This window comes from Muscardinus avellanarius (assembly GCF_963383645.1).
Source record: "Muscardinus avellanarius genome assembly, chromosome: 2".
Taxonomy (NCBI): domain Eukaryota; kingdom Metazoa; phylum Chordata; class Mammalia; order Rodentia; family Gliridae; genus Muscardinus; species Muscardinus avellanarius.
In genome coordinates, this window is record NC_137787.1 from 46,510,622 (window position 1) to 46,654,800 (window position 144,179).

Genomic DNA, 144,179 nt, shown 5'->3' on the forward strand with positions numbered 1-144,179 from the left:
AAAAGGAAATTGCCATATTAGTGTGGTACCAACTAGCATTCATGTAGTTGAGAATTTTGTTCATTTCACTAAATAGCCTCAAAGAAGTCCATGTGTAGGCATGCATGTGCACTTGGAACTGTGTGCTTAATATAATAAATTCTCACTAACATACCCTTTAACTCCTTGAGGTATGACAGGATAAAACGTATGTGCATTTACTTGAAAATTCCATTCCATTATGAAGCCCCTATTATCTGCTTTCTAAATTAATCATGAATTAACCCCCAAGACAAAGCAATGATGGGTTCTGATTTAAAACAAAATGGCCTTTTATCATCACTGAACTAGAGTCCCCCAAAAAATATACAATAGAGAATCAGAAAAATAAAATCTAAAGTGATCCAGTAGTCCCCCAGAGAGGACAAATATCTTGATGGATGCAGACATTTAATGACAGGGTTAAAAACAAATGTTATCTGCAGCAGTTCCCATGCCACCAGAATAACCTTGGTAGCTTAGAGCATTTCTGAATTTGTCTTTATCCTCGAAGCTGAGATATAGTAGCAATGCCTTTATTTTTTTTTTTTAAATCAGTGAATTAGAATCATTTAGTTGTAATTTTGTCTCTGGTTCTTCTTCTATGGACAAATGGCAGAGTACTATCTCTGATGCCAGAAACGTGAAGCACTTTCTGGCTTCCTGTGGAAACATGAAAACTGCATAGTATGCCAGCACTCGCTTTCCCAGTTCAGGGGAAGAGGCAGATAGCTAAACGTCTGGGAAGAGAGGTTGGACTAAGGGGATATAGAAAAAGGAATTTTTTTGTCAGAAGTATTGTAACTATATTCACACATATATTTTGGTCACCAGACATATCTTAAACAGATTCCCTGATAAAGTCTAATCGGAATTGGCCTATCCTGCTAAAAGTCGTTAACTACTATAATTATAAGAGTCGCATCGTGAAGTGCAGGTGACGGGAAACGTTTTAAACACTCAACCATATAAGTTTATGTTGTTCAAGCACTCAAACTAAATCTATATTTGGAGTCTTGAAAGTCACACTGTTTGCTTCTAAAGACAGCCTTGACCCCTCCGGACAGACTGTACAACAGAGCTTAATTTATAAATGCATATCAGCAGCTCATCACCATAAATTGAATGTTCACAAAACACACAAATAAATCATGAAGACCACACGGTTAAGCTAGCATAAGTAACTATTTCTCTTACGTCAAATTATACAGTGCACGAGGTAAATATTGCTCACATTATGGAGGGAGATTGTTTTATTTCTATTTTTCCCCAAAGAGATCAGATTTGTCCTGTGCGCACAATGAAGAAAACTCCTGTAACACTGAAATGACAAATGTTGTAAAATATACATCACTACCAGATAGAAATACACATGTTCTTCATAATCATTTTCCACAATTAAATAGGTAAGTGACTTAATCTTGGGATTTAAGACCATTATAACAATCCGTCAAGGTTCTTGTGGACCGTTTGGTTTTCCTTTCCATTGTCAGAATCTCCTTGGGGTGTGTACTGGACTTGGTATTCCTGGAGGATTTTAAATACATCGTGGTGTCCAAAGTGCAGGGCTTCATCCATGGGCGTGTTATTCCACCTACACAAGTGGCACAGCACAGACAGGGTCACTAAGTAATTTCTGTACAAAGATGATCATCCAGCATCCCAGGCTTTAAATGTGGGTTCAATGGCCACTCCAAGTGTAGCCACTTTAGCAGTATTACAAATGAAAATTAACAGTAGAAATGCAGAAAGGCAAAAGCTGGTGTCAGAGACAAGTTGGCATATAAGGAGAAAGAGTGAAGAATCTCATTTATGTGTCCAGCTGCCTGCGGAGGAACCTTGGTAAGGGAAGTCCTAGTGTCCACAGACAAAACGCATGCCAAGCGTTAATGAATTCTAACTTCATGAAAAAGCCCAAAATATCTCTATTTAAATAAAATATTCCATTTCAGGTATACAGTAGGCATTGCCCTAGCCTTTAATATCTCTGAGGTCTAGAAATGACTGTGACCTCACAAGAGCTTGAACACACATTGGCGGAATGAGGCTAGCCCAGAAGAAGTGACGTTTTTATCTTCTCCAGCAAGGGTGGGGAGCTTTGGGCGCACCCAAACACTATCCAACCAGAAGACTAATTCCCTTCCATATTGTGTGTTTCTGGGGCTGTGCTCTTTAGAGTGAGGCAGATAGATTCAAGCACAAGAAGAAACAAAGAGCTGACAGCATCAGTTAATTAGCCACGCCTCTTGCTAAAGGAGACAGCACTACAAAACTCACAGCTGCAGTAAAGGCCAGGGAGGATGCTGGGTGCCTAATGGCTCTGCCGTGGTGAGCCTGCCTTCCTGCCTCCCACTGCCTCTCACTAACTGCACAGGGGCCAGTTCCTCACTCCACTGGCTGGGTAACCACTCACCACCTACCTTCTCATTTTGCCTCTTCCTGTTTCCTTCTTTCTCTTTCCTGAATCCTTTACTTTTTATAGTGGAGTCACAAGAGAAAACCAAAAGGTGTCTAAAATTGTCTCATTTAAAACATTTTTATCAGCCTGTTGTTAATCGTTAAAATCAGGTAAGTACATTTTATCTATATCTGTGTTTCTCAAAAAAGAGCTGTATCAGTGGTTTTTACTTTGTGGGCCTTCACTAGTTTCAAGGGGTCGGTGACTCTAAAAAGGGACTTTAAGTCTTTGTCACAGTATGTGAGTATGTAAGTCTTCATAAAAACTGCCAGCTGCAAGTTACCTTTTTTAGAACTCTTCCATGAAATAAGGAAAAGTATCAGCTTTAAAGAATATAGTAATTTTGCCGGGCGTGGTGGCACACGCTTGTAATCCCTGTGCTTGGGAGGTGGAGACAGGAGGATCGCGCAGGTTCTCAGCCAGCCGCACTGGCTCAAGAAGAGACCCTGTTTCAAAAATAAAATAGGTCTGGGAGTGTAGCCCAGAGGTAGAAGGACTTCCAGGAACCCCAGTACCACCAAAAAAAAAAAAAAAAAGAATATAGTAATATCATTCAAATCTATTTAAATTTTAGGTGATACTGATTCTGTGTGATAGAGAAAAAGAATTGTCTTGAGTCTAGCTTCCGCTCTGGGATAGCAGGACCCAGTTACCATGATACTTAGCTAACTTGTGCCTGTTAGATGGGTTCTCACAGGCCGCTTTGGAGGAGAGGGATTCAACTATACAATGCGTAGTATTTCCAGCATATATTAAATGGTGTTTTAGTTGGGATGATAAAAACAGAGGAAACACTCCTTTTGGTTTCTTACTCTTGAAAAATCTGGGATGAGCGTTACTTTTCGGGATAGATGGGAGGACTGAAGTATTAACAAGGTTTTGAAATACTTCCACTAAAGGTCATTTTAATCATGGTTTCTCTTAACAACTATAGGAATAAAAATAAACCATAGGGTTATGCACAATTACAGAATTGCTAACAATTTCAGGCACTGACATCATCGCTTTTCTCGGCTTTTGCAAGCTGAACCAGTAAGACCCAGGGCCTAATATGTAAAAAGTTAAATAAGGCTTAATTAACAAAGCTAATATCCTAAGAGTAATCAACAGCTACAAACTCAGTGCAGCTCCTGTTTCTCAGATAGTGATCCGGACTCCTTATACATGCTAAGCTCTCCATTGAGAACCTTTCCTCACATTCTTCTAGACCTTTATTCCTGGTGCCCACTGGCTCAGCCCATCTGCTCTACTCCAGTAATAACATCAACGTTCACAAGTGCTGAGTTTACTGCACATCCTTGGGCTGCACTCAGATTCCCGCCTTGACTGCTCTGTGGACAGCGTTTGCCTCAGGAAGAGTAGTGGTTTGCTCTGTGGACCAGGAAGGAGAGGGAAGGAGCAGAATACATTCCAGGCAGGCTCTTCCCAGTGAAGATAGAAAGCTCTTCCCCCAAAGCACTGATTAAAATTCCATTTCCACAAAGCTTTCTAGAATAAATTCTAGCCAAATAGAGGAATTTCAACAAACGCTAATATGTTCATTTTAGAGTTACTTGACAGCAGCCTTCTTACACATTTTTATATGCTTCTGTAAATGTTTATCTTGACTACCTTGCGAAGTTAAAGGTCCCATGAGGAGAGAATTCCTATTTTCTATTTCCAAACACAAGAAACTGTCTTCTTCATAGTGTTGAGTGACAGTCAAACCTGAAAATTTCTAAATAAGATTCCATTCTTAGATAAAAATAGGATATGGGAGACGGACTAATCCATCTAGCAGAAGTAAGGTTTTGTTTGTTGCCTTTATAAGACACTAGAGTATTCGAGAAGGCTTTGTTGGATTTTCACATATCACTTGAATACTATAATCTTGTATATTAAAATGCTGCATCTTACCAGTTGTGCTAAAAGGTAATATAAGTACTCACCTGTCCTTGGGGAAAGGATTTACTTTGCAAGCTTCCAGCAAAAATTTAACAACTTCAACGTGACCTATAATCGGCACACATCAAAACAAAACAACATAAAAACAACAGATTTTAGTACTGAGGAGAAATTAGCTCTGGGAAAAGAAATAAATAATTGGTCATGAGCTGGGTGTGATGGTGCACACTTATAATCCCAGTACTTGGGAGGCTGAGACAGGAGGATCACAAGTTCACGGTCAGCCTCAGCTACTTAGGCTCTCAGCAACTTAGTGAGACCCTTTTTCGAAATAAGAATAAGAGCCGGGCGTGGTAGCACACGCCTGTAATCCTAGCACTTGAGAGGCTGAGACAGGAGGATTGAGGTTTGTGGACAGCTTCAGATACTTCGGCCCTTTGCAACTCACTGACCCTGTTTCAAAATAAAGAATAAAAAAAATAGGGCTGGGGGTATAGCTCAGAGGTAGAATGCCCATGGGTTTTATCCCCAGTACTGCAAAAAAAAAAAAAAAAAAAAAAAAGAATAGAAAATAGGACTGGGGGTAAAATTCAGAGGCAGAATGCCCCTGGGTTCAATCCCCAGCATCACAAAATAAATAAATGAGTGGATCAAATCTTACCTTCTGCAGCAGCTACATGGAGTGCTGTTCTGGAATCATAGTCCCGCTGTTCCATGTCCATGGCTGACAAAGCAAATCTGAAAATTTGTAAGCATAGCTACTCATTATATATAAAAATAAACCCAATTCACATTTGTGACATTTGCTTTGTAAATTCAACCCAAGGGCTCACTGGACAGGTGCCATCTTTACCAGGCTCATTAATGGCAACTAAAGCCCCTATTCAGCTGGTATCCAGGTGTCCCAGGTAAAAGCCACTTCACTGTTTCTTTATTATCTTTGCTATTTTGTGAACATTAACCATCTCTCACAGAACTAAGCTTCATCATGTTATTATTCAAATTCAAGAATAATGACACAACTCTACCAAAGTTTATGTCTCAGAAGGGCAAGAAACTAATTATAAAGTTGTATGTTTACATTAAGACTCCCATTCTTTAAGCTCATTTTGCGATCTAGTTTACAAGCATGTAAACTAAGCCGAGGTGTTTTGATTAGAGGAACTGGACATTACACCTGGGCCTCTCACTGGCTGCTCACCCAGCAGTCACTAAACAGACACCTGACAAGCACATGCTGACCCACCCTGTTCACATACCTTCGAAGGGCAGACACATCTCCAGTATAAGCAGCAAACAAAAGGTTGATCACTGACTTTACCTGTGAAAGAGAACAAAGTTCAAACATCCATAGGAGAAAATAAACACATGCAGTGTCCACCTGTCACTGGTAAGTAATTTCCACGTGCTTCCAACTCTTCAGCTGGATCACTTGCAAGAAGTTCTATAACTTTAAGTCACTTCTATAACTAAAAGAGCACACGTGTAGTATTTTTCTTCTTTTAAAAGGACTATACAGGCCAATCGTGGTGGCGCACGCTAGTAATCCCCACGCTTGGGAGGCGGAGGCAGGAGGATCGCGCAGGTTCGAAGCCAGCTGCTCTGGCTTAAGAGACCCTGTTTCCAAATAAAAATATAAAATAGGTCTGGGAGTGTAGCCCGGAGGTAGAAGGGCTTCCAGGAACCCCAGTACTACAAAAAAAAAAGACTATAAAGGAAAATTCAGTAATAAACATAAGGTACGTGAGTGAAAGAATGGAATGATACCACTTGGCACAGAAGAATGGAAACTCACAACCTGTGAAATTTGCATCGTTGGGGCAAATGAAAATTCTTTAGAACTCAATTAGCATGTTTCAGTTCTGTGAGCAACTCTGCAGAGTACTGATGAAATTCACATCACATCATTATTAAAAACCAAATCATGCTCTTTAAATATCTCATCCCTGCCAGCAATAATTTCCTCACCAATCACTGGATCTCCTGTAAATCTTAAAAGACAAAATTCAGTGTTTACCATCTTAAACTTAAAATTAGGGCTGTACTTCGCTGGGAAGAGTCTTTAGTTCATTGCCCATGGAATACAAATTGGGGCACTTTTGGAACCTAATACACTGCTTGAAAGTTGGGTAAACCCCCAATATATTGTCACTACATTCAAATGCTCCAAAAGTCACAGTGTATCTCCTTTAACAGTTATCCATTTTCTTGCTCTTATACTTAAAAGAGAAAGACTAGTTATCTTAAAGGTCACTTGATATTGGTCTGCTCTCATGGGAAGCTGAGAGAGGAGGATTGCATGCTTGAGGCCAGAACCAGCAACTTAATGATACCCTCAGGAATTTAGTGAGACCCTTTTTCAAAAATAAAAAATAAGTAGGTCTGGGAGTATAGCCCAGACAGAGGTAGAGTGCTCCAAGGTTCAGTCCCCAGTACCACAAAACAAACAAATAAAAAATGACATCATTAAGCCGGGTGTGGTGGCGCATGCATGTACTCCCCCTGCTTGGGAGGCGGAGACAGGAGGATCACGCTGGTTCGAAGCCAGCCTCGCTGGCTTAAGAGACCCTGTTTCCAAATTTAAAAAAATATATAAAATAGGTCTAGGAGTGTAGCCCAGAGGTAGAAGGGTTTCCAGGAACCCCAGTACCACAAAAAAAATGACATCATTGATCATACAGTATTTCAAGTCCTTCATAAATACTCAAATTTTTAGAATGCTTTGCAACCTCAACATTCAAACTGATGACTCAACTGAGATTGGACTCAATGGTACAGTAGAAACAGAAATTCAATTGGAGAGATGGAAGATAACCCAGCTCCAGACAAACAAAGCCGCAGCCCTGACGCTGGACTCCAAAATCTTAAACCATACACATTCTCCCTTTGCACTGTGGCTTCCTGTTCGTGGTATGTCAACACTAACTAGAACTGACTACTGCTGGACTTCTCTAATTTAGCATTTTCAGAGTGGTTTTTTTTTTTTTTTGGTAGAAATTAGTCCACAAGATACTCCATGAAAGTTAGGTTCCTATGGTTGGATATGTTCTTAAAATATTAAATCCAGCTAAGCATGGTGGCGCACTCCTGTAATCCCAGTACGTAGGAGGTGGAGACAGGAGTATCGCGGGTCACAGGCCAGCCTCATAACTTGGCAAGGCTCTCAGCAACTTAAGACACTGACTCAAAATAAAATTAATAATAATAAAATAATAATAATAATAAATGGGGCTGGGGTTGCAATACAGAGGTAGAAAGCCCTTGGGTTCAATCCCTAATGCCACACATGCACATACACAAATTAAATCCTCTTCTTGGAGATTCGTGAGTATGTGAGAGTCTCGGTAGAGGTGTGCAGTACTGGAACCTGACTATCTGAGCTGTGCACCACCAAATAACACTGCTCCTTAGTGTTCACACACACACACACACACACACACACACACACATACACACACATTTTCCCAGCCTGCACCTTGAAGTGGACACTTAACAGTGCAGAAGAGTGTTCTTGATAGGGGTACAAGAAAGAGATATCTCAGGAATGTTCTAAAACTCTAAGCATCTCCTCCCATTTTAGCTGTCCAACTTCTACACGTCAAAGTGTTATGTTTCAGGAGTAGAAGGTAAACACAGCTTTTCTGTCTCCAGGTGACTTGGACATACCCTCCAGGTGAGGAACTGTTGTAGCATCTTTTTAGTTGTAACTTCATTTTCTAAATTACCTTTGTGCTATTGGGCCACAGAAAACTCATCTCCAGAGGTTATTCCTATTTCCTGCTGACCTCTCATCACTGCTTGATGTTTTTTTTTCCTCATTAGTTTCTTTCATACTTTCTTCAGGGTGTGAAGGTCTATGTTATTGTGTTACAGGGGATTGAACCCAGGAATGTTTTGCCTCTGAGATTTACCCCCAGTTTTTTCTTTTTTTTTTTTTTTTGAGAAAAGGTCTTGCTAAGTTGTGAGGGTCTTGCTATGTTGCTGAGGCTGGTCTTGAACCTGTGATACTCCTGTCTCAGCCTCCCAAGTCCTGAGATTACAGGCACACACCACTACCACTCCCAGCATCTTCTGGCTTATAGTACCAGTGGCCACTCCCAAAACAGACTGATGATCCTCACTACAACTTTATTGAAAAAAACTGTTCTCACTTCTCAGGGGAACTCTAATGCAAAATACTGGCCTTTTTTTTTTTTTTTTTTTTTTTTTGGTGGTACTGGGGGTGGAACCCAGAGGCTTTCTACCTCCAAGCTATACTCCCATACCTTTTTTATATTTTATTTGGAAACAGGATCTCACTAAGTTACTGAAAGCCTCACTAAGTAGCTGAGGCTGGCTTCGAACCCGTGCGATCCTCCTGTCTCAGCCTCCCAAGCGCGGGGATTACAAGCATGCGCCACCATGCCCGGCTAAAATACTGGCTTCTAATACCCATTCCGTCTTCTTTGCTACCCTTCCTCAGGGGTGTGAACTCTTATCTTCCTCTCCCTTCACACACAACCTGCCAGATCCTCTCTGTTCTCCCCCACCCAGCACCTGTTTCTAGCACCTTTCCTCCTTTGCTGGTCCCCTTATATCTGTCTTCCTTAATGCATCCCACTTTGAAAAACCAACACATGGGTCCTATTGGTCTCCCCACTCCACTTGTAGTGCATGTTCTCAAAATATTTATATTTTTAATTCCCCGAAGATTATCTTCATCTTCACTATCACCTCTGAACAGTACTTTCAAAAGCTGCAGCAGCCGCCTAAGCCAATTCCTTTGGTCTCCCAACTCCTCTCAAGTCTGCCTCCCCGAGGCTGCCTCCCCGAGGCTGCCTCCCCGAGGCTGCCTCCCCGAGGCTGCCTCCCCGAGGCTGCCTCCCCGAGGCTGCCTCCCCGAGGCTGCCTCCCCGAGGCTGCCTCCCCGAGGCTGCCTCCCCCAGGCTGCCTCCCCCAGGCTGCCTCCCCCTGGCCTCCCTTCCTGCTGGCTGCCTCACCATTCACACCCACTTCCGGTTCTTAATCATGATCCAAAGGCAGTTTCCATCTTTCTGGGTTTTCAATATAATGTCACTTAAAAGTTTCATATGTTCCTCAGGCAAAATAACTTCCCAATCTAGATATTTACATATTTGTAAATAGATATTAATTTATTTACTTTGTAATAGGGGTTGAATCCATGGCATTCTCCCTCTGAGGTACACCCCCAGGTCTATTTTTTTTAAATGGGTCTCACTAAGTTACTGAGGCTGTCCTCAAACCTGTGATCCTCCTGTCTCAGTCTCCCAAGTATTAGGATTACAACTGTCCCTAAATCCAACCCTATAGCTCCACTTGACTGTCATACTAACACTTCAAACTCGAAAGCAGCACTGACAGCTGTCGACGGTGGCTCCCGAAGTCTACCTGCCTACTTCCCAGTGTCTCCAAGGATCCTCCACAGATATCCCAGAAGTACGTCCAAAAAGGGCTTGATTTGCTCTGCCTCCCCGCCTGCAGTCAGCTCTGCCAGCCGCTCCCATTTTGAGAAAACACTACCATTCCTACAGCTGCTCACTCTAAAACCTCGGGAGTCGTCCAAGGGTGCTGCGTTCCCTTGCACAGGTTGCGTCTTCTATGTGGCTACTCAGACACAGCAAGAAGGGCCCCCAGCCCAGGCCCTCCCCAGCAAGGCGTCCCTGGGAGGACAAAAGGGAGGAAGAAGGCCGCCTTCACATGAAGACTCGGAAAGCAGCCCAGAGCAGAATTCCTAATCCACACAGACCCTGAAAGCATTCCTTGATTCTGTTCTCTCTCTCATCCAGCTCCTGTATGTCCACAGTCCCACGACTTCCCCACCTCTGTCACTATCACTCCCGGCTTGGAGGACCGGGCTAGCCTGATAACCACTCTTCCTACTTAACTTGGCTCTTGCAGGAGCTGTAAATCCTCAAGGGGCTCCCCATGACTTTCCATGACTCCTAGAGTAAAAGTCAAACTCTCCCATGGCTTGCAGGACTCTTAACTGCTCTACTCCCCAGATCCACTGCACGCCTCGTCCCCCACCACTGTCCCGGAGCACGTGCGTGGGGGTGCTCAGGCACGTAGAGCCTCCACCTGCTGCCAGGAGGAAGGCCTGACATTCCCCAGGCGGCCAGGAGGCGCCCTCCCTCCGTCCCTTCAGGTCTTCTCAACTCAAATGTTATCCCCTGGGCTCCGCAACACCCCCTTCTCATGGCTCCTGATCCCTGGCCTTGTTTTCTTCTGCAGGACAGAGGTCATTACTTCCTTTTCTCCATCTCCATTAAATATAAGCTCCATGAGGGCAGGGACCACTTCTCTTTCCCTGCTGTAATCCCAGGGCCCAGCATATAATAGGTGCCCATTAAATACTCTCCTAAAGCATGAGATAGCCAACTTGTTGCCACTATTTGAGTATTAAACTGTAATCATTACGGATTCCTCTACTTCCATTAACTTTGACATCTTCAAGTGTTGTTACCAGATTTATTCAATCCTTCTACCTGGTGCCTCTGCATCCAGTCCTTCCACCCTCCAACCTTTCTACACACTTCTAATCATCTTCTCAAACACTGCTTTGATCACTGAAGGCTTCTAGAGTAGGGGATTAAGAAATCCCAAACCATCCAGGATAAAATGTAAATTCCCTAGTCTTGCCTCCAAGAGTTCTTCAGTCTGGCTAACTTACTTTTCTCTCACAACCTTGATAGAGCACACTTGGGCTTACGGCCCTTGTTTTATCTTGGCGACTCTGTTCTTCTCTCCCTTTGAGGACACCCAGATCCCAATGATTAGCTCCAAATTCCCTTTCTTGCTGCCACACCTCCCCAGGTCAAACTGTCCCAGTGTTCATCACCCAGAGACTTCGATGCCAGCTGCCTACACGGTGTGTGTGGCAGCAAGTGCCAGGGATAGTCATCAACGGAATGCTCACACACACACAACCAAGAATATATCTTCTGCTCCATTTAAGCCGCAGTGCATACTATTCCCTGAGAGCATGATTTCTTTACCCATTTTACACCCATCTCTTAAATAATAGGCAATCTCTGTTGGTAATGTAAGTTTGCATAGCCCAAATGGGTAACTATAGGAGTTCCTCAAAAACTAAAAATAAAACTACCATATGATCTAGCGACACTACTCCTGGGCATATAATCCATAGGAAATGAAGTCAGCATACACAAGAGACACCTGAGTACCCATGTTTACCACAGCACTATTCACAATAGATAAGATACAGAATGGGCTCAGGTGCTCAACAGATGACAAGAAAATATGGTAGATATACACAATATCATTTGGCCATAAAGAAGAATGAAATCCTATCGTGTGCAGGGAAAAGGATGAAACTGGACATAATAATGCTAAGAGAATTAGGTCAAGCCGGGCTTGGCAGCACACAGTACTTGGGGGGCTGAGACAGGAGGACCGCTGGTCTAAGGCCAGCCTCAGCTACTCAGTGAGTCTCTCCATAACTTGGTGAGACTCTGTTTCACAATGAAGAATTAAAAACAAAAAGGGCTGGGGGGGATTATAGTTGGGAAGTAGAATACCCCTGGGTTCAATGCCTGGTTCAAAAGGGGGAGGGAGTAGCTCAAGTACAAAAAGACAAAAATCTCGTGTTTTTCTCATATATAGAAACTTAAAAAAAAAAAAAAAGACCTGAAAGTAAAAGAGGAACTATTAAAGACTGGGAAGGGAGCCAAGGAAAAGAGAGGAAGGGGAGGACGAGCGCGCGTAGATATGATCAATACACAATATGTGCATGCCACCGTGAAACTCACTGACTTTATAATTAGTGTTAAAAATAAGTAATCTCCACCTACATCTGCCTCACTATGAAACCACCACAAATGGTCACATGGTTTATCTTCTTGTGTATATTAATTATCTGCCCTACTCCCTTTACTTTCTCTTTCTTTTTCTCCATCCCTCCCTCCCTCTTTCTTTAAACTCAGGGGAATTCTACCACTGAGCTACATTCTCGGCCATCTGTATTTTAAAACAGGGTCTCTGCCGGGCGTGGTGGCGCACGCTTGTAATCCCCGCGCTTGGGAGGCAGAGACAGGAGGATCGCGCAGGTTCGAAGCCAGCCGTGCGCGCTGGCTTAGGAGACCCTGTTTCCAAATAAAAAATATAAAAATAGGTCTGGGAGTGTAGCCTGGAGGTGGAAGGGCTTCCAGGAACCCCAGTACCACAAAAAAAAAAGAAAAAAAAAAAAAAAACAGGGTCTAACTTGCTGAAGCTGGCCTTGAATCTGCAATTCTCCTAGCTTAGCCCATGTATTAGGACAACAAGCGTGTACTACTATGCTAGGCTTCTATTCTTGAAAATATATTTGTGCTTGTAAGTAATAAATCCTTGTGTTTCAGTGACTACACATGAATTACATTCCTCTTAAAATTCTGAATTTAGACCAAGCTACTTTGAGGATATATTTCATAGTTTCTGTGTATTATTTAGTCACTTATTCAATATTTTAATGCTCTATAAGAAAATTTCTTATAAGACCCAGAGAGGGCTGATTTTAGAATATAATCAGTTTATTCTGAATATGCTGATACTTTATTCTAAAGCATGTTTCAGCTTATAGATAAATACAAAATGAAAAATGAGAACCCTTTAATGAACAAAAGCCTGGTGACAAATGGGGACATTAGCTTGCCTTAATAAAAGTTATTCAAGCCGGGCGTGGTGGCTCACACTTGTAATCTCCACGCTTGGAGGCTGAGACAGGAGGATCGCACAAGTTCGAAGCCAGCCTCAGCTTCTTAGTGAGGCTTTCCGCAACTTAGTGAGACCCTGTTTCCAAATAAAATATAAAGTAGGTCTGGGAGTATAGCCTGGAGGTAGAAAGCCTCTGGGTTCCACCCCCAGTACCACACACACACACACACACACACACACACACACACACACACATTATTCAAGAGTAACATGGAAGTTTATTTTCCCCATGAAAATAAAAGGCTAGTATCAGAACTGAATTTAGTCCAAACCAGAAGATAGGAGTTTGACACCAAGTGTGTCTGGCTTCCTCCATGCCAGGCAAGCACCAGGAGGCAGCACACACACAGGCACCATTTAAAAAGAAACCCAGGAAGCCTCCTCAGTGCAGTGAGTAGCCACTTAGAGATTAAGATTGCCTTAATCATGAAATGAGCTATGGTGGATTGCCGAGGAAGAAAATGAAACTGGCTTAGCAGTATCGGGACCACAGATGGGAGGGCTAGTTCATTTAAGGACAGTTTATTTCCTGGTTATAAGAGGTTCACAAGTATTCTCCACTAATGTGGCACACCCTCTGGAATTCGGACCACAGCACAGCCTGCAGAAAGTGCAGTCCAGAAGATGACTACTCCACCTCCGAGACAACTCCTGCAAACAATGTAGGTGTGCTAACCCTCCCTAGAGGCGTACTGCCCAAATACCCCACAGGGTACTTAGGCTGTGTTAATTTTAAAAAAAACTGTCAAGAAAGACAGGGTCCAGGAAATAATGGGTTAACATAACTGCCAGTGGCATGAAACCTGTGCTTTGATGAATCATTCAGGATGAATCATTCCTCAGTAACAAAGAAACAGACTATGCGCAGCAGCTACATGAGCCTTGATAAATTAAGGGCTCTGAGTTGAGATGTGTGCCTCCCACAGTAGAAACTACCCTTGGGCAGAGCTGTTAAAAATCTGTAAATTAGCTGGGCACAGTGGTGCATGCCTGTAACCCCCGTGCTAGGAAGGCTGCAACAGAAGGATCACAGGTTTGAGGACAGCCTCACAGGGTAGCAAGATGCAGCAACCTAGTGAGACCCTGTTACAAAACAATAACAAACAATAAAATAGGTCTGAGGTGTAGCTCAAAGGTAGAATGCCCCTGGGTTCAATTCCAGTGCCACAAAAAAAAGAGAGAGAAATCAATTAAATGTTAACAGTTTTCCCTTCATCTTGTGGTTTTTCCAGTACTACTACATTCCCTTATCAAATGTGTGGTCAGAAACTGCCAGAACCAGACAGCCTTATCTTAGTTTATTTGTACAACGTCATGACAACAGTGGAAAAGTTATAGTTCATACAAGTTCGTTCCACCCTGGCATGCTCGACATAGCAAAATCTCACTTTCTCCACAATTGCTAGAAGCCGGTAGAGAATCTATCAATTTTCACAAGTCACAAAACATTCAATTCTTTTTTCTATTTATTTTGGACTAATTTATTTATTTATTTATTTATTTATTTATTTATTTATTTATTTATTTATTTATTGGTGGTACTGGGGGTGGAACTCAGAGGCTTTCTACCTCTGGGCTATACTCCCAGACCTTTTTTATAACTTTTATTTGGAAACAAGGTCTCACTAAGTTGCTGAGAGCCTCACTAAGTAGCTGAGGCTGGCTTCAAACCCGTGTGATTATCCTGTCTCAGCCTCCCAAGTGCAGGGATTACAAGCGTGCGCCACCATGCCCGGCTTATTTTGGACTTATTTAAGAGTTGTATTTTGTGAACCGGATGTGGTGGTGCACGCTTGTAATCTCAGTACTTGGAAGGCTGAGATGAGGATGGATGGTTCATGCCCAGCCTGAGCTACTTGGTAAGACCCTGTTTTCCAAATAAAAAATTAAAAAATAGGGTTGGGGGTTTAGCTCAGTATTAGAATGCCCCTGAGTACAATCCCAGCACCACCACACACACAAAAATAAAGTTGTAGTTTGTGACTTGTGTCTTCTCCTCTTAAATGCCCTGATAACTCTGTCCTTAAAAGTTGCAATTATGGGGCCGGGATATAGCTCAGTGGCAAAGCACATGCTTTGCACGTGCAGCGCTCTGGGTTCAATCCCTGGTTCCAAAGAGACACACACACACACACACACAAAAGGGTAGCAATTATGAGAATTATTTACATACTCACAGCATTTTGCACTTCTATAGTGGATAACCCTGAAAATTCTAACATTTTAAACAGTTATAAACAGTTATAAACCAGGCATGAGGCACTTGCTTATAATCCCAGCACCTTGATGATGCCAATCCTTAACAGAGCTCATATTCTTGTCCAAAGGACGTCAAACTAGGGGTGACAGAAGCAGGAGGAAGGGTTTTCAGTTGCCTTTTTTTTTTCCTCACTAAATTCATTCCAAAAAAGCAGAATTAGTCATTGTTTCAAGGAAATTAAAAGATTAAATTGCAATTTAACTCTTAATTAACAAAGGCCCTTTGCTATATATTGGAAGGGAGAGTGAGGAGAAAAGGAGAAGGAAAGAAAGCGAGAGGAATGAAGGAATGGAGAGAGGAGGAAAGACTGGTTCATTGGTTGTATACTGTTCCAGCTATTTTATTTCTACTCTACTACCAACTGCAAAACTGAGGTTTCCCTTGTTTTTCATCATTAGTTTCTGTCTTCATACAATGACTAATTTAGCTCTTTGGAATGAATGAGGGAGGGAGGGAAAAAAGGCAGGCAACTAAAAACTTTTCCTGCTGCTTCTATTACTTCTAGTTTGACGTAAGCTGTGCTCTCGTTTCCAGCTCACTGCAGTATCCATTGTCATGGAATGGATACTCTTCTTCATCTTAAATAAACCATCATGACTGCAGATCCAATTCTGTTTTAAAAGCTTCACTCCGAGTTGGCCATTCATGGCCTTTAATCAAAACAGGCTTTCAGACATCTTTTCGTAAATATTTGTCTTAAGGTCATGTTAAAACATACAAGCCTATATATTATAGCTTAGCTAAAGAAAATTCTTAAGTTGCCAACATATGTAAGTGAAATGCCTTGCCAACAAGGGCAACAAGACCCTGTACAATATATATGTGACCAGAGATATTTCCTCTTTCCTTTATTACTGAGTTTATTTATTAGAGAGAATGTATAAACCAAAATTATGCTTTTATGACTACATAGTCTAAGGTGAATATGAGGCCACATGATTTAAAGCTTTCAAATGGTTTATTCAGACACAGATATTAATATCCTATATATAGCAAGAACTAATCCAAAGGGTAATCAGATCGGAGGATTAGGAACAACCCTTCATGGTAAAAGCAATGCAGCAATTTCATGACCATATTTCCAGATTTTCACACAAACACAGGAGTTTCTCATATGATAATTTCAGTACACAGAAATAAACAGTAAATTCTATTCTAATGGAGAGAATTTCTACTTCACAGAAATTTCGAGAGACCTTTTTATAGAAATTTCACTTAAAATACACGGAAAAAATAGGTCAAAACATTATATTCTACTCTTATTCCACTAAGTAATAAACTCTCTTAATAATGCAATTTCAAAATTTCTCAGTGAGTTGGGTAATCAAATATAATTTTACTTTTTGGTAGCTAAGAAGTCCTAATTACATCAAAGAAGTCTAACAACTCATGAAGATAAAAAACTAAATTATACCATATTTCCAACAAAATGGTTCATCTGAAGCACCTTCTCTCCCTTGACTGAACTAGTGCTTTAAGTATTACCACCCCTGTTATTATTCAGAGGATAGGAAACTGAAGGCTAGAACATTTAAGTGTTTAGATCAGGGTACCAGAGTTGGTAAGTGGCAGTGTGAGGAGTCAAGCCCTATCTACCTGACGCCAGGCTTGGTGCCTGCAACCACTGCCTATCAACTGGGCCAAGAGATTTCCTAGCAAAACCGAGGACTTCCTCACCAATACAATACCAAGAGGGAAATATGTTGTCATAGGAAATCGTAAAATAGAAACTAACAATTTATAGGGAAATCAAAGATAATAAATTTTTGAGGTGATAAACACCACAAGGGTGTTTTTATCAATGAAATCAGAGGAATAAAAACAGTTCAGTTAAATATATATCAATATCACACACAACAAATACAAAAATGTTAAAGATATTATCTTTATTCTTTGCACTAAAATCTCAAAAAATGAAATGTTTTGGGTTAATATGAATAAAAACAATTATGACCGCTACAGCATGAGCAGGAAATAAACAACTTCTTATCTCAGCGACTCATATTATTCGGGTAAATGTCAATGAACTGTCTTCAGAGATAGCAATGCACTCATAAGCATTCTTCCTTTTATGCCTGAGTATGAAAGGAGCTAACAATATATCTTTGTGTTGTCTGAAAAACAGCACTCCTAATTAAGTATCAAATAGAAGAAAAATGGAAATTTGATCAAGTGCAAAGACAGCTATTCCTCTAAAGAACAAAACTGCATTCTTTGTGTGCCAGACATAAGCGCATGTGCATTGCCCTACTACCAAAGTTCTTTCCTCTTTCTCCCAGATATATTTGTTAGCTTCAAGGAAAGTAGTTAACATTACACTAGTGTGTCCAGATAGAGCAGGTACCGCACCTCTGGACTGGGGCTGCAGTTCAGAGGCACAGTGCCCCTGGGTTCAATGCCCATTACCACAAACTTAAGTCAGCTGTGTATGTGTGTGTAGTTTTTACATTGTTCTCTACATAAAATCACTCTAGCACCATTTTCAGGGTTTATCATGAGATTGCAGAGTATCCGTTTTTATTTTAGCATTTATAATTCTTATTGGTAATATTTTATTCTGTGAAGTAATGAGGTCAGGCATGGTAGTTATTAAAAGAAATCTGTATTAGTTAAATGCTGCTTAAAGTGAACCAAATTCGTGTGTGTGTGTGTGTGTGTGACTAGATTGAGAGTCTCACTCCTTGCTGGGGCTGTCCTTGAACCTGTGATCATCCTGTCTCAGCTTCTCAAGTACTGGGTAACAGTCTTCTATATATGGAGGATATAAAGTAGATTATAAAGCCTGCTGTTCAAATCTGGTCTGGTAAATGTCCTAAAAATCCCTTGCTGTAGTTGCTGCCTACCTAAATCCACATTCAGGATGCAGCCACAGGATACTTAGAGGAAAAACAGCGCAGACTGCTCCCGCTGCATACAACCCATGGTCATCAACCTCAGTAGTATCTTGAGAACAACGCCAAGAGAGTTGGCGGTCTCTCCCACTTTAACAAGAACATTTCCCACCTTCATTTTGCTCTAAAACCCTGTAGTCTCTATTCACCCCACAGCTCATTCTCAGCAGAAAAGCCTCTCTTCATATTCTTCAGGAAAATGGAAGTTAACAGACACTCCCTAGATTCAAGCTTCTCCATATCCTCTTTAATTAGAGACGGTGCTCTTCCTGTACTAAAGATAATAGGCTAAGAGTCCATCTCTTCATGGGAACCTCATTTTACAAGGGATTGAACCCGAGGCCCTCTACCACTGAGCTGCTTCCCCAGCCCTTTTTGGTTTTTATTTAAGACAGGGTCTCACTGAGTTGCCTGGACTAGCTTCCAACTTCAGCTTCCAAAGCAGCTGGGATTACAGGCCTGTGCCAGTGACTGGTTTCGCTGGACTTCGCCCATTCAGCAGCCAAATGTGCTCTAGTCCAACAGTTCCCTGGCTTTTACATCTCAAATACAATAACAATTTTTTTAAAAGAGGGGAAGGTTATTGAAAAATAAAAAAACGACCATACCATCTACTATTTTGATTCTTTAAACAGAATATTTTATCATCAAAAGAAAAAAACCAGGAAAGGTATCATGTAAATAGAAACCCCTTATCTTCCGAGTTTGATACAGTTCAGTGTTACAAATGCTCTTTTCCTGGATTCCTGAACTACAGTAGCCTATATTTTCTCCTCTACTTTTCCCTAGTGTTAGCCCCTTCGGCTCTATCCTAACCTCTATTTTTAATTTTTTTTTGTGTGTGCTAGGGTTGAACCCAGGGGCATTCTACATCTGAGCTACATCCCTAACTCTATTTTATTTTGAAACAGGGCCTTACTAAGTTGTGGAGAGCCTAAGTAGCTGAGGCTGGCCACAAACCCGTAATCCTCCTGTCTCAGCCTCCCAAGTACTGGGATTACAAGCATGAACCACCACACCGGATTCTATCCTACTTTTAAAACAGGAGTTACATTTTTGGTTTCCATTTCTTCTTACTTTACACTGTCTCCTTGAGTAATCTCACATCAGGACAGCTCAAAATATTACACTTTCCATACTGACTACTCACAAAATTACCTCACCAGTTTACACCAGTTTGGGCCTCTGACTACTTAATATTAACTGCTTGTTGTTGTTTGGATATAGAATATTCCTGAAAAAAGCTCATGTACTGAAATGCAGAAATGTTCAGAGGTGATATAATTGAATTAGCAGGGCTCTGATCTCAGTGGGTAAGTCCATTGATGGGTCAATAAATTTACTGGGTGATAACTAAGCAGGCAGGTGTGGCTAGAAGAGGCGGGTCACTGTGGATGTGGTATTAGGCACTGTATATATCCACAGACCCCCTCTTGCTCACCCTCTGCTTCCAGTCACCATGGACTGAAACCTCCAGAACTGCAAGCAAATACATTTCCTTTCTCTTAAGTTGTAGTCATCAGGAATTTGGGTCACATCAGTGAAAATGCTGACTGAAACACCGCCTACCCATTATCTACTTCCACCCCTCCCATACAAAGGGAATCTATGTGTTAGGGGTAGCAGTGTGCAAATTAAAACATTTCCCTAGAGTCCCTTGCCAGTGTCAGGTGGGTTCCTAGTCAAGCCTTTTCCTGATATATTACTCTTCTCTTTCTTTCTCATATGAGGTAGGCAGAATAGCCAACTTTTAACTCTAAGGTGTCAGGCATATAGCCAGCAAAAGCCCTTTCATTGGGTCTGGTGAAGTTTACTTACCAATGGTACCAGTCCTAGACTGTCTACCCCTAGACTTTTGCTATATTAGAGAAATAACACAGGGTAGTGTAGCATATAAGATCTGTGGCAGGAGCACCTGTAATGTGTGTACATTACAATGCACTCTTGAATCAAGGTGTAGGACAGCACACCAGAAGCTGCATGTTAAAATTAAGATAGCCAGTGGGTGTGGTGGTACATGCTTTTAATCCCAGTACTTGGGAGGCTGAGACAGGAGGATCGCAGAATCTCCAACATCCTCAGCTACTTAGTGAGGCCCTCTGCAATTTAGTGAGACCCTTGTCTAAAATAAATAAAAATTAAGGCTGGGGATATAGCTCAGAGGTAGAATGTCCCTGGGTTCCACCCCTGGTACAAAAAAAAAATATATAGGACAGCCTAATATTTGGATGCACATTAGAATATGAGAAAGTCCACCCACTCTACATAATACTATCCTTTCTCTAGGACTCATCCATGGCCAGTCTCCCATCACTTCACCTCACTCTTTTACCTTCTCAAATATGCTAAATGCCTTTCTGTCCTGGGACCTTCAAGCCAGACCATCCTATCAATCCTACTCTACCCTTCCTCTTCTTACTCCTTTATAATCCCAATACTTGGGAGGCTGAGACAGATGGATCAAAGGATCACAGCCAGCTTCACCAACTTAAAAAGGACCTCCACAGCTTAATGAGACCCTGTTTCAAACGTAAAACAAGGCAGGAGGTATAGCTCAGTAGAATACCTCTGAGTTCAATCCTTACTACAAAATATATATATATATATACCTTTCAGATAAAATTATATCTAACCACCCAGACTACATGAGGTCTTCTTATAAGCTATCCTAGCACTCTTTTTCTTTTTTAATCACTACACTATTTTATTCACCAACATACTGATTTCATTTCCTTTGGATATGTACAGAGAAGTGGAAATACTAGGTCATATGGTTCACTACACTATTTTATTAGCATATATATATATATAATTTGGCAGGACTGGGGATGGAACCCAGGGGCATTGTACCTCCAGGCTACACCCCCAGCTCTATATTTTATTTTTTAGAAACAGGGTCTCACCGAGGTGCAAAGGGCCTAAATAACTGAGGCTCTCCACCAACTGTGATCCTCCTTTCTCAGCCTCTCAAATGCTGGGACTACAAGTGTGCGCCACCACGCCTGGCTTAGCTTAAATACTTTTTAAAGACACAAGACATTAAAGATATAGCTGGCTATTGGCCCGGTTTCCATTCTTCTTTCCTCAGAGGTATGCTTTATCCTAAGACTGGCACCCATGCTAGTGTACTTCTCACTACATGGTATATTTGTGTCTCATAAAGCCTAGTGTAAATGTATAAAAGGAAACATCTCTAATAATGCTATGTCCACATATGAAGGTATCACTACCAATCTCATTAATATGTATGGGGAAAGATACAGGGGAAATCTCACCAAGTGCTGTGCGTATATATTTTTGTGTTAAACTGAACCTAACTACGATGTATATTTACAATGCAAAAATAAATTTATTTTTTAAATGGCATGAGATTTACTCTTTTGCAACTTACTTACTTTATAATAATTCAAATAAACTAGATATGCATCCATCAGTATTAAATCACTTATGACCACTTTAATACTACCTCCTAGATTGAAACCATTGAGTTGGATCAATAATTATTTTATTGTCATTGAATATCTCATGTAACTTGCAGTTCCTGACACATAATAGGCCAAAAAAAAGACCAAATGAAGAATGAATCAGTGAATTAATAATATGTAGGAAATAATGTTAAGGTTAATGTCTACAGATCTCAAGTATTACATCAAATTAAAGCAACTTCATAAAAGGAATGATGGGCTTTTTGACCACTCATGTGTATCACCTTATTAGTAAAATTAAGACATTTATTATAAAAGCAATAGGGTGATGAGAGCAATTAAAATGTAAAGTAGGTTCATTAACAATAAAACTGCTTTTCAGACTAAGGGGTTGGGATAGGTAGTACTTATTTTTTTGGATATACTTTAAAAGCAGAATTGTGCTTCTTCATAGTCCAGTATATGTCATATCCCTATGTTGTAACTGTGCTTATATCTTATACAAGGGCAACTGTATATAGCTGCAGACAAATCTAGAAATATCATCTTCATTAATGAATCAGTTTAGTTCTTGTTAGCTTCCAAAAACAAGCACAAAGCTGAACAAAGGTTAAGTTCATCACAGGTGGGGCTAGTCTTAGAAACTTTGCCAGACCCTGTTTCAAAACTGAAACAAAATAGGACCAGGGCACGTGGCTCAGAGATAGAATGCCCCTGGGTTCAATCCTGTGCCACAATCAATCAACGCTACAATAAGCACCAACTTTTATTGGTAGTATATTAAGTTATACTTAATGTTTTAAGAATACTTAACAAAATCATTTTAAGTATAAAAAGCTTTTACAACAAAGCTAAGTAATTTTAATGGTAGAATTTAGGGCTGACTTTTTGCTTTCTATAATCAAGTAACACTGGATTTAACTTTTTCCCACCTGGATATTTTAGAACATAAATCTGAATTCAGATCATGTCTGCTGAAAATTCCCCAATGGCTTCCTATCACACTTTATTTTCAGTGAAAACATCTTGGAAGACGGCAAATCTTTTCTTAGTGTACAACACGAATATTCATACATTAAAATCATATGTTACTGTAAATATGAGATGTAGGCACTGCTTGAATAAGTTATATGAAAAATGAACTACCACAGAATAGCTTTGAAATTAAATATAAAATTTCTCTAAATTCTTGGTCTTTGAAGGCAGTTTGAAATTATTACTGCCATTCAATTTTCATGGAATACACCAATTTTATTGACAAGGTGATACAAACTGCTCATTACATTTTAAAATGGAAAAAAAAGTATGGTCTGAGGTCAAGAGGGATGGGCCCTAAAACCAAAACTGCCTGTGTACAAATCCTGCTTATGCACCTAAAAGCTGTGTGACCTTAGGGAAATTACATGGCCCATCAGAATCTATAGAGGTAATCAAATACTTCTTCATAGTATTTGCCTACTTCATAGTAAAAAGTATTAAAAATTCTTAAAATATGTATTATCATCTTGGACACATAGCAAATCACAAACAAAATTAGTTATTACCAATGATCGTATAAGTCATGTTATTCAAAACCTGATTGTCATTGGGTTTCAGCCGTTATTCAAAATCTGATTGTCACTGGGTTTCAGCTGATGATGCATTGTGTATGTCTTGTTGCTAAGAGTCAGCCAAATTGTTGACTTTAGAAGCAAAGGAGAAATGTACAGAAAATTTGATCTTGTTGATTAGCAAGCAAGACTGTCTGAGTAAGATTACTTGAACACTGTCAGCATACATGGATTTAAACCCCTATCTGAGGACTGAACACTGTGTAATTAACTAGTCTAGTTTGTACACTGCTAAGCTTCCTGTGACATGGATCTGACAAATTTTAGACTTCCAATATCTTTGGTGTAGGAAAAAGGCATAGCTGGGACATTTTTTTCCATTTTAAATTATTGCCAATTTTAGGTACACTGGGTCATTTTAAACCTTAAGACTGTTACATGGATAAGAAGTATCATGACAAATATGGTACTTCTTCATGAAGAAAATTTTACTCAAAGACCAAGGAAAGAAAGCTTTCGTCATAGAACTAGTAAATACTACGTTTTTAAAATATGAAAATAGACATTATGAAGTAGAATAAACTTTACCTGGATTTTTAAGATAGAAAAAAACCATAAAAACTCATGCTTACAGTACATTTCACTAGACAGCCCAGATCCTAAAACACTCACCCAGCAGTCATTGAGGCCAGGTAAATCATAAAAGTATAAGGTAAACAAAGAGCTTCATTTACTAAAAATTTTTTCAAAAGATTCCAAATTTTTAACAATTATTTTTCCATGCCTAACTATTGCACTCAATAATATATTTTGCAAAGCCAGGCGTGGTAGCACATACTTGCAATCCCAGTACTTGTGAGGCTGAGACGGGAGGATCACAGATTTATGTTTAGCCTCAGCAAGTTGTGAGGCTTTCTGCAGAAATAAGACTGGGGCGGGTGGTAGCTCAGAGACAGAATGCCCCTGGGTTTAATCCCTAGTAACGCAAAAAAGAAAATATGTGTGTGTACACACATTTTGCAAGGCAAATAGGACACAATGCAATATGCAAACCAAACAGCCACCTCTATCCAAGGCCCCGAAATACAAGGTAAATGTCCTAATATCTGAATGAGCGGACAAATTACATGACAAAACCCAACATGTAAGGGATCCACAGAAACAACAGTGATGGTTCTGTGGCAGGCATATACAGAAGATGTCAAATAAAACTGCACAGCCAAAACGGAGTAAAATTAACACTTCTCAAGATTTTATTTAGCTAAGAACACAGCAAACTTATTTTCTTTCTTTCTCCTTCAGGTGAAAAAGAAAAAAATTTACATTCTCTAAGTTCTGTTGAAATAGTATGTTTTAGCTGAAATCCTTCATAAACAGGTAAATAGTTAAGGGTCTACTTCCCCTCAAAACCATTCTGGAGTGTTTCTCTTTCAGGTAGAAAAAGATCTTAAAGCAGAAATTTTATTGCTATGATTAAAGAGGGTTAATAGTATTAGTCACTATAGAATTTCAAAGAAATCACTTGTTCTGGAATTTCATCAAGATGCCAGTGAAATTTCTTTGTGTAGAAATATTCATCTAATTTCAAGTAATATCATTTGGTTCATTTTACTTTATTTACGTGTGTGTGTGCGCGCATTGTTGTTGTTGTTGTTTTGTGATACTGGGTATGGAACCCAGGGGCATTCAACCTCTGAGCTACACCTCCTGCCCTATTTTTAAATTTATTTTGAAACAGGATCTCACTGAGTTGCAAAGGGCCTAAGTAGCTGAGGCTGTCTGCAAACTGCGATTCTCTTGTCTCAGCCTCCCAAATGCTGGGATTACAAGCATGTGCCACTATGCCCGGCGGTTCATTTTACTTTAAATTATAAATTAAAAATAGATCTAGATCCAAGATGCACGTACTCAAGGTTCTTTATAAAATAATAAATAAGCTATATTATATTAAAGAAACTTAGAATTTTACATTTCATGTATGTGTTTTTTTAAAAAAATATTCAAAAGCTGGGCATGGTGGCGCACGCTTGTAATCCCCGCGCTTGGGAGGCAGAGACAGGAGGATCGCACAGGTTCAAAGCCAGCCGCGCGCGCTGGCTTAGGAGACCCTGTTTCCAAATAAAAATGTAAAAATAGGTCTGGGAGTGTAGTCCGGAGGTAGAAGGGCTTCCAGGAACCCCAGTACCACCACCAAAAAAATATTCAAAGCTGGGTGTGGTGGCACATGTTTGTAATCCCAACATTTGGGAGGCTGAGATAGGAGAATCGTGGTTCACAGGCAGCCGCAACCACTTAGTGAGGCCCTTTGCAACTCAGTGAGACTGTTTCAAAATACAGAATAAAAATCAAGGCTGGGAGTATAGCTCGGAAGTAGAATGTCCCTGGGTTCCATCCCTAGTACTGAAAAAAAGAAAAAAATCAGGAAGAAATTAAATCAGAATGGCAAATGTTGACAATACTAAAAAAAAAAAAAAAAAAAAAAAAAAAACATGAAAATAAACATATGAGCATATAGAGATTCAGAAATTAAACTGGTTTCACTTTGATATAATTTTTAAAATTATCTCACTTTTAGCCAAAAATGAATTATGACATGAAAGAATGAAAAAGAAAAGTAGAATACTTGAAGTTAATATAAGGTATTTTGAGTTTTCCAGTTAGTCTATAAATCTGAATTACTAGAAGAAGAAAACATGGTTTTATACAATGTCAATAATCTCATTCAATGGAAGAAAGTAAAACATTATGTTTGCCTACAAAAAATATTTTGTTTATTGTCCCTTAGTGATTATTTCTGAAAGGCACATACAAAATAATAAATACTATTAATTCTAACTAAGGACCAAAAAGAAGTTTAACAAGAGATTAAAGATCAAAAATTTAATTTGGATTTTGCAATGGAATGGTTCAAATATGAGTAGTTAGCTATACTTGAATAATTAATCTTAATATTTCACAGCATCATTCTTATTTTAGTATATCATGTGAAAGGAAGTAGAGTTTATACTAAAAAAAGAGCCATTCTCCTAAAAGTTTAAATTCTCACTTTTATAAACTTGTAGGAAGAATAAATTTTGAGAACTAAGAAACCTTTATTTTCCTGGTGCTGTGACTAAACATGCTAAGCATGCATTCTACCACTGAGCTACACCCCCAGTCCAGAAACACACACTCTTGAGAGTAACAATATTTAAGTCTTGCTTAACATTTTACAAGTCAACAAAGGCTTTAAAAAAAATTAATTCAAGAACACAATATACACCATTTTCCTTCATAAATAAAAAATAAAAATCTGTAAACTATAAAACAGGGTTGATACTAAAGACAATATAGACAGAATAAATAAATCAGGAACTTTGTTCTGAGGCCACATACAGATGGAAATGTCTAAAATAAAACAAGGAGCTAGTTATTTTGCATGTGTATGGGAAAAGCTAACATGCAAAAATTACCCTTTATTCAGTCAACATTTGTTTAGAACTTGAATATCCTTTTCCTTATTTAAAATCTTTTCACTTATATATTTAATCTAACAAAGAATTTATTTTAAAAGGCCAGTAGCTCATTTATTTTTAGAGTCACATATCTGCTATAGTTACTTTCTTTCAAAGGTTCCAGTGTCATGTTTTATTTTTAGAACTACTCTACAATTTTAACATTCACTTCTGACTTCATATTACTTCGTCCCAGAAAATGTTCTTAAATAATTTTAATATATACTGACAGTACAACCAAACTGCTAAAAAAAAATTGAGTCAAATTAATGCCAAGTATGCTTCTTGCTAAAAATAAAAGTCTGTTCAAACAATAAATAACAGACTAACAACATTAAACAGAGAAAAAATTGTAAATATGCAAATAGAAAAGGCAAAATGCTTTAAAAGGGAGTTAGGTGGGGTGGGAGTTTATACCAGGTAACTATTTCAAGATTATTCCCAAATTTAGTTCTGTGATTCAAAACAAAACAAAATAAAACAAACAGCATGAGATTGGGAGTAAGGAGACAGACGGACAAACATTATGTTAAATGAAAGTACAAAGATCCAGAAAAGCTGAACCATTCTTGAAAACCTACAAGCAAGCCAGGCATGGTGATGCATAGCTAATAATCCCAATACTTTGGAGGCTGAAACAGGTGGATTACAGGTTTAAGGCTCAGCAACCTGGCAAGACCCTGTTTCAAAATAAAAAATAAGACAGGACTGGGGGGATATCTCAGAAGTAGAGCACCCATGACGAGTTCAATCTCTAGTGCCACAGGAAAAAATAAAAATAAAGCACTCCTTTAGCTGTTTACAAAATACAACTTTAATTTTAGTTTAGGATTTCAAGTATAATTAAAGAGCAAAGGAGGTTTTTTATTATATAAACAAAATTCACCAGAAATGCCAATGCGAAAACAAAAATTTTAAAACTATTTCAGGTAAAAAAAATTTCAGCTGGGCGTGGTGGCACAAGCTTGTAATCCCAAAATTTGGGAGGCTGAGAGGAGGACAGCAGGTTCTCCTGTGATTACAGGTTCTTGGCCAGCTTCAGCTACTTTAGTGAGGCCCTCCACAACTTTGTGAGACCCTATCTCAAAATAAAGAATAAAAAACAGGGCTGGGGATGTAGCTTGGAATTAGAATGCCTAGGTTTAATCCCCAGTACTACAAAATAAATTTTCCTTCCAAAAGTAAAGCCTTCCAAAATAGAATTACTGAGAAATTAGGATTGATCGCATTTCAGTAAAATATCAAAAAGAAGATGTCTAGAAAAATCATGTGTCAAACATTAAATTGGCTCAAAAATAATGATTTGAAATTGTCCTTGCAACTGATATCTGGTCTACACAATTTTAATGAAAATATTTCAGAATTAGTAATGAGATTTAGAATTAAAAGTAGAATAAGTGCTAGAAGATCAACTGTTAGAAACAGTAAGCATAATCTCACCCATTCTATTTGCCTGCCTTCAACCCTCCCTGCCGTCACTCCTTCCCTCTCGCCCTTCCTTTCTTTGTTGTTGGGTTTGTTTCTGGTGTTGAGTATGGAGCCCAAGGCCTCCAGCATGCTAGGCACTTGCTCTACCACTCAGTTTATACCCTCAGCCCTCTAATGAGCTTTTTAAAGGCAAAATGATAACTTTTTAAAAATGTAAGCACTACATGAGTTTTCCAATAAGTGCTTTATATTTTAATATTGAATTTATACAAAAATGCCATAGACATCTCCCAAAACCAATGCACTTAAATGGTAATTACTATCCTATTCATCTTAAAGATTAATGCATTATGAAATTATTGCAAGAGTCTTAATTTTAAAATAGGTTTATGTACATAGGATATGGCATTTTAAAAATTTCTATTAGCCACAAAACATAAAATTACTAAAATAGAAGTAAATCCACAAAACAAATGGTAAAGTCAATCTTAAGTTTCCTTCCTTTTATATGCTCACAAAATATAAATAGAAAATGTCTGAAGACCATAGTAATAGTAATGAAATCACTTAGATTTATGATCAGCCTTTCTATTTTAGAAATAAATACTTTTCTACTTAAGAAATTAAGAATTCTAAGAAGCATCTAATTTGCCAGCTGTTTTATACTAGACAGATGTGTGTGTGTGTGCGTGTGTGTGCGCTACTGCGGGTGGAACCCAGAGGCTTTCTACCTCCGGGCTATACTCCCAGACCTATTTTTATATTTTATTTGGAAACAGGGTCTCACTAAGTTGCTGAGAGCCTCACTGAGTAGCTGAGGCTGGCTTTGAAGCTGTGCGATCCTCCTGTCTCAGCCTCCCAAGTGCAGGGATTACAAGCGTGTGCCACCACGCCCGGCTTTATACTGGACAGATTTTGCTTCAGATGCTCTTATGGTAGTTTTCCAAATCTCTTCAAGCTATAGGGACTTTTATATTATATTCACATTAACAAACTATAGGGTTGTGAAGAGAATAAAAGAACCTCTCCTAACACAATTACATTTATTCCACTTCTAAGTAACGTAAGAAACATTTTCACAGTATTATGTATAATTCTGCACTTGGCTACCATGACAGAGTAGGAACTGAGTAATGTAATATCCAATCTAAATAAATATAAATGAAAACTTGAGTTTAGGCTACACTGCGAGGTAATATACTTCCATTATCCGGTATCTCCAACACCTAATTTTGGATTTATTACACAGTGCAAATACAACATTTAACCTACAATAACACAGAAGGAATTGCTTGTTAAATAGATTGAATTTTTTTTTTTTTGGCAGTACTGGGGATGGAACTCAGAGGCATTCTATCCCCAAGCTAAAACTCCAGCCCTATTTTTTATTCTTTATCTTGAAAGAGGGTCTCACTGAGTTACAAAGAGCCTAAGTATCTGAGGATGTCGGTGAACCTCGATCCTCCTGTCTCAGCCTCCCAAATACTGGGATTACAAGCGTGCACCACCACGCCCAGCTTGGATTAATCTTTTAAGAATCTTTTTGAAATTCATTACGATATTTTTAAGAGGCCATCTAGAAGAAAAATCAAAATTTTTACAAATGATATTAAAGCAGATTTTTAAAACTAAAAATTGTGTTCAGTGAACTAATTAAATCATTCTACAAAAGTATACTGTTGAACATGTAAAGTATACGTGTGTGTGTGTGTGTGTGTGTGTGTTTTACTAGGGATGGAACGCAGGGGCATTCTACCTCCAGCGCTATTTTTTATTCACTAAGTAGTAGCTGAGGCTGTCCACAAGCCATAATCCTCCTGTCTCAGCCTCCCAAATGCTGGGGTTACAAGCATGAGCCACCACACCTGGCTCCACTCATTTTAAACTTAATATAATCCTTCTTCATAATAAATGTTGGGAAGTACTCCACACAAAATCAGACACTCCTGCTTTGCATTTTTTGAAGTTCTCTAATACTGTTAGATACTCTCTTACCCTGACTGTGCTAGTTAGTGAATGGGAATATCAAGAACAGAAACCAAAATATATTCAAGGTCAAGTTCAATAAGTAGAATATGCTATTTTTTATAAATTTGAAGACATCAAAAAAATTTAGAATTTCTTTTATCACAAAGCCTTCAGTCAAAATATAGTATATCAATAAGCCATTTATACATAATATACTATGTGGATAGAACTGCTGGTCATCTTCAGAATATGAACATATTTAAATAAGCAGATGAGATAAACATACAAACACGCACACATACACACATTACATGTAAATTATTAACACAGGTCAGCAGTTCTTTCTGAACACATATATGCCTATAAAATACTATACTGTCTGATCAAGATCACTAAACATTTTGAGTCTCTTTTCCCTTTGCTTCAAATGGGCTAAAAAAGAATAAACTTTAAAAGCAAGTTGATCATAAACTGTTACATAAACTAGTGCTAGAGGAAATGTGTGAAATCCTCTTCCTTACATTAATTAATATATAATACAAATGAATGTAAGGAAGATGATTTCCCTTTTAGAAGTTTTAAAACTTCTACAATATATTTGGGAAATACCTAGAATATAAATGGCAGATTTAACAAAGCAGAGAAATATAAAAGTACTAATATATATATATATATATATATATATATATATATGATGTACGATGCGTTCAGTCTCTATAATTTGGAACATGTTGTAAAAATATTGCAGAATTCCTTCTGAAAATTAAATCCTATAAGAAAGCAGTTATGGTTTTAGTTTCTATATTAGCAATACAGTGATACTCTTGATTTAGCAATGTTTTTCTGGCTCTTTAGACAACTACAGACAAAATGAGAAAGCAGAAAGAACCTTCAAATATGGCTGTTTTTGTTAAGTTATCAAGTGGGAGAAAGGTCTTTATTCATATAATTCTAGTACATACAATAGGAAACATCCCCCTAAAAATTCACCAACTCTATACTGCATTAAGAAAAGAAACAAATGAATTTCTTCTCCTTTCTGAGTCTTTTTAGTTTCACTTTAAGGCAGCCTTGGAATAGTGAACATTTTAAATAATACCTTCATAAAGAATAATATTTCCCTGTTAAAATCCCAACTGTTTGTTGTACTTAAAATGTTAGGGTTACATTAAAAAAAAAAACAATAAAATCAGCTTAAAATAAATTTATTGTACAATACAAAAAGGAGGCATACTGGAAAATAAAGTACATTATTAAATATACAAAGCAAATGAAAGAAAGCTAAATAACACAAATGTTTTAATCCAAACACTAAGATAAAATGCACAACATTTACGCTAAAAACAAAGTATTTCAGGAAGAGTATGCATTTCAAATGAAATGTTAATGATGCAAAAAAAGAAAGAAAGAAAAAGAAAAACAAATATGCTATCTTGTAAATGCTTGAATATCAAGAATCAGTAATGGCATGAAACATTAATCCCAACAATACTGGGTACTTTTCAAGAAGTTTATTTGAAAAGGTATCAAGAATACTGAAGAAGTCAAAATATGTCCTTAAAACTGGCAATGCTTTTATTTTTTTCCTTTTAAGTTTGTGGGCCTATTCACAGTATCTCATCTCTTCTTCCATTTATACCTTCCTATAAAAACTCCTAGATGCTTGTTCTTAAAAATATTCTCTGAATATAGTATCTTAGATAAGCCTACTGCATTTGTAAGCATACATTTATTTAGGCCTTCCTGACACTAGAAAGTGCCACAAATTAACAACTTAATTTTGAAATTTATAACAATATGCACACAATATGAAAACAATCTTTATTTTATAAAGTAAAACCAATCTCTGAAAGAAGTAAGAAAATGTGATGTTACAGCATAAAGGAAAAAAGGGCTTTTTTCCATTTGAGGCATTCAGTTACCTGAACCCAAACAGCCCAGGTGAACTAACACAAATCTGACACTGTCTGTGGCTTCGGCAGTGGCAAGGTCTTAAGAAGCCTCCTCTTAGAATATGCATCTTAATACTCAAGTAACCATGAAATCACGGGTAAAAGCCTCTCAAATTTCATGTGTATTTAAAATTCAATACTTGAGTTAGCCTAAAAGGCTTATGACCAGCACCTCTGGGGGAGAAACTTTCTTTTTCGAATATCATAGTTTCCAAACTCAAGACATCAAATGACCAAGATTTTCTACACCTATAGTGCTGTACTAGGTATCTAAATGATTCACTAAAATCTTTTTGCTATACTAGATTTACAACTTTGCACTGCCACATTTATTCCATCATTTTAAGATGCCCAAAAAGGTTCTCTAATCCTTCCCCTACAACTGTGCAGGTTTAAAAATGAATTAAAAATTAAAACAAAAAACTTAAAACTGTAGGGGGAAAAAGTGGTATATGGAAGAAGGAAGAAGTGTGAATAGGTCCTATGATAGAATTTTACAGTAATTTTGCCAAGACAGACTTTAAAAATACTGTGCATAATTAGTTGAAATAAGGTGTTGTAGAATACATTTCTCTTAAAAACAAGTTTGATTCTCAATATTGCATTTTTATAACCAAACAAAAGGATTCAGATCTGAAAGGTATTTTAGTATCATACTTACTACCTTCAGACTAAATTCATTTCCTAATTACTCTAAAAGAGTTAAACTATACAAACTTTATCTCACAAAAGAAATTCATTAGCATTTATAAAATCATTAGAATAATAAAATTATTAAAAGCTAAAAATCAAAATTTGCCATTCATACTTAAATATAACAGAAAAAGTTATGGGGATAATATGAAAATAAAATTCTTATTAAAGACACATACTCTCTCTCCCTCTGAGTAACTAACCATTATAACTTTTAAAAATGAAAGGTCATTATCTCACATCTGAAATTCTTTGGCTGGAAAGTTTCAGTAATGTAAAACACTACTATATGTGATAGTTGGGCAGAACACAGGCGTTGCAAAGAAAAGAAACAAGTATAAAGTGTTTGACAAAATTTTTAAATAAATTTTAAAAATTTATAGCCAATCTTTCACTAAAAATGACATGTATGTAAACAAGCTAATTTTATAATTTACTGTTTTAAATAAAATAATTTGGAATTTATTGTTTTACATTTTTAGTTCTGTATTTAGCACAGAAGTACTTTCTACTGCCACTATCAACTTCATGTCAGTTTTAAAACTGGAAAAGAAAAATGCAACAACTTATTAAATTTATTGTTTTTAGAATAAGAAACAATAATAGGACTATTTGAGTGTATACATAAGCATTTAATTAAATCAGGAATTTAAAAAAATTTTCCTCCGTTATGCATATTTCAAAAATAAGCAAATTTGCTCTATTGTAAATACTCTTTTCAAGACCAAGAGATCCAACTTTTAAACCTATTATCTTTATACAAAGATTACAAGCAAAAAAAAAAAAGCTTTATGGCTCCAGCACCCAAGGTTGAGAACACAAAAAACTCAATAAATATTTATAGTTCGCCCAAAAAAAAAAAAAAAAAAAGATGTTTGAATGGTTAAATAAAGAACATTCTGAAACTAGAACTCATTTCTTTAGCTTTTCTCTCCCAGACTCTCCATTCTATATACTACAGTTGTAGAGATGTCCTCATTTGACTCAGGTGACACTTTTTTCCATACTGTCTCTTTTAAAGCAAGTTCTTGTTGGAGACTTTCATAGTCCAATGGTCCAAAGGAATGCTAGTTGTTCAAGCAACATACATAATTTATTAGTGCACTTGAGTGAAGAAAGGTCCAAGCTATAAAATGGTATTTTTTCAATGAATGTTATTAAAATCTGTTAACATTTTCACCCGCCACCATCTGATATTTTATTTCATGTTACTCATTCTGACTCCCATGAAAGTTTCTACTCTATTGGCTGTGCATAATTCTCATATGTTATAAAGTTACTTTGATCAAAACTAACAAAAATTTGATAGTAACAAAAACTTATTCAGTATGTATCAAGATTATTTACTGCTTATAAGAGCTAGAGCTTCATAGTCCATAGGTAATTTTACTATAAATAATTCTCAACCTAAGTCCTTTGGACCAATGAAAAACTATACATAGACCAAAAAACTTAAGTCCTGATTCTTAATACCAGTACTAAAAATAAATAAATAAATATATATACATAAATAAAAAAGACTTTAGGGTATGAGGAATATTGCATTAAACACTCATACTAAAATAATATTTCATTTTCAGTGGCTTATAAAACTAATGAGTCTTCATCAGGACTCTTACATAATCATCCACAAAGTATGCAAGGAATTAAATAAGCTCCAATTTAGAAGTGACAAATATTAGGAGTAAAAACAAAGCTTTTTTTAAAAAATTAGATTTATAGCATGTAGCACCTTCCATGGTTTTCTTTTAACTAAATCAATTCTAAAAGTCTTTAAATAGCAGACTTAGGCTTTTTCCAACTTAAATAATAATGCAGTATTTAATATCTTTGTTCTGGTGATCTCGGATCAAAATGTCAACAATTTGTTTACACTCATCTGTTACTGACAAAGAAAGATTCATAAGAGCACTAACAAGTTTTAAACAGACGAAATCTCATTTTTTTCCTCTCAAAAGAACATTATAGGATGACCTAAAAAAGAATTTGGCTTACCCTTTGATCACCACCTTCTCTTCGAGGATCAAGTTTTTTTGCAAAGTGTCTCAAATTATCATAGTTATGGAAATTACACAGAGAAACAAGATCCTGTAAAGAGATATATAGACAAGGTATAAGAAATGGGCTATTCACTAGCTATGTTTACTCACATTTAAACAAACGAGGCTTAGCCTGTCCAGCTTAATTAATACCTCAGAAACCACCACTGCTGTGGGGTGCCTGGGTAGCACACACCAATAACCCTAGTGACTCAGAAGGCAGCAGGAGGAAAATCACAAGTTCAAGGCCAGCCTCTCCATCTCAGAGACACTGTCTCAAAATAAAATTTAAAAGGGTTGAGGATGTAGTTCAGTGGTAGAGGAGCCCTGGGTTCAATCCCCAATATTGCAAAAAGAAAAAAGAAACCACCACTATATGCTAACGCAAGAGCATGATACATCAAGAGAACTAAACAGGATTTATAATAAAAGGCCGTAAGAATTTTTCTATGAAATAACTATCAAGCGCCACAAAAAATAAGTAATTCTTTTAGTTACAAACTATTGTGATTTGCTTTCTACACAATCCAAGGTCATCTTTAGTTTTTATAAAAGACTAAAAAAACAAGTTGGAATTCTAACTGAGAAAGTCTTCAAAAAATATCACAGTAATGTAAACAAAACCAGGAGTATTAGCAAGAATATTAAAGATGATACATAAATCATAATTCTAAAAATACATTTGACTTTAAATTACTTTTCTGTACCTTATATTGGAGTTTTTAAATATTAAAAACTAATTGTAACCATGAAAATTAAAACAAACATCAAGCAAATGTACTATTTTAGAAGAATAATTAAATATCTGGTAGAGGCAATGTAAAGATCCTTTATAATTATTTCCATGGCTTCTAGTAACTGGCACACAGTAATCAGAGTACCAAGAGTCAATAAACTATGGAAAATAGATGAAAATGGAATCATTAAGTGGTTCAACTTAGTTATTATTTTTATGAAGAAAATATTTTATGTGCATATTGAATATGTCACAATGAATCCCACTGTTATAACCATAATGTACCAATAAAATTAATTTTATAAAAAGAAAACATACTTACGTGACAAAAGTGAATTCCCTTAACACTGTTGCCCATCTTGTCAAGGGGAGGAGACCAGCACATCATGCCCATAACATTGGGAACAACTAAAAGAATGCCCCCAGCAACTCCAGATTTTGCAGGAAGACCAACCTGAAAATAATTTGATAAAATGAACATTCATATAAACATTTTATGATAAAAAATGTTAAGCTCAAAAATAGAAAAATTGGTTTAAAAATTATCACACCTTACTTTAAAAAATTCTAAAATTAAACTGTTGTATATGAATATTTGTCAACATGTTTATAATAGTAAATAAAAAGGACAACTCTAAGATAATTTGGGATAATAAGAAAAATAGAAAAAATTTTGAATGACATTCTAAAGAGTTAAAATGTTATAAATAAACTATGGGCTGTTGTTTTTATCTTGACTATCTTCTACTTGTTCTAAAATTAAAATGCACTTTTTTTTTTTTTTTTTTTTTGGCGGGTCTTGGGATGGAACTCAGGGGCATTCAAACTCCGAGCTACACCCCCTGCCCTATTTTTTATTCTTTATTTTGAAACCGGGTCTCACTGAGTTGCAGAGGGCCTCACTACGTAGCTGAGACTGTCTGCGAACCGCGATCCTCCGGTCTCAGCCTCCCAAATGCTGGGATTACAAGCGTGCGCCACCACGCCCGGCTCTAAAATGCACATTTTTGAATGTGAAATATTTTTTAAAAATTTTATAACTAGAAAATAATAAGAAATTATATCTCTAAAAAATCACCTATAGTATACTGTCAGAGAAAGAACTAAGGAATAGAAATAAATGGTAATTAAAATTATCTTTCTCAAAAAAATTACATATATGTTATGCCAAACAACAACAATTATAAGAGAAAACATTGGTATAATAACGGCCATGTTTATTAGTGGCTTACTAACATTCAGGCATTAAGTTTTTTTTTTTTTTTTTTTATTGTTTTGCAATACTGAGGATTGAACCCAGGGGCATTCTCCAAACCACACTTCTTGCCCTACTTTTTATTCTTTATTCGCAGCCTCCCAAGTACTGGGATAACAAGTGTGTGCCACCATGCCCAGCTAATATTAAGTACTTCTTGATAAACTATACCAGTTGGGTAGTCTTGCACAAAACTACTAAAAATCAAACAAACAAATAATCTGGATTCAACCTACCAATTAAGAGAAAATACAAAACACAACAAATTAGATAGAATCAGTGATTTTTTTTTTCTTTACCCCATACTGGGGATGGAACTCAGAGGCATTCTACCTCCAAGCTATACCTTCAGCCCTATTTTTTATTCTTTATTTTGAAACAGAGTCTCACTGAGTTGCAAAGGGCTTAAGTAGCTGAGGCTAGCTACTTAAATTGAACTTCAATTCTTTTGTCTCAGCCTCCCAAATGCTGGGATTACAAGCGCACGCCACCACGCCTGGCTAGAATCAACAGATTTAACAATAAGAAAATACACAGAAAAAATGGCCCCGTTTTTTCCAACAAAAAATAATGAGGAAGAGAGAAAGATTGAGGGTAAATCTATACATTAAAAGAAGATAAAGGGAAACAACCAATTAGAAAATATGGTCCTTATTTGTATCCTAAGTTAAATTACAAAATGGTAATTTATAAAATAATCTAGAAAATCTGAACATTGACTAAATATTGATATTAAATCTAACTAGTATTAAATTAGGGTCCTTATCTAGATTTATATACTGAAATATGAGGCCCTCTACAACTCTGTGAGACCCTGTTTCAAAATAAAGAGTAAAAAATAGGGCTGGGAGTGTAGCTCAGAGGTAGAATATCTGGGCTCAATCTCCAGTACTGCAAAACAAAACAAAATAAATTCATTTCTCTATTTTACTATATTTTAAATTTTCTAAAAAAAAAAAAAAGTTTTATAAGGTCATTATGAAATGACAATGTACAAAATGAAGTAAGAAAAGTTTATACATTCCAGAAATGGCAAATGCACAACAGAACTTAAAGAAGTATATTTTTAAGTTTTAATCTTAATATGCTTTAAGTCCTTTAAAACAATGATGGCTAACCAGAGATTTTAAATACCACATCTCTGCACTCTCTCTCTCTCAACAAAAGAATTCTTAAAGTATATTAATCACCATAATGCTAAACATTAACATAATAGGAAAGAAAGTCTGTACTAACCTTGTAAACTGAAATGTCTTAAAAGCAGAGTTTATGTTTCTGTAAATTAAATGTCCAAGTTCTTAAGAACACTTGATAGACTGTTTAACTCTATTCCTTACCAATGTGTAACAAATTAACCTTGAGAATAAACCTCTTTCATAAATTAATACACAGCTTCAGAAGCAAAGTTCAAACTGCATCTTAAAAAGAACCAGTCTGGACTAGTTACTTGCTGAAGAAAATAAAGATAAGCAATTACTTACATGGAAAGCAAACTGGCCTGAGAAATCATACATGCCACAGGAATGCATCAAACTCAGTGTATTTCGAACTGCTTCAGGACTTAGTACTCTTTCACCAGTAATTGGGCAGAAACCACCATTAGCCAGTGTTGCAGCCATCACGCTGGCTGATTCACAGGTCACTTCGATGGAGCAGAGCTAAAACAAAACAGAATTTCCATTCTGAAAATTTAGCCTCCTATGACTTGCAGTATTCAGGTGACTTCTAAGATAATCTTTATATTTGCTTTTTGCATACAGATTTGAAGTATTTCTTCCAAAGGGATTATTTTAATGTAACTTGATGACATCCCAAAGATTTAAATGGCCATAGTTCTAGCCCATTTAAGATTTATCTTGATTTGTCAAGTTTAATTTAGTGTTTTTCTTCCCCTTACCAGTGGTTCTGGGGAATGAATCCAGGGGCATTCTACCTTTGAGCTACATACACCCTTGCTCCTATTTTACTTTTTATTTGAAAACATCTTGCTAAATTGCTGACAGCCTCACTAAATTGCTGGGGCTATTTTCAAACCTGTTATCCTCTTGTCTCAACATCCCAAGTACTGGGATTACAGGAGTGTGCCACCACACCCAGCTTTTTAATGTTTTAATGACAAAAATTAGCTAGGAAGAGCCAGCTCCAAAGCAGTAAGATTTGTTATTTTCTTATGTGATAACCAAATTTGCTTAATAATAATAATTTATATGGATATATAAGTGCTTTTATTATCAGTAGAAGTAGTAGTAATTAGTAGTAGTGGTACTGGGGATTGAGCCCAGGAGCATTCTACCTTTGAGCTACATTCACAGCCTATTTTATTTTATTTTATTTTGAAACAAGGTCTCACTAAGTTGCTGAGTCTGACCTCAAACCTAAGATCGTCCTGTCTCAGCCTTCCAAGTACTGGGATTACAAGCTCACTCCATGCCAGGCTAATTATTCTTAATACAATGGGAAAAAGTAAGTCATTATACATTTTTAAGATAAACATATAACAGCATTATTATAGACCCGTAATAAAGCTCACCATCCTCATTTATATAACATGCACAAGCCAAGTGGTAGGAAAAAATCTAAGAAAGGTCTGGCTTGTGTATTTTGTGAACCTAAACTGCAATATTACCTTTAAGACCACAGAATAGCATTTATTTGTTATTTGCCATGGTTGATGGACATAGCATGATGAATAATAAACAGAAGCTCAGGTTCAAGGATAAAACTTTTCTATTTACAGCTGGACATGGTAGCACACACTTGTAATCCCAGTACTTAAGAGGCTGGGACAGGAGGATCAAGCAGGTCCGAAGCCAGCCTCAGCTACTTAGTGAGGCTCTCAGCAACTTAGTGAAACCCTGATTCAAAATAAAATACAAAATAGGTCTGGGGGTATAGCTCAGAGGTAGAAAATTCCCTGGGTTCCATCCCGAGTACCACAAAATAAATAAATAAACAAATAAATATTAAAAACCTTTAGTATTTACATATAAATAATGGAAATATTTTACCACACTAAGCCAAAACTTACCCATAAAACTATAATAATAAAATCCTCTATATTTTATTTTTAATTAATAGCAACCAAAACTGGGGGAAGAAAAAGAAAGTGGAAGGAAGAGAAGGAAGAGAAGACTAGGTCCTCAGATTGTAACCTTTCCTCCGTCATACTCTTAGATCTACAAGAAATTCTAAGGAGTTGAGCAACAGCAAGAAAGAAACTTAACAACAGTGAAGTAAAGGACACGGTCTCACTTTCTGAATAACTGTCATTGTTGCTCCTTTATATTAAAATCCTATTACTCTAGAACTGCAGAGTCTATTGATTCAATCATAAGAGCTCTCTTTTTATTATATATGTATACTTTTATTTATATATTACAATTATTCATCATAGTAAGTTTCAAGGTGATACAGACATACAATGCACATCACACTTGGTGAAAGGTTTTCTAAGAAAATAAAATTCAAGTTCTAATAATCATTCCCTAATTTATACTTATATGAATTGAAATTTGGTTTGTCATAAAGCGACATTCCACGCTTGGGAGGCTGAGTGAGACAGGAGGATCGCGCAAGTTCAAAGCCAGCCTCGTTGGCTTAAGAGACCCTGTTTCCAAATAAAATATAAAATAGGTCTGGGAGTGTAGCCCGGAGGTAAAAGGCCCCTGGGTTCTATCCCCAGTAAAACCAAAAATAAATAAATAAAGTGATATTCTACAGCCAGGCATGGTGGTGCATGCTTGTATTCCCAGCATTTGAGAGAATGAAATAGAAAGATTACATTTCGCAGGCAGCTTCATCTACTTAGTGAGGCCCTTGCAACTCAGTGAAACCCTGTTTCAAAATAAAGAATAACAAATTAGGACTGGCTGTGTAGCAAGGAGGTAGAATGCCCCTGGGTTCTATCCCCAGTACTGCAAAAATGAATAAAATAAATAAATAAATAAACGGACATTCTCCTAGTCTGACAAATGCTATCTTAGGAGGAAATGTCTGTGTACCTTTATATCATTTTGAATCTTACTATGATGTATAATTGTAATGCACCAATAGTATATTTTAAAAAAGAATACTTTGCTGATAATTTGATGAATTTTCACTTAGTCTCCAAAGAAGTTAGTAATGCCTTTATGAGTATCTCTTGAATTTTGCCCTTAAGAACAGGAATTTCACAGTAAATTAGTAGCACCTAGCCGCGCGTGGTGGCGCACGCTTGTAATCCCTGCGCTTGGAAGGCAGAGACAGGAGGATCGCACTGGTTCAAAGCCAGCCTGGCTGACTTGAGACCTTGTTTCCAAATAAAAATATAAAATAGGTCTGAGAGTGTAAGCTTGGAGGTAGAAGGGTTTCAGGGTTTCTAGGAACCCCAGTACCACACACACACAAAAAAAAAAAAATTAGTAGCACCTCAGCTATACTATACAAAGTTAAATATGTATTCCAAAGGAAAATAAGCTAACTTATCTACACGGGCTATAAAAAAATAAAGGTTACTGACTAAAAGAATAAAAATGATACTACATTTCATATAAGACTTTATAAGTTTCAAAGAAATTTCACACATATCATGTTATCTTTAATATAACAGCAATTTAGGTAAGTCTATGCTAGATAAAACACTAGAGCTTAGTAACCAAAACTGAATCACATGGCTAAGAATTACAGGCTATCCCTTGAATTTTATATTGATAGTCTGAATTCTCAATTCATGGTTTTTCATTGTGGACACATAACAAACCATGACCTGTACTTCTATTAAAACCTAGTTCAAGCCAGGCGTGGTGGCACATGCTTGTAATCCCAGCATTGGGGAGGCTGAGACAAGAAGATGACAGTTCGCAGACAGCCTCAGCTACTTAATGAGGCCCTCCATAAGTTAGTGAGATCCTGTTTCAAATTAAAGAATAAAAAAATAGGGCAGGGGGTGTAGCTTGGAGGTATTCAAATGCCCCTGGGTTGTATTCCTAGAACCGCAAAAAAAAAAAGAAAAAAAAAAAAAAAACCTAGTTCATTAGAAACCTACCTCATACATTCTACAAAAAGCTTAACAGCCAGGCGTGGTGGCGCACACTTTTAATCCCCGCTCTTGGGAGGCAGAGACAGGAGGATGGCGCAGGTTCGAAGCCAGCCACGCGTGCTGGCTTAGGAGACCCTGTTTCCAAATAAAAATGTAAAAATAGGTCTGGGAGTGTAGCCCGGAGGTAGAAGGGCTTCCAGGAATCCCAGTACCACCAAAAAAAAAAAAAAAAAAAAAAAGCTTAACAGGCTAAAATTAAAGCACCTTCAAATGTAAAGACAGGCAAATATAAGATAAAATGGATGTTAAAATAATATTATCTACTGTGTGGCTTCATATCAAAAACCCCATCAATGGCAATGGTGTTAAATGTTTAAGAATAAACTTAACTGAAAGCATGGGGGAAAATTGATCTTGAGAAAATCTGTACTAAACTGAGGTCTACACCACAGATTATATACATGGTCTGTTCCCTGGTGCTCCACAAATACTGAAAAGACTCTAATTTACAGAAAAACGCACTCTGTGACTCTGCAAAAACAAGCTAAGCAATGACTCTACCACCAGTTTAAACGGGATAGAGTAGTAATAAGGACGACAAAAGGCAGCAAGTCAACTAAAACCTGCCACTTAAAATGCTCAGTACAAACCAGGCATGGTTGTGCACACTTGTAATTTCAGGACTTGGGAGGCTGAGACAAGAGGATAGAAGGTTTGGTGCCAGCCTAAGCTACTTAGTGAGGTTCTCTACAACTTTGTAAGACCCTGTTTCAAAATAAAGAATAAAAATAGGGTTGGGGGTGTAGCTCCAAGGTAGAATGGCCCTGGGTTTAATTACCAGTACCACCCCCCCAAAAAAAAGCCAAATATGATCCATCTGATAAAGAAATAGCTTTTTAAGAAAACAGAACTCAGTTTATATAATCAGGAGAAGCCAATTTCTGGGGCTGTACGTCACTGTGTATGTGTACACGCGCATGCATATGTGTATATTACTGAAGACTAAACCCAGGAGCATTCAATCCCTAAACTACACTCTCAGCCCAATTTTAATTATTCTGAAACAGGATCTCACTGCATTGCCAAGGTTGGTTTCGAACCTGCGATCCCCTGGTCTCGGCCTCCCAAGTACTGAGAACTGTGTCAATGTATATCACTTTCTAAATAAATTTCTGAAAAACCAAGTTTCCCTATTCCATTCTGAGGTATAAATTTTTAGAAGAGAGGGACATGAGATTGCCTTTCATGAGGACCTTTTTTTAATTGAAGGTCAATGAAAAATGTAATTTTCTCATGGCCAGACAGTCAAGATATCAGAAATAACTATATTTTGCAAATTTAACAAACCTATTTATATACACAGCTCATATGATTAAACTCAATTACCTGAAAGTAGAAGTCTAGTATACCAACCATGTCTGTGCCTTCTGGAAAACACTGAAAAATAGAAAGGCGATTAAAAACATAAGCATGTAAGGAGAAAAATACACATAAGCAAAAGAATATCTCAAGATTAAGTTTATACAAATGCTGCATTTTGAGGACAAAATAGTATGCCACCTATAAAAAGCATAAACATGAAATAATAAAGAATTATATAAATGATATAAATTTCTTGATACTAATTTAACTGACAACAGAAAAGATCCTTATGTTATAAATCAAGTTATTGTACCAGCCACTTAAAATTAAAAAAAAAAAAAAAAAAAAAAATAGTAAAACCGGGCATGGTGGCACACGCTTGTAATCCCAGCATTTGAGAAGATGAGAAAAAAGGATCACAGTTCGCTGACAGCCTCAGCTACTTAGTGAAGCACTTTGCAACTCAATGAGACCCTGTTTCAAAATGAAGAATAAAAAATAGGGCTGGGGTGTAGTTTGGAGGTAGAATGCCCCGGGGTCCCATCCCCCCCCTCAAAAAAATAAAGAAATAGTAATCAACACTAACTAGGCATTACACTTTAAAACAATAGACTAAACCTCAAGCAGAATTTGCATTTAATATAAAAGTCAAATATTTAATACTGTAAGACACAAACCAATTTAATTTCAACAGTACAATTTTATAACACTGACTCAAGAGTGCTTTGCAAAATCCTCTATTTTAAATAATATTTTAAAGGCTACTGTTGAATTCTTAGTATGTGTCATGATATTCTATTAAACAACAAAAAAGAATAATTTGAAGTAAAAAAAATTTTAAAACCTTCTTTTCTTTTAAGTAGTATCCTATTGCAAAATTTCGATCTCCACTTTCTCTTTCCGACTGAAACCTAGAAGAAAAAATAAAAATTACTCTATTTACTTTTTATAAAAGTTTGACTGTCATTTAGTTTAATTTGTACAGGAAAGTACAGTATAAAGAACACTGAACTAGAAGCAAGAACTGATGAATTCTAGTCTCAATTCTATCAACAGGCTACTTTTATGTCCTTGGGTAAGTCTATATAAGGGATAATTCTTTCAGTGTTAATTTTCTGAGCAGTAAAAAGACTGAAATGAATCCAAGTCCTTTCTGACCCTCATATTTTATGAATAAAAAGGCTAATTTAAAAATTCTAAAATATCCCACCTTAATATATTGGAAACTTATAGAATCTTCTGGTTCCCCCAAAAGTACAATTAACAACTAATTCAAACAAGGGATTCCATGACAATTTTACAGAAAGAGGGACATATAAAATAGATCTTGTAGGACTCACTGGATTAGCAGTTTTCAGGGGAAGCCTAGGCAGTGGAAAATTCCATGTGGCATAAACAAAATTATAAAAGTATGAAGTTTTTTTTAATACAGAATGTCATTGAAGAATACAAAATATTCTGATATATCTGGGAAATGGTGTAGGGAGAAGAAAAAAGGATAAACTACTCTGTATAAATAAAGGATAAACTACTCAGCAATTATGACAGTATTCAGTGCTAATACTTCAGTTCATCGAATACTATCTTAAGAGCCATTATTTGTCAAATAAAAGGGATACAGAAATTAACTAGAAGACACAATATTCTATCCAGCTCTTAAGGAGGTCAGAGTCTAATGGTGACTGGACAAAGAAAGACACAGAATAAGTTCAATAAATGGCCGGTGTGGTGGCACATGCATATAATCTCAATATTGCGAGGTTGAGACAGGAGGATTTAAAGTTCAAAACCAGCCTGAGCAAGTAAGTGAGGCTCTCAGCAACTTAGCAAGACCCTGTTTCCAAATAAAATATAAAACTGGTCTGTGGGTGTAGTCAGAAGGAAGAAGGTCCCTGAGTTGTATCCCCTGTACCACATATGCACACACACACACACACAAAAGTTCAATAAAATATAGAACTTATTTTATTGATAGCCTAGAAAAGGGCAAGATGAAATTCATGGAAGATTTGCTGGAAAAGATACTACGTGAGCAGCAGAAATAAGTAGTTTCAATAGAGACCATATGGCCCATAAGCCTGTCTGGTCCTTCAAAGAAGAAGTCAGTTAAGCCCTGTTTTATAGAACAAGTGGCCTGCTCTCTTAAAAAAAAAAAAAAAAAAAAAAAATCCTTTAAGGAGAATTTTAAAGCAGAGATCTAGAGAAGGGGTCATTGCTCAGTTTCAGTTTTTAAGAAACAAAAGACATAATAATAAATATTAATGTCATATTTTGAAACTAATGTTAAGGGGTTTTTCTTGTGTGTGGTACTGGGGATGGAACCCAGGGGCATTCTACCTCCAAGCTGTATCCCCAGCCCTATTATTTTTTATTCTTAATTTTGAAACAGGGTCTCACTGAGTTGCAAAGGGCCTCACAAAGTAGCTGAGGCTGTCTGAGAATTGTGATCCTCCTGTCTCAGCTTCCCAAATGCTGGGATTACAAGCATGCACCACCAAGCCCAGCACGTTAAGGTTACTGAATGTATGAATGATATTGTCATTACACAGGATAATGTTCTCCTTAAGATACATATGCCTAGTGACTTCAGGGTAAAGGGTCATGATGTCAAATTTTGCTGAATTTCAAATGATTCAGCAAAATAAAATATCTATGTACATCTGACTGTGTGTGCATGTGTGTAGAAACATACATTTTATCTTAAGAGGAAGATTGAATAAAAGCAAATGAGACAAAATATTAATCAAAGAATACATACAAAATATCGGGTATTCTTTATTCTTTCAACTTTTTTGTACACTACAAATTTCAAAATAAAAAATTGTGGGTAAAAAATCAAGTTAGAGATCATTGAATAAGTATCAGTAACTTGATATAAACTTGGGGTCTCTCCTGATTCTATGATAACCTATAAGAAATTTATTAAAACTATTTTTAAATGTTCGTCAGGTCATTAGGGAGATATATTAATTCTTTTTTTTTTTTTTTTTTTTTTGGTGGTACTGGGGTTCCTGGCAGCCCTTCTACCTCTGGGCTACACTCCCAGACCTATTTTTTTTTTTTTTTTTAATTTGGAAACAGGGTCACTTAAGCCAGCAAGGCTGGCTCCAAACCAGCACGATCCTCCTGTCTCAGCCTCCCAAACGCGGGGATTACAAGCGTGCGCCACCACGCCCGGCGAGATATATTAATTCTAAACACAGTACATATACATATGCATGTACATATTAAAAAGTAACTTATTTTTTTGAAAATAAAATTCTGTAAACTAGGTTTGTTATTAAAGAGGACCGATGAACTATTAAACAGTCACAAATCACTCACGTTGCATTACTGAATCCAACATATTCATTACCAGCCATTTTATTCAAAAACTGCATCACCTATAAACCAAAATTAGGAATTGTTAGTAACCAAAAAATCAAATATATAAAGAACAGAGAATGAAAACAGAATTCTACTAAATTGCACTTACATAGTCAAATTTTTCAGCATTATTTACTCCTTGCTGCAAAGAAACAAGAGACATAAATATGTCAGTATAGATACCACCATAGTTAAGTTGTAAGATAATATAATACAAAGTTTCAAACAGCTATCATTATAATTAATACACTGCATTAGTACTTTTAAATCTAATGCTTCTAAATTTAAGATTTGAATTTTTATGTATTCTTCAAAACCCATATATTGAGAAAAGAATCAAAATTACAAAGGGAATGCTTTATTTTAAGTATATCTTTACTTGACCCAAAGTTACATTATTTTAAATGCAATTCACCCTGAAATTCCCATATCTTTATGATAGTACATAATCTGCTAAAATGTAGATTATTTAATTTTGTATTTAAGAAACTTAAAATAAAGTTTCACCCTTAAGAATTAAGTATATCTATAATGCTTTAAAAACAATCTACATATATTTAAAATCCATAAACCAATATTAATTGAGTTAGAAAACATGAGTTATGTTCAAAACTAACTAATCTTTTATAATTCTAAACTATGCAAATATTCTAGAAACATTTTACTAGGGTGGAAAAATATCTATCCCTAAAATTTCTCATTTTTCTTAATAATACTTGAACTTCAAAAAAATATATTTCATGGTCTAAAAAATTAGCTACAATTATATTTAGTATTATGCCAATCCGGAGTATGGAAGATGTATTGTTTCATCACTTCTATTTCTGACATGTTATCTACTACAAGTTTCATTAGGAAAAACCTATATAACGTAGATTGGTTCAAGTAGCCAAATGGCTTCATTTTACCTCGGCGAAGTTTACAAAGCAGTAAGCTGTAGATCTGAAATCAAACGTATTAATTGGTGATATGCACCCAATAGAAACAATACATCTCTAATTTCTAAAGCAGGCTTAAAATAAAATCTGACAACTAGTTTTAAAAATATAATTTTAAAAATTTACCCTCAAAAAATCCAAAACACTACTTCAGATGTTATTATGGGGAAACCCTATTCCAGAGTACTACTTAACTGAATAAAGCCAGATTCATTCTCCACTTATGAGAAGATTAGGGTATGGCTGATTATACATGAAACCCTACAAATCAATTTATTTAGGAAAGAAGTACAGTCACACATATACAATCAGTAACTGGAAGGAACATCGCAATATTTCATTAAAAATTAGTCATTAATAAAACTTAAAGATAATTTACCAACAGCCAGATTGTAATTCCTATCTATATAGTATCCCTAAAGCATCCTTTGATATATTTTAAGCTTTCTTTCCTATATAATATACCACAGAAACCAAATGTAGATATGTAACTCCAAAGCTGTTCAATGAAAAAAAAATAATTAAAAGAAGAAATTACCAACTTCATTGAACTGTTGCAGTTGTCAAAATATTCCATAGATCCTAATGCTGTAAAATATGTAACAACATTTAAGCCACAAAAACCTTTTTAACCTTAGAAAAATCACCAAAAAAAAAAAAAAAACCAACTCTTTTGGAAAAGGATGTCATCATTTGCACTGGGATGTCACATGAATAATTACTGGTTATACCATTAATCAATGTAAATAAACAAGTTATATCAAACATTCATTTTCTGACCTAAATTGTACACTGTAATAAAGCACAAGTATTCCTTATTGTCTCCTCAGGCTTAATATATTAAAAAAAAAAAAAACTTTTTAGCTCTAGAGTGTGGTCACATACTTGGTCTACTAAATTAAAGCACTGTTAAAGTTTTGTTTTATGTTGTTATTAGGAAACAATTTATCAATGTCTACCATTTTATAATATTTGGGGTAAGCTACTCAAGATGCCCTAGGCAGATAATATAAATAGGTAAAAATGAAATATTTAACAATTATGTGGACAAAAGAAATCTTACCCCAAATCTCTCTATTGAAATGTAAAGGCATTTGATTAATATTTGTTTTTATTATCTATCCTGAAAATGGCATTTAACTAACATCAATAAAACCTATTTGCCCCTGTATTTCTTGGAGTGATGTATAAGATCTACTGATAATTAAGTGGCTTTTTTTTTTTTTTTTTTTTAGGTACTGGGGATTGAACTCAGGAGTATTCTACCTCCAAGCTATACTCCCAACTCTATTTTTTTCTTTTGAAACAGGGTCTCACTAAGTTGCTGAGGGCCTCACTAAGTAGCTGAGGCAGGCTGAGAACCTGCAGTCTGCCTGTCTTAGCCTCCCAAGTGCTGGGATAACAGGCCTGTGCCAGTACACCCAGATAAGATGTTACTTTGTTTTTAAAATTATGATAAAAAGCTCTTTGCAGAGCTCTTAGGGGGAAAAAAAAAAAACCCACACGTACACATACAAAATAGAGTAAATCCTCTCTCCCCAACCAAGCAAAAACTAAAACTAAAACAAATTGTTATCATCATTAAGTAGGTAAGAAGAGTGGAAGAAGAGATGCTATAGAAGTGCAGGGGTGGTTACTTGGAGACCGGTTAGAGCACTGTTTACTTTATATATTTGAATTTTCCATAGTAAAAAGTTAAAAAATGTTAATTTGTTAGTAATCCCCCAGACTAGTTTGCAAGATTGTTCTCTTTTTATTTTCTTTCCCATTGAAATAGTAATTGATTCTTAATTCATATTATCAGATCTTTTCTATTGAAAGAAAAAGCTGGAGATGAACTCTTTTCCTATTTTTAATTTTTACAGATGTATGAATTGAGAAAATGTGCTTAAACAGATAAGCAGACTTAAACAGAAAACATTTTGTCAAACAGCAGTGTCACCTAGTTCTTAAATGCTCTGCCTCATTGCACGCCGAAGGTCCACAGCAATCTGTCCTCAGAAATCGCATTAATGCTTTTATTAAGTGACATCTTCCTTACATTTTCTTTCTGTTTTGATGAAACCAAAGAACTGCAAACAACCCAGAGTATGACTGGACTTATTACCAGCTATGATTATGATTCACGTCTATATCACTGTGAATTAATTGTTTACTGGTGCCCAAGAGGTTTTTACAGCTTGAAGCAGTGGACCTTTGTAAAATTTGGAATACATGAGTGTGTCTTTCTCTTGGAAAAGAGAAGAGCTCCTAGAAAGACACATATGAAAACACATCTAAAACTTATGCACAAACATGTGTGAATAGGCGCGTGTTTTACTGGGGATGAACTGAACTTGGGCATTCTATCCCCAAGCTACACTCCTAGCCTGTTTAATTTTTTTCAATTTTTTTCAATTTTTTTCAAGTTTTTTTTTTTTTGGTGGTACTGGGGGAATTAATTGAATTCAGGGGATTCTACCTCCAAGGTACACCTAAGACCAATGTTTTTATTCTTTATTTTGAATCAGGGTCTTACTAAAAAGCTGAGGGGCTATAGCCGAGGCTGGCTGGAACCCTAATTCTCCTGTCTCACCCTCCCAAGTAATTTTTTGAAACAGGGCCTCACTAGGTTGGTCAGAGCCTCCTCACTCATCTGCTGAGGCTGGCTTCAAACCTGCGATCCTCCTATCTCAGTCGCCCACGTACTGGGATTACAGGTGTGTGCTACCATGCCTGGCTAATTTTAAAAAATTATAATAATTTCATAAGTACAGTGGGAATATTCTTATTTTGTTTTGGTGGTACTGAGGACTGAACCCAGGAACATTCTACCTCTCAACTATGCCCCCAACCTTATTTTACTTTTTATTTTGGAAACAGGGTCTAAGTTGCCAAGGGCCTCACTAAATTGCTTAGGTTGGCTTAGAACCTGTGACCCTCCTATTTCAATCTCCCCTCCCAAGTAATGAAATTACAGGCATGTGCCACCATGCCCAGCTGGGAATATTTTTAAAGACACTAAATTGGGCAAAATATATTTATCAAAATTTCCAAATCAGTTACCAAATGACTTTTAAAAACAAACCACATATGTGTACTGTAAAAAGTATTAGAACTTGAAAAGTATATAAAGAAATCTGGGAAATTTTTTACATAAATTTACGGTCAATACATCAGTTAATCCTATTTATAAAGTAGTTCAAGCCAATTAAAAATTAGAGATCATAGAGAAAAGAGGCAAAAGGAGGTAATTGAAAATTATTTTCTAAAATATTCTTGGTTTATCCTTCCACAGTAAGTGCTTTAAAGCTAGTACTAGGAATATTTCAAAAAGATATAACAGGTTAAAAAAAGAGGTGGTCTAAATTAAATAAGGTAATGACACTATGTATTTAGTTGGCAAAAATCTACCTTTCATTTTAAAAAACCTCAAATATGTCTACTGATATGAAAGTTAAACAAGTACACCAACATATTCCTGTCTTCTGAATATTACCAAGTCCAAAGCATCATACATTCCTCCCCAGAGTCACAAATCACCTTATAAATGTGGTCCATATCAGGTTTTTGCTAAGATGACCAAATGGGACATTACATATATATAAACTAAACTTGTCTTGATTTTACATGGAGCATGAACAACTTGTCTAAAGAGAAAGATAAAATCCTTTTTTAAATTCAAAAGCACTTCTAATTTAAAAAAAAAAATTGAACTTCAAGTGATAAAAACTGGAAACTACCACGAGAAGAAACATAAACATAGAAGACCATGAAGCTTACTCTATTTCTCAAATTAAAAAACAAAAGAGTGGTCATGATTTTGCAGTATGCTGCACTCATTTTCCCATTGTTATAACCCTCAAGTTATCAGACTTTAAAATAAACCAAAGTAAAAATTTTATTAGTTAAAAAAATTATATAAGACACTACTTCACCTAAACATAACTGTGTTCCTTTTGAATTTATTTTTATTCTTTCCTTAAAATCAAGCATTTACACATTATTATCATCATCAAATAAAACAGACTACAACAAAAAGTATTTATTTAAAGTTAGTATCTACTACCATAAAGAAAAAGTGAGGAAGTATAGTAGTAACCCTTATGTTTTTTATTTATGTGCATTTTAAGTATAAAATGACATTTGTTTTTAAAAAGGTATTTACCTATATAGCTTTGTTTAAAATTTTATATATTGGAGTTTTCCTATAAGCTTAGTAGTTAAGAATTAATGCAACAGGTTCCTTCTGTCCAAATCCTCCTTTTTCCACAATCTGCTAATCCTTTTGAACATTTGCTCTGCCTCTTCCCCCATTTCCTGAGGATCACCACCAATCCTACAAGGAAAAAATATCAATACTACAAAATTATGAAATAAAGAGTCTTACTAAAGACTCTACTTAGTTTTATTTTTTTGGGAGGGGAGTAACATGGGGAGAATTGTTGTAATGGAACCATAATAAAGCCTTGAATTTTGAATGAAAAAAAAATCACAAAGTCTTATGGTTAACTAAAAGAACTAAAAACAGAATTCACATCTAGAAAGTCACGGTACTGTTTTGGGCCCTCAAATACAAGCTTCTTGGGAAGGGGCCTGTTCCCTTACAGATAGCAAGCACTAATGTCCAATGACTACATACAACCATTAAAAATTAGGCTCAACTTTTAAGCCAATAAATCAGTATCTTGTATAAAACTTAAAAAACAAAGAAATAGTATTTCTGTTTTTTCTGGACAATACAACTATGCTAGTTAAAGTCAAAGATGCCATCAAGTAAAATGGCAAACACCTATGTTTGCACAATAAACAAGAGAAAGAGTATCAGGAGCTTTAGCTGAAGGCCAAATTTGACTGCTGGTATGGTCTATATCCAGTCTGTTTTTCCAAAGGAAAATAAAGAAAATTAGAGTTGACAATTTCTGAGGGCCCTTTCAGCATTAATTTATAACCTGAATTTCAAAAATTAACAACTCAAAAATGTGATCATACAACTTGCAGAGATGGCATACTGATATTTATAGTTTTAAAATCTTTCTGTAAAATATTCCAAGAAAAGTATTACATTCTCAGGCACTTATATACAGAGTAAAAGTTTCAGGCTTCTCTCTCCAATATTTCTAAGAATGTCAGTTAAAAAAAATAAAGCACTCTGAAACATATACTAGAAACAACAAAAACTCACAAGAAAGAGACCTTAAATTTTATAAATTAAAAATCACTAATCAGATTTGCAAATTCAAGATGACTCAGTTAAATTTTGCACTTTTGGACAGTGTGAGTTATATGTGTGTTTTTAAATTCAGTTTCTAATTATATACTAATTATATACTAATGTGGTCCAATGTACAATTTATGGCTTATAACTGAACATGGTAAGTGAAATTAATGAAGTGATAATGTGATATGACCAGGCATGCAATTCCCACATGCAACATTTCACTGTAGTCGACTAAACCCATAAATCATTAAACAAAACGATTTTTAACAGCATGCACCTAAGGAAGTCTTCTATTAATCATTTACATGTGTCCTTTATTGAAAATGCTATTGATGTGCCCTGTCAATCTTTCTCCAGTGTAAAAAGTTCTTGAATGGGTCTTTTAAGAATCTATGAACCCCCCTAAAATTTATGAAAAGTATTAGTATATAGACATTTTCCTGTGAAGACCCCAAAATGGTTCAGAACCATTTTCATGTTTTTAAGATCAAATATTAACATACACTGTATTATAATACACTTTCTTACTTCTAACTTTTTTCTTTTTGGTGGTGGTACTAGGGTTCCTGGAAACCCTTCTACCTCTGGGCTACACTCCCAGACCTATTTTTACATTTTTATTTGGAAACAGGGTCTCCTAAGCCAGCGTGCGTGGCTGGCTTCAAACCTGCGCGATCCTCCTGTCTCTGCCTCCCAAGCACGGGGATTACAAGCATGCGCCAACACGCCCGTCCTTACTTCTAATTTAAGTGGTTCAAATTTAAATTACTAATGAGATCTTCTCGTCATAGTACATACTGAATTCTAAGGGCCCATTTATTTGTACATATTCTATATACAATATATTCTACCTAAGAGCAAAACTGCACTTTTTGTATATAACTGCGTTGCTATTTTCTATAACCTTCTCCTGTGGAAAGTAGCTACCAATAGCTAATGTTATAATGGGGATAATAAAAATTTTCACAGCCTATTAAAATTACTTATATTTAAACACATTTAGCTATGATATCTATTTTATTAGAGTTGTTAAGAATTAAGTGGGCCAATGCTTACAATGTATTTAACCCATAACCACTAAAAATGTATTTTCACAATTTTTTTGGAACCCGCTATATCCCAACCCTTTCTTTCTCTCTCTTTTTTTTTTTTAAATTTTAAAACAGGGTCTAAGTTACTGAGACAGGCCTCAAAACTGTGATCCTCCTGTTTCAGTCTCCCAAGTACTCGGATTACAGGCATGTACCATTATACCTGGCTTAAACATGGATTCTTAATAGCCTTCTACTTTAAAATCTTTTCCTTATAAAGATACATAAAGTCCATGAGAATTGTGAATTGGGCCAAGGGTGTCATGTATATGGTATAACCAAAGTACCCTATCCACAATAAAACATTTACAAAGCTATGAGTTATGTTTCATCCTCAGATAGCAGAGATTTACTAGAGAAAGTACACAAATTTTCCAAACACAAATAAAATTTAATATAAATAAATGTATTAGAAACTTAAAATATAAAAGTCAAAAAATTTGGAATTGTGGAATAGACTTTTATATCTATCACACAATAGAACCATTTTCAAACACTTATTTCAAAACACTATTGGAGCTTCCAATTATTAAGGAAAACCAAACACTAAAAAAACAAAAGCCAACATATAATAGAAACATCAAAGTATAAGATAACATAACTTAATAATTGGAATAAGCATTATGCCTTACTTAATTATGGTATGATTTAAGTAAAGCAAATGAAATAATTTCAAATGAAAATTGTGATTCCTGCTCATGAGACTATAAAAGACTTGAGAATATTCAATAGCAAATGTACTCTGTCTTAAACACAAACTATTAGAACATTGTTCCTATAAATGCTAATAACATTACATAGTGAAATGCTTTTAATTCTATTAACGTCTATTCATTCTAAAAGAGCCGAATGGAAGAGAAAGAAAAAATATCAAAACTTTAAGAAGAAAAACCTCTATTCCAATTGCTTAGCAGAATCCTTCAATCTTTTGCCCAATCTTCAAGTCAAGAGCTAACTAATATTGAGAATTACAATGAGTCATCCTGTTTGTAATTTTGGCCTTGAAATTACATCATTTACAAAACAAAACAAAAAAAGATCCTAACCCTATACCACAAGATTAATTTTTTAACACCAAGAAAAAATTTTTCATTGTCCTTATATAAACAATCAAAATTCACCTTTATGCTTTAGTTATTATAAAGTTTGCTAGATTAAAAGGAAATGTCAACATTTTACCTTTATTAGCGAAGTTACAACAATTGCTCCAGCATTTACCATAGGATTGTGTGGTTTATCTATAAAATAGAATATGGATAACATTATTTCAAATTTTGTAGCATTTTCTTTGATGCATAGGTACTTCTCATAAACACTAAATATTCTTTTTTTTTCTTAATGTAAGTTGCTCTATTATAGTGGTTCTTTTTGAAAGGAGTTTTGTTTTTTGAAGTCAGCTACATATCAAACCAGTAGTTTACTTCGAGTAATCTGCTATAACAGTTATATAGTCAATCAAGGACTCATACAAGTAATAATAAAAGAATACAGTCAAATTTCTGAATTCTGCCATTCACTAACTATATGACCCTTGCCAAGTAACGACTTCATGCCATCTCAATTTCCCCATCTGTGAGGGAATAACAGCTTCTATACCTCAGTTAGTAAAATATATAAAACGCTTAAAAAGTGACTGACATCTGCTTAAGTACTCAAATAATATTACTATATTTAATGTAACATTGAAAAACACATGTGATGTGCTTGTTTTTCAAAATCTTATTTTGTGCTTACTTATAAATTTATATATACATGAAAGAACACAAACAAGTGATATACATAAAATACAAACAAGGGACCTAAACTGTATTCTGTTTTCTATATTTTCTGACAATAAAGATTTATTTTTCATTTAATTTAAAGTTACTTAAAATTTAAAGTTCATCCAAAATCTTACCTTTCCTAATTCTTACACAATAAAAAGAACTTAAAAATCTCAACTGATTGTATTCTCAATCACTGTACAGCAAAAACACCAAATATAAAACTCTTGGAGGCAGTAAAAAAATCTATTTGAAAGCATCCTTCCTAATTTATTTCTAACAGTGACTTACTTCTTCAGGAATACGTTCTTAACCTAACTTGATAAGACTAGCATAGTATATTATCACTATATTACGAGTTTCCTTGGATTTTAAGCAAGCAACATTCTGTGAAACAAGCTTCAACCTTAACAACCCTGAACCTTGGGAAACAGACTAGAGGTTCCTCAGAATGTTTAACAGTTACTTTATGACTCCTACTCTACCCCTACGTGTATATGAACAAGAGAAATAAAAACTGTTTATACAGAAACTTATATACAAATATTCAAAGCAGCATATTGATAAAACTTAAAAAAAAAAAAAAAGCTGGGTGTGGTGAAACACACCTGTAATCCCAGTACTTGGGAAGCTGAGAAAGGAAGATGGCAGGTTCAAGGCCAGCCTCAGCCACTTAGGCCCTCCGCAACATAGTGAGGTCCTGTTTTAAAATACAAAGAATCAAAATAGGGTGGAGGTAACCCAAAGGTAGAATGCCCCTGGGTTCCATCCTCAGTACCACACACACCCCCAAAAAATGTAAAAAAATCCAGATTTCTTATCACATAAAAACTGGATAATGGTATTATTTATAACAATAAAATATTATAAAAAGGAATAAAGGTAAAACATGGATGAAGCTTAAAAATAGTAAGCTAAACAAAGCATGGTGGCAAACACCTGTAATCCCAGTACTTAGGAGGCTAAGACAAGAGGATCACAGGTTTTGAACCAGCCTCAGCAATTTAGTGAGGCCCTCAGTAACTTAGTGAGACCTTGTTTCAAAATAAAAAATATAAAAAAGGCTAGGGGTGTGGCTCAGAGGTAGAATGCTCCTGGGTTCAATCTGTAATAACACACACACACACACACACACACACACACACACACACACACACACACGGTGAGAGAAAGAGAAAATTAAGTAAAATAAGCTAATCATAAAGGATCAAATATTACCATTCAATTTATAGGGCATTTCACAAATAGATTAATCTACAGAGACAGGCAGAAGGTTTAAAAAAAGGTGCTATACGGAAATTTCCAGGGCCATATAGAAATTAAAGAAACCTAATTATCCCACATTAGCACATTTGTAACGTATTCTATATATTGCTGAATTTTGAAGTTCCCATTCCAATAACCCTAGCTTCATCCTTTCTAAACAATTCCAGCCTGTCTTCTCTAAATTAACTCCTTTCTCTAACCCTCTACAAATAACCAAATACATTTTTGCATCTGCCAATTACATACTAGGAAGATAATATAATTAACAGTATCTAATATTTAAGCTTGTCTAACAAATACATTTTTGCATCTGCCAATTACATACTAGTAAATAATATAATTAACAGTATGTAATATTTAAGCTTGTCTTCTCCCATTATGTATTAAAGATATTATTTTCAGAATCTTGAAGTATTAGCTAGGCAAGTTATATTAAGCACAAAGGCCCCTGTACCTTCCTATTAATATTTGTTGATTAACTTAATCTAAGGTAGAAAGACTGCCCTAGCAGTTGGTGGAACACCAAACTACATCTCCATTAAAATAGCATGTTTCCTTGTTAATGATGATAGAAAACATCAGCCAATTCCCACCACAGAACCAAAACTCTTTTTGCTGTACAGAGTAGCTACCATCATTTCCCCATCTATTCATTACATTCATTTTAATCTTAGTCATCGCAACCTTATAATGCTAGAGCAATATTAATAAATTCACTTTTTTGTGGTACTGGGGATTGAACCCAAGGGCATTCCACCTCTGAGCTACACCCCCAGCCCTACTTCTTATTCTTTATTCTGAAATAGGGTCTCACTGAGTTGCAAAGGGGCTCACACTAAGTAGTTGAGGCTATCCATGAACTTCAATCCTCCTGTCTCAGCCTCCCAAATGCTGGAATTACAAGCGTGTGCCACCATGCCCAGCCTACCCTTAAATTTTTAAATTAAAAAAAAAAAATCTTCAGCCAGGCGTGGTGGTGTACACTTGTAATCCCCGTGTTGGGAGGGAGAGACAGGAGGATCGCGCAGGTTCGAAGCCAGCCACGCGCGCTGGCTTAGGAGACCCTGTTTCCAAATAAAAATGTAAAAATAGGTCTGGGAGTGTAGCCCGGAGGTAGAAGGGCTTCCAGGAACCCCAGTACCACCAAAAAAAAAAAAAAAAAAAAAAAAAAATCTTCAAATTATTTTTTCTCAGGCTGGTCTAACCAAGACTTAAAGCCATGGAATCAATTCAGAACTCAGAAACCAGTGGTTTAGTGAGGCGTTTATTTTACCATTCTTTCAAGGTTCCTGGTATTGGCTCAAAGCTTAGAAAAAGTATAATATCAAGGTAAAACCTCTTGTTAAACTTTACATTTCAGTTCTTATTACAAATCGGTGTCAAAATTTCAATTTCTTACCATGATTGTTTTCTGCTTAAACTACTACATCAATAAATTATATTTTAAACCGTACGTATACATGGCAAGAACTTTTTTTATAATTTTAAGTCCATTTACCCCAAGCCTTATTTCATTTTTTTGTTTCACACTTTTATTGGTGCACTGTAGTCTCACAGACTGATAGTAACATACATCTATGTAACACTTGATGGGCTTTCTCCTGGCTCCCTCCACTTCCCCATAAGTGATATTGAGAATGGCACTGGTTTCCTCATATATATACATAACATGAATGGAAGCATTTCTTTTATTAATTTCACACACACACACACACACACACACACACACACACACACACCACTCACTCCTAGACCACCTTCCTAGATCAACTAGGTGGTTTCTACTCCATTATCTAAAAGTCCCTCCTGAGCTGGGTGTGGTGGCACAGTCTTATAATCCCAGCCTTAGCAACTTAGTAAAGCCTTTAGCAACTTAGTTAGATCCTATTTCAAAACAAAATATAAAATAGAACTAGGGTGTAACCCAGAGGTAGAATACCTATGGGGGTTCAATCCCCAGTACCACAAAAATACATACATACATGCATATATACAATCTCTCTCATATCCTGACTACAACCTAGTTTCCACACATGAGAGAAAACATATGACACTTCACTTCCTGTGACTGGTTAATCTCACTTAACATAATGTTCTCCAGATCCATCCATTCTTCGGCAAATAAAATAATTTGGTTTTTTACTGCTGAGGACAATTCTACTGTGTATATCCCACAAATTTGTAATCCACTCATCTATTGATGGACACCTAGGTTGGTTCCATAACTTGGCTACTGTGAATTGTCCTGCTATAAACGTACACTGATTTATATAATAATGTTCTTATTTCAGTCCCTTTGGAAAGTTCCTCAGAAGTAGTATAGCTGGATCATATAGTTGAAACCATTTCCAGTTTTCTGAGGAATCTCCACACTGATCCCCATAGAGGCTGCACTAATCTGCAATCCCAACAGTGTAGAGAGTTTCTGTTTCCTTACACCCTCATCAGCATTTGTTTTTAATGACTTATTCTGAGGTTAGATGGAATCTCAGTATAGTTTTGATTTACATCTCCCTGATTGCTAATGATGCTGAACACTTTTTTATATATTTACTGCCAAGCTTTGTTTCTAAAATATTTAACATTCAAATTTCTACACAGAACATGGATTCTCAGACAGCCTCAGCTACTTATTAGTGAGGCCCTCTGCAACTTAAGGAGGCCCTTTTTCAAAATAAAGATAAAAAAAGGGGGGCTGGGAAGTGGCTCATAGGTAGAATGCCCCTGGGTTCAATCCCTAGTACTACAAAAAAAAATATTATCTTATTACAATAATAGTATTAATTCTTTCAATATTAAATTTGGTTATCAATGACTTTAATCTGATTATCAAAGTACCTTAAAGTATTTTTGCATATGAAGTCCTTACTTAAGTTGTTAAGTTATAAAAATGTCCACAAAATCAGAATTTAAAAATAATGGCAAAACAGCCAAGAATATGTAATTGCTATAAAAAATTAGGAAGAAAAGTTAACAAAAATATTAGTTTAAAAAAAAAAACTAATCAGACGATGTGTAAGACACAATTTTTCTAGTAAAAAGAAAAAAAATACAAAAGTATTTTTCTCACAACTATCACAGCAGTCTTCACTCGTACTTTCTTCAATTCTGTATCTTAACTCAAATTATCAGGAACCTCGTATCTGCTTGAAAGATTAACACATAAACCAACCCAGAGGGGGAAAGTTGAAGTTAGTTTGCAGCAGCTAAATGCTCTTTAGAATCAAGATCTTATCAGATCAGAGTACTAGCTACCTTTTTTTTTTTTTTTTTGAAGTGCTGGAAAGTAAGACTTGTTAATTACCTATTCTATACAAAATATTTCTTTCAAATACTAAATGTTATAAAGGAGAATAAACGAAAATACTAAAATAACAAGTTCACTCATTTTCTCAATAGCTCAACTATCATTAAAATATTTTGTTACGGGAAGTTTTAAACTATCTACAATATTCAAAAGTAAGCAGTATATGAATACTATGTACCCTCAAGTTTATATCCTCAAACCAGTACAAGACCTTTCCCCTGAATAACAGCAGATGAACATCCATGTGTATACAAATATGCAAAAATAGAAACATCACTCCCTACTGGAATTTACTCCACGGGATAAGAGCATGTCATCTAATTTCCTTCTGTCTTTTCAAAGCACTGAATTAAACACACAGTGTGTGTTTCATACATTTTATAGACCCAAATGAAGACTGGAGAAAGCCTATATCAATGAAAAAAAATGGGCTAGAAGTTAAGAGGCCTCCGTGTTTGTTTCACCTTTGTCAAACAATTATTTAGCAAAAATAATTACCAATATAGTAATAAGTACACTCAGCACTACTAGCTGCTTTCACTGAATAGTTTATAAGCAAATCCCAGACATTTTTAAATTTAACAAAATATTTCCATGTATGTGGTTATAAGTGAAATTCTTGCTCCTGGCATCTATCTTCTCTCTACTCTACTCTTCAGTATGCGATACTTAAAAATTTAACAAGTAGGCAATTATCTCTCTAGATTTCACAGAAAGCCAGTAACAAATATGTATATATAGCAATTTTAAATTTTCTACAAGGTTTTTAATTACTTACACAGTTGTAACCAGTCTAGATCAATTCTTACCATCTTCATTTAAAAACAGTTTGTTGAATCTTAATCCACTTGGCTCTTTCCCAACATATCGATGCACATACTCGGTTCCAAGATCATTAACAGCAATGGCGTATTTCAAGGGTTTTACACATGACTGAAGACAAAAGGGAACTTTGGTATCCCCAATAGAATGCCTATTTAAAAGAAGATTTGAAAATAATTAACATCAATGGAAAAAATAACTGAAGCTATTCTTTTTTCATATTAATTTCAATTTAGAAATTTTTCCCATAATCCAACCATAAAATTTTACTTCAATATTAAAGAATTAATATGCTTAAGGGGGGATACTGCAAAAAGGGCAAAAATCTTAAAAGTGCTCAGATACAGTACTTTTTCTAAACTAGATATTAATAATGTGGAAATTTTCCTTTGAAGTACTCCCTTTCTTACTTTTACCCATATTCAATCATATTAAGTAAACTATCTCTTTTAAAAATTATTTTTAAAATTTGTTTATGCAGCATTATGCCATGGCTAAACCACAGATAGTTTAAGAGTTAAATAGAGCTCAGTGGAGATTCAATACTATCCTCTAAAAGTGTCCCCTCATCTCATGAACCACATCAACATCTAATTCTAGACCCTTTAGAAGAAACAGCATCAAAGTCTATAATCCTACTATTTGGGAGGCTGGAATAAGAGAATCATAGATTTGAAGTCAACCTCAGTAATTTAGCAAGAGCCTCAGACACTTAGCTAGACCTTGTTTCAAAATGAAAACAGCAAGAGATGTAAGCTGGCAGGTAGAATGCCTCTGGGTTCAAACCCCAGTACTAAAAGTAAAAAAGAAAAATAAAAAAGAAATAGCATTGGTTTTATAAACTTTACAGAGCTGACAATAGATAAAAAGCAACACAGAAAGGAAGCTTTTGAGCTAGGCATGGTGGTGCACGCCAGTAATCCCAGTACTTGGGAGGCTAAGTCAGGAAAATTTCATGTTCGAGGACAGCCTCAGCAAGTAGTGAGACTCTTATCAACCTAATAAGACCATGTTTCAAAATAACAATAGGGCTGGGGGTATAGCTCAGAGGTGGAATGCCCCTGCATTAAATCCCTAGTACCACACATACACAAAAAAGTTCTCAATGTTACCAAAGTGAGTGGCATATGGACTACAGAGTAGATTTGGAAGTGAAAAAATCCTAGCTAATGCAATTATAATGCAAGCTTCACAAGGACACAGATCTTCATTTTAATTCACTAGTATATAGCAGGTACCCTGAACAATACCCAACACATGTCAGAGATGCATTCATTCAGTGTAAAAAATTCATTAGTCAAACTAGGCACGCACCACTGGGCAGGCAGGGTGTGGTGGCTCATACCTGTAATTATGTACTTGGGAGGCTGAAAAAGGATCACAGGTTCAAAGCCAGCCTCAGCAACTTAGCAAGGCCCTTAGCAACTTAGGGAGACCTTGTTTCCAAATAAAAAGTAAAATGAGCCTGGAGGTATAGTTTGGAAGCATAATACCTCTGAGTTCAATTCTAGCAATGCAACACACACACACACACACACACACTACCCCAGGCAGAAGTGAACAGACAATTCTGGAATCAAACAGGAATATCTGGCCACCTCATTTCTAAGGATATTATAAAATATAAACACATATGTATGTATAGCAGAAGCACGTAACATTTTTTCCTATCAACTTAATAAATAATTTCTAATTCAGATTGTAAATTCAACTTGAAAATCATTCTATTTTCTATTTGGGGGGGGGGTATTAGAGATGAAAGTTTGGAGCATTCTATCCCTTAGCTACACCCTATTTTATTTTTTATTTGGAAACAGAGTCTCACAGAGCTGTAGAGAGCCTCACTAAGTTGCTGAGGCTGGTCTTAAAACTGCAATCCTCCTGTCTCAGCCTCTCAAGTACCTGGATTACAAGTGTGAGCTACCAAACCCTGCTTTAAAAAAATGCCAAAAGCCTATCTTATTATCTTCTAGTTCAAAGTCAAATTTCAGAATTCTCTACATAAAAAACTAGGAGATAAAACATTTAAGGAAAAAAATAATGTGTAAACATTACATAATAAACAAATACAAATACATATAACAAATAAAATAAAATATTGTATTTTCTTCACATAATAAACTACTTCCTGAATATGTATTGGAATTTGCTCTATGGGATAAAGCCATGTAATCTCATCTTTTTGTGTCCTTTCATGGCACCCAATATTTAATTTAACACACAGAGAATGTTTTGTACATTTTATGGGCCCAAATGATGATAGGAACCTATAACAATGGGAAAGAACTGGACCAGAAAAGACTCGGGTACATGAGACATCTTTGCCAATATTGTGTCAACCATGGGCCAACTTATATTCAAAATGAATGGGCTAGCTGGGCGTGATGGCACAGGCTTGTAATCCCAGCAATTGGGAGGCTGAGACAGCAGGATCGCACAGGTTTGAAGCCAGCCTCAGCTCCCCTTAATGAGGCTCTCGGCAACTTAGTGAGACCCTGTTTCTAATAAAATATAAAAATAGGTCTGGGAGTGTAGCCCAGAGATAGAAAGCCCCTTGGTTCCATCCCCAGTACCACAAAAAAAAAAAAAAAAAAAAAAAGAATGGGCTAAACCAGATGCTTTTTTGTAAACATCTGAGGATAAATACTAAAAAAAAAAAAAAAAAAAAAAAAAACAGCATTTAGAATAAAGGCACCGAAGAGACAGAAATTTCATAAACAGAGTAAAGCTTTCATTGGAACATTATTTTGAAAAGTAAAACCTAAACTTATAAGGTAGTATGAGTCATCTGAATGAAATTTAACATAAAATTACATCTCTGATATAATTTATTGAGCTATATATACTCCTGCAAGTTATATGCCTTTTTCTGTAAATTATATTTTAATTTAAAAAAGAAGTAATTACCTTAATTAAAGAGATTACATCTCTAAGATAAGCCTTTAAACTGTGGGGGAAATATTGATTTTTCTTTTATGGCATAAATTTTCTGACAAGTCAAGTAACAAAATGGTAATAATTTTTTATGTCTGACACAGCACAATAAGAAGCATCATTCTTTTAAAATGATTCCAGAACTTTAACATTTTTCCAAGGGCCTCTTAATTATTTGATAATTTAGACAAATCATTCCCCTTAGAGTACCCATATCAGATCACTGCCCTTCTTGAAATTCTGCAAGGTTCCTCATTGTTAGCAACTGTAGCTACAAGAACATTTCCCAAATACCGCTTTCATGGACTTCCTAAAATTCTCCATGTTTCACGGCTAACTTTTCACTTCGCAAGCAGTTCACTAGAGAATAATGTGTTTTGACAAGATTACTTTTCTTAAAACATGTAACTCTAAGTACTTGAATAAAACTCAAGTAACAAGACTACAACTGTAAGTAAAGATAAACCGACTCCAAAAAACAAAGTTGCAATTTGAGATGAGCTTATAAATTACATTACAATCTAAGCCAATATGCTAGAACTAATAACCATTATTCAAGAGGATCCTTTGTACCTCATGCTTACCATTATGCAGTTTAAGGCTTAAAGTTGATTTTCATAGATTTGAAATAAACTCACCTCTGTCCATCTACTGTACAAACAGACACACCCCACAAATCAGGACTGAACTTGGCCAGCTGAGGAATATAATCTGCAACCTATCCAAAGTATTGAAAAGAAATTAACAGGTATAACATAGGCAAATCACATTTTCTTCTACCAAAAACCAATTTAGCTTTTACCATGACTAGTCATTTTGTAATCCTCAGGAGTTTTGTAGTCTACTTTTTATAGGAATATTCCTAAATACTCGGGGCCCAACAGAATTGAGAATTAAATTGAGATTAAGTGACTTTTCTCTGTTGCTCAGTATTTTCTGATGCCTTCTTTCTTTCATAAAAAGCAGAAAATCTAAAATAACGGCCTTGAGTTTAATTTAAGGAGAAAAAGAAGACTAAGATCCATAGAAAAACAACAAAAAACTCTTCTGGGGGCAGGTCCCACTGAGTTGTGGAGGGCCTCACTAAGTAAGTGGGTCTGGCCACAATCCTGTTATCTTCCATCTCAGCCTCCCAAATGCTGAGATTACAAGCATATGTTACCACACCCAACTACCAAAGAACTTTCTTTTTTTTTTTTTTTTTTTTTTTTTTAGTGGTACAGGGGATGAAACCCTGAGGCTTTATACCTCTGGACTGTACGCCCAGTCTATTTTTATTTTTTTAAAACAGGGTCTCACTAAGTTGCTGAGAGCCTAACTAGCTAAGGCTGGCTTTGAACTTGTGCGATCCTCCTGTCTCAGCCTCTCAAGTACTGGGATTGCAAGCGTAAGCCACTTCACCTGGCTCTACTAAAGAACTTTTTAAATAGATGTTTATGGGTGCTGGTAAAGTTTCATGGTCTAAAAAGTAAGGAATTAATATATAAAAATAAGTATTTATGGCAAAATTATTATGAAGAGATTATAAATAATGTTATCCAAAGCTAAACAAAGAAAAACTTCCAATCTGGAGAATGAATAAAATGATATGATTATTATTTAAAGAATTGGGGAGGGGATAAATGGTGTTCTGGATCCAACCCTGAGGCAAATGCTCTGCCACTGAACTACATCTCCAGGTTCTAGAGGATTTTTTTAAAAACTACAAAGTCTACTTAATGTTGAAAGATATCAGATCTGCAGGAATTCCCAATAAAGTTTTTAAAAGTTAATTAAAATGTAAAAGCCATATAAGCCAAGCGTCGTAGCACATGCTTGTAATCCCAGAATTTGAGAGGCTGAGACAGGAGGATCCAGTTCGCCACCAGCCTCAGCTATTTAGTGAGACCCTTCGCAATGCAATGAGATACTGTTTCAAAATAAACAATAAAAAAATAGGGCTGGGGGTATACCTCGGAGGTAGAATGCCCGAGTTTTGTCCCCAGTACAGCAAAAAATAAAAAATTTTAAGCCGGGCGTGGTGGCACACAATTGTAATCCCAGCATTGGGGAGGCTGAGACCGGAGGATCATGGTTCACAGACAGCCTCAGCTACTTAGTGAGGCCCTCTGCAACTCAGTGAGACCCGGTTTCAAAATAAAGAATAAAAAATAAGGCAGGGGGTATAGCTCGGAGTTCGAATGCCCCTGGCTTCCATCCCCGGACCCGGGAAAAAAAAAAAATTAAAGCCATCTAAATAATTTGGAAATAAAATTCATAAACTTAAGTTTTACCTTTTATACAGAACAATTAAAGTACAATATTTAAAAACACTTAATCATGGTTTAACAAAATTCAAATATTTTACTCTATATCTCAAATTAAGCTGAATTTATTAAATGTTAAGATTAAGAAATTATGTACATCGAATACATTACCTTTCCTCCAGACTGTTTTTTAGCACTTTCATATAATTCATCAATGTGTGAGGTAAAAGACATAAAGTCAGGAATGACAAACTTTCTTCTAAAGGCTTGTGTTAATAAAACAATGTTGCTTTGAACACATCTGTGGAATGTAAGAAAAAAAATTAAGACTGGGTGCTTTTCAATTACTAACTGGTAATAAAAGCACTAATGAGGAAAATATTAACCCCATTTTTAAACAAGAAACAAATCCATCATTTTAGATAACTAAATTCTATGAAATATATTCTTTCTACATTGTTTTCTTTTCTTCCAGCAGATTTTCATGTAGTTGCTTGTAAGCTGAATAGATTAAAAATAAATTAGATGTGCCTAAAATTGTGTCAAAGTTGAAAATGACAGAGCATTGTACCAGGTTTAAGTATTAACACCATCTGAAACAAATTTCTTATCCTACCAGAGTAAGCATTCAGCATGACATCTGGTTAACACGACTCAGACTTTATCCATTCATTTGCTGACAGACACTAGGTCAGTTCCATAATTTGGCTATTATGAGGGGAAAGAGACCAGTATGATGGTGGGAGGGGTTAGGGGAGGGAGATGAGAAGGGGAAAAAGGAGAACTGATGAAAGAAACAGGTCAAATAATGCTATGACCATATATGAAGGCATCACTACCAATCTCATGAACATGTATGGGGAGAGGCAGGGAAGGGTGGGGTGGGATCTAAGGGAAACACAAGTGCTGTGCCCCTACATGTATGTTTCTGTTATTTTGGAACTCACAGTGATGTATAATTAAAATGCATCAACAAAAGTACATTTAAAAATCAGATGGAATCCTATTTATCTACTGACTTATTTATTTTGTGTCACTGGGGATAGAACCCAGAGGCATTCTACCTCTGGGCTACACCCCAACCCTATTTTATTTTTTTGGTTGGATACAGGGTCTCAGGAGGTTGATGAGAGTATCACAACTTGCTGAGGCTATCCTCAAACCTGTGATTCTCCTGTCTCAGCCTCCCAAGTACTGAGATTATAAGCATGTGCCACTACACCAGCTTATTTTTTAATTAAGGAGATTCAGATATATACCCAATAGATCCTATATAACTAGTACTGGTACTTCACAAAATTTTAAACATTTAGCATTAACATACTTTTCCTAGATTACATCTTAAAAGATTGTAAATCGTGTATAATTTTAAAATGTTAAGCCTAGCCAGGCGTGGTAGCGCACGCTTGTAATCCTAGCATTACAAGCACACTTGTAATCCCAGCATTTGGGAGGCTGAGACAGGAGGATCATGGTTCTCTACCAGCCTACTTAGTGAGACCCTCTGCTACATAGTGAGACCATCTGCAACTCAGTGAGACACTGTTTCAAAATTAAAAAGATTAAAATAATAATAATAAGGCTGGGGGTAGGGTGTAGCTCAGAGATAGAATGCACCTGGGTTCCAACTCCAGTGCCACAAAAAAATAAAAAATAAATAAAAATAAAAATGTTCACATAAAGGAGTAAAATTAATTTTGTTATTTGAATTGCCAAAAATGCTAAGTTATACTATTATGTTTAATATAAGATATGTAATATCCTGTAAAATAAAAATATTTCACTGTTAAAAAATTTGAAAGACATGGTAAACCATGAAGAATGAGAAGGCATGAAATCTAATTATTCGAACCAATATTCTGCTTTGTTCTACAAAGGATTCAAGGCAGAATATCAGTATTAATATAAATTTAAAATAGCTTTGTAAATAAATTACAAACTTATACTGAGGTTAAGACATTCCTAAGATATCTTGAGTCTCAGCAGCTTAATAACATAATATTTAACTGATAAAGGAATATGTCAATAACACCTAACTACAGTAATCTTAAACGGTGAACCTTTAATAGATAAAATCATATGCAGAAGGCTAAATATAAAAGTCAAATCATTACTATGAGAAGTTATCTATGTAACTGGATACCCCACTGGTGAGTGATATACTAGCAGCTTCTTTGAGAAATAGAGAAAAAAACTGGCCTTAAAAAATTACTAAGTTACAAGCACTAGTCATCCTGTTTAATCTTTAAAATATCAATACTTTGTGGAGGATTTCCCCATTTCAGAAATGATGCTCTTAAAAGATTGAGTAATGCACTAATCATAAATGAAGAAATAAAGTAGAGACACACTGTGTGAGTGTGTGTGTAGTACTGGGGATTGGACTCGGGCATTCTACCTCTGAGCTACATACATCCCCAGCCCTTTTTTTGTTTTTGAAACAGGTTCTAGCTAGGTTGCTGAGAGTCTCACTACTTGCTGAGGCAACTCACCTGTGTTCTTCCTATCTCAGCCTCCCAATACTGGGATTGCAAGAGTGTGCTATAACACACAGCTTAGACAATTCTTAATATTTCTTTTTTGTCTATAGCAACTGAGAAATTTTTAAATCTCAGTATTTTAATTCAAGGTGTCCTAGATGAAACTTTTAATTAAAATGTAATAACAGGTCTCATATTAAATATTAGTAAAAATACAGAATATCTACTTAATCAACATAAAATTAACATTATTTTAAAATAAAATTCTAAAATGTGGCTATCATTTCAGCGGTAAGAATACCTCATTACGATGTAAAAAAAATTATGGTCACAATTTCCATTTTAACCTACAGAGGTACATGAGTTTACATCGCAGAGTTTTAATATATAAACTATCGCAGATAGTTTTTTGATAATTTCAATGTTATATTACCATTGCTTTATTATTTAATATTTAAATGTTTCAAATAGTTTCTAAATTTCAACTTGCAAATGTCAAAGTTGCAAGGGAATATACCAAAGAATATCTTTCTCAAAGGGGGGGAAAAAACTAAGATAATCTCTGATCTAAAATAATTATTAATTTAGCCAGGTGTGGTGACACACACTTGTAATCCCAGCATTCAGGAGGCTGAGACTGGAGGATCGTGGTTTGTGGCCAGCCTCAATTACTTACTGAGGCCCCCCGCAACTTAGTGAAACCCTGTTTCAAAATAAAGAATAAAAAATAGGGCAGGAGGTGTAGCTCGGAGGTCGAATGCCTCTGGGTTCCATCCCCAGACCCGCAAAAATAAATAAATTAATTAATTTTAAAAATCATTAATTTCTATATAAAATCAAATATACTTCTTCATTTTTCAAGAAGTTAGAAATAAACAAGTATGAAAAGTATCAAACAAATTTAAATTATTAACCAGCAGGGAATGGTGGGGCACACTTGTAATCCCAGTACTTGGGAGGCTGATACAGGAGGCTCACAAGTTTGAAGCCAGCATCAGCTACTTAGTGAGGCTCTCAGCAACTTAAGTGAGACCCTGTTTGGGAATAAAGAATTAAAAATAGGGCTGGGACTGTAACTTGGAGATAGAACCTGGGTTCAATCTCTAATAAGGGGGTAAAAAAATTATTAACCTACTACTATTTCAAACTAATCAGCACCTTTTAAAGCAGGGTTTATAATTAACGAAATCCTACAGTCAGAGAAACTTTTTCCCCTCAAAAATAAAGTACTAGTAAAGTACTGGCAATTGCCTTCCTACTATATGACTGATAAAGGTAATTTTACCACTCACAAGAATACCAAGCTACATGTTGATGAGAAGTTCAAATATTCAGGTTTTTCTTGGGAATTAATATAGATGTCACCGTCTAACTCGAAAATTAAAAATCATATGTAAAATAACCCTGAGAAGTTGCTTATGCCTTTCAGCAAATAACATTTTCTGTGCTTTGTTCAGTTTTCCTCTTTTGTCTTCTTTCCCTCTTAAATTTTTCAAACTATACCATGCATCAATGTTTTACAAATATCTCCCACATATAATTTTTCATTAGTAAAATGACATAAGAAATCTTTTAGAAAATCAAAAATATACAAATGCAAAGACCATCTGCTTTCTCTAAAAACAAAAGACTAAATTACTATCACATATAAAAACAGTATTAATACCTATAAAGTTAAAAAGTGCATGAATATATAAAAGATTATTTTTAACACAAATATTTTTACTTCTATTAGTTTTAAGAATAAATTATTAGCATTAAAAACAGTTGACTACATGAATGAGTATAGGCAAGCCTCCAACTTTCAAGTAGATATTCCAAAAACTACATCAGAATTCATTTTCTCATAAAAAATTTGCTTGTCTTTAAAAATCATCTCTCTGGAAAGATGAATTCCAAGTTTTAACATCTCTTCCTCATGGAAGGGGAAGAGTTAACAACCTTAACTAGGTAACTTTGTGGGGGAGGGTTTCTGGAGGTTGAACCCAAGGGTATTCTACCACCCAGGTACACCCTCAGCCCTATTTTTTATTCTTTATTTTAAAACAGGGTTTCACTAAGTTGCAGAGGGCCTCAATAAGTAGCTGAGGCAAGTTTTAGCCTGCAATCCTCCTGTCTCAGCCTTCGAAGTACTGGGATTACAAGTGTGCACCACCACACCCAGCTATGCCTTTTTATATTTCAGAATAGAAAAGGAACTTTTCAAATCATCATCTTTTCAGGTGCCTTCCAAAGGTTCAGAGATGTGAGTTACTTCATTCTAAGGATGAAAAGAAAAATCTATGCCTATGGCCTACTCATATAGATCATTAACAGTTTTTCAAGTTGGGAACTGCCTATATTACAATCAGATTATTTTTTAAAAATTGGTTTAGTGTTTAAAATTATGATAATCACTATTTTTGTAATATAATTACAAAAAATGTGATACCCTGGCTTCATACTCAGTGTTTAAATTGCTTTAAGCATAACATCATGTTTATAAAGAACAAAACATTATAAATACTGTTAAATGTGTAAAACAGTGCTTCCACTTAACATTCCAAAGCTACTTCCCCACACCTATTTTCCACAGATCTACTATCTCTGACAACTACTCGAAGATAAACCAAGATAACTCCCAGAAAGCACCATAACAGAGTACTTGGCACAGGTACTTCATGAACACAATAAATAAATAACAAAAAAACACTAAAAAAAATGCTTATTGGAAAGGCACAAATAAATCTAGAATAAATAAACTCCTTGCCTCCACAAAGAAACAGATTCTACAGACTCAACATTCTTAAAATCAATTGCAAAATAGACCTATTATCTTTACTTTAAGGTCAGCTAAGTTAATAGAACCAAGAACCTCGTGGTAAAAAAGTAAGAATCCCAAAGCCTGGCATGGTGGCACACTCTTGTAATCCCAGGGCTTGGGAGGCTGAGACAGGAGGATTGCACAGGTTCAAAGCCAGCCTCAGCTACTGAGTGAGGCTCTCCGCAAGTTAGCAAGACCCTGTTTCCAAATAAAGTATAAAATAGGTCTGGGAATATAGCCCAGAGGTAGAAAAGTCCCTGGGTTCTACCCCCAGTACCACAAAAAAAAAAAAAAAGAACCCCAAACTGTTAGCTGTACTTCACAGCATGCCAGGAAACTTCAGAGAACCTCAGTTAACTTCAGATAACTTAATACTCCAGGATATTCTCAAGAGATATCTAGAATAATCAATCATCCCCCCCAAAAAAAAGCAAAAGTAAATACATACACACATACATAGAAATAAACTTTCAAAGTAGATGCAAATATTCTTTGGATCCACTTCAACCTAAGGCTATATGGTTTAGAAATAGCACAATTTTATGCTAGTTTTCACTCAACTATTAGTAGATTAACATACTATTTGACTCTCAGAAACCATTACAAACATGTTGTGCATTAAATCTTTAATCAAACTAATAGGAACATAGTAATGAAGATAAATAATAAAGATGTATAAACATAGTATTTTGACATAGTAATGTCAAAATATTCTCATTCAACCAAATTATCTCCGAAGTTGTCTTCAGTTCTTAACTGTTTTGAGGAAAATAAAAATATCCAAAAGCCTATGCACTGATGTTTGAAAAAAGAGAAAAACAGACAAGGTATATATGTAAATCTACAGAAGACGGGGCCATCCGAAGCCCCCTCATTTCATCTAAATCACCTCATGGGAAAGAACTAGAAGCTATGCTGAGAAAGCCTGCAAGACATGCGACGAACTGGAGATCAGTATAAGCTATGACAGGAGGAAGGATGTGCTCTATTCACACAAGCTCTTTGAATGCAGTCTCCAGTAAGATAACTTGGAAACATACATGGATACATTTCCATACAATAGATTTTTTAAAAATATACTCTTAACCCAGTTTATTATACAACTCTAATTTATGCGATAATTGTTCTTCAAACAAATTATGTTTTTAAATCCTTTGTTTTATTTACATAGGAAGCACTGGCCTTCAAAGATGCAATTTTGTTTTAAAAGCAAAATCACCATATAGCATAGAAAATCACCAATAAAGGTTTGGCAGAAATTTTTACTTTTTAAAAAGATCTTTGTCTAGCATGACACCATCTGACGTTGTCTGAAGAGTTAATCTTAACATATCCATACACTCTTTCAACCTGGGATCAGACGTTCGCAATCCTGTAGATTTGAGTGCCTGTTTTTAAAAAAATAAGAGTTTGTAAATATATGGTGCAAATAATGTATATGCTTATTCCAACTATAAGTTTTTATTCCTGTATATAAAAACTTCTACCCAAGATTTGAAAATGTATGTGGCATTTGTGTCACTATTACCCACTTTCTGGATAAATTTCTTATTGTTTCTTTCTTTTTCTTTCACTGATTACCTTGAAATGAGCATGATGAAAATTTGAAAACATAGTAAGAGAAATAATATCAGTCAGAATCTACATGTCAGATGACCTTTAAGACTACATTTCAATAATCCTATATTACTGGTTTAGTATTACTTTTTAAAAATTTAAAATAGAAAAATATAAGAACTTACTGTAATAAATTTATGAACAGGTATTTTTTCTTGTCCTTCTGCAATTGTATAGAACAGCAAATCTTCCAAACTAGGTAACAGACCCTGTTTTATTTTACTAAAAGAGGAGGAAAAAATACATAATTAATCCTTGTGTCAACATTCTAATGGATTTAAACTATTATTAAATAATCATTGAACCACACTATAGCTGAGCTATCAAGACCACAAACAAATAACAATTTACCAAAGTCACATCAGTACCACTAGAAACCATACTGAAAACCAAGTAAAAAAAGATTAATTAATATATAGATATTTTAGAGCCAGGCATGGTGGCACATGCTTGTAATCCCAGCATTTTGGAGGCTGAGACAGGAGGATCATGGTTCGTGGTTAGCCTCAGCTACTACTTCCGGAAGCCCTTTGCAACTCAGTGAGACTGTTTCAAAATAAAGAATAAAAATTGGGTTTGGGAGTGTAGCTCAGAGGTAGGATACTCCTGGGTTCCATCACTAGTGCCGTAAAAACACACACAAAAAAAGATATTTTAATCCCAGGTTTTAAAATCCTGATTACTATCTGTTATGTCAATGTCCTCTCATACAGCCCAGTAAAATCGCCTTATACTAATTATAGCACTCAGTAAATTTCCAGGTAAGAGTCAACACTCTGGTTAGTTATTTTGTTTTTTTAATGTGATGACTATGTAGATTATAAAATCTGGGAGATAGCAATGAATAGTTCCTCAACTCTGGCTGTAATGTTAGTGGTGTGACCTCAGGTTATCTGTGCATTTGTGATTCAGTTTCCTCATCTGAGAAAGGGGAATAACAGTAGCTACCTCACTAGGTTATTATGAAGATCAGTTGGCTCAATATATTCAATACCTTTAGAACACTGCCTGGCAAGATAGGTAAGTACTCAATCGATGGCATACAGCTGAGTGACAGGACCTCCAGAGGCTCAACTCCAATACCACCAAAATTAAAATAAACCTTAAAATATATGCATTTCATAGTATTTTAAAAATACTAATACATAGAATAATCATCTTAAAATTCTAATGAGAGCCAAGTATGATGGTGCATGCTTATAATCCCAGTACTTGGGAGGCTGAAACAGGAGAATCACAGGTTCAAACTCAGCCTCAGCAACTTAGCAAGGCTCTCGGTAACCTAGTGAAACCCTGTTTCCAAATAAGAAATAAAACCAGGCTAGGGGTGCAGCTTGGAGGTAGGATGCCTCTGGGTTCAATCCCCAGTATGAAAAACAATTTTTTTTCTGAGATATCCTGGATATATAATTACTCCCTGAAACAATCTGTAATTGAGACGTCTTTTAAAAAGTGGATCTGCAGACTGGACATGGTAACACACACTTGTAATCCCAGTACCTAAGAGGCTGAAACAGGAGGATCTCAGGTTTGCGGCCAGTATCTGCGATTTAGTGATCCCTTTGCAACTTAAGAAGACCCCGTTTCAAAAAAAAAAAAAAAAAATAGGCCTGGAGTGTAGCTCGGAGATGGGAATATACCACACATGTACACACAGAAATGTATATGCAGTACTTTAGTAATGGTTAAAAATAATTTATGTTATGTTCTATACATTAGGCTAAGAATTTTACATGTACTTTAATCCTCCAATGATCTTATGATAAACTATTACCATATAAAATATAATACAGCTCTTCATATATCAAACTCATCAAATTTATTAATTGTTGGAAAAAAATGAATAACTCTATTTCCATTTCCTAAATGAGGAAACCAAATCTCAGAAGTCAGAAGACTTCTCAAAGTTGAACTGTGGCAGAGGTAGATTTAGATTCCTCTCTCTCTGAATTCAGAGTCCAGACTATTTGCCACTATGCTGTAATGGGTCATTAACTCACTACCTAATCATTACTTTTATAAGGTGCAAACAAGTTGTCTAGGTCTTACACGGGCCTACTATCATTAAACAGAGTTCAAAAATGCTGATAACCTAATATTTAAGGAAAAACTGAACCAGCTGTCAAAAAAATCAGTGGATAATAACATACCAATTATTTACAGAAAATGGTTTGTCAGATAAACTTCAGAGTGGTAGTTTGCCACCTTAAAAAACTGCAGAATAAGCTTTCTACATATTTATCACACCAGTAAGTAATATTTGCTTTGCCTAAAAGCTATGCAAATAACATAAAATATACTTCTGTATCCTGTGGTACATATTGCACAGAATTAAAATGACCACATCATTGCTGTAGTTAGCAAAAAGGCAAATATTTACTTGCTTTGGGACAAGAAACTGATTTTTATCCATAGAAAAAAGAATTTAAGCCATGTCCTAAAAATACACTCATAAAATATTGCCAAAATTAATAAAAAGAAATTACTATCTCCTCACTTAAAAGCTAAAATTCTGCCGGGCGTGGTGGCTCATGCTTGGAATCCCAGCATTTGGGAGGCTGAGACCGGAGGATCGTCGTTTGCGGACAGCCTCAGCTACTTAGTGAGGCCCTCTGCAACTTAGTGAGACCCTGTTTCAAAATAAAGAATAAAAATAGGGCAGGGGGTGTGACTCAGTGGTCAAATGCCCCTGGGTTCCATCCCCAGACCCGCAAAAAAAGAAAAAAGCTAAGATTTTGATATGAGAATGAGTTAGCTTCAACAGTCTGGAAAACAAAAAGACTACAGATATTCTCCCAAAACCTTCAAAAGGTTTAAGTTAAGGCAGGTGAAGTGGCACATACCTGTATAATCCCAGTACTCAGGAGGCTGAGATGAGGATTATAGGTTCAAAGTCAGCCTCAGCAATTTAGTGAGGCTATCAGAGATCTACTGAGACCCCATTTAAAAAAATAAAATAAAATAAAATAGGACTGGGGGTGTAGTTTGGAGGTAAAATGGTCCTGAATTCAATCCCCAGCACCCCCACCCGAAAAAAACATTACAAGTGACTCCAAAGATCTTTCCTGCCTTACCTCAATTTTCTTTCCCCTTTTATGTTTTCACAATAACATACTTTGCTACTAAAATTCAAAAATTAAAAATTCTAATTTTCAGAAACTATATAGTAGAGCCAGGCATGGTAGCACTCTTGTAATCTCAGTACTTGGGAGGCTGAGACAGGAGGATTCTGAGTCCCTGGCCAGATTCAGCTACATAGTGAGGCCCTCCAAACTTAGTGAGACCCTGTTGCAAAATAAATAATAGCTGGATGTGGTGGTGCATGCTTGTAATCCCAGCATTTGGGAGGCTGAGACCAAAGGATCACGATTCCTGGACAGTCTCAGCTATTTAGTGTGGCCCTCTGCAACTTAGTGAGACCCTGTTTCAAAATAAAAAGAATAAAATATAGGGCAGGGGGTGTAGCTAGGAGGTTGAATGCCCCTGGGTTCCATCCCCAGACCCACAAAATTAATAATAATAATAATAATAATAATAATAATAATAATAATAGGTCTGGGAGTGTAGAAAAATAAGCTAAATAGTAACTAGGAAATCTTTGAGAAGTATATTTAAATTTTGTGTGTGTGTGTGGTACTGGGGTTCCTGGAAGCCCTTCTACCTCCGGGCTAAACTCCCAGACCTATTTTATATTTTTGAAACAGGGTCTCTTAGGCCAGCGTGGCTGGCTTCGAACCTGCGCAATCCTCCTGTCTCTGCCTCCCAAGTGCGGGGATTACAAGCGTGCGCCACCACGCCCGGCGAAGTATATTTAAATTTTAATGGCACAAAATAATTACAGCAGGGTTTGAAGTTTCATCAATAATTATTGATAAATCCAAGTTCCAGATTCCCTATTTATGTCATAACATAAAATGGTTTATGACAAGCCAGATGCAGTGGTGCACACCTATAATCCTAGTACTTGGGAGGCTGAGACAGAAGGATCACAGGTTCAAAGACAGCCTCAACAAGTAGTGAGAATCTCATCAGCCTAGTGAGAGACCCTGTTTTGAAATAATAATATATTAGGGCTGGGGGTGTACCTTGAAGGTAGAATGTCCCATGGCTCAATCCCCAGCACTACAAAAAAAAAGTCATGACATCTAGTAACTAAAATAGCATATATACAGAAGACAAGTAAATCCAAAGAAAAAAACCCTTGTTTTACACCTTATTTTTCTTCTTTTATTCTCTTGTTTCTAATTTTTACCTTTAAGATCCTTTTACCATCATATTGTTTATTTACTTCTTATCTCACTTTAGCCTCACAAAATAACTGCCTTAAAAAAAGAAACTTTACAAAAATGAAAAAGAAAACACCACGTATATAACTATGACATGAATTTAACTATGACATGCATAGTCACGTCAGGCACTGTTTACAGTCTAGAAGGGAAAACGGGAGACCTATTATAATGCGAAATTATAAGAAAGGATCTATGAGAGCCAGTCATTGACAAACTTTACTAGAGGCTAGTAGGATAATGCTTTTTTAGAAGAGGTAGAATTTGAGCTAAAACAGAAAGATGGATGAGATAGATGAAAGCATGGCGACAGAACAAGGTTTCTGGCAAAGAAACAGACCATGAGACAGGAGCATCGTGGTCTGTGGCCAGCCTCAGCTACTTACTGAGGTCTTTTGCAACTCAGTGAGACCCTTTTTCAAAATAAAGAATTAAAAAATAGGGCTGGGGGTGGCTCAGAGGTAGAATGTACCGGGGTTCCATACCAAAAAAAAAAAAAAAAAAAAAGACCAAAGGGATGAAGGGACGCATCTCTAGGTATTTACAAAGAAAAGTACTCAGTAGAGCACATGGTATTTGAACTGAGGTACTTGTTTCTATATATAAACTATAATGCCTAATTTCCAGGGCTGAACAAGACTTATATAAATTAACCAATAAGCTAGGTGTAGTGGTGCACCCTTGTAATCCCAGCATTTGGAAGGCTGAGACAGGAGAATCCGAGTTCATGGACAGCCTCAGCTACTACTTAGTGAGACCCTTTGCAACTCGGTGAGACCCTGTTTCAAAATAAAGAAACCTGGAGATAGAATGCCCCTGGGTTCCATCCCAGGTACTGCAAAAAAAACAAAAAAAACAAACAAACAAAAAAAAAACCAATAAACGAGAGGGCTAGCCCCCAAAAATGCACATAATAGAGTTTACATTCAGGGTAAACTTCTGTAACATGGAAAGAGACACTGTTTTTACTTGCTCTACTAACCAAGCAGTTTCCTAATACCAAAGGACAATCCTCAGGTTGGTAATTAGTTCCCAATGTAGCTTGTACTGCCTGTCACTAATTCATCCCTTATAATTTCCCACTGTAATTAACTAGACTTAATGACCTCTAAGTTCTGTTCCTTTTTATTTTTACCTATCATGACTTTATTTACAACCTTCCTTTCCCTAAACACTCAGTGCTAATAATCAGACCAGTTGTTTCACAGAATTTTGCCCAGATTCTCTCCTCTTTTCTAGCAACACTTGCTGACATCATCACTAAGTTTTATACTTTTCCTATACAGCTTATTACGTGCCAAGCATAGGGGATATACAGATTAATCAAGTAAGCTGCTGCCTAAAAGAAATGACCGCAGTAACATAGCAACTACTACTGTAGAAATGTAAAAAGAAAAAAAAGTATTAAAAAGTACAAATGAAGCATTTAATTTGGGTTGGACAGTAGTGGGAGGAAGCAAAAAATAAAGTTCCTAATTTGTAATTGGGAGCAAGATTTTGAACTTAACCCATCAAGTTAATATTTTTTAGATAAAACACTATCAATGATAGGAGGAACACTGGGCGTGGTGGCACAATCTTGTTACTCTAGTACTTGAGAGGCTGAGACAGGAGGATCTGGGTTTGCCACCAGCCTCAGCTACTTAGTGAGGCCCTCTGCAACTCAGTGAGACCCAGTTTCAAAATAAAAAATAGGGCAGGGGGTGTAGCTCAGAGATAGAATGCCCCTGGGTCCCATTCTCAGACCTGGAAAAAAATTAAAATTAAAAAATTAAAAATTAAAAATAAAGGATGAGGAACCAGGCATGGTGGCACACCCTTGCAATCCCAGCATTTGGGAGGCTGAGACAGTAGGATCATGTTCGCGGCCAGCCTCAGCTACTTAGTGAAGCTCTTTGCAACTCATTGAGACCCTGTTTCAAAATAAAGAATAATATATATATATATATGGCTGGGGGTATAGCTCAGAGATAGAATGCCCCTGGGTTCCATCCCCAGTACTGCAAAAATAAATAAATAAATAAAAATGAAAATAAAGGATAAAAAATAGGGCTGGAGGTAGAATGTCCCTGAGTTCAATCCCCAGTACCTAAAACAAAAAAAATCTGAACCGATGAAGTCTATTAGTATCTCAGAGTGATTGTGTGGCAAAGTGACAAATTCTGCTTAAATTCTAAGTCATTTTGTTTAAAAATAAAACTACTATCTTTTAAGGCTTTACTGTCTTAAAAAAAAAAAACTTTCTGTTCACTTAAAATCCTATGAGGGCTAGGTGTGATGGCATGTGCTTGTAATCCCAGTACTTAGGAGGCTGAAACAGAAGGATCCCAGATTCATGGCCACCCTCAGCCACTTAGTGAGGCCCTCTGCAACTGCTGGGGGTGTAGTTCAGAGGTAAAATGCCCCTCAGTTCCATCCCCAGTATGAGGAAAATAAAAAACCTATGAGGTAAATTAAGGGGGTCAACAGTTCTCAGTTTTCAGATAAAGACTCAGTCTTAAAATCAGGCAACAGACAAGCAGCAGTCCCATAAAGGTGGTTCCTTGCTCCTAACCCCAAACTCCATAGGCTCTGCCACACCAACTACGCTCAGTTGTAGACTTGGAGACACCAGTCACAGAAAGTAAAGGGTCTCGTTTTTCCTCATCTGCAGGAAATAGGGAGTAATTCTGATACAAGAGAAACTTTAATAATGGAGAGACCCCAGTGGGGCAATGGAGCGAATCTAGGGGAAGTTGGTGTGTGGTTTTTTTTTTTTTTTGGGGGGGGAGTTGATGAAGTAAACACTGCCACTTAAGTTGTGTGCATGTGTGAATTTATCAATGCCAACTCAATACCATGTATGGGGAAAGGGAGGGAGCTCACTAAGAACTGTATGCTTGTATGTCCACGTCACTCTGAACTACATACCTAGAGTTCTTAACAAAAAAACTAAGGGAAATATTTAATGCCACTATATACTTAAAAATGATTAAAATAGTATATTTTATCACAATTTTGTGTGTGTGTGGTACTGGTGCATTCTACCTGCGGTAGGAGCTATACCGCCAGCCCTATTTTTTATTCTTTGAAACAGGGTCTAAGTTACAGAGGGCCTCCCTACATAGCAGAGACGGGCGGTAAACCTGTGATCCTCTTGTCTCAGCCTCCCAAGTACTGAAAGTATAAGCATGTGCCATGAAGCCTAGCTTTATCAGTTTTTTAAAAAGCTAAGAAAATATAGGTACAGAAGGTAAGAGTGAGGATTACTTAAGCAGAGACATGACAGACAAGAACAAAATGTAGCAACTCATTCGAGACACAATTCATTCCCAGCAGAACCAATAAGGATATAATAGAACCCTGAGAACTAAAAGCATTGCTCTTCATTTACTATTGTTGATGGCTGCTTTGCACCTGATTAGTTATATATAAAAAGACCAGAGTTACAAAAGCTGAGGATATTTACTACTTGGCAATTCACAGATCAAATTTGTCAGTACTTGTCTTGCAGTTGTGCTTCCTTATAATAAATCTAAGTTGAAAAAAAAAATAGTAAACTTTAAGCCAGGCATGGTGGTACATGCTTGTAATCCCAGTACTCGAGAGGCTGAGACAGGAGGATCACAGGTTTGTAGCCAGCCTCAGCTACTTAGTGAGACCCTCTACATAAATCACAACTGCTAATATCATTTTGGCTTATTTTCAAGAGCTTAAGATAACCGGGCACAGTGGCCACAGCTTGTAATTGCAGCACTTGAGAGACAGAGACTGGAGGATCGCAGGTTCCAGGCCCTTGGCAACTTAGTGAGACCCTGTTTGAAAATAAAGAATAAAATAGGGAGGCTGAGACAAGAGGATTGCAGTTCGCAGTGCGAACTGGTTTGAAGCCAGTCTCAGCTACTTCATGAGTCCCTTTGCAACCCCTTTAAAAATAAAAAATAAAATGGAGTGCAGTAGCACATGCTTTTAATCCCAGCATTCGGGAGGCTTGAGACAACTGAATGAAACTCAGTGAGACTCTTTTTCAAAATAAAGACTATAAAATAGGGCTGAGGGTTTAGCTCAGAGGTAGAATGAATGCCGCCAGGTTCCATCCCCAGTTCCACAAAAATAAAAAAATAAAGCTTAACATCTGAGACCATACTTCACAAAAAACTTCATATTCTAACCTTTAGCCTAATATTCCATTTATTTTTAATTCTAAAATGTATCTGTATATATCTGAAAAGGCAGACTTTCACATAGGTACACCTTAAGCTACCTAATCACCCTGTAGATGTTGAACACAATTCTCCATTTTCTCTTATATAAACACAGTATCAAAAATTTTAGAGGATAAGTTTTTCTTATGCTTCATATGCTTCAGCTTATTCTGCCAACCTAAATTCCTAAAAAGGTTTTAAATAATTTAAAACTTCTTCATACAACTTAAAAATTGCTCTTCAAAAAGTCTACATTCTTTTAATAACCCCAACAAAAATCAAAGAAAGTGCTTGTCACTCAAAATATCAAGATGACAAGTTTAAAATCTTTAGAAGCCTACACCAAAAATTAGTAGACAAAAATATATTTCTAAATCCTGAATCAACTTTTTATTCATTATATAAGTAAACTCAACTGTTCTATATTTTAAAAGTAGTGCCTTCACTATAAACATTACTTCAGAAATCAATAATAAAAAAAACTGGCTGCCACATACCAAACAGATAATACTTCCCAAAGAAAATCAAGGAACACTAACATTTTACTTTTTTTATTTTTGTGATACTGGGGACAGAACCCAGGGGCTTTTCTACTCATGGCCATACTCTCAGATCTATTTTATATTTTATTTGGAAACAGGGTCTCAGGAAGTTGCTGAGATCCTCACTAAGTAGCTGAGGCTGGCTCCAGAACCTGTGTGATCCTCCTGTCTCAGCCTAGATCCTCCTGTCTCAGCCTCCCAGGTGCTGGGATTACAAGCATGTGTCACTATGTCTGGCTCAACATTTTACTTCTACTTTGTTGCAGGTAGTCAGAAAATTGCCAAGTGCAGTCATCAGTCATATGCACTGTTTCATAACCAAAGCAATTTTATACCTAAGATTCCAAAATAAAATTGGAGTGACAGTGTCTCTACCTGAAAGCTATGTACTACACTAATAGATACCAATAATTAGTAGCTATTTTTATAAATGTTTCCCTCAGCTTTTTTCCCTCTCACATGCAAACTACTTAAAAGATGAAAGGGCACAGGTAATAAAATACAATCTCAATTTATATGACTTGATCATTGAGCTTCTTAACAGAAATCCTACATTAGACTTTCAGTTTCTAGTCATAAGTTTTCATTTCAAATATCATAAAATTGAAACAGTACAGCCTTTTATTAAGTTCAAGTAATTTTTCAAAACCCAAAGACACAAAAATCTCCAGAAAATTTCTTTTCAAGGTAACATTTACCTTTTTTAGATTAAAACTGTATTCCCTCCCTATTTTTGCCCACATATGACAGCCTCATAAAAAGGTTAGATTCTATTTGTTAGTCATTTCCTGAGTTAGCTGATTTTGAGGAAGACAGAGTTCTCTATAAAACAACAATGTAAAAACAAGAAGCTAAAATTCAAAAATACTAAACTTCAGGATTTAATTTTTGCTTTCAGTGAACTTCAACTGGTTATTAATAAATATCAGCATGTACTTTAATTATAGATGATGAACATACTCATCAGCGCTAATAGATACACATTGTTTTATGTAAACACCAGGCTACAAAAAATGATATGACTGGTACTTTTTACATGTGCCATAAAAACAAAAAGGCTGGGGATGTAGTTCAGTGGCAGAACATGTGCTTAGCATGTGGCAAGGTCCTGGGTTCAATTCTCCACATTGTAAATACACACACACACACGCACAGAAAATATTAAAATCAAAGGTGAACAACTAAGAGGCTGATTAATCGCACAAGGGGATAAAAAATTAAATGTGCTTTCAATCTTGACCTTAGTTTAAGTGAATTACAAGTGTTGATTTAACTTTTATAAATTAAAAGTAAATACAATATAGAAGGATCATAAAAAGCATCTGCCAACTTTTTCAAAAGGAGCACGCTTGTAATCCCAGCATTCTGGAGGCTGAGACCTGAGGATTGTGGTTCACGAACAGCCTCAGCTACTTAAGTGAGGCCCTCTGCAACTTAGTGAGACCCTGTTTCAAAATAAAGAATAAAAAAAATAGGGCAGGGAGTGTAGCTCGGAGGTTGAATGTCCCTGGGTTTCATCCCCAGACCTGCCAAAAAAAAAAAAGTTCTGTCTTTCACTTCCAAAATATATTTGCTGAAAGACATAAGTATTAAATCTTACTCTAAAATTCAATTCTCAGAGTATACGCTGCAATGATTTTCCTTTGCCCTTCACTTTGCATTTATTAATATGAACTACCAAAACATAGCTGAAAACATTTTTTGTTTACTATTTATTTATTTACTTACTTACTGGGATTAAACCCAGGAGCATTCTACTTCTGAGCCACACACCCAGTCCTATTTTTTAATTTTTATTTATTTATTTTTATTTTTTGGTGGTACTGGGGTTACTGGAAACCCTTCTACCTCCGGGCTATACTCCCAGACCTATTTTTTTTTTTTTGTATTTTTATTTGGAAACAGGGTCTCTTAAACCAGTGAGGCTTGTTTTGAACCTGCGCGATCCTCCTGTCTCCACCTCCCAAGCGCAGGGATTACAATCATGCACTACCATGCCTAGCTATTTTTTATTTTTTTGAAACAGTTGCCTAGTTGCTGACACTGGGCTCAAATCTGCCATCCTTCTGTCTCAGCCTCCCAAATATAAGGATTACAGGTATGTACAACCACAGTTGACTGTGCTATATTTTTAAATTTAAATATATTTTAAATTATGTAGAACTGTATAACTAAGATATATTTTAAATGCCATGACTTTGTGTAGATATGCAAACATAATAACTGCATAATCGGAATGCAGTTTTTAACAGATACTACTAAACTGCCCTACAAAATAGCTAAACTACTTTATTCTTCTACCAGGATCCCAGTGGGACCAAATGGGACCAAAGGGTCCCATTTCCCACCCCTTTGGATCACCTACCATCTGCCAATCTGACAAAGGAAAAACTGGTCTGTTTGAATGAAATACTTTCAATACTATACACAATATAAATTACTTATTCTGTAAAGAGTATACATATACTGGTATTTTCCAGCCTAATTCCTCTCTGACATATCTCTTTTCCTTCTAATTAAAAAATAATGTCCAAACAAAAGCTAACAAAGTTCCTTATCTCTCCTCCCTCTACTCCCAAAAATCTTTCAATAAGATAGGAGGTATACTTCTATAATTTATAGAAATTAAACATGGCATGCTTAACATAGATGTAAGTATGATAAAAAAAATCCATTATTAGGCAAGAATTACCATGCAAGTTAATCAAAGCTCTTCAATGATATACAGTTTGTGGCTTTGGTATAATGTTCATTTCAGTCTCTGCAGAAAAGTAGTATTTTAAATTAAAACTATAAAATTAATGTCACAAAAGAATGTCAAATAGATTGAATTAGAAAGTTGATAGAAATTTTAAATTCAAAGGCATTAGATATGTGGAGATAAATGTAAGAACAGTGCTTGGATTAAGAACTGAAGTATTACCTACATTAAGATGAAAGAAAAAGCTGAAAGAAGAGATGTGCTGCAGAGAAGGTAGGTAAGTGGTAAAGCAGAACCTCACCTCAGAGTTTTTCTCAAAGGGAAACCTAAAAGGAGTAAGTAAAGCAAACACAACTTTTTTTAAAATTAAGAGAGCCAACCAAAGTTTTTTTTAATGATGGAATATAAAAATAAATAAGGCCATTATATGGAAAAATAAGCAAAGATCATTACACTTTTCAATACTAAGATGTTAGTCACATAATCTTAGCCTAAATCAGATTAAAGGTGTGTGAAGGAGATGGTACAGTGTAGGGTGACATTGATTCGATTTGTGGAAAAAAGATCATCAGATAACATTCCAACTCCTTCTACAATATAAAGTAAGGTTAATTAAATATAAAGTCAAAACCAGCAAAAAACAGCAAATATCAGTCATATGAATTAATGAAATTGCTGTGGTTAAGCTTTAAATTCACTCTGGCCTTATAAGGTATATATACCAACAAGGCAAAAATTTAAATACAAATTGCAGTTTCATATAATACAGACATTATACAATTTCTCAAGGGAAACTTTCTCTAGAATCTAAAACTAAAAATTCTCAAGTATGAGCCTGAAACTCAAAGGACAATGTCCTTGACAGGTTTTTCAATAAATGAAATTTTATTCTCGTTTAGTGAATAAAGTTATGCAGCTTTTAACCAGTGCCAAACATTGTTCTAAGCCTTTAACAAAATGGCAGCTCATTTAATTTTTACATGGCTATTGCTTTTAGGAACATTCCATAGAATCTGGCGGAGTCCTGGATGAGCGCTGACATTCCAGGTGTCTGCCTAACAGGATGACCTATGTGTTGGAAGCTGAGCATTAGAAAAGATAACAGGATCAGATGGAAGCTTACCTCCCAGAACAAGAGAAATGTCACATAAAGGTAAAATGGAAGGAGTCAAAAGAGAAAAGCTACATTTGGAAACCAGATCATTGAAGAAATAGAAACTTAACCAAATTAAAATGTGTTCCTCAAAACCTTAATTACGGTGCTCTTTATGTGTAAACTAAAGCCAGCTGGAGTTCACTCTTGAACCAAATCCTTGATTGAAACCTCTTAGGATTATCATTTACCTGAATGCTCCTGAATCTATCTAGCTACAATCCAAATTCTGGTGACAACACACACACACACACACACACACACACACACACACACACACACACACACAACGAATCATAAAATTCTCCCCTTGAATAAAGGTAAACAAAGTTATCATGCTGGCACTTAAATTCCCAGGGCATATGAGCCAATCTTAAGGAATGTCCTCCCTAGACTGCTTTACTTTTGGGGGGCAGGAAGGGAGGGGGAACAAGATGGGCTATTAGCCAATAGTGTTTTAGTTACTACTATGAGATGATTTGTTACTAGGGCAATGAAATCAAAAACTTCTGGAAAAGAGGTAAACAACAAATTAAGTTCAATTTCCTACCTGACAAAAGGAAAAATGGAAAGGCAGTATAGCCACTGAAGAGACACAGAACAAAAGATGTATGTTTGATAAGCGGTTCCCAGCCTGTAGCCTTTGTTTTCGTTTTTTTTCCTTTTTGTGGTACTGGGGATTGAGGCATTCTACCTCCAAACTACACCCCCAGTCCAGTTTTTATTCTTTATTCTGAAACAGGGTCTCACTAAGTTCTGAAGAGCCTCACACTAAGTAGCTGAGGCTGTGATCCAACCTGTGATCCTCCCATCTCAGCCTTCCAAATACGGTGATTAAAAGCATGCACCACCACATCTGGCCCAACCTGGAGCCTTTAAGAGTAACTTAAATTGTAATTCTCTTAACTCTATGCACATATATTTAAACTCTTATGACATGCCTGGCAAACTACATGATGTTCAAGTGAACCTCTGAGATTAAATATACATATTCTAGTCTCTAGAACATGAGAGATGTATAAATTTAACATTTTTAGAGATGTGAGCTTAAGGGGTTCTAAGCCATCTAACACAACATTAAATGCGCCCAGAGTCATACGGTTACTTTGGTCCATCACCCTGTGATTTTCTTCAAATAATATTTTTCAGTCTGGGAAAACAACTTTAACTAGGAATGTTTTAGGTCTCAACTTCAATTACAGGAAATGGAGCAGGTTTGGAATTGAAATTATAAAAATCACACTTTCAGTTTGACTTAAGCTATTCTGGGGCTGGAAATAGTAAACAGAAGAGGAAGAAAAAAACAGGTTACAATGTTGTCTGAATGAAGTCAGAAAAACAAGTCATATGCCTCATTTTCTTGATAGACAAGTAAATGTTTACCAAATTGAGGGGGGAGGAGTTTCTCCATTTATATTACAAAAAAAAGTATTCAGGAAACTGCTTCATATTGCTCAAAAAGTCAATTTTGTTATGAGAAGAAATTACTTCGTTATGCACATACAGGATGAGTCAACATCCCATCACGATGAAGGCACAAATACTACTTAATCCAGATTTTTCACCGTTCAGTGTTTTCTATCACATCTCATCCCGGACATCTGAATTTTCTTTTTAGAAATCTGTCCATCCCACGGATGACACCGGACAGGACAAAGCTGGTCCCAAGTACAAACAGGTGTTCTGTGCGACATGCCTCATCATCTTGGCCACATGACCCTATTCCTCCTAATCTCATTTCTGAAACACTATTTCCGGCGGCCCAGATGGCTCTACAGACGCAGTATTAAGAACACGGCCACATCTGGCTTCCAGCGGGTCGATCAAGGCAGAGACCAAGGGAAGGGCAGGCGGAGCGGGAACTGGGGCCTGGCCGAGTGAAGATCCAGGAAGGCACGGGCTCCGCTCCGCCGACTCCTAAATGTCACTCGCTGGGGATGTGCGCGCGGCATCACCGGGCGGGGCTGGGCGCGCGGCCAGGCGGCAGCCGCGGGCCAGGGCGCCGACCACGCGGCGCGGCCGGGCGAGCCCCCCGGCCCCGGGCCGCCCCACCCCGCGCCCCGCGCCGGGGGCGGGAAGGGAAGTGGGAGCGGGAGGAGGGGAGCGGCGGGGCCGGCGCGGGCGGGGCCGGGCCTGATCACATGGCGCGGGCGACGCAGGCCGCCGGCATCTCTTTCTTTCTCTTTCGCCAAGCCGGGCTCCCATCCCGCCCGCCGCCGTCCATCCCCGCGCCCGCGCCCGCCGTGGCCCCCGGCGCGCCGCCCAGACACTCACTTTTCCCCGGCGGCCGCCAGCTCCTTGCCCTCGCTGTTGCCGAACGCGTCCGTCTCCCCGGGGCTGTCCTTGGGGCCGGGCGCCGGCGGGGCTGCGGGCGGCGACGCCCCGGGCTGCGGCGCGGCGCCCCCCTTGCCCAGCTCCTGCAGGATCTCGGAGGGCGAGCTGGACAGGCCCCCCGCCTGCGGCCCCGCCGGCCGGCCGCCCCCGCCCCACCACGGGTGGAGCCGCGCGGCGGCCACCGGGCCCGCGGCCGGCCGCCCCCCGCCCCGGGGCCGCCGGCACAGGGTGCCGAGGGGCTGCGCCCGCCTCAGAGCCGCGCCGACCGCGGCGGGAGGCCGCAGGAGCAGGTCCCGAAGCAAAGCCGAGCCTCGCAGCCGCATCATGCCGCCGGCCGGTCAGCGCGCGCTCGACTCCAAGGATGCTCGGGGCGTGGGCGGCCTCCCTCCTCCGGGGACGCGGCGAGAGGACTGGAGAGGAGCGATCGGCGACGCGGGTGTGGTTCCGGCTCCGGCTCCCGCAGCTGCCGCCGCCGCCGCCGCCGCTCTGCAGGCTCCAGGTGGCCGCCGCTCCTCGCACCGCCGAGGGCTCCGCACTGAAACGGACGCGCAGGGGAGGGCCCGAGACATTCCGCGCTCACCCACCCGGGGCGGGACGACGCTGGCGGCCGGCCCCCTCCGCCCGCTCCGATTGGCTCAGACTCTCGACCTCTCTTCTGATTGGCTGTAGAAACAGTCAAAGTTCTCTCCGCGCCCGGTGCGCAGACAGTCGGGCGGAGACGGCGGGGCGCGGGGAGGAGTCGATCTGACGTGTGAGGCTGGGGAGCCGGCCGGGCTCGGGAGTAGCTCCTCACCTCGCTCCGCCACCGGCTACCCTTGCCGGGGGCTGGGGGCTTAGGCGTCTGATCGTTTATAAAGCGGTGGGCTCCTTCTGGACTCTGAAGCCTCAAGCTGTGGGGGAGAGAGACCCTTGCGCACGAGCCCCTGCAGCCAAGGGCTGGACGGTCCTCGGGGCTGGCTGGGGCTGGCGTCTGGCAGGGCTGTCCAAGTTCGGCTGGTCCAGGCTCCAGCTGGCCCCCATCTATCTGATCTGGGCGTGTGGCGACTTCTCCAAGGGCCGCCCTCCCGCGAAGGCAGCCCGGGACCAGCTTCATCCGTCTCCCAAATTTGCTAGAAACTTTCCAAGGCTGGCTACTACCCAGATGTGAAGTGTTTTGGAAAAAATGAACAAAATCCTTTCAGCTATGCGACTTAAGCCATTTAAAGGGTTCCGGTGTGGGGAGGGCAAAAAGAGGAGAAATCTAGAATACAACGGTTTGCCTTTTAAATTTTTATTTTTTTAAATGCACATCAGTACTTAGAAAGCATTTTGAACAGCAATAATTCTATTAACGCTAGGTTGTTTGAAAGCAAAGTTACAGATACTTTACTATTATAAAAGCTGTCTCAGTGTTTTAAAATCGAGGCATCTGTATGGTGATTCTCTAAATCCCTTCAGCCCAGTATTGTTTTACCCATTCTTTTGGACCTGTGAAAAAGAGCCAAGGATCATATAAATAAATTTTGAATTATTCCATAAACCTACATATACAGTTCACTCCAAGATAAGAATTTTTTAGAGGATTTTTCTGAAACAAGTTAAAATGCACAGATACATAAAGGTCAATAGAATGATTTTAAGGAAACGGGAAGGGTGTATATCAAGTGTGTCATTAATTGTTCATCAGATTTAGTAATTTAATAAATCTTGAAATATTGCACTAGATTAGTAATTAGGGAGTCTGGCTGTACCTACAGGTTGTGTGACTTTTGGCGTGTGACAGCCTTGTCATCCTTAAGTTTTTTTTTTTTTTTTTCTTTAGCGTTTCTGGGGATGGAACCCAGGGGGTTTCGACCACCGAACTACATACACCCCCTGCCCTATTTTTTTTTTTATTCTTTATTTTGAAACAGGGTCTCACTAAGTTGCAGAGGGCCTCACTAAGTAGCTGAGGCTGTCCGCCAACCGCAATTCTCAGGTCTCAGCCTCGGGAATGCTGGGATTACAAGAGTGTGCCACCACGCCCGGCTTAAGTTTTTTTCTCTCTGTTCTTTAACCAGAATAACATTGAAAAGGTGATCATATGTAAGGCACTTAAACCTCTTTTTTTTTTTTTTTTTTTTTTTTTTGCGGGTCTGGGTATGCAACCCAGAGGCATTCGACCTCCGAGCTACAGCCCCTGCCCTATTTTTTTTATTTTGAAACCGGGTCTCACTGAGTTGCAGAGGGTCTCACTAAGTAGTAGCTGAGGCTGTCCGTGAACCGCAATCCTCCGGTCGCAGCCTCCCTAATGCTGGGATTACAAGCGTGTGCCACCACACCCGGCAAATCACCTTTAAAAAAAAAAAAGAAAGAAAAGAAAAGCAGTTAAGTTAAATGCAAATTACTTGGATTGCTTTTATTAGTATTTAAATCACTGTCAAAAAATATTGATGAATCAGCCAGGCGTGGTGGCACAAATTTGTAATCCCAACATTTGGGAGACTGAGACTGGAGGATCACGCTTTACAAACAGCCTCAGCTACTTAGTGAGGCCCTTTGCAACTCAGCAAGACCCTGCATCAAAATAAAGAATAAAAAATAGGGCTGGGGGTATAGCTGAAAGGTAGAATGCCCCTAGGTTTCACCCCCAGTACTGCAAAATATACATATATATTATATATATATGTATATATATATCAAAGTAATATATTCAAGGAAAGGAATATCAAGTTTTAGAAAAAGGTACTAAATACAAATGCCTAACCTTTTTAGTCTTACTTATCAAATCAATGACTATTTCCAAATAAAATATAAAAATAGGTCTGGGAGTATAGCCCAGAGGTAGAAAGCCTCTTGGTCCAACCCCCAGTACCACCAAAAAAAAAAAAAAAAAGAGCTGGTAGCCAAGCATGATGGCACATGCTTGTAATCCCTCCCAGTATTGGGAGCCTGAGACAAGAGGATCACAGGTTTGAGGGCAGCCTCAGAAACTTAGTGAGACCCTGTTTCAAAATAAAGAATAAAAATAGGGCTGAGGTTGAAGCTCAGAAGTAGAATCCCCTCGCCCCAGGCTTAATTCCCACTACCACAAGGTGAGGGTGGGATTAGCTGGTGAGAAAGGATAGATGTTATTCCTAACTTTTAGAAGAGCTAAAAGTCCATTGAGATTTAATCCCTTCTTTAAGAAAGCTAATGACAAAGTTATAGAAAGCAAATTGAAACTATTATAAATAGAATAAAAATGTTACTATGACTTGATTCTTTTCTTAGTCTTATGTAATTTATGTCTCTAATAAACAGTGTTTTAGCCATATAATTTTGGAAGCATGAACTGGAGTTTCAATTATGTTAAATGTAATCATATTATCATATAAAACAATCACTATCAAAACATTTTTATACAAACAATAACCCACCAAAATATCTACAATAGAAAGATTAGTGTGTGGCTGGGCTGTCAGAGCTGCTCTTTGACTTTCTCTTTGTTACTGCTAAATGCAGCAATCCCACAATGGGTTTGTGGCCCCGTAGCCATTGTGAGGTAATCAACCATCAAAAGGAAAAATTGAAATTTGTGCACTTCATTTCTTTTCTAACTTAAAGAATGATTCCTGAGCTTCTGTGTTCCTGAGCTTCAATATTCTTTTAAAGATTAAAAGGCTAATGTTTCAGGATCATGACACAACCCCTATATACATTTCAGATATTGCCCTTCACAAAAATTGAAAGATTGTTGACCTAGAGATAAACAAAAAGTAATCCTCTTTGACTAATGGCTTATAAGAATTGCCTAAGCCTGTTAGTTAGTTAGTTAGTTAGTTAGTTAGTTAGTTAGTTAGAAAATTTTCTGAGCCGGGCTTGGTGGCACACGCTTGTAATCCCAGCATTTGGGAGGCTGAGACCAGAGGATCGTGGTTCGCGGACAGCCTCAACTACTTAGTGAGGCCCTCTGCAACTCAGTGAGACCCGGTTTCAAAATAAAGAATAAAAAATAGGGCAGGGGGTGTAGCTCAGAGGTAGAATGTCCCTGGGTTCCACCCCCAACCCGGAAAAAAAAAAAAAAAAAAGAAAAGAAAATTTTCTGTTTGGGGAATAGAAGTTTCAGGAAATCTCTAAATAAGGTTCTGCTACCATACTATACTTCCCTTTCTTCTGTTGGTTTCCTGCTTTAACTGACCAACTTGGGCTTTGCTGATAAACGCTGCCAAACATGACATATTTTTCCAATACTGAATTTAGATCTATATTGCAAGTATTGTGAATCCCTCATCTGTCAAATGGAGATAATAATGGTATTTAAACAGTTGTGGGCATAGTGGTACACACTTTTAATCCCAGTACGTGGGAGACTGAGACAGGAGGATCACAGGTTTAAGGCCAGCCTCAGCTATTTCGTGAGGCCCTCCACAATTTAGTGAGACCCTGTTTCAAAATAAAGAATAAAAAATAGAGGTGGGGGTGTAGCTTAGAGGTAGAATGCTCTGAGTTCAATAACCAGTACCAAAAAAAAAAAAAAAAAAAAGAGTTGTTGTGAGGAATAAATGAGCAATACATCTAAAATTTAAGCCGGGCGTAGTGGTGCACGCTTGTAATCCTCGCGCTTGGGAGGCTGAGTTTTGCACAGGTTCAAAGCCAGCCTCAGCTACTTAGTGAGGCTCTCAGCAACTTAGTGAGACCCTGTTTCCAAATAAAATAGAAAATAGGTCTGGGAGTACAGCCCAGAGGTAGAAAAGCCCCTGGTTTCCACCCCCCAGTACCACCAAAAAAAAAAAAAAAAAAAAAAGAGAGCGAGTTTAAGACTCCTCCAAGAGCACTCTGCTAGCTTTTACCGTATCATCCCATGTGTAAATACATTCTGTTGTACAATGTGACCATTGTTGAAAAGCTAAAGAAGGAATTTTTTAAACCATCTCATCACAAAGCATCATGTTAGGAGTAGCCAGTCCCCTCAAATGAGGTCATTTATTGACTTTGTGTGTGTGTGGTACTGGGGTGGAACCCTGAGGCTTTCTACCTCCGGGCTGTACTCTCAGACCTATTTTATATTTTATTAGAAACAGGGTCTCACTAAGTTGCCGAGAGCCTCACTCAGTAGCTGAGGCTGGCTTCGAACCTGTGCGATCCTCCTGTCTCAGCCTCACAAAAGCTGGGATCACAAGCATGCGCCACCATGCCCGGCTTATTGTTTGATTTTTAGAAAATAAACAGTAACTCCCAATGTATCTTAAAATAGAAAATGACTGCTTCAAAGAGAGATGAAGAAAAATTGGGTCCAGTACCAAGAAATCAGCTATTTACAAATACATAAAAGAAGTATTCTAAAGAAGAAAGAGTAAGTAGGAGAAAAAACTAATAAAGCAGACTTTGGATGTATGCGTTATATACAAATATCCTAACATAAAACAAATAAACTTAAAAATCTATCAGTTCTAGGCTTTTCGTTAGCCTTCTCAAATCTGTCATCTATGTTGATGAAACAAAACCTCTGGTAATTGTGACATCATGCAAAAAATGATAAGATTCTCATCAAATTTGAGCAATGTGTTTGAGTGAACTAGCTAAAATACCATTCTACCCCTGAGCTATATCTCCAGCCCTTTTTAATTAATTAATTAATTAATTGTTGGGATACTGGGAATTAAACCAAGGGGCATTCTATCTCCGAGCTTCACCCCCAGCCCTATTTTTTTATTCTATTTTGAATCAGATCCCACTAAATTATGGAGGCCTCACTAAGTACCTGAGGCTAGCCACAAACCTGCAATCCTATCTCAGCCTCCCAGGTACTGAGATTACAAGCGTGTGCCGCCACCACTCATCTTGTTTAAATTTCGAAACAGGGTATTGCTAAATGGCTGAGAGTCCTGCTAAGTTTCTGAGGCTGGTCTTACACCTGAGAGTCTCTTGTCTCAGCCTCCCAAGTACCAGGATTACAGGCATGTGCCACCAAACCTGGCATTAAGTTCTCTGTAGGGTTTTCTGATGGTTAGAATGGAGGTAGAGTGATAATCATTTTCCTTCATTCAGAATGACATGATAAATATTTTAATTAGTTGAATGTGTTAGTTTCTATTGCTTATATTTAGATTACAGTTGTAATCATGGGGCTTTCAGATGCTTATTAATTTATCAAAGTGATTTGAATTTTTATTTCTCTATGGAGTCATAAAAAAATCAACTAAAGCCATGTGTGGTAGCATGCGCCTTATAATCCTGGTTACTCTAGAGGCTGAAACAGGAGGATTGCGATTTCAAGGCCAGCCTCAGCAACTTATTGAGCCCCTATCTCAAAATAAAAAAATTAAAAGAAAGAACTGAACTGGGCATGGTGGCACACGCTTCTAATCCCAGTACTTGGGAGGCTGAGACAGGAGGATCACACAGGTTTGTAGCCAGCCTCAGCTACTTAGTGAGGCTCTCAGCAACTTAGTGAGACCCTGTTTCCAAATAAAATACAAAATAGGTCTGGGAGTATAGCCCAAAGGTAGAAAGCCTCTGGGTTCCATCCCCAGCACCACAATAAATAAATAAATAAATAAATAAATAAATAAATAAATATATAAATAAATAAATAAATAACTGAGAATATAGGTCAGTAGTAGAGTAGCCCAGGTTTAAACCCCAGCACTGAAAAAAAAAAAAAAATCAGCTAAGCCGCTCTCCAGAGATAAGAAAGTCTTACTCATACTGTAGCAAAACCTTAAAAAAAAAAAAAAAGTATTTTGTAAAAGTTAGTGAAAAGGATACTGGCTTAGGAAGAAAGCAGCCTCTGTGGTAGATCGTATTTTTTGTTCCCAAATATTTTTATCCCTCCCACTGGCAGGAGTTCACCTGCACACCTTGTTGGTAGGCAAGCTTGGCCTTGATCTGTTCAGTGAAATATGAGAGAAAGTAATGTGCCACTGCTGAAGAGAAACTGTGAGTCATCACTTGGTTCTGTAGTCTTTTCCTTTGAGGACACGAATGCCATGTCCTCCAGAGGAGGGGCTCCTTTACCTGGGTCCCAGAGTGGTGGACCAAAGCCAAAGATGACTGTGATTGACAAATATCAGGAAGAAACATAAACCTTATTTTAAGTCATTTACATAGGAAGATTATTGCCATAGAATGATTTAAGTTGATTGATACATTATTCAATTTGAATGGAAAAGACATACAGTCAGGTGACCAATATGAATTATGAAGAATATTTAAAGCCAGGCATGGTGGCGCACGCTAGTAATCCCAGTGCTTGGGAGGCTGAGACAGGAGGGTCGCACAGGTTCGAAGTCAGCCTCAGCTACTTAGTGAGATCCTGTTTCCAAATAAAGTATAAAATAGGGCTGGGAGTATAGCCCGAAGGTAGAAAGCCTCTGGGTTCCATCCCCAGTACCACCAAAAAAAAAAAAAAAAAAAAAAGAAAAAGGAAAGAAAAGAATATTTGAGAGTACTGAAAGAGAGGGAATGGATCTACAGAGCAGTTGAAACTAGAACCATCAGGTAGACAGTGAGACCACTTTTCAAAATGGCATTCTCTTTTAGGGATAAAACCAGTATTTGATGTCGGACGTGGTGGCGCACGCTTGTAATCCCAGTGCTTGGGAGGCTGAGACAGGAGGATCACACGAGTTCAAAGCCAGCCTCAGCTACTTAGTGAGGCTCTCAGCAGCTTAGTAAGATCCTGTTTCCAAATAAAATAGAAAAATAGGTCTGGGAATGTAGCCTGGAGGTAGAAAGTCTCTGGGTTCCACTCCCAGTACCACCAAACAAACAAACAACAAAAAAAAAAACAGTGTTCAAATAAGAGACATTTGAGCTGGGCGTGGTGGCATACGCTTGTAATCCCAGAGTTTGGGAGGCTGAGACAGGAGGGTCGCACAGGTTCGAAGCCAGCCTCAGCTACTTAGTGAGGCTCTCAGCAACTTAGTGAGACCCTGTTTCCAAATAAAATATAAAATAGGTCTGGGAGTATAACCCGGAGGTAGAAAAAAGCCCCTGTGTTCCACCCCCAGTACCACACACACACACAAAAGAAAAACAAATAAGAGACATTTGCTTGATGTTTCAATATTTTATATGAATATAGGCATTTTAAGTGGAGAAAATTAGCAGTAGTTTGAAATATAGACCCACATCAATTATGTTATGGTTGACTTTAGACTGTGAAATCTAATATTGGTTCAATCTCTGAAACTCATCACATTTTCTAAGCCTTGAAAAAGAGAAATGAGCCAGAACTTTTATCTATTTATGCTCATCCAATGGTAAGTCATATTACCAATTCAGAAACCAATTATTGAACCCCACAGAAATCATTATTTGTGGATCTAAATCCAAAAATTCAGAGACTTCCGGGAAGATGGCGACCGAGAAGAGCGGGGCTTAAGAGTCCCCCTAACAACCAATCTCCATTACCACAAAAAGAGCGCCTTTCGTAGCCAGAAAACACCATAACCAGAAAAACAAAAAAACCACCAGGCTCCAGAGAGAAAGCGGACTGAGAACAGAGCTCAGGGCCACAGAGGAGACACACGCGCCCGAGGACGCGGCAGCAGCGCCATACTGCCGGCGGCAGCAGCGAACTCAGCGGACGGCTACAGCAAGCCTGAGCCGATGCGGAACAGCCAGGCGGGATCTTTCGGCGCAGACAGCATTTAAAGCTCCCAGTGGCTGAGCTCAGCACACGCTGCAGGGATTCAGAGTGGAAACCAAAACCAGAGAAGAAAAAATACGCCAGCCTCATGGCCGAGGGCGTGGCAGAGGCGCCATATTGTCACCGGCGGCGGCAGCAGCAGTGAATTCACCGAGTCCAGTACAGCTACATCTACGTACTCAAGAACAGTGAGTCAAATTGCGGGCCACAGAGGAGAAATCCCAGTATTGTGCCTCCTGGGACTTGACCCAGTGAGGGAGTGGTGGTGGCAGAGATATCACACCATAGGAGAGCGTGCAACCTGGCACCCCCCATAGTTTAAAGCAGCCTCTATCAACTCCCTGGGTCGGAGACTCTGTGATACAACCCAGTAAAGGAGTAGTAGGATCTGAGATAATACAGACTCGAGATCCAGAGCACCTTAAGTGAAGCCATAGTGACCCAAGGGAAGAACCCAGAGAAGGCACAAACCTCCGAAATCATGGGAAAGAGGAATAACACTGAAGTAATGAATGTGCACAACCCCACAACATCAGAACCTGATAAAACAGAAAATCAGAGATTTCTAGAAGATCAAATCAGGAAAATAACTGTAGAAATAATAGAGGTGCTTCGAAAAGAACTCAGAGAGAGCCAAAAAGAGATAAAGGATGCAATTAATGAAGTAAAGGCCTCAATTCAAAGCACAAACAACCGATTAGACCACATGGAGAACAGAATCTCGCTCTTAGAAGATGAGCAATCCAAAAATGAAGGCATAGTTTCTAATCTAGAAAAAGATATCCAACAGCAGGAATCTGACATTGAAGAAATATGGGCCCATCTTAAGAGAGCTAACCTAAGAATAATTGGAATAGAGGAGGGAAAAGAAAGTGATACCAAAGGGATCAACAATCTCTTCAAGGAAGTAATAGCAGAAAATTTTCCAAATATAGAGCAAGAGTTTGATACACAGATCCAGGAAACTTATAGAACTCCCTTTAGACAGGATCCGAGAAGAGGATCCCCACGCCATATAATTGTCAAAATGACCAATGTGGAAGCCAAGCAGAGAATCTTAAAGGCAACAAAAACAAAGGGCCAAGTGACATTCAGAGGCAAACCAATTAGAATCACTCCAGACTTCCCAAACCAAGTCATGAGAGCCAGAAGGGCTTGGAGTAACATATTCCAAACTCTGAAAGAAAACAACTTCCAGCCAAAAATTTCCTATCCAGCAAAACTTTCTATCAAATTAGATGGAGAAATAAGAAGCTTCCATGACAAACAGAAACTGAAGGAATTTATGTCTTCAAAACCAGCGCTAGAGAAAATACTCAAAGAGATTAACTACAAAGAAGAAATAGGTAACACTCACCAGAACCAGAGAAACAAGAGTTTCCATCCAACAGACAACTAAGATTGGTTATCTGTGGAGATTCATTATTTATGTTAGTCTTTTACCTATCTCTAAATTGTATTGTTTGCCTTTATTGTTGTTAATTTTTAGGATTTCTAGTTGGAATATTAATATACCTTCAGATATAGCATTTGGAAATATTTTATCCAATTCTATTAGTAACTTTTAACTCTGTTTACATTGTCTTTGGATATACAATATTTTATTTTATTTTTTAGGGAGTTTGTATATTCTTCTGTTGCCTGTGCCATTGAAATCATATCCAAGAAATCACTGCCAATTTCAATGTTGTGAGGTTTTATGACCCGGATTTTCTCCTAAAAGTTTATAGTCTTAAGATTTATATTTAGGTCTTTTATCTAGTTTGAGTTAATACTTGTATGTGGGATTAGGTAAGGGTCCAATTTTATTCTTTTCCATGTAATTATTATTTTTCAACAATACTTAGTTAAAAGATTATTATTCCCACCACCAAATCTTCGTGGAAACCTTGTCAAAAATAACTTGACAATATAGGGAAGAAGTTAGCTCTAGGCTTGTATTTAACTCCAATGGTCTATATATCTGCCTTTAGAACAGTACTACACTGTTTCAATTATTGTAGCTTTATATGGTTTGAAATCAGAAAATATACATCTTCTAGCTTTGTTTTTGCTTCGAGATTGTTTTGGGTATCTAGAGTCCATATTCCATATCAGGATAGATTTTTTTCTGAAAAATAAATATATGATAGTTTCACCTAAAAAAAAGAAAAAAATATTCTCTGGTAAGAAAGAAAGCAAAAAGAAATATTGAAATGTTATCTTTAAGTCATCAAAAGCTTGGTATCAGACAAATGAAACTGTTATGTAAGATTATCATTTTTAATTTTGGATCAATTGCTATAATACTAGATGTCAACTACTAAGCCAAGCATAGGAGGGGGGGATAGGGAGAGAACGGGGTGGGGATCGGGTGGGGGCTGACTGGGCATTGTGTGCATGTATGTCTACAAAAGTATGTATCCCACTATGATGTATGAATACAGTGCACCAATAAAAATAAATATGAAAAAAAAAAATAAATAAATCCAAAAATTCAGTCTGCAATGCATTGTGATATACCAGGGTAAAAAAGAGTAAGTATTGGTTCTCGGGAAAACACTTCAAATTTTAACTTGAAGTCAGGTGTAGTGGCACATGCCTGTAATCTCAGTACCTGGGAGGCTGAAACAGGAGGATAGCAGGTTTGTGGACAGCCTCGGCTAGTAAAGAGAATCTCATCAACATAGTAAAACTTGTTTCAAAATAAACTAAAGCCGGGTGTGGTAGCAAATGCTCATAATCCCAGCATTTGGAAGGCTGAGATAGGAGAATTGTGATTCAAGGACAGCCTCAGCTACTACTTAGTGAGGCCCTTTGCAACTCAGTGAGACCCTGTTTCAATATAAAAAATAAAAAATAAAAAATAGAGCTGGGGATGTAGCTCCGAGGTAGAATGCCCCTGGGTTCTATCCCCATTACCGCAATCAATCAATCAATCAATCAATCAATTAATCAATAGAACTGAGAGTGTAGCTTGGAGGTAGAATGCACTTGGGTTCAAATCCCAGTGCCACAAAAATTTATATCTTTATTTTTTGAGCATTTGACATTTACAATAAGCATCTGGTTCCCTCTGTTTGATTACTAGGCAGAAGAAAGTCTACAAAATGCAAGGGTTGATTTGTTCCTGAGCTGCTTCTCATAGGAACAACACCATGTGGTGTGTTCTGAGGCAGAACTTTCTTTACTCATGCAACCTAGATAGCATAACAGTGTGATATACATAAAAAAAAAATCTCTGTTGAAACAACTGATTGTTTGAGAATAGATTAAAATAATATAAGAGCGCTTCAGCCATCATTCTTGCAGCTATAATCTAAAAGACTGACCATATAACTTAGAGAAAAGAAGACTACCTGCTGGGCTTGGGGGTGCACACTTGTAATCCCAGCTTTTGGGAGGCTGAGACAGGAGGATCACTGTTCAAGGACAGCCTCAGCTACTTAGTGAGGCCCTTTACAACTCAGACCCTATTTTAAAATAAAGAATAAAAAATAGGGCTGGGGTTGTAGCTCAGAGGTAGAATGCCCCCTGGGTTTCATCCCCAGTTCTGCAAAAAAAAAAAAAAAAAAAAAAAAAAAAGACTTTATTTTCTTATGGTTTCAGGTACAGTCCATGTGAGGCCAGAGACTGCGGATTTCAGGGCAGGGTGGCAGGAAGTGGAGAGAGGGAGAGCACATAGACTACGCTCACACCATGGACGCCAGAAACAAGAAAGAGCAAGCAGAGGAAGAAGAGCCATTTATATGATCCCCAAGGCTGTCCCCCAGGGACCCACCTCTGGCCACACCCTACTGCCTGGGCCACACCCAGAAAAATCCAGTACAATGGATTTATTTACCCCTGGGATCACAGCCTCATGTCTCAATTATATCAGCTCCAAACATTAATACGTGGGCTCTTTAGGAGATATTTTATATTTAAATATAACACAGAATAACATTATTTAATATTAATGATTCCTGATTTCAAATATTATGATGGATAAGACACAAAAACAATATTGAGGCAAAACAAAAAAGTTGCAGATTTGTGTGTGTGTATAGTACCATGATTATAAAATTTTAAAAATGCAAAACATTTCATTATTTGTGGGTTCATACATACATAGTTTAAAAATTGAAGCCAGGAGCCGGGCCTGGTGGCGAACGCTTGTAATCCCCATGTTTGCAAGGTGGAGACAGGAGGATCGCGCAGGTTCAAAGCCAGCCTCGCTGGTTTAAGAGACCCTGTTTCCAAATAAAAAGTATAAAACAGGTCTGGGAGTGTAGCCCGGAGGTTTCCAGGAACTCCAGTACCACCAAAAAATAAATAAATAAAATAAATAAAAATTGAAGCCAGGTATGGTGGTGCACACTTTTAATCCCAGTACTTGAGAGGCTGAGACAGGAGGATCACAGATTCATGAACAGCAGCAGCTATTTAGTGAGGCCCTCTGCAACTTAGTGAAACCCTGTTCAAAATAAAAAATAAAAAATAGGGCTGGCAGTGTAGCTCAGAGGTCGAATACCCCCAGGTTCAATCCCCAGTACTGAAAAAGAAAAAAAGTTTAAAACATGCATAGGAATAATAAACATCAAATTTAGTATGCTGTCTTTTATCTCTGAGTATAAATAGTGGGCAATGAGATTGTACAGAGAGAGAGAGAGATCAAACTGTATCTGAAATAACTAATTTCTTTTCTTTTTTTTTTTTTTTTAGTAGAAATGGGATCCAGGGGAATTCTACCTCTGAGCTACACCTCTTGCCTAGCTCTATTTTTTTTTATTCTTTATTTTAAAATAGAGTCTCACTGAGTTGCAAAGGGCCTCACTAAGTAGCTGAGGCTGTCCACAAACTGCGATCTTCCTGTCTCAGGCTCCCAAATGCTGGGATTAAAAGCATGCGCCACCACCCCTGGCTAATAACTGATTTCTTAAAACTGTGATTTTTCAGCTGGGCGTGACTCACGTTGTAATCCCCGCGCTTGGGAGGCAGAGACAGGAGGATGGCCTGGTTCGGAGCCAGCCTTGCTGGCTTAAGAGACCCTGTTTCCACATAAAAAGGTAAAAAAATAGGTCTGGGAGTGTATCCCGGAGGTAGAAGGGCTTCCAGGAACCCCAGGACCACCAAAATAAAAAAATAAAAAAAACCTGTGATTTTTAAAATCTGAACTTTAAAAATCTAAGGCAAATTGGGAATATGGATTGTTATTTTTATATTTCTTTATGTTTGAAATATTATATGATAAAAACATTTTTGTAGTACCTGGAATGGGCCTTCTACCTCCAGGCTATATCCCTAGACCTATTTTATTTTTTATTTGGAAATAGGGTCTTGCTAAGTTGCTTCACTAAATTGTCAAAGGTGGCTTCAAACCTGCAATCCTCCTGTCTCAGCCTCCCAAATACTGAAATTACACACATGAGTCACCACTCCCAACTAAAATAATACATTTTTATCATACTGTCTAAAGCCATTGAAGCTAACCATAAGTATATAAAATGTTACAAATTCAATATTAAGTGTTTAATGGCTTCTGGGTATTTTTCTTTTTTCTCTTTTGGTTATGAGATGGGATGTTCTGCCTCTGAGCTACACCCACAACCCTGTTTTATTTATTTCTTATTTTGAAACAAGGTCTACTAAGTTGTAGAAAGCCTCACTAAGTAGCTGAGGCTGGCTGCAAACCCGAAGTCCTGTCTCAGCTTCCCAAATACTAGGATTACAGGCATGTGCCACTTCACCTGACTTTAATAGCTTCTTTTAAACTTTATTTAACTTTGCCTAACCAATGTTAAGTGATACAAGTAATAAGCAGTAGAGTTACATTATATTTTTCAAGAGAACCAGGCGTGGTGGCACACACCTGTAATCCCAGAGTTTGGGAGGCTGAGACAGGAGGATCGCACAGGTTCGAAGCCAGCCTCAGCTACTTAGGGAGGCTCTCAGCAACTTAGTGAGACCCTGTTTCCAAATAAAGTATAAAATAGTTCTGGGAGTATAGCCCAGAGGTAGAAAGCCCCTGGGTTCCACCCCCACTACCACACACACACAAAAAAAAAAAAAAAAAAAAAAAAAAATTAAGAGGAAAATTTACTGACACTATCTTTGAGCAAAAGATTTTATATAAAAAAATAGGAATGGCGTATATTTAACTGAAAACCTTTTAGAGAACATTATTTGGTCCTCATCTATCTCAGACATAAATATAAAAGCAATTTCTTTCTTAATAAGATATAAATTGTAAAAAAAAAATCCTCCCTGCCTTTGAAGTTACAGAAGCTATTTATTTTTGTAAAATTCTTATAAGGAACAGGTGTCAATTGCTAAGTTTTATGGCTAGAGAAATTATAAGTTAATAAGGTCACAGGGCTAATTAATAATAGAGTTGGTAAAGATACACCCTCTGGCTGTATCTGGCCCTTGCCCTCCTTTCTTTTTAACCATCAGAGAAATGCAAGACATGTTTATAGGCTCTAGAACACCTAAGGGCACTTAAAAAATTCTTCATTAGGAGTAAATTTCTTAAGTGTGGGACCTAGTGGTAACCTGAGTAAAGCAGATGAGTTACAATATGCTAGTTCGGGAATGATGAGGTTCTAGTAAACTGAAGCTGGAATGCTCTGTCTAAAAGGGATGCAGGCACAGTTAGGTAGTCCTTGGATTCTTCAAAATAGTCCAGAAATGTGAATTTTTTTTTTTTTTGTGTGTGTGGGGGGGTTGGGGATGGAATCCAGGGGCATTCAACCTCCAAGCTACACTCTCTGCCCTATTTTTTATTATTTATTTATTTATTTTATTTATTTATTCATTTATTTATTTATTTATTTATTTATTTATTTATTTTTGCGGGTCTAGGGATGGAACCCAGGGGCCTTTGACCTCTGAGCTACACCCCTGCCCTATTTTTTTTATTCATTATTTTGAAACCTGGTCTCACTGAGTTGGAAAGTTCCTCACTAAGTAGCTGAGGCTGTCTGCGAACTGTGATCCTCCAGTCTCAGCCTCCCAAATGCTGGGATTACAACAAGCATGTGCCGCCATGCCTGGCTCAGAAATGTGAATTTTTAAATTATCTGACTTTTAAATATAAACAACTCATTCCATTTGGTGGGGGAGAGTTCTGGGGATTGAACCCAGTAGCACTCTACCTCTGAACTAAATCTCTAGCCCTTTTTATATTTTTCATTTTGAAATAGGGTCTTGCTAGGTTGCTGAAAATCTCACTAAATGGCTAAGGCTATCCTCAAACCTGTGATCCTTTTGTCTCAGCCTCCCAAGTATTGGGATTACAGGTCTGTGCCACCAAATCCAGCTTCATTCCATTTTTTAAAGAAGATTATACCAGTCACAACATTTGTAAAAATAATTTTGTCCATGGGCCACCATATTTTCAGTTTTACCCTTAACAGTAACACAATGATGTCTCAACATAATATTCTTTGAGATTTATTTCCCAGTGCTAAGCATCAGTCATGAAAATCTCATTTCTCTTGAAACTCTGCTGCCATCTTGCTACCAGGAAGAGAGCCAGCCAGCCTTACAGCAAACTCCACACACCAAGGCCAACTGAATGGACAGATAGAAAAAACCTGGAAACTCCATGACCTTCTTGAGTTACCCTCTCTACTAATTCTGCTGCCTACCTTCCTCTGGGACTTTTTGTTACACATGAAGGAGTTCCTCATTCTTTAAATCATTTTGAGTCTCATGCAGTGGCGCAAGCTTGTAATTCCAGTACTTGGGGGGCTGAGACAGAAGGATCCTAAGTTTGCAGCCAGCCTCAGTAACTTCTAGCCAGGCATGGTGGCACACACTTGTAATCCCAGCACTTGGGAGGCTGAGACAGGAGGATCGCACAGGTTCGAAGCCAGCCTCGGTTACTTAGTGAGGCTCTCAGCAACTTAGTGAGACCCTGTTTCCAAATAAATTATAAAAAATAGGGCTGGGGGTGTAGTCCAGAAGTAGAATGCCTCTGGGTTCCATTCCCAGTACCCTAAAAATAAATAAATAAGCCTCAGTAACTTCTAAGGCCCTCTGCAACTTAGTGAGACTCTGTTTCTAAATAAAGAATATAAAATCAGGCCAGGAGTGGGGCTCAGAGGTAGAATGGCCCTGGGTCAAACCCCCGGTGCCTCAAAATATTTTTAAAAAGAGAATAAATTATTTTGAGTTTGGGTTTCCTTTAAGGTATCCTAACTGATTCAAAGCCACATCATAGAAATTTTTTCTGTATTTTTATCTTTCTCTTTGGCCTGACTACAGTTTGTTACAACATTTTCTCCCATTTTTTAACCCAAATAAATTATATATCTTTGTTCTGACCCATTTTACATTATATTGTCACACGAGAAGAGTTGCTTGGCATACATGAGAAAAAAGAGTTTCTGTCACACACCAGTCTGAGAGTAGACAGAAATTTATTTAGGAAAGTAAGGAATATACATTCAAGGGAGAAAGTGGGCCACCTCAAGATTGAGAGACGCTCTTAGAGAGTGCAGGGCTCTTCTCTTCTAGGGAACCTTCCTGGGTTTTAGGCAGGGTGAAGTATGTGAGGATGATCTCAATCTGGTAGTCACAAGGTGATTTGTAAGTAAAAGGACCTTCACTGTCTTAGCTGGTATCCTTTTAAACTATTCAAGGACAGCTGACAATGTTGAGATTACTTTCTAGGGTGGTACTCAAGGAGGTGATCTCAGTTGTCTGAAAAACATAAACCTTGCTAAGAATGGTCCATAGTACTCAAGGTCACTTGTACCTTCCTCAGAAGATGTTGGCGAGACTTGGTATTGAGCACCGGATGCTATTACATTTCCACTGCAAAAGACATGACACAAAGGGGGAATACTTTCAGTTTAGAGTTGGCCGGGCTTGGATTAGAATTCCAAAAAGGGAGTCAGGCGGGTGTGGTGGCTCACGCCTGTAATCCCAGTACTTGGGAGGCTGAGAAAGGAGGACCGCAGGTTCAAGGACACCCTCAGCAAGTAGTGAGACTCTCATTAACCTAGTGAGACCCTGTTTCCAAATAAATAAATAAATAAAAATAGATAAATAGAACTGGGATGTAGCGCAGAGGAATAATGCCCTAAGGTTCAATCCTCATCACCACACACACACACACCACACACACACACACACACACACACACACACGAATTCTAGCAGAGTATTGTCTTCCCAAAGTACTACTCTCATGGATTTTACCATCCAGCTAACACTGTGTATATATGTGTATATGTATGTATATATGGCTTTTAATAGGAGTTTCTAGAAATAATATCTTAACCCAAGACAGTGGCTGAGATAGTAAGAACTTGATATCCTATGAAAGGCAAAAATAGGCATTTGTGTTGATTAGCATCTGAGCTTAGCTAATATTCTCCTGAGAAGGGAGCTAAAGGGAGAGTACATACAAGTTTGGGAAGTTTTAGCCGGACGTGGTGGCGCACGCTTGTAATCCCAGCATTCGGGAGGCTGAAACTGGAGGATCAGGGTTTGCAGACAGCCTCGGCTACTTAATGAGGTCCTCCACAACTTAGTGAGACCCTGTTTCAAAATAAAGAATAAAAATAGGGCAGGGGGTGTGGCTCAGTGGTCAAATGCCTCTGGGTTCCATCCTCAGACCCACAGGGGAAAAAAAAAAAAAAGATTGGGAAGTTTATGTAGGCAGGGAAGAAAATGAGGCAGGGAAAGGTCTAGACGTGACAGATAATGGGGCTCAGGATCCATAGAGAGATTTCCTGAAGATATCAGAAACACCAAAAGGAACACCAAAGGAAGATGAACATAAACCTAGTCTCATGTTATGATTATAGTTTTTCCTTTAATTTATGAAGTGCGTGATAAGTTGGGTCCTGCACTCGTGTGACTTTGTGTCACATGACCTCTGCAGGGCAAGGGAGGGGCCGAAACCCCCGCGAGAATTGGGCGTTCCCGCGAGCAAAAGCCAGATCTCCCGAGATGCATACCTTGAAAAGGAGAGCCCTCGTCCTCTAGCTTTGGACAGGCCCCACGGTGCCTCGCCCTGATCCCCGAGAGAGCCGTGCCATTAAAACTTTACATGCCACGTGTACCGGACCTCTCTTGTGTTTTTCACACTCCACTGTACTCACATGTTTTTTTATTTCACTCGCATAATGTTTTATTTTACTGTGTGTACTTGGAAGGCTGAGACAAGAGAATCACAGGTTTATGACCAGCTTTAACCACTTAGTGAGACCTTGTTTCAAAAGAAAATAACAACAAAATAGGGCTGGGGATGTAGCTCAGAGGTAGAATGTCCCAGGGTTTCATCCCCAGTGCCGCAAAAATAAAAATAAAAGAAAATTTAAAATACATGGTTTAGTTGGGCGTGGTGGCATACACTTGTAATCCCTGTGCTTGGGAGGCGGAGATAGGAGGATTACACAGGTTCGAAGCCAGATGCGCTGGTTTAAGAGACCCTGTTTCCAAATAAAAAAAAAAAAAAGTATAAAAATAGGTCTGGGCGCATAGCCCCGAGGTAGAAGGGTTTCCAGGAACCCCAGTACCGCAAAAAAAAAAAAAAAAAAAAAAAGGTTTATAAAATGGACCAAGAGAAGTTCCTTATTGTGTGTATTTTCTAGGATCTGTCCAAATGTCAAAAGGCAAATCAGGTCCTTGTACAGTGATAAATCCAATAATAAAATTTAAGCCCAATTCCAAAGGTAGTTTCTTTTTATTGATTTAAAAGTTTAATAATAAGCCGGGTGTGATGGTGCACGCTTGTAATCCCAGCATTTGGGAGGCTGAGATAGGAGGATCACGGTTCACAGATAGCCTCAGCTACTTAGGCTCTTTGCAACTGAGTGAGACCCTGTTTCAAAATAAAGAATAAAAAATAGGGCTGGGGGTGCAGCTTGGAGGTAGAATGCCCCTGGGTTCCATTCCCAGAACTACAAAAAAAAGGAGATAAAAGTTTAATAATATATAAAATTTCCTAAAAATTTTTTGAACTGGGAGCAGGAGATGAGTTCTAGCTCCAACCTGGCCTTTACCTAGCTGGCTGACCTAGGTGAATCCCTGTCGTCCCTGTCTATGCCCCAGTATCCGCATCTATAAAATGGAAGCTTAGCCTAAGTGAACTCAAAGGGGCCACCTGGGTCTCAGCTGAGCTTCTGAGGACTAGTTATATAGAGTTATAGTTTTTATCTGGAGATTATTAGATGCTTACCCATAAAATCTCGTGTCTATTTTTCTTCCTAATAGATATCATGGGAATTTCAGGTGACACATTGCAAATACCAAATAAGGTTAAGGAATGTTTTAAATGCAGTGACTAGACAAAAGCTATAAACAGCTTAGCATATGACAGTTTTGCAAGAGCAATAAAAGGTATACAATTTTAGGTTAAAGAAATGTTAAGGGATGTTATGAAAAAGGGCAAAGGATAGGATATCCAGCCAAAGGGGCCCAAACCATCAAAACCTCAGGGCCTGGGCGGACATTCATCCCAGGATGTGGAACTGTGTCCCTATATCCTGGTTGGTTAAACTTCAGTCTCAGCGGGTCTTCCCCCAGAGGCAGATGTCCTCAGAACATAAGAGCAACTATATCCACAGGTGATCTGTGCCCCAAGCTGCTGGCTGGCACTCACCTCTTGGCAAGGGGTGGTAGTCACCAAGAGTGCACGTGCTCACTGTCATTAGAGACAGCTGTTGGCTCTGAAGAGCCCTGGCAGTCAGACTGCTCCAACAGTCTCCAGGACAATGTTTTGGTGCAAACCTTAGTGTGTGCTTTCAGAGAGCCATTAGAGAAAAGAGATAACCTCAAACAAACAGAAAGCAGGTGGACTGGCACCAACTGTGTTGCAAAAATAGTTTTCAAGTCAATTACTGTAAGACTTTTTTTTTTTTACACTTTTTAAGGGTATGGGGTATCTAGGCTCCTCTCCTCTCTAAATAATAAAATTATTTCCCTCCTAGCAACCGTATCCTGGAAAAAACCTAATCAAAAGAAAAAAGATCAAAACAGTGAAAATAGGTCTTTCGCACATTTAACAATCATGAGAGGCTTTAAAAGCAAAATCCTATAATAGCTTCAATAATACTTGGCTGTATCCAGTATCTCTCAGATGGGCAGCCTGTATCATGAACTTTGTTGCTAAAAACACATGTATTAACCCTTTGCTGCTCATTGCATTCTGGATATGACCATCACCTACCTACAGAATTTTACAACCAGTCTGTAAGTTTGATTAGATGTACAGAATCCCCCCTGCATTACCTGCACAGTAATAGAATTATACATATTTTCTTACTTCTCCTTGAATTGCTCTGGACAATTTATATAATCTCAAAGGGCATCATTGGTGTTTGCTGAGAGAGACTCATTGACCTAACGAGATCCTGTTTCAAAAATAAAATAAAGGCTGGGCATGCATGTTGGAGCACACTTGTAATCCCAGCATTTGGGAGGCTGAGACAATGAGGATTGCGGTTCATGGACAGCCTCAGCTATTTAGTGAGGCTCTTTGCAACTCAGTGAGACCCTGTTTCAAAATAAAGAATAAAAAATAGAGCTGGGGGTGTAGCTTGGAGGTAAAATGCCCCTGGGTTCCATCCTCAGTACCGCCAATAAACAAACAAAAAAAAATAAAGTGAAGATAATAGTACCCACATCTCAGAGATATCATGAGAGTTAAGTGTGGTACTAGATGTACAGTATATTGTCGAGAGACAGGCACGCACAGAAACTCAACACATGTTAGCTTCTTGTCCATTGCAGTCCATTTCTACCCAGGAGCCAGAGTGATCCTTCTTAAACATAAACCAGATCATGTTACTCTCCAGCTTAAAATCGTTAATGGCTTCCCATTACACTAAGGGTAAAATTAAAAATTTATAACAGTCCCTACAAGGCTTTTCTAGCTCAGCTTCAATTTTAGCTCCATCTTCAGCCAGCCTCCCACTGAAACCCTGTGCTTAAGCTCCAGTTGCCTTCTTTTGGTCTTCAAATATTCCAGACCTGCCTCACAGCTCTGAAGGGGTAGCCACACAAGAGGAGACTTGCGGGGCTTTAGCTCCTATACTGTGTATCAAGCCTATCTTCTTTTAGATACGAGCAATGAATATTTTATAAACCTTAAATGAAATGCTGTTCCACACTGGCTTCTGCCCTGCCATAAGGCCCTTCTGATGATCACTTGGAGAACCATCCTTGCCTCTACACATGCCTTTTGTTCTGCCTGAAATTCTCATCTCTCATCTTTTCCCCTGACACAATCTTATTCTTCAGATCTCAGCTTAAATGTCACCTTCTCCCATAGCACTTTGTTCTTTTCTTTCAAGAAAATAAATGATTCCATGTAACTATTTCTTCCCCATGGGGCTAAGAGGTCTATACATCCCTCAGTGCTGTAGTCTGGCATAGAGAAGGCAGGAAATGTTTATTGCTGGAGCTCTAGATTTGCCGACTGATAAAGCCCACTTGGAGATATATACATATATATACACACATAGCCCTCGCCTTTCCTCTTCCTCCTGAGAATATTCATGGGATGTCCCTACAGGTCAGGCATTGCACTAGGTGCACCCCTCTGCATTCTCTGCCTTTGGACTACCTACATTAAGAACATCTCTTGAATTTCCTAACCCACTTGGAGTCTTGCTTGCTGTCTGGCTTTCTTTTCCTTTCCTTTTCTTTTCTTTTTTCTCTTTCTTTCTTTCTTTCTCTCTCTCTCTCTCTCTTTTTTTTTTTTTTGCAGTACTGAGGATGGAACCCACGGGCATTCTACTTCCAAGCTACACCCCTAGCCCTACTTTTTTATTCCTTATTTTGAAACAGAGTCTCATGAAATTGCAGAGGGCCTCACTAAAAAGCTGAGGCTCTGCAAACTGTGATCCTCCTCTCTCAGCCTCCCAAATGCTGGGATTGATTACAAGTGGGCAGCACCATGCCTGGCTCGCTTTAATTTCTCTTAAAGGTTTCTCAATCTCTTTTAGAATATCTTTGTTCTGACATCTATTATTTCTACTTGTGTGTGAAAGGTTTCTCATAGGGATAGTCCTCCGAGGGAATTCCATATGTGTTAAAAGATAGAGCCCAGGATATAGCTCAGTGGTAGAGCACTTGCCTAGCATTCACAAGGCCCTGGGTTCAATTCCCCAGCACTAGGGGGACAGAGGCAGAACAGACAAACAAATAAAATAATGTGTACTTGCTATTAACAGTCAGAACTGCCTACTCTGATGGAAGAGAATGGAAGTGGTCTTTGCCTGTCAAGGGGCCTGTGTGCTGTATGTTTATTCAGAATTTCCATCCTTCCATTGGTCGAAGTTGCCACATAATCAACTCTTTTTCTCCAGAATTCTACTGTGTGCCTTTCCTCCTGAATAAGAAGTCTAGCCAGGCTGGTGAGGTGGGTGCATACCAGTAATCCCAGTACTTGGAAGGATGAGACAAGAGGACTAATGGCTCAAGGCCAGTGCATGGTAACTTAGTGAGACCCTGCTTCAAAAAGAAAAAGTAAAATAGGGCTAGGAATATTGCTCAGTTGTAGAACACCCTTGGGTTCAATCATCAGTAGTTTTTTTTTTTTTTTTGTGGGTCTGGGGGTGGAACCCAGGGGCATTTGACCTCTGAGCTACACCCCCTGCCCTATTTTTTATTATTTTATTTTTGAAACCGGGTCTCACTGAGTTGCAGAGGGCCTCACTAAGTAACCGAGGCTGTCTGCGAACCGTGATCCTCCAGGTTTCAGCCTCCCGAATGCTGGGATTACAAGCGTGCGCCACCATGCCCGGCTCAATCATCAGTAGTAACACAGACACACACACATAGACACACAGACACACACACACAGACACACACACACACAGACACACACACACAGACACACACACACACACACAGAATCATAGTCCCAAATACCTTTGTTGTTGTTGTTGTTGTTGTAGTACCAGGGATTGAACCCAGGGACATTCTACCTTCGAGTTATATCCCCAGCCCTATTTTTTATTCTTTATTTTAAAACATGGTCTCACTAAGTCGCGGAGGGCCTCACTAAGTAGCTGAGGCTGGCTTTGAACCTGCAATCTTCCTGTCTCAGACTCCAAAGTACTGGGATTACAATTGTGCACCACCATACCTGGCTTGCCAAATATGTATATTTATACTCCCTAGTTCATCTACATTTTTCCCTCCCCTTTATAACCCCCTACTCCAATTTTCTCTGACAATTTCCCCCTTCTATATTAAAAATAGATTTCTGGGAATTTTTATGGAAACACTGTACATATTATATATAATACCGTGCACCTAAGAACCTATCTTCCAGGCATGTCTTGTTCTCTCTTTACAAGACTTGAGACTTCATAACTCTCTCTTAGCATCTTAACCCCTGCAAAGGAATCTCACACAGAGGAGTCCTTGTCTGTTCCCCAGGCAGACCACAGGAGCTCTGCCAGCTCCTCATGTAAGGGCGCACCGCCCTGTTCTGGTGCTCCAAATCCCCCTGCAAGTTTCTAAGGCTCGCCTTGCTTCTTGGGGCACATTCCTTCTCTTCTCCTATTTATAGAAACTACTCCAATCCTAATCTTGTAAAGGCAAGAAAACTATGCCCCGAGAATGACGATGAAGAGAAACTAAACTGTACATGCTGCAGTTTTGTTTAGTTAGAAGAAAAAAAAAAAAAAAAAACTCCTTGAAGGTACCAAAGCTTCAACACCCACATTTTCTACATTTTACCATAAACCTTCGGCCGGGCGTGGTGGCGCACGCTTGTAATCCCTGCACTTGGGAGGAAGAGACTGGAGGATCGCGCAGGTTCAAAGCCAGACACATGCGCTGGCTTAGGAGACCCTGTTTCCAAATAAAAAATGTAAAAATAGGTCTGGGAGTGTAGCCCAGAGGTAGAGGGGCTTCCAGGAACCCCAGTACCACCACCAAAAATAAATAAATAAATAAAAAAATAAACCTTCATCTTATAGCATTTTTGATAAGAAGAAAATGATATTAAGAAAGCTCTCCTAAGCTGGGTGTAATGATTCATTCCTATAATCCCAGTACTTGGGGAGACTGAGGAGGATCGCAGGTTCAAGGACAGTTTCAGCAAGTGGCAAGATTCTCATCAACATAACGAGACCCTGCTTCAAAATAAAAACAAAATATGGTGTTGGCGGTATAGGTAGAATGCCCCTGGGTTTAATCCCCAGTACCACCAAAAAGAAAGGAAGGAAGGAAGGAAGAAAAAAGAAAGATCTCCTAAATCCTATGGATACAGATGTAGTACATGTATAATATATAATTTAAAGAAGTGCAGAATCAGGACCTGTAAGTGGAAGGAAGGGCCTTGAGAGGTAGTCTGGTGACCCACCCCCTCCTCTGTAACATTCCTTTAGAACTGGCATCCAGCCAGTTGATTTTTGTTGTTCTTGTTGTTGTTGTTGTTTTTGGTGGTACTGAGGTTCCTGGAAACCCTTCTACCTCCAGGCTACACTCCCAGACCTATTTTGTCCTTTTTTTTTTTTTGGAAATAGAGTCTCTTAAGCCAGCGAGGCTGGCTTCAAACCTGCTTGATCCTCCTGTCTCTGCCTCCCAAGCGCGGGCGCGTGCGCCACCACACCCGGTTCAGACAACTTGTACCCACAAGTTGTTACCAAAACGTCCCTGGGCTTTACCTTAAACAGATATTATCCTCGGGCCTTTAACAGAGATCTCTTTAACAGAGATCTGCCAGGGCAGTGAGTGGACAGAATTCCTCCCCACATTTACCAAGGCAGGAGAGGGCCTTCTTAGGCCTTAGGAGGAGCAGTCTATGCTTGCAGGCATTTTTTACAGGAATGTGGTAAAACAGCTGCTCCAAACCTACCCCCTGACAGTTTTTTTCCACATCACACTCAGAGCAGCCAAGAGCATTACTGAAACTGGCAGAGGCCTAGATTTCAGCTTCCTGATGAAAATGAGGGAAAGGAGGCCCTCCCTAGACCAGGGGAGGGAAGAGGAAAAGGGTATTAACATTGCGCTTGGTCCTGAAGAAATTATGTTCCAGGCCCTCTGGCAGTATATCTAGGCAGCCACACTAAGGGGAAAGGCTTGCGCATTAAAGAAAATCTGAAGAAACGGATTTATTAGGAAGCATATGTAAATAATTCTAGGCTGTGGGGAGCATAGAACAGTCAGTATGTTCAAAGATAAAAACACACAGATAAGAATCTAGATAGTCCAGAACACAGGATTCAGAAAGAAAACAATAAAACGAGTTCAGATAAAATTCAATCTACAATTAAAAAAAAAGCCGCTTAATAAAAGTTAACTATTTTGACCAATACAGATAGCATATTTTAGATGAGGAGTCTTGTGTGAGGCTCAGGTCGCCTGTGCAGCTCTGCCTTTGAGACAGGCTCCCGGTGAACATTCCAGAAACCAGGGAGACGCTGAGCTGCACACAAGAGTTGACTGTGCTGGAAATGCAAGAGCCAGAAATGACACATGCCTAGAAAATGACCCAGACCTAACCGAGGCAAGACAGAGAGAGCCATTCTTCTTTCTTCTACAGGGGAAAAAGTATCAAACGACACCTTTCATGACCTCCTTTGCCCTCCTTCCCTCAAGAAAGAGCTTTAGACTTGGGGATAAGAAAATGTGGATTCCAAAGCAGGGTGTGATGGCCCAAGCTTGTAATCCCAGCATTTGGGAGGCTGAGACCTGAGGATCGCGGTTCACAGTTACTTAGTGAGGCCCTCCGCAACTTAGCGAGACCCTGTTTCAAAATAAAGAGCAAAAAAATGGGGCGGGCGGTGTAGCTCAGAGGTCAGATGCCCCTGGGTTCCATCCCCAGGCCCTCAAAAGAAAGAAAAAAGAGAAGGAAAGGAGGAAAGAAAGAAAAGAAGGAAGGAAGGAAGGAAGGAAGGAAGGAAGGAAGGAAGGGAGGGAGGGAGGAAGGAAGGAAGAAAGAAAATGCCTATTCCAACCCTGGATGCGCTATTACCTACCTGATTTTAACTGCCAAGCCTAACATCACAAGTCTGGATTTCTTCACCTGTATCATAGATGTCTTGGTCAAGATTGAACTTTAAAACTTGAGATTTTTTTTTCTATTTTTGATCACTACAAGTGAATATTTATTAATCTTTAATGTAAATTGTTTCTTTGTTTTAGGGAAAAAAATCTACTTGAACTGTTCTTTTAGTTATATAAATTTAAGACAAGTGGCATTAACCTAAGCAATGGACTATTCTAGTTTGGTAATAGAGATAGATAGCTGATTGTGTAGTTTGGGACCAGACTTTTATTACTAAGTCTAAGTGTATTCACTGTACTTTGATAGTAGAGAAAGAAAATTCTTTTTTCTTGGATATATATAAAGAGGAAGAATATACCAGAGAACAACTGCTGTTGCTTTTTTTTTTTTCTTTCAGTACTGGAGATTGAACCCAGGGCATTCTACCTCTGAGCTACACCCTCATCCCTATTTTTTTAAATTTTTTTAAATTTTGAAACAGGGTCTCATTGAGTTGCAGAGGGCCTCACCAAGTAGCTGAGGCTGGCAGCGAATCGTGATCCTCCTGTCTCAGTCTCCCAAGGACTGGGATTACAAACCTATGCTACCACACCAGGCTAAACGGCTGCTTCCTGTCGCTGTGGAGACAAGTTTTTGCTTAAAGGAAAAGAAAATCACGAGAGAGAGTCACTGGGTAAAAGCAGTGGAATCTGGTGTCAAGTTGGCTGCAGAGAAGCCCTCCCCACCTCGTGAGGCCGGGCTGCAGGATGCAACTTAAGCAGAATTTGAAGTGGACGTCCTCCGCATGGATAATGGACTGCCCAAGACACTTCCCATCACAGCGGTGGCAGTGGGTGCTTTAGAGAAGCTTCTCTGCAGCGGACATTGGCCTGAGGGAATGCAGTTAGAAGAAGAAAAACCTGATTTGTTTCCCCACAGGAAGTACCCTTTTCCAGCTCTTAGGATTAATAGGAGAGCTGGGTGTGGTGGCACACACCTGTAATCCCAGTACTTAGGAGGCTGAGACAGTAGAATTGAAGGTCTGAGGGCATAGATACTCAGCAACACATCAATACTCAGCAACTTAGGGAGACCGTGTTTCCAACTAAAATCTAAAATAGGGCTGGGGTATAGTTTAGAGGTATTGAACCTCTGGGTTCAATTCCCAGGACCACAAAGAGAAAAAAAAAAAAAAAAAAAAAAAGAAAGCAAAGAAGAAATAACAAGATACAAGTAGGAATGTGTGTGCATGAGTGTGTGTGTGCACGCACGTGTGTGTGAAGTGAAGCACACCTGTCACACAAGAATTGTACTTGGGATGTTTGAGATAAACATGCCTAGATTGCTTGACACCCAGATGGTTTGTTCACCTTGCATAACTTGCCTTCCTCTGGGAATCCAGAGGGACCAACTACAAATCCTATCATTATCCTACCGCCACAGATTGGCAACAACTCTACCTTTGGGTTACTTGCTCCTCCTTGAATTCCAGTGGTTTCTGCCTTGTTATTTCCGCTATTGGAATTGATTTAAAAGTGAATTAAGCCGGGTGTGGTGGCGCACACTTGTAATCCCCGCGCTTGGGAGGCTGAGACAGGAGGATCACACAGGTTCGAAGCCAGCCTCAGCTACTTAGTGAGGCTTTCAGCAACTTAGTGAGACCCTGTTTCCAAATAAAATATAAAAAAGGTCTGGGAGTATATCCTGGACGTAGAAAGCCTCTGGGTTCCACCCCCAGTACCACCAAAAAATAAAAAAAATTTACAAAGTGAATTAAATGACTTGTCTGCTTGGACCTTTTTCTCATTAGAAGGCAGAAACTTATTTTATGAAAGTCTCTACCCCAGCCTCACCCAGAATATTCATTCAATACATAGATTATGTCTTAGAGACTCAGATTTACATTGTGGTACCAGGTTATCTCCAGCATAGTACTGGCCTCCCATAAGACTCAGTTTCTTCATCTGAAAATGTTAGTAATCATGCCATGATGCTAATTTAATTTTTTTTTTTTTTGCAATACTGGGGATTGAACTCAGGGTTATTCTACCTTACAGCCACACCCCCAGCCCTAATTTTTATTCTTTATTTTGAAACAGGGTCTCACTAAGTTGCAGAGGGCCTCAGTAAATAGCTGAGGCTGGCTGCTAGCCTGTGATTCTCCTGTCTCAGGCTCCCAAGTACTGAGCTTGCAAGCCTGTGCCACCACACCCAGCTGTTGATTTAATAATTAAATGAATTAATAGTCACCACACATCTAGTATTCAGTAAATGCATAATGATAACAGTTGTTGCTAGTAAGTAGAGTTTGATGTGTTCAGTATGGTTCACTAAGGAATATGACTGTGGGACTGGAAAAGGAATGAATGCTTTTCAGCTTCCCCACCCCTCCAAGAGCCTTCTACATGCTGACCCCTGTACACAGAAACTGCAGGCAAAGAAAGCAACATGGTTTATATATTCTGGAAACTCACAGTACAATATTTTCTTAAACTTGCATCTGACCAACACATGGATCATGGGGGCAGAAATACAATTGACTTTCTTATCCATGTAAGTATTTATTTATTTATTTATTTATTTATTTATTTATTTATAGTACTAACGATGGAACCCAGGAGTATTCTACCTCTGAGGTACACCACCAGTCCTATTTTGTATTCTTTATATATTGAAACAGAGTCTCACTAAGTTGCCAAAGACCTCACTAAGTAGCTGAGGCTGGCCAAGAACCTGCAATCCTCTCGTCTCCCAAGTACAGGGATTACAAGCACGTGCCAGCATACTCGGCTTAACTCATAATTTGACTACCTCTAGCATACAAGATCAGCATCATTGTGTACCAAGTATTCAGTGTTTAAAATGGAAGCCAGCTGGATGTGGTGGCACATGCTTGTAATCCCAGTACTTGCGAGGCTGAGACAGAAGGATCACACAGGTTCAAAGCCAGCCTCAGCTACTTTGTGAGGCTCTCAGCAACTTAGTTAGACCCTGTTTCAAAATAAAATAAAAAATAGGTCGGGGCGTAGCCCGGAGGTAGAGGCCCCTGGGTTCCATCCCCAGGACTACTAAATAAATAAATAAATAATAAATATAATAAAAATAAAAATATAAAAAAGGAAGCCAATTGCCAGGCATGGTGGTATATGCCTGTAATCTCTGTACTTGGGAGGCTGAGAAAAGTATAATCACAGGTTTGAGGATAGCATTAGCAAGTAGTAAGACTCTTATCAACCTAGTGAAACCTGTTGTCTTTCTTTCTTTCTTTCTTTCTTTCTTTCTTTCTTTCTTTCTTTCTTTCTTTCTTTCTTTCTTTCTTTCTTTCTTTCTTTCTTTCTTTCTTTCTTTCTTTTTCCCTGCAGTACTGGGAAGGGAACCCAGGGGCATTCTACCTCCAATCTATACCTCTAGCCCTATTTTTTATTCTTTATTTTAAAACAGGGTCTCACTGAATTGCAAAGGGCTTTACTAAGTGGCTGAAGCTGTCTGTAAACAGTGATCCTCCTGTCTCAGCCTCCCAAATGCTGGGATTACAAATGTGTGCCAGCATTCCTGGTGGAGACCCTGTTTTCAAATAAATCTACAACTGAGCTGAGGGTGTACCTCAGAGATAGAATACCTCTGAATTCAATTCCTAGTACAAAAAAAAAACAAAAACAAACAAACAAAACAAAAGCCAATCTTAATCTTTCCTTTAGAAGAATACTATTGCTAAAACACATCGATATTCTCAAAGCCATGCTGCCATCTTGCATATATTCAGTTTCCACAGATATTTTATCTCTTACTTTCAAAATAGTATTAAAATTATTCTCCATATAACTTTTATTAACTATGTTCTTTGAGCATTATGTAATAAAATGGCCCTGTTGGCATTCATGAGACTTCTAAACATATATCTTATCTAAAGGAAAACAAAAGGACTTTACTCCCCCTCTGAAATTCTTTATGGCCCCGGGAACTTTGATTTGCTCACCATAAACTAGCCAGGCATTCTGTTACAATGATAATGTCGTTTTTAATTTAGTGTATGTGTGTGTGTGTGCTACTGGGGATTGAACCCAGTAGCATTCTACCTCCAAGCTGCATCCCCAGTCTTATTTTCATTCTTTATTTTGAAACAGGGTCTAAGTTGCGGAGGGCCTAAGTAGCTGAGCCTGCGAGCCTCCAGACTCAGCCTCCCAAGTACCGGGATTATAGGCATGACCCACCATGCCCAGCTGATATGTAGTTCTTATTCTCACAAGCACCTTAAAACATTTAATCCCAGGATTGTGCCAAATTAATGAAACTAATGAAAACTTATTCACTAAAACCCATGTCAAGAAGGTAAGTTTTAAAAATTCAATATTTTAGTATTTTTTACTCTGGAATGTGATGCAAAGTGATCCTATTCCAGTTTTTCCTTACGCATGGTTCTTTTTTTTTTTTTTTTTTTTTTTTTTTGCGGGTCTGGGGATGGAACTCAGGGGCATTCTACCTCCGAGCTACACCCCCTGCCCTATTTTTTATTCTTTATTTTGAAACCGGGTCTCACTGAGTTGCAGAGGGCCTCACTACGTAGCTGAGGCTGTCTGCGAACCGCGATCCTCCGGTCTCAGCCTCCCGAATGCTGGGATTACAAGCATGCGCCACCACGCCCGGCTCTATGCATGGTTCTTAAATGATCTTTTGATCATGAAAGAGAATGCGGCTCCAACTTTAGTTAAATGAAATTCTGAAGTTGTGCTATCCCCCAAAGGAATAGCTCTTTAAGGGCTGCTGTCACAATATTAGAAGATCAATGTCAAACTGCCAAACTAGTCCTCATTAAGCTGCCATCCCAAAAAAAGGCTTTGCTTTCAGAAAAAAACTTTCCACTTTTTTAGTTTGGATCTCTGACTCATGATGAGATAGTGGGCTGGAATTAGTTTGAGAATGTTGAGGGGGGAAAGTGCTGTCTCCCTATTCTCACAACATGCACCCCCGTTCCCAAACATGGTAGTCACTGGAGGTCCAAGGCGACGCGCACTCTCTGAAGCCGGGGCTGCTGGGCATATTGTGCTTCCCAGAGGAAAGGTCCTAACTAGCTTTAGAAGTCCAGCTAATAACTCTCACCAGGATTGTTCTACACATTTGGAAATATGTGGGAAGCAGGTTGATCGTCACAGAGACTGCACAGGTGAGTTTAGGGGAGGAGAGATGGATGCTATTGGAATTTGAGGGGTTGAAATAAGGGGTGCTAATGTTCCCGGCCATGTATAATATCATCATGAAAAACAGAATTGTCCAGCCACTTGCATCCTGTTTTTTTTTTTTTTTGTGAGAAATGTATTTTTGACCTTACAAAGATGTGGCAGGACCTACCTTACTCTGCTGGATTTTGGTGCTCTTAGGAGTTCCTCCAAGCAATGGAAAGACTTGGCCTGCCTTTTTCTTTTTTAATTTCCAGCCTTCAAGTTAAAAAGACAATGATAGCAGCCCTTCCAATGATGCCTCTAAAGGACACCAAAAGTTCCACATGAGTGTAGAAATCCCCACCATTAGAGTGATTTCTATGTGTTAAAATATTGTCACTAAAATAAAATGATATTGGAAAGAATAAAACCAGAATTTACCATAGCATCGATTAGTTTACCAGATTAGTAAGCTGTCACCTTGGCAACTGGTCTCTAAAAACATAGATTATAAGCAAGTAATTTTTTTTTTTTTTTTTTTTTTTGGTGGTACTGGGAGTGGAACCCAGAGGCTTTCTACCTCCGGGCTATACTCCCAGACCTATTTTTATATTTTATTTGGAAACAGGGTCTCACTAAGTTGCTGACAGCCTCACTAAGTAGCTGAGGCTGGCTTTGAACCTGTGCGATCCTCCTGTCTCAGCCTCCCAAGCGCGGGGATTACAAGTGTGTGCCACCACACCCGGAAAACAAGTAATTTTGATAGGGCTATAATAAAAGAAGGACTACACAATTTTATTCGTATTGTACTACTCAAGCTTTCTGAGAAGAAACATTTCAATGCCCAAATAACCCTTATCCTTTTTTTCTTTTTTCTTTTTTCCTTTTAATTATTAAATTTATTTTAATTAATTAATTAATTATTTTTGCGGGGCTGGGGCTAGAACCCAGGGGCATTCTACACCCGAGCTACCCCCAGCCCTATGTTTTATTCTTTATTTTGAAACAGGTTCTCACTGAGTTGCAAAGGGCCTAAGTAGCTGAGGCTATCTGTGAACCATGATCCCCCTGTCTCAGCCTCCCAAATGCTGGGATTACAAGCATGTGCCACCATGCCTGGCTAACCCTTTTCCTTCTGAAGAGAGAAATAATTATATAATGTTTTTCTCAATGAACACTCAGTAAACTTTGATGGTTAAGAAATCACAAAAATACTGTATCTTAGATTGGCTTGCCAGAAAACTATCAGAGAGTCTGGGCTCAATAAAATACATACTCACACAATGGTTTGTTTTGTGTTTTAGGTTCACAGTTCAATTTTTATGAACATGGGAACCCTTTTTTTTTTTTAGCATGAGGAATGCTTTCAGGTGTTTCAGAGGAAATTGAACCTGGAAAAAAATGTAGTGAACTTTAAACTCCACATCAGCACTTTGTATTTAAAAAGATTAGACTGCTTTCTCTTATTTTATGTAGAACCACAAATTTTAAGATTTGAAATAAATGAAAACTTTGTTCAAATAACAAATAATCATTTGTTAAACTGGAACTTGGTGCTTTTCTCATTTAACATGATAATAGTAATAATAACAAGATCATCTTAAAACTTTATGATACAAAGATGAGTTAGATCACCGGGTGTGGTGGCGCACGCTTGAAATCCTGCGCTTGGGAGACGAGACAGGAGGATCACGCAGGTTTGAAGTCAGCCTTGCTGGCTTAAGAGACCCTGTTTCCAAATAAAATATATATTAAAAAATAGGTATGGGAGTGTAGCCCGGAGGTAGAAGGGTTCCATCCCCAGTACCACCAAAGATGATTTAGATCAAAGAATTATTTTATTAACATAACCCATTTCACATATTAAGCTCTTTGTGTGTGTGTGGGGGGGAGGGGTCTGGGGATTGAACCCATAGGCATTTTACCGCCAAGCTACACCCTCAGCCTAATGTTTTCTTTTTCTTTTCTTCTTTCTTTCTTTCTTTCTTTCTTTCTTTCTTTCTTTCTTTCTTTCTTTCTTTTTTTGCAGTACTGGGAATGGAACTCAGGGGCTTTCTACCTCCAAGTTACACCCCCAGTCCTATTTTTATTCTTTATTCTGAAACAGGGTCTCACTGAATGGCCTTACTATGTAGTAGCTGAGGCTGTCTGTGAACCATGATCCTCCTGTCTCAGCCTCCCAAATGCTGGGATTACAAGCATGCACCACCATGCCCGACTCCTCAGCCCAATTTTCTTCTTTCCTTCCTTCCTTCTTTTTTTCCTTCCTTCCTTTCTTTATTTGCAGTACTGGGGATGGAACCCAGGGGCATTCTACCTCCGAACTACACCCACTGCCCTATTTTTTATTTTGAAACAGGGACTCACTGAGTTGCAGAGCCTAACTAAGTAGCTGAGGCTATCTGCGAACCACGATCCTCCTGTCTCAGCCTCCCAAATGCTGGGATTACAAGCATGTGCCACCATGCCTGCCTTTTATTTCTTATTGAAAACTGGGTCTCACTAAATTTCTGAGGCTGTCTTTGAACCAGCTATCCTCCTGTCTCAGCCTCCCAAGTACTGGAATTACAAGTGTGGGCCACCACATTTGGCTCACATAACTGAGTTCTTAAAGTATAGGAAAAACTCACGTTCCATGTTAAAACCTATTGCCATAGCTTATTATCAAACATAAAATGTACAACTGGAAGTGCTGAAAATATACTCTTGAGCTCTATACATGTGAGAAATTTGATTGAGTGCAGAATAGCATCTCCATTGACCATCACTCTCCATGATGTTTTAGTTTTAAAAGCACACCTTTGGAGCCAGGTATGGTATCCCATGCTTGTAATTCTAGTATTTGGGAGGCTGCGACAGGAGAATCACAGGTTCTGGCCAGCCTCAGCTACTTAGTGAGTTCCCCTGCAACTTTTTTTCAAAATAAAGAATAAAAATAGAATTGGGGGGGTGTAGCTTGGAGGTAGAATGCCCTGGGCTCAACCCCCAGTAACACACACACACACACACACACATGCACGCAAAAGCACACCTTTGGATCTAAGGACACAGATATCCCATGTATCTTTCTGAAAGTTGTAAGCTGTTCATGCAGTGCCCCTGTAGTGCTCTGACTGGAAAACTGCCTGTGGCAGTCCTGCCTACTTCTCTGAGGCTCAGTCTTCTCACTTCTAAGAACGTCTGTATTTTCTGTTACTCCTTATATTTGCAGGGCTCTTTATTGACTTGTTAGCATCCATTTCCTGTTCTTTTTTTTAATCACTTCCCGCGCACTCACCTCCCTCCATCTTAGACTCCAAACACAAATTATAGGAACAACATCCCCCTCCGCGGGCTGCCTCTACCTGGACAAAATTAATACAATCCTCTATATGTTTTCTAAAAGCTTCTTAGGTTCTGCGCAAGGTAACTCTCTGCTTCCTTTGTGCCTCCCTTCAGAAACTCCTCCTGGAGGCAGTACCCATGGCATCCCTGGCTACACCACCCACAGTGGCTTGCCAGGCTCCTCTGACTAATGTTCCCGTGTGGACCTTAGGGCTTAATGAGTCTGGTTCTATCCAGTCCAACGGGCCCCGGGCCAGACTACGGAGGCCTCTCCTTGGTTCAACAACTGTACGGCTCTGGGCAATACCCAAACTTGAGCCCCTCAGGGAACCTTTTTTTGGGCAATGTGTTGTACACTTGTATTAACCCTTCTACTCCAAACCCCTGCATGATGGTAGTTCCCCAGCTTACTATATATGAGGAGGGTGAAGTCTCTTGGCTCCTCACCCCCCACCCACAAGCGGCTGCCTTTCTTCCCTTCCTGCTGGGAGTAAACCTAGTGACTTCTGTTAGCTCTCTGGGACTGGTGGGTGGAGCACCCAGACAAACTTCATCTCTGCCCAACACTTCCAGCACCGCCTCCAATTGGCTCTCCACTGCCTCGCTGGCCTTACTCCAGGCAGATTACCTCCCTCACGGGAATAGCCCTCCAAAACAGACCAGCCTTAGATCTGCTCACCGTGGAAAAGGGGGGCACTTGCCTTTTCCTTAGGGATGAATGCTGTTACTGTATTAACAAACCTGGCCTGGTAGAACAGAATGTCTGCATGAATGAACAGTGAGCCCCAGGGCCTTGCTTGCTACGGGGACCAATAGAGCTTGCCTGTTAACCCAGTCACCCATTGGTCATTCTAAGGGTCATTGACCCAGAAGGCAAACTTACGTTCTTTCCATACGAGGATTTCTCAGGGTAGTGTTGACATTTGAACCTCTTTGCTACAATGGTTCCTGCATCTACTGTCATAGCAGCCACCGTACATTTCGACTTGTGTGAGGCAGCATGATTTCTGATGATCAAAAGGAAAACATGCTATGGGAATTGCAGCATCCGCTATTGATTTGAGGGAGAGCTCAATAGAGATAGTTTTCAAGCAATCAGAGAGAGGACACCGTGCAAAGCTGGCCTTACAATCGGTCTGCCGGTTTTCAGTGTCACACCAGTAGTCTCCTGCAAAGTGAACTCCCACATGTGTGATGGCAAGCATCCTGAGGCCCCCGGGCCTGTTGAGACAAAAGTACTAAAGAGAATGCTAAGTAAGGTGGAGCTTAGTGGGCCCCAATAACAAACAGGAGGATTTTTCATCAGGCTGTTGTGCTAGGGCTCTTTTTAGCTGGTGAGGTGGTGCCAGCTGGGTTCACCCAGCAGTTTGGTTGCAGCGGGGATGGTGAGAATCACTGTAAAGGGTCCCGTCCACCATGGATGGAGAGACTTTGGTTGAAGCAATTTGGGAAGGACCTGGTCTCCTGGCCTTGGCTTCCGGGTGTGAGGTCACTTCTTTAATCCCAGGTTTGGGGAGATATACTGGTCAGTGTGTTCTTGAAGGAGGTGCCCGAGAAGACAAGGGAGGAAGATAGGAAACCAAGGGAGGGGAGTTCGAAGAGAGAGAGAATGGTTGAGCAAGAAAGGGCGACCATACAGCAACTCAAAGGGATCATAAAGGTGGGGCCTCGGGAAGCCGGGCATGGTGCGCACGCTTATAATCCCAGCATTTGGGAGGTTGAAACAGGAGGATCTGGGTTCACAGCCAGCCTCGGCTACTTAGTGAAGCTCTTTGCAACTCAGTGAGACCCTGTTTCAAAATAAAGGATAAAAAATAGGGCTGGGGGGTGGGGTATAGCTTGGAGGTAGAATGCCCCTGAGTTCCATCCCCAGTATGCAAAAAAAAAGGGGGGGGGCCTCGGGGAGGTGGGGTTGCTTGTACAAGGGGCAAGGCTAGCTGTAGCAGTTCAGACCATGACATCCACAGTTCTAAGAAAAGTTTTGTTGGGTGGTTTATAAGAATACCAATACCATTCATCCTTTCTACTTTTCCTGATGACTGCAGTTGACATGGGATGTGTGCCACCTGTTGAGTGACTTTAGAAATAAAAGCCAGTCAGTTATCCAACTGCAACGAATTGGGAAGTCCAAACAGAGGAATAATGTCTGAACATAAGGCCTTGGCACTGTGCTGGCCATCTCGTCCCTGGAAGGGAAGGCCTCCACCCAACCTGTTAGGGTGTGAACCATGGTGAGAAGATACCTCAGCTTTTTGTGAGAGGGCATGTGGGTAAAATTGATTTGCCAGTCTTGCCCTGGAAGATATTCTCTCATTTGGTGGGTAGGAAAAGAGGGATGCAGGCTTCCTTGAGGAGAAATAGCAGTGCAGGTAGAACAGGAGGCGCTATTTTACTGATTAGCTGGTGGGGAGAATAAAATAGGGGGTTTAGGAAATGTTTAAGTGCCTTTGGCCCAATGTGCAGGGAGTTGTGTTTATGGGTGATGACTGCCTCCGCCTGGGCCTCGGGGAGGGCAGTCTTGCCCTGCAGCATAAGCCATCCATCTTCCAGGTAGGATGCCCCAAGTTTAGTCAGGGGTCTCTGTTCATCTGGAACATAGCTGGGCGTTATTGTGGAAAGAGTCAGAAATAAAATAGGGGCAGGTGGATTCCTTTGTGGCTGTTGTGACAGCTACCCTGCCATGTAATCGGCTTTTTTGTTTCCTTTTGTCACAAAGGAAGAGTCTGCCTGTGATTCTGGTGGTGAGTGATGGCTCACTCAGACAGGAGAGACAGAGGGGGTTTAGGAGCTTTTTAATTAGGGTGGCATTGACAATGGGGGAGCCCTTAGTAGAAATTCCTGTTCCCACCAAATTGAAGCATGGCAATGTGCTATTAAAAAGGAATATTTTGAGTTAGTGTATATGTTTGCATGCTTATCCTTGGCCAAGTGTAGGGGTCAGGTTAAGACAATTAGCCTTTTGGGAGGTGGTGCCATCCGGTAGCCTTGTGGCCTCAATAGCCTAAGTTAGGGTGACCACTGCATTGGCCGCTTTCCTCCTGCCTTCGTGTCAGGAACAGAGCTGCTGTCAACGAAATAGGTAACATCGGATTAAAGAGGGGGGTATCTTGGATGTCTGCCCTTGGTTTAGCAAGGGTTTCAATCATGTCTATGCAGGAATGAGAGTCAAGGAGATGGAAGCCGGGGCCTGGGCTCTGCCTTAGTGGATGAAGAGTGGCCAGGTTGAGTGCTGAGAAGTGGGATAGTTTGATGTCAGGATTTTTCATGAATAACAACTATAGCTCCTGGATGCAGGGAGGGGACAAGAGAGGAAGTGCTTTGGGAGAGAGGAGGTCTTGGAGACTATGTGGGGAAAGAAAATGTAGGGGCCCCTGAAGATAAATTTTAAGAGCTTTGGTAAGTGTGGCGGCCATGTCAGAGCTTGGAGGCAGGTGGCCACCTACAATAAGGGGGGTCAAGCTGTTTAAACAAACAGACAACTGGTGCTTGAGTCGCTCCCAGAGGTTGGGTGAGCAGACCCGTGGCCATCCCTTGCCTTTCATCGGAATATAGTAGAAAGGCCTCTGTGGGATTGGGGAGAGACAGGGGAGGGGATTTTATAAGGGCCTCCTGGAGAGCCAGGAAGGCTCGGTGGATGGATGAGGGTGAGGTAAAGGGGTCACTGGGGGTTACTTTTTTTAGCCTTGTATAATGTTTTGGCCAGAATGACAAAATTAGGAATCCAGTGTCAGAAGAATCCCACAAAGCCTAAGAAGGATTGGATTTGATTGGCTGAGGTAGATGGTTGCAAGCCTTGCAAAGCCTTGATCTGGTCAATAGTTAGGCCCCAGGTGTTTAGGGTGAGGTGTAGGCCCAAGTACCTCACCTCTGGCACTAACAACTAAGCTTTATGTTGAGCCATCCTGTAGCCCTGTTCCCAAGAAAGTTAAGGAGAAGGGCTGTGTGCTGTTTGGACATCTCAAGGAAGGGACTATATAAAAGGAGATCATCTATATATTGTAGAAGGGAACTCGGGGCCAGGGGGCAGTAGACGAGGTCTTGTTCTAGAGCCTACCAAAGAGGTGTGGGCTGTATCGGAAACCTTGGGGAAGGACTGTCCACATCAATTGTTGTGTCAGGCAGGTGTCCAGGTAAAAGCAAACAGGGGGCAGGAATTGGGGTGCAGGGGAATAGTAAAAAATGAATTCTTGAGATCAAAGACTGAAAAGTGGGTAGTCATGGGGGGAATATGGGACAGGAGGGTGTAAGGGTTGGGAACAACCAGGTGTGTACAGGAATGACGGCCTCATTAATGAAGCAGAAGTCCTGAACCAGGTGAGAATAGCCATCATGCTTTTTAACAAGGAGGATAGGGGTATTGTACAGGGAGTTAGTAGGGATGAGCAGGCCTTAGGCTAGTAAAAGAGAGATAATAGGTTTAATTCCATGTGCTGGTGGTAGAGGGAAATAAGGAACTGAGAGGGAGTGAGAAAGATGGTGGGATCTCGAAGGACAATTTGAACTGGAGTATGACGGGTGGCCACAACTGGAGTAGTAGTTCACATATGATAGGGTCAATGAGATCTGTGGGGGGCTTTAGGTTCAGAATAGGGAGGTGGCTGGGATGGTGAAGAGAGGTCCTGAGGGTCCAGAGTGGAGTCAGAAGATGGTGGCTGTGACTCAGCAGAGTCATAAGATGGCGGCCATGACTCTGCAGGGTGAGGAAGTACTGGTCATTCAGGGAGGGGGTTGGCAGAGTGGGCAGAAGTGTCCTGAGCCAGCAAGACTTGTGTGGTAGAACAACGAGAACAAAGGGAGAGGAGGGAGCGCAAGGACAAGAAAGCCTGGATACAGGGGATCTCCAACCATTTGCCATACTGCTTACAAGGATTGCTAGGATCAGCCAGGGTGTTAAAAGTGAGTTCCATTTTCAGGCCATCAAGAGTCGTTGTCCAATTTGTACTGAAGCCATGCTCTGTTGCAATGGAAATGTGAACGCTTAGGGCATAAGTCCTCCAATAGCCCCAAGGTTTGGAGATTAACTAGGAGACAACCCAGAGGGAATGGTGGTTCACTTTGGAATTTTGGTGACCCATGTCTAGTTTGTAGATAGGAACGAAGAGCAGGAGACAGGCATCCCTGTATTCCTGGTCAACGTTTGGCAGTGGGGCCAAGAGAGCAAGGGATGGACATCTCTTCCTCTTTTTCAGGACTGGAAGAGGACAACCTGGTTGTCTGGGGGCAACTCTGACGTAGCCATACATTTGAAGGAACAAAGAAGCCAGAGACAGCAACCTAAAAACCAGGGGAAGGGAGAGGAACTCACCCCATCTGCAAGTGGCAGATCCAAGTAAAGGTCAGAGAGCCCAGGTTTTAGAAGGAGAGAGGAGGGCCAAAGGGTTCCAGGGCAAGGGGAAGGACCTCCAGACTCAACTCCTGGGTTTCGGCACCAAATATAACAATGAAGTTGAATGGGGAGGGGTCATGCAAGAAATCAAGGTTTAGCCAGCAGAATGTTAAAGGTAGGTACTTTATTGTGCTTCCAGGCAAGACCTATCAACTGAACGGCCTCTCTGTCAGCAGAGTCATGCTGGAGAGAGGAGGTGAGAGCTTTTTTTATAGCAGGGTCTGAGGTTGGGAACTAGCAAGGCGGGAGAATGGCAATCTTCTCGTGAAATCTGTAGTCTGCCACGTCTCCACTTTTGGCTTCCCGGGCTCCAGGATTTCCTGTCCCAGCTGCAGGGGCCCCTAAGGGGAAGAGGAGAGGACCTGACCTATTGGAGCCAAAGGAGACCAAGGGGCACTTGATGGCAGGACAGCGCATTTCACTCCAACATTCCCAACTCCTGATCATTAGCAGACATGGAGAGGAGCACCATGCTTGTTAGATGAAAAGAGGGGCATATTTAGAATTACATGTGATTAGAACTACAGGTGCTTATCTCACAGCTTAAGCAACCAAAATTTATATCGTTTGATTAGCGGCAAATCCAACACTAAAATCTCTGAGAAAAAAGTACTATACTATTGTCAAAGCAACCTACACTATTGTTCTTTTATTGTTTTTTGTTTTTTGTTTTTGCGGGTGTGGGGATGGAACCCAGGGGCATTTGACCTCCAAGCTATACCCCTGCCCTATTTTTTATTCTTCATTTTGAAACTGGGTCTCACTGAGTTGCAGAGGACCTCACTAAGTAGCTGCTGCTGTCCACGAACCGTGATCCTCTGGTCTCAGCCTCCTGAATGCTGGGATTACAAGTGTGTGCCACCACACTCGGTTTATACTATTGTTCTTAACATATCAGAAAGGATTTCAAATTTCAGGGCGGCTCATCTTGACTTCATTAATTCACCACATTAGTAGAAATAATGTAGAAATAATGTAGAAATAATGTAGAAATAATGAAATGTTGAATTTTTTTCTCCAACTCTCTTGATCCATCTGAAAATATTATGCAAGCCAAAGTTAACTTTCCCTTAAGCTGAACATTGTGGTGCATGCTTGTAATCCCAGTACTTGGGAGGCTGAGACAGGAGGATACCGGTTTGCGGCCAGCCTCAGCTACTTAGTGAGACCCTCTGCAACTTAGTGAGGCCCTGTTAAAAAAAAAAAAAGAATAAAAAAAATCAGTCTGAAGGTGTAGCTTGAAGGTAGAATGCCCCTAGGTTCAATCCCCAGCACCACGCACGCGCGCGCGCGCACACACACACACACACACACACACACAGTTTTTTCTCAATATCAATAGTTCCTTCATATCTTGAGCACATATCAATTTCTTCCCTTTAATTTTTTTTTGTGGTACTGAGGATGGAACCCAGGGGCTTTTCTGCCTCTAGGCTATACTTCCAGACATATTTTATAGTTTATTTGGAAACTGTCTCACTAAATTGCTGAGATCCTCACTAAGTAGCTGAGACTGGGTTCCAACCTGTGTGATTCTCCTGTCTCAGCCTCTCAAGGGCTGGGATTACAACCGTGTGCCACCACGCCCAGCTCCCTTTAATATTTTTACTGTTAATAATAATAAAAAAAAAAAAAACAGAGCCGGGTGTAGTGGCACATGCTTGTAATCCCAGCATTTGCGTTTTGTGGACAGCCTTAGCTACTTAGTGAGGTCCTCTGCAACTTAGTGAGATCCTGTTTCAAAAGAAAGAATAAAAAATAGAGCAGGGGGTGTAGCTCAGAGGTTGAATGTCCCTGAGTTCCATCCCCAGACCTGCAAAAAATAAATAAATAAAAAATTAAAATCAGCTTAAGCTGGGCGTGGTGGCACACACGCTTGTAATCCCCACACTTGGGAGGCTGAGACAGGAGGATTGCGCAAGTTTGAAGCCAGCCTTTCTGGTTTAAGAGACCCTGTTTCCAAATAAAATATAAAATAGGCCTGGGAGTGTAGCCTGGAGGTAGAAGGGCTTCCATCCCCAGTATCATCAAAACAAACAAACAAAACAACAACAACAACAACAAAAACAGCTTAAAAATGTCTTTAGACCAGATGAAATGACAATAACATTAACAGCAATAACAGGAACACTTTAATGCTTTTTATACTAAGAGAAGAAAAATGATATTTCAGAACTTCTCAGTAGTAAATTCCACTCTTCAAGGTCTCGAGCTCCACACGCCTTCTATGTTTGGGGACTGGACTTATGGGGAGGATTCAAATGTACATCAAGACTAATAAAATATTTTTGCTGACTCTACTTCACTGTTACTACAAACCTGCCTCCAATATAAAAAAGTCATTGGTTATGAATATGCTAGCTAAAATGGAAGGAATGGCAGGAAGACTGAATGAAGAAGACTGAAATTTACTATTTTTAATTCATCACTGTAAGAATGAATTTGGAGAAATATGGGTGCGTGCACACATGCACGCGTGTGGAGAGAGAATGAAAAAGAAGAAAGTAAAAATGTGGCAAAATGTTAATACTTATTTAATCTAGGTGAAGAGTAGACAAGTGCTCATTATGTTTTTCTTTCAACACTTTATGGTTTTTTTTATATAACAATTTTTTTATTGAACATAAATAGTATACATTTACACTATATTTGGTGCCCTCCCCCCCCCCGCCCACATTTCCCCCCACACACACACCAATGGTTGTCCAGGTTAACCATGTCTTATTCATAATTTTACACATGTTCAAGTGTAGACCCTTATTAATCGAGACCGGCCTTCCTCCTCTCCTATCTTACCATCCAAACTTAGCTAGTATTTCCCCTTCAATATCTGGAGTCCCTCTGGTATTCTTTGTGTTTCCTAGTTTGGGCATATTAGAGGAAACATATGTATCTTCTTCTTCTGTGCTTGGCTGATCTCACTTAACATAATGTTCTCCAGGGCTTTCCATCTTCTTTCAAATGATATAATTTTGTTCTTCTTTATGGCTGAATAGAATTCCATTGTGTGTATTTCCCATAGTTTTGCTATCCATTCATCTGTTGATGGTGATCTGGGTTGGTTCCATATTTTGGCTATTACAAATTGTGCTGCTATGAACATAGGTATGCATATGTTGCTGTAGTTCTCTGAATTCAACTCCTTTGGAAAGATACCCAGGAGTGGTATAGCTGGATCATATGGTGGATCTATTCCCACCTTTCTTAGGAATCTCCACACAGATCTCCATAGTGGTTGAACTAGTTTGCATTCCCACCAACAGTGTAAAAGAGTTCCTCTTTCCCCACATCCTCGCCAGCATTTGTTGTTATTTGATTTCTTTATGCTTGCTACTCTGACTGGGGTTAGATGGAATCTCAGTGTAGTTTTGATTTGCATCTCCCTGATGGCCAGTGATGAAGAACATCTTTTCATGTATCTATTAGCCCTTTGTATCTCTTCTTTTGTGAAGTGTCTATTTAGTTCATTTGCCCATTTCTTGATTGGGTTGTTTGTTTTGCTAGTGTAGAGTCTTTTGAGCTCTTTGTATACTCTGGATATTAGCCCCCTATCAGAATGGTGGCTGGTAAAGATCCTTTCCCATTCTGTAGGCTTCCTCTTTAGGTTATTGATAGTTTCCTTTGATGAGAAGAAACTTTTTAGTTTGATGTTATCCCACTTGTTTATTCTTGCTTTAATTTCCTGAGCTTTGGAGGTTTTGTTGAGAAAGTTACTGCCTGTGCCAATATGTTGTAGTGTTGAACCTATGCTTTCCTCTACTAGCTTCACAGTCTCAGGTCTAATTTCTAAGTCTTTGATCCATCTTGAGTTGATTCCTGTGTTTGGTGAGATATAGGGGTTTAGATTCATCTTTTTACAAATGGTTAGCCAGTTCTCTCAGCACCACTTGTTGAAAAGGCTGTCTTTTCTCCAGCGTATGTGTTTGGCCCCTTTGTCAAAGATTAATTGACTAAAGATGTGTGGGTTTGTTTCTGTATCTTCTATTCTAATCCACTGGTCAGTATATCTGTTTTTGTGCCAGTACCATGCTGTTTTTACTACTATTGCTCTTTAGTATAGTTTGAAGTCTGGGATTGTAATGCCTCCTGCGTGTTTCTTGTTATTGAGAATTGCTTTGGCTATTCTAGGTCTTTTCTTTCTCCATATGAAATTCATGATTGATTTTTCTAGGTCTCTGAAGAATGTCACTGGTATTTTAATGGGAATTGCATTGAACCTATAGATCAGTTTTGGCAGAATGGCCATTTTGATGATATTTATTCTGCCTATCCATGAGCACGGGAGATCTTTCCATCTTCCAAGGTCTTCTTCAATTTCTTTCTTTAATGTTTTATAGTTTTTGTTGTAGAGGTCTTTTACATCTTGGGTTAGGTTTATTCCTAGGTATTTTATTGGTTTTGAGGTTATAGTGAATGGAATTGTTGTTTTTATTTCTTTCATTGTGGATTCGTTGTTGGCATAAAGAAAAGCCACTGATTTCTTTAGGTTGATTTTGTAACCTGCGACTTTGCTGAATTTGTCAATCAGGTCCAGAAGTCTTTTGGTTGAGTTCTTTGGATCTTCCAGATAAAGGATCATGTCATCTGCGAATAAGGATAATTTTAATTCCTCTCTTCCTATGTGAATTCCTTTGATTTCCTTCTCTTGTCTGATTGCTGCAGCAAGAGTCTCAAGGACTATATTGAAAAGGAGTGGTGATAGTGGGCATCCTTGTCTTGTTCCTGACTGTAGCGGAAATTCTTGCAGTTTTTCCCCATTCAATATAATGTTGGCTTTGGGTTTGCAGTATATTGCCTTAATGATGTTGAAGTACTTTCCTTCTATCCCAATTTTTTGCAGTGTTTTTAACATAAATGGGTGTTGGATTTTGTCGAATGCTTTTTCAGCATCTATTGCTATGATGATGTGGTTTTTGTTCTTGGTTCTGTTTATGTGGTGAATAACATGTATTGATTTGCGTATGTTGAACCAGCCTTGTTTTTCTGGGATGAAACCGACTTGGTCATGATGTATTATTTTCTTGATATAGTTTTGAATGCATATAGCTAGTATTTTGTTTAGAATTTTTGCGTCTATGTTCATTAAGGATATTGGTCTGTAGTTTTCCTTTCTTGAGGTATCTTTATTTGGTTTGGGGATTAATGTGATACTGGCCTCATAGAAGGAATTTGGAAGAGTTCCATCTCTTTCAATTTCCCGGAACATGTTATGCAGTATTGGTATTAGTTGTTCACTGAAGGTTTTGTAGAATTCAGCTGGGAACCCATCTGGGCCTGGGCTTTTCTTTGGTGGAAGAATTTTTATTGCCATTTCTATTTCTTTGGTTGTTATTGGTTGGTTTAGGCTTGCTATGTCCTCTTGGCTAAGTGTAGGAAGGTTAACTGTGCTTAGAAATCTATCAATTTCTTCCAGGTTTTCAAGTCTATTGGAGTATAAATTTTTAAAGTAGTTTCTGATAATATTTTGAATTTCTTCACTATCTGTGGTGATATCTCCTTTTTCATTTCTAATTTTGATAATTTGAGTTGATTCTCTTTTTCTTTTGGTTAGGTTGGCCAGGGGTTTATCAATTCTATTAATCTTTTCAAAGAACCAACTTTTTGTTTTATTGATTCTCTGAATTGTTTTTTTGTTCTCTATTTCATTTATTTCTGCTCTAATTTTGATGATTTCTTGCCTTCTGCTGGCTTTGGGAATAGACTGTTGCAGAATTTCTAGATCCTTGAGCTGTGTCATTAGGTTCTTTACTTGGTGGTTCTCCGTCCTTTTTATGTGGGCACTCAATGCAATAAACTTTCCTCTTAGTACTGCCTTCATGGTGTCCCATAGGTTTTGGTAGGTTGTGTCTCTGTTTCCGTTTGTTTCCATAAATTTCTTTATTTCTTCCCTAATTTCTGCTCTTACCCATTCGTCATTCAATAGTGTATCATTCATTCTCCATGAATTTGAATACTTTCTTTCGAGTTTCCTGTTGTTGATTTCTACTTTTATTCCGTTGTGGTCTGAAAAGATGCAAGGAATTATATTACATTTTTTGAATTTGCTGGTATTTTCTTTGTGTCCCAGGATGTGATCAATTTTGGAGAAGGTTCCATGGGCTGCTGAGAAGAAAGTGTATTCTGTAGTTCCTGGTTGAAATACTCTGAAAATGTCTATTAGGTCCATTTGGTTTATGGTTTCCCTTAGTTCTAAAATGTCTTTACTCATCTTTTGCCTTGAAGATCGATCCAGTGGTGTGAGAGGCGTATTAAAGTCTCCCAGAATTATTGTATTTGGGTCTACTTGGGATCTTATGTCCAGAAGGGTTTGTTTTACAAATGTGGTTGCACCCATATTTGGGGCATAAATATTTACTATCATTATATCTTCTTGGTATAGTGTTCCTTTTAGTAAAAGGAGGTGCCCTGATTTGTCTCTTTTGATGTGTTTTAGTTTAAAGTCTGTTTTGTTGGATATTAGGGTTGCTACCCCTGCTCTTTTTTGGTCACTGGTGGCATGGTATATCTTTTTCCATCCTTTCACCTTCAGCCTGTGAATGTCTTTGGCTGTGAGGTGTGTTTCTTGCAGACAGCATATATTTGGATTATGTTTCCTAATCCACATTGCCAATCTATGTCTTTTGATTGGTGAGTTAAGTCCTTTGACATTAAGAGATATTATTGATATATGATTTTTGTTTTCTGCCATTTTGTGTTCTGTCTACTCTTGGGTGGTGTGATCTTTCTTCTTTACTTAAGTGGCCCACTTATTAACTTCCTCTCTTCTCTGATTCTGAAGTCTGCTTCTTTTTTCTTCCTTATGGTTTATTTCTTTAAGAATTTTCTCTAGTGTTGGCTTTGAATTCATGAATTTTTTGAGATTCTGTTTATCATGAAAGACTTTGGATTCACCATTGATCTTGAATAGTAGTTTTGCTGGGTAGATGAGCCTTGGTTGGAAGTTATTTTCTTCCAGGGTCTGAATCACATCATACCAGTCTCTCCTAGCATTCATGACCTGGGTTGTATAGTCTGGGGTGATTCTTATTGTTTTGCCTCTATATGTCACCCGTCCTTTTGTTCTCGCTGCTTTTAAGATTCCTTCCTTGGCCTCTATATTGGTCATTTTGGTTATTATGTGGCGTGGAGTGGTCTTTCTTTGGTCCTGTCTCAGTGGAGTTCTGTATGTCTCCTGGACTTGAAGATCGAAGTCTCTTTCCAAATTTGGAAAATTCTCTGAGATTATTTCCTTGAAGATATTACAGATGCCCTTGGTCTGTACCTCTATCCCTTCCTCAATGCCTATTATCCGTAGATTAGGGCGCTTCATATTATCCCATAATTGCTGGATGTTTAGGTTTTGTTGCTGTAAAGATTTCTGTATATCGCTGACTGTGTTTTCGGTTTGTGTCTTCTAATATTGATATTCTCTTTTCCATTTCATCTAATCTTCCAGAGTTTCTTTCAATTGCTGTCTTCATTTCACTTATTGCCTCTTTCATTTCATTCCAGACCTCTTTCTGATTCTTTTTTAGTGTTTCTAATTCACCTTTAACCTCCTCTATACTTGTTTTGAATCCTTTCATCATATTGAACAACAAGATTCTGAACTCCCCTTCTTGCATTTCTAGTAGGTCAGTATTCGTGATTTCTGCTGTCTCTTCGTAATTCCTGGTTCTCATATTTGTAGCGTTCTCTGTCCTGTTTTTCTGGTTTCTACCCATCGTTCGTGAGTATTATGCTTAGTCAAATCTTAATATTAGGAGTTGGGGTATCGGCTAGTCAGCAGAGCCTTTCCAGTGTTGAGGGTGGGTCATGTGGGAGGAGCTGGGGTGATTAGTAAAGGAGTCAGATTAGGTAGAGGATATGTTTAGGTTGAGAAAGACTTTGAGTATCGTAAGGTAAAATCTTGCTAGGAATGAGAGAGAGTTAACTACTAGGACTCTTGTCGTTCGTGGAGTAATTATGAATGTAAGAGATACTTAGAGTATTAGACCAGGAGGTATATTATGTGGAAAAGTTTTGGGGGGGAAAAGTATGTAGGGTTAGTGTGGGAAGGTTTGTAAATAGGGGTGATGGAAGGAGCAGACAGACACAAAAAAAGAATAGAAAAAAAAATCCACACAAGATACCAAGACTATTATGTAATCCTAGAAAAAGGGAGGAAGACCAATCAAAGGAGGAGAATGAAAATAAAGGAAGGAAAGAGGAAGAAAGAGGACAAAAGAACAAGAATAAAATAAAAGGAGCTAGCAGCTGTGTGAAATAAAAAAATAAGGCAAACTATCCAATATATATATATAAAAAACAACATGTGAAAGTAAGAGAAGTATGGGGTGAAAGAAAAAAAAATAACACAGCAATAACCATACCAAAACAAAAGCACTGTAAAAGCAATATAAAACAAAACATCCACATTAAAAGTAAAATAAACAGTCCTCCTTATTTACGCATATGGGGTCAGGCCTATATAATATGTGCGTATGTGATTGCTTTAGTAACTTTCAGAATACCATCCAATGTCTCTTAGTTTTCTTTGTACTCTATTTTTTTATCTTCTTAGGTCACTCTGGGTGTTTGGACACCTTCTCTCCTTTAGCTGCTTTAGGTTTATGTGTCCGGATGTCTGGTTTCACTTTTATTTGATTCTGTACAATTCACAGGTTCTGCGAAATTCTAACCTGTGGTCAGTACCTCTGCACTCACCACCCTAGACTCCAGCCTGTGCTTCCCTACGACACGGGTGGAGCATGACCAAGGTATAATTAGAACCTCCCCCTGAGGTCCTGTGCAGATATTGTGGCCCGATGGATTTTCCTGTGTCTCTGGAAATTCCAGCTGGGTTAGCCGGTGTGGTCCCAAGATGTACCCTGGGCAAATGGGTGCTGGTTCCTGGGTGCCCACGCTTGCTGCCAGAGCTCTGCCTATTCCAAGGGTGCAGGCTGGGTGTGCTGCTTTTACTGGACCCAGGAGTGAGTGGATGCAGCTGTCTGTTGCTGCTGGTATGCTCTTCCAAGGTGTATTGAGCTGAGTTCTCGTTCTCGCTTAGAATTAAGCCTCTGGCTAGCAGGAGGGTGGGAACACCCAGCGGTGGGCCAGGAGTGCAGGATAGGTGCTCAAGGATCCAGTGCGTGGTGCCCAGTAAAGGCCTCTGCCTCCCGCGGGACGTAGAAACTGGGGGTGCCCCAAGGAGATTTCCGGTTTACACAGGGCTTTCGCAGCCTTGAAGGCAGTCTCTGGCAAGGTGGCGGGGGGGGGGGGGCTAGACACCCAGGTAGGCTCCAATTTAGTGGAGAGAGTGGGACAGGCAATGACTGCTAGCAGGGAACCGGGGCGCCGACAAGGTGCGCAGAGGGGAGTGCTCGGGTCTGAGGCTTGGGCGTGCTAGGGGGTTGGAGTGCAGCGCACGCTAGGGTCCGCACTTCCCGTTGCCCGCAGGTACCTGTCTTCCTTGGTTCAGGATTCGTGGGAGTCTCTATGCTGTTGTGATCCAGTCGCTGGTGGGCACACAGAATTCTGACGTGGGAGCTGCTCGCTGTTTTCAGTCCCGGATTATCTTGCTGCGGGACTATCGGGGCTATCGGGCAGGCAGCTCCGCGGGCCCGCAAAAGCAGCCCGCGGCCGCCGATCAGCGTTTGCAGCTGGTCCGGTGTCCGGGTCTATGTTCTTCTTCTTCTTCAAGTTCAGAGTTCCCCCGAGGTACCAGGATTTGTTTTGGTTCCTGGTATGTATTTTGTTTGTTGATTAAGACACAGCTTTCTAAGTATCTGAAGTTTTATTTGCTTCAGCTACTGAGGAGTACTGTGTCCCTCAGTCGCCATTTTGAAAAAAAAAAAAAAAACAACACTTTATGTTTGACAATAGTAAGTTTGATGAGAAGGTGTCTGATTAAAAGACTGGGGGCTGTGGGTGTAGCTCAGTGGTAGAGTGCTTAGCCCGGCATGGTGGCACACGCTTGTAATCCCAGTACTTGGGGAACCGAGACAGGAGGATTGCAGATTCAAAGCCAGCCTTGGCAATTTAGCCAGGCTCTCAGCAACCTAGCGAGACCCTGTTTCCAAATAAGAAATAAAATTGGGCTGGGGAGTATAGCTTGGAGGTAGAATGCCTCTGGGTTCCATCCCCAGTACTCCCCTCCAAAAAAAAAAAAAAAAAAAGGTAGAGTACTTGCCTAGTATGCATGAGGCCCTGGGCTTGACCCCAGCAACACACACACACACACACAAACACACACACACTTATATAAAATCCGATCTGGGTCTGTAAACTAGGGCCCCAAAGTATGGGATTTGATCTGTAAAATGATTTTTTCCCTCTAAACTTTGGATGACAGAAAAGGTTACAAGCATGGTGGCACACATTTATAATCCTAGTACGTGGGACGCTGAGACAGAAGAATTGTTGGTTTGAGGTCAGCCTCAGCAGTTTAGTGAGACCCTGTTTCTCTCCTTTTTTTTTTTTCTTTGTGGTACTGGAGGCTAAAAACAGGAGCAGTCTACCTTTGAGTACACTCCCAGGCCTGTTTATTTTATTTTTTGTGGTACTGGGGATTGAACCCAGGGGCATTCTAACTCCGAGCTACATGACTAGCCCTATTTTTTTTTATTCTTTATTTTGAAACAGGGTCTCTCTAAGTTTAGGAGGTTTATGTAGCTGAGGTTGGCTGTGAATCTGAGATCCTCCTGTTTCAGCCTTCCAAGTACTGGGATTACAAGCTTGTGCAGCTGTGTCCAGTGAAACCCTGTTTCAAAAGAAAAAATAAAATCGGGTGTGTGTGTGGGTGTTGCTCAGAGATAGAATGCCCTGGATTTAGTCCCCAGTACCCCTCTCCCCACACACACAGCCTACTCTCATAGAGCTCATGGCATGCGGAGACAGAAATATTGACAAGCAAATAAATAAACAAAAAAGTGAGCAAAGCGATTTCATGGAGAACGTGAGGCCTGGTGTGACAGCAGGTACCCAGGGAGGGCGAGTTCCACTGTAGCTTGAGCAGTGAGCCTTTGAGTGGGCATCGCTGGGGCAGCCTGGGATGGTGGGCGGGGCATGCGCAGAGCAGAGCTCAGCCCGGGGGGGGGGGGGGGGGGGGGCAGACCTGAGGCTGGGCGCACTTCAGTAACAGGAGTGAGGAGACTCAGCCAGAGCACAGCAGCAAGAAGACAGAGGAAGCAGCTGGATAAGAAGTACCATGGGAAGCCCCAGAAGGACTTCCAGTCGGGCACTCACAGATCTGCCCCGGCTGTCCGTGTTGAAGAGGGCAAACAGTGAAACCAGGGGCACCACTCAGACGGCCACTCCTCAAGTCCCAGGAAAGAGATATGGTGGTGGAAATGGAGAAAGGCAGACAAACATGGATACATTTTGAAGCATAATTCAGAAAGACTTACTGATAGACTGGCTATGAGGTAGGAGAAGAAGGAAACAAATGAGATAAATAATAGAAAGAAAAACCCAAAGCCATTTCAAGACTTGAGAATCAGATGTGGGAAAGGCTATTTTATTTTTACCTTTATTTCTCCTTTGGGAGCAATCCTTTGGGAAGTAGTTCCAAGATGGGCAGAAAAAGCTGACCTACCACAGATATTCTACAAAGAAGCCTAGAAGTAAGGCAGGCTTCTCACTTCCCCAATTCTTGATGGCATCAAGGCGGGGGAAAAAAGGCCCAGAGAAATATGGTCAAAGCCTCCATCACATTGGTTCACCAGCGAGAGAGACAGAGACAGAGACAGAGACAGAGAGAGAGAGAGAGAGAGAGAGAGAGAGAGAGAGAGAGGATGTGTGTGTAAGTGATTATTTTGAATTTCCAAAATGATCTGGTCTCAAAAAAGAATGGAATTTTCTTCATTTCGTTTTATGCATTTTCCAAGAATCTGGCAGGATTCCTGGATTTTGAGAATCAAGATTAAATATCTCAGCAATGACTTTTGGATGCCAGCTTTTGCCAACAGGACTTGTTTATGACACATAATCCTATTTTACCCTCTTATAAGATGGCATGTTTCAGTCTCCTTATGTTTAAAAAGAGGAAAGGGTGGGGTGAGAGGGGATAATTACTACTTTCAAGCAGTGCAACAAAATGTATTTTGCTATAGTTTTATTCTGAAGCCCTGAAATTTATGATTACATATTAAACAATGCAGAAAAAGCTGTATTTGGGGTGGTCTAAATTTTGTTGTTTTTAAATTTTTTGCAGTATTGGAGATTGAACCCAGGAACATTCTACCCCTGCCCCACAGCTACACCTTTAACTCTTTTTATTTTTTTGTTTTGAAACTAGGTGTTGCTAGGTTGTTGAGCGTCTCACTACTTGCTGAGGCTGTTCTCAAACCTGTGCTTCTCCTGTCTCACCCTTCCAAGTACTAGGATTACAGGAGTGCATCACCATGCTTCACAAAGAGCGGGCTAAGTTTTAACTAAGAAACATTTCTTCACTGTCAACATGATTTACATTATGATGCAAGACTATAATATACCAATAAAAACATATTTTTAAAAAGAAACATTCTGAATCTGACTGAAAAATCAATTATTCTATTTTTATAATCCTGAGCCATTTTTTCTTATTTTATAACATCTAGGTTTCAAGCACTTCTGGTTATAGTAGAGCTGGTAGAAGTTGCATTTAAATGTCATATATATATATATTTCAGTACTGGGAATGGAACCCAGGGGCATTTACCTCCAAGTACACCCCCAGCGCTACTGTTATTCTTTATTTTGAAACAGGGTATCACTAAGTTGCAGAGGGCCTCACTAAGTAGCTGTGGCTAACTGTGAACCTGTGATCCTCCTGTCTTGGCCTCCCAAGTGCTAAGATTACAAGCTTGCACCACCATGCCGGGCTAAATGTCATATTTCTAACACTGAATTTGTCGATTCAATTGCCAATTAATGAAGGATTTCCTGTAACAAAGGAGTCCTATGGTCTGGACCATTTCAGAGAACAGGTCCTTCTGAAAAGTCAAAACCAGATAAATACTAGGATCTTCAGAATTCACTAACGCTTGCTTAGAATTCTTCCACTGTGAAGATGAGGGTGACGGTCTTGTTCATATGCATTTGAAATACGAAGCCCTTGGGATTAGAGAAGTGCCCATCAGGGGTCAGGTTGCCTTCTCAGCATTTTCGAAACTCTTCCACACTTGGTGATAATCACAAGCATTACTTGATTTAGAATAATATAATTATTTGCATGGGGAAGTAGTAAAGGCAAAAGTATTATCATCATTTTATAGTTGAGAAAATTGGCTATCAGCATACAAGTGATGCTAAATTACTTGTCCTAAGACACTCAACAAATAACAGAATCATAACCAAAGATAGAGCTGTCTTCCATCCCAAACTATTTCCACAGGGCAACAGTAACTTCTCTATGAAACCAGCAACTTGTTTTTACCCTAGTGGTGAGGACAATCTAGGAGTCTGGCAAGATAAACATCCTCACTGCTAAAGCATTAAAGACTATCACCCTCCCTCTCTGCTTGCTTCCAACTGTGGATGAATTAATGGAAGAGCATAGAGAAGACAAATGAGAAGAGTATGTCCTCTTTCCTATCCCCTCCAAGAGTCTTCTACCTGCTAGGGAAGAAAAAATTAGGTAGGAAGTTGAGACACTGCATCTAAGTGATTTCCTCAGGCAGCTGTACACTTCTTGCTTTTACCTGCAGCAATTACCAAATGCTAAATTAGTTTGAGGCAACAAAATCTATAGCACAGAAGGTAGAAGCATCTTGAATCCTCCAGGATGTGAATTCAGGATATACAAATTTCTATTTCAGTCAGAAGATAAGAACAGAGAGTAAGATATAGTAGTTAAGCATTAGTGAAAAACATGTCAAACGATGTCGAAAACCGGTCATTTAAAAACAGGTTAAATAACAGGTTAACATTTTTACTTAAAGAAGTCTAGAGGGATAGTACACATAATCCTTCTTGTAACCATATTTTATGTCATAGCCTGATTGTTTAGATGAAAAATTCACAAACTCAGAATGCCACAGAGGCCAGGCAGGTAACCTGAAGTGGGCCAGATGCACATATTGAATGAATGAGGGGGTGCTGGGGAGTGCCTGGCTATCTAAGCAGGCAGCCAGATTCAACTATTAATCTTGAGGAAATGTGGAGCCAGTAATTGCTAGAGCTTCTGATTTTTTAAAGAAAACCCAAATATCTACATTTTTATGTGGATACTTCTGATTATTAAATGCTAGCTCAAATTGAAAAAGAACAAGCCAACAAGCCATTAGACTCAAATAAAATATGGCTGCTGGCCACCGATTTATTTCTGGTTCTGATCATGTGACAGGATATACATTGCCCCCTGGTGGTGGATTTTCTCAATTCTAGCTTTAATTTTCAGAGAGGAGATGACCACAGATTTTGGTGTTTGGCTGTTATGTGTAAGGAGCACAGTCCTGTTGGGTGGGAGAATTGCCCACTTTCAATATCTGTGCCAACGCTTCCAGAGTTTGGCACAAAAGGCCAAGGTGAAATTCAACACTGAAATTAGAGTTGATTCAAATGCTGAAAAGAAATATCCAATAATGTATGTATTTATATGATGGTTAATATAATGTAGAGTTATTTTTAAGCATCTATTATCAAATATTCACAGTGTGTACTAGGCACAGTTAAAGCAAAGACTGCCAAAAAAAATGTTGGGTAATTGCGTTGGGCCCTTGTGGCTGCAGGATTGAACCTCTGGATTATGACTCACTCGGGCAGTTGTCCAAATCCTCAGCTGGTACTAAAAAAGACTTGAAATACAGTTTTCTCATCTGTAAAATATGGGGATAACAATGCTACCTGCTAATAGAGCTATAAGGACTCACTGAGCAGGGCGTGGTGGTGCACTCTTGTAATACCAGCATTTAGGAGGCTGAGACAGGAAGATCACGGTTCTGAGACAGCCGCAGCTACTTAGTGAGGCCCTTTGCAACTTAGTGAGACCCTCTTTCAAAATAAAGAATAAAAAAAAGGGCTATGGATGTAGCTGGAAGGTAGAATGCCACTGAGTTCCATCCCCAGTACCGCAATAAATAAATAAATAAATAAATAAATAAATAAATAAATAAAATTAAGTAAAAAAAAAATATAAGGACTCACTGTCCTCAATATACCTGGTGGGGGGAGTAGGATTCTTACCTATATATTCAGTGAGCTCAACTTACTGCCATACCCTTGGTCATCAAGACAGGCAGGTAGGACTGGCTTACCTTCCTGCACACCCAGACTGGGTGTGGTTCTTCTGGTACTTCCTCATTCTCTTCTTCAAGGTTAATTTATTTTCACCTCATGTTCCTAGGTTTAAAAAAAAATGTCTGGAACAGAAAATGTGAAAGTACAGTGCTATTTCGGCTGGTTTCCACCCCGCCCCAAGGTCAACCCTATATTTAGAGCATATGAAAGATGTGGCTGCTTGGAAGGAGCTTGAATACTAATTTGTGATGGAAAATTACAGGAGCCCATAAAAAAATAAATGTTATAAAGAACCACCTTTTACATAGGAGTTGAAAATGCCTTCCTGTGGATTTTGTCTTCCCCTCCCCCCCTTTTTAATTGGCAGCATCAGTAAAGTTTCTAAAGTTCCAAACAAATAATTTAAAACCATAAATTAAGCCAGGCGTGGTGGCATACGCTTATAA

At 38.5% G+C, this 144,179-nt stretch overlaps 1 protein-coding gene across 2 annotated transcripts; it reads right to left on the reverse strand.

Moving 5' to 3' along the window:
- Positions 1 to 1,455: 1,455 nt before the first annotated feature.
- Positions 1,456 to 88,501, reverse strand: GLS (glutaminase; the record flags this gene model as incomplete). Of its 2 annotated transcripts, XM_080688772.1 has the most annotated exons (18): positions 1,456 to 1,612; positions 4,405 to 4,468; positions 5,022 to 5,098; positions 5,620 to 5,681; positions 34,729 to 34,821; positions 35,831 to 35,962; positions 38,245 to 38,421; positions 43,167 to 43,217; positions 43,987 to 44,053; positions 46,467 to 46,525; positions 46,618 to 46,650; positions 54,917 to 54,975; positions 60,883 to 61,046; positions 64,468 to 64,547; positions 66,247 to 66,376; positions 72,625 to 72,746; positions 73,101 to 73,197; positions 88,116 to 88,501. In XM_080688772.1, the coding sequence occupies 18 exons, from the start codon at positions 88,499 to 88,501 to the stop codon at positions 1,456 to 1,458; spliced, it is 2,010 nt and encodes a 669-aa protein (XP_080544898.1). The 2 variants fall into 2 exon arrangements, with proteins under 2 accessions (XP_080544898.1, XP_080544899.1); XM_080688773.1 differs by lacking the exons at positions 1,456 to 1,612; positions 4,405 to 4,468; positions 5,022 to 5,098; positions 5,620 to 5,681 and adding an exon at positions 33,456 to 33,800.
- Between the last annotated feature and the right edge of the window lie 55,678 nt (positions 88,502 to 144,179).